At 37.3% G+C, this 120970-nt stretch overlaps 9 protein-coding genes and 1 long non-coding RNA gene across 19 annotated transcripts; 8 read left to right on the top strand and 2 right to left on the bottom strand.

Moving 5' to 3' along the window:
• Positions 1-2596: 2596 nt before the first annotated feature.
• Sec61alpha (SEC61 translocon subunit alpha) lies at positions 2597-10913 on the top strand. 2 transcript variants are annotated; one of them, XM_022077846.2, is made up of 9 exons: positions 2597-2654; positions 3834-3901; positions 4055-4120; positions 4320-4530; positions 4843-5100; positions 6201-6367; positions 7260-7400; positions 8655-8903; positions 9696-10913. In XM_022077846.2, exons 1-9 carry the CDS (start codon positions 2651-2653, stop codon positions 9957-9959), a joined length of 1428 nt encoding a protein of 475 aa, XP_021933538.1. In that variant the 5' UTR covers positions 2597-2650; the 3' UTR covers positions 9960-10913. The 2 variants fall into 2 exon arrangements, with proteins under 2 accessions (XP_021933538.1, XP_021933537.1); XM_022077845.2 differs by lacking the exon at positions 2597-2654 and adding an exon at positions 3267-3425.
• Positions 10914-11843: 930 nt separating this feature from the next.
• Positions 11844-17355, bottom strand: pont (RuvB-like helicase pontin). 2 transcript variants are annotated; one of them, XM_022077847.2, is made up of 8 exons: positions 17100-17355; positions 15885-16013; positions 14986-15160; positions 14324-14526; positions 13633-13801; positions 13045-13243; positions 12633-12827; positions 11844-12300 (listed from the first exon to the last, which is right to left on the bottom strand). In XM_022077847.2, the coding sequence occupies exons 1-8, from the start codon at positions 17238-17240 to the stop codon at positions 12141-12143; spliced, it is 1371 nt and encodes a 456-aa protein (XP_021933539.1). In that variant the 5' UTR covers positions 17241-17355; the 3' UTR covers positions 11844-12140. The 2 variants fall into 2 exon arrangements, with proteins under 2 accessions (XP_021933539.1, XP_021933540.1); XM_022077848.2 differs by lacking the exon at positions 17100-17355 and adding an exon at positions 16912-17075.
• A 56-nt stretch (positions 17356-17411) lies between these two features.
• On the top strand, positions 17412-26867 carry Atg7 (Autophagy-related 7). Its single transcript, XM_087356476.1, has 14 exons — positions 17412-17738; positions 18664-18859; positions 18942-19055; positions 19308-19573; positions 19946-20266; positions 20649-20793; positions 21195-21353; positions 21808-21996; positions 22622-22783; positions 23076-23191; positions 23901-24066; positions 24815-24934; positions 25393-25494; positions 25659-26867. Exons 1-13 carry the CDS (start codon positions 17524-17526, stop codon positions 25432-25434), a joined length of 2211 nt encoding a protein of 736 aa, XP_087212602.1. The 5' UTR covers positions 17412-17523; the 3' UTR covers positions 25435-25494; positions 25659-26867.
• Positions 26868-27924: 1057 nt separating this feature from the next.
• On the top strand, positions 27925-61519 carry LOC110827000 (Tondu-domain-containing Growth Inhibitor). Of its 2 annotated transcripts, XM_022058196.2 has the most exons (6): positions 27925-28101; positions 28419-28507; positions 54324-54444; positions 55115-55404; positions 56519-56671; positions 57164-61519. In XM_022058196.2, exons 2-6 carry the CDS (start codon positions 28426-28428, stop codon positions 57385-57387), a joined length of 870 nt encoding a protein of 289 aa, XP_021913888.1. In that variant the 5' UTR covers positions 27925-28101; positions 28419-28425; the 3' UTR covers positions 57388-61519. The 2 variants fall into 2 exon arrangements, with proteins under 2 accessions (XP_021913888.1, XP_021913889.1); XM_022058197.2 differs by lacking the exons at positions 27925-28101; positions 28419-28507 and adding an exon at positions 48907-49853.
• On the bottom strand, positions 61492-70876 carry LOC110827003 (uncharacterized). The gene is made up of 3 exons (XR_002542190.2): positions 70201-70876; positions 63627-63928; positions 61492-62117 (listed from the first exon to the last, which is right to left on the bottom strand). It is a non-coding gene; the product is annotated as an uncharacterized LOC110827003 (long non-coding RNA).
• Positions 70877-72476: 1600 nt separating this feature from the next.
• und (methionyl aminopeptidase und) lies at positions 72477-79948 on the top strand. Its single transcript, XM_022058195.2, has 9 exons — positions 72477-72974; positions 73218-73334; positions 73922-74032; positions 74240-74394; positions 74796-75033; positions 75719-75813; positions 76213-76354; positions 77304-77478; positions 78058-79948. Exons 1-9 carry the CDS (start codon positions 72827-72829, stop codon positions 78308-78310), a joined length of 1434 nt encoding a protein of 477 aa, XP_021913887.2. The 5' UTR covers positions 72477-72826; the 3' UTR covers positions 78311-79948.
• Positions 79949-80692: 744 nt separating this feature from the next.
• Positions 80693-88694, top strand: Tsr1 (Tsr1 ribosome assembly factor). The gene is made up of 12 exons (XM_022058186.2): positions 80693-80944; positions 81333-81603; positions 82286-82511; positions 83299-83499; positions 84059-84283; positions 84693-84867; positions 85623-85826; positions 85994-86214; positions 86598-86864; positions 87336-87446; positions 87678-87885; positions 88459-88694. The coding sequence occupies exons 1-12, from the start codon at positions 80830-80832 to the stop codon at positions 88629-88631; spliced, it is 2397 nt and encodes a 798-aa protein (XP_021913878.1). The 5' UTR covers positions 80693-80829; the 3' UTR covers positions 88632-88694.
• Positions 88695-89313: 619 nt separating this feature from the next.
• On the top strand, positions 89314-99435 carry LOC110826997 (ATP-binding cassette sub-family F member 3). The gene is made up of 14 exons (XM_022058187.2): positions 89314-89533; positions 89796-89910; positions 90092-90200; positions 91725-91899; positions 92680-92906; positions 93008-93112; positions 94032-94190; positions 95071-95271; positions 95709-95891; positions 96433-96606; positions 96988-97162; positions 97605-97785; positions 98005-98225; positions 99086-99435. The coding sequence occupies exons 1-14, from the start codon at positions 89483-89485 to the stop codon at positions 99239-99241; spliced, it is 2232 nt and encodes a 743-aa protein (XP_021913879.1). The 5' UTR covers positions 89314-89482; the 3' UTR covers positions 99242-99435.
• Positions 99436-100850: 1415 nt separating this feature from the next.
• On the top strand, positions 100851-104895 carry Blos1 (biogenesis of lysosome-related organelles complex 1 subunit 1). Of its 2 annotated transcripts, none has more exons than XM_022058199.2 (4): positions 100851-100991; positions 103081-103153; positions 104263-104480; positions 104729-104895. In XM_022058199.2, exons 1-4 carry the CDS (start codon positions 100976-100978, stop codon positions 104746-104748), a joined length of 327 nt encoding a protein of 108 aa, XP_021913891.1. In that variant the 5' UTR covers positions 100851-100975; the 3' UTR covers positions 104749-104895. The 2 variants fall into 2 exon arrangements, with proteins under 2 accessions (XP_021913891.1, XP_021913890.1); XM_022058198.2 differs by lacking the exon at positions 100851-100991 and adding an exon at positions 101034-101356.
• Positions 104896-105314: 419 nt separating this feature from the next.
• Positions 105315-118479, top strand: Vrp1 (Verprolin 1). Of its 6 annotated transcripts, XR_002542189.2 has the most exons (10): positions 106593-106783; positions 107539-107752; positions 109401-109559; positions 109968-110038; positions 112683-112820; positions 113773-113871; positions 114268-115023; positions 115571-115748; positions 116358-116531; positions 117304-118479. XR_002542189.2 is itself a non-coding variant. In XM_022058191.2 (9 exons), the coding sequence occupies exons 2-9, from the start codon at positions 107578-107580 to the stop codon at positions 116459-116461; spliced, it is 1680 nt and encodes a 559-aa protein (XP_021913883.2). In that variant the 5' UTR covers positions 105315-105406; positions 107539-107577; the 3' UTR covers positions 116462-118479. The 6 variants fall into 6 exon arrangements, 5 of the variants coding, with proteins under 5 accessions (XP_021913883.2, XP_087212610.1, XP_021913885.2 ...); XM_022058191.2 differs by lacking the exon at positions 106593-106783 and adding an exon at positions 105315-105406 and having other exon boundaries at positions 116358-118479; XM_087356484.1 differs by having other exon boundaries at positions 116358-118479.
• The last annotated feature ends 2491 nt before the right edge of the window (positions 118480-120970 follow it).

Below are 120970 nucleotides of genomic sequence, written 5' to 3'. Positions count from 1 at the left end.
GTAATAAAACGTTCACACAAAATCGTAATTTAAAAAACCATTTGAAAATACACACAGGAGTTAAAGCTCATATTTGTTCTGTGTGTAATAAAGGTTTCACACAGAAAAGAAATCTAAATGATCATCTTGCTACACATTCAGGTGTGAAGAGGCATGTTTGTGACGTATGTGGTAAGAACTTCACTCAGAGGCGTAATTTGAAAGACCATGAGGTAACTCATACAGGAGTTAAGCAGTTCGTTTGCAAAGAATGTGGGAAAGGATTTACACAAAAACGAAATTTGAATAAGCATATGGTTACAGAACACAGGGAAGGTAAATCTGAGAAGAATAACGATTGTGAAGTTAACTACTCTGAAAACACCATATCAGAGGAAGACCAAGAAATGACAAACATTGAGGGAGAGATGTCATTGCACAATCAAGAAACCCATGTGACAGAGGAAGAAGCAGCAATTCATAAATGAAGTTGGTAACTTTAATATTATTGATAAACAGGTTAGTTAGTGGATAAAATTCATAGTAAAAGTGTTTGCTAGATTGCTAATTCTCTGCCTTGTCATGTTAGCAAAGCGACATACATACAAATGTCACTGATTAAGTAGATATGTGTATCACATGCAACACTTTTATATAAATTTTGATTTTCTGGATTGTAACTCTATGTGGTCTTGTGGGTGGTTATATCTGAAACTACTTACTACATTACATAACAATGAAGAGGACCATAACTGATGTCACCATTGTGAAAACCTGAAACCTTACTTCTTATTCTGTATATGCATAAGTAATACTAATCTGTATGATCTGAAGTTTTCATGCCGATGAAGTATAATGAATTTGTCTCAGACGACCAGCCGTGTCTGGTGGTTGAATGGAGAATACACATTTCATCTTCTCCACTCAAGCACCTGACATGGCAGGTAACCCAAAAATAATTCATAATACTGATCTGCATTTGTGCGCTAATGAAAAAAAATAATATAATTTCCTTGCCAAAAAATAATGTAATAAAAGTGGAATATGCCACAGAAATAAGTAGAAAGCAATTAGTAAACCAGAAAGTATAGCAATGCAATCTATTACGATCTCCTTTTTTGAATATACATTAAAATGTGATACAAAAGACCTACCATTACATTTTCCCTCCCATTCCTCATGTGATCTGATACATTAAAATATTTTCAGAAATTTGTCAAAACATGTTGATGTTGGACTTTGGCTTTGTAATGCTTCAGCCCTGAAGATGGAGGCAGTATTTTCCTACAAAATGTTGGTATCAATCTAATCCACACAGCGTTACAACCCAAAGACCAACATTGACATCTTCACTATCATGACAACTGCAGATCTTTAAAATGTGTTTATTGTTTAATGTGCAAAGGAAAAACTAGGTAGGAATTCTTTCAGTAAGAGTAACACCAAAGCTGTGCTTTTTCTAAAGAATCCTGGTGACTATATTTTGTTTCCTTATGTGCAATGTATGAAAAGAATTGGTACATTTGGTCATAGTTGGCATTATTCTTGTATTTACTCTTGTGTCCTGTTATTTTTGCTTTATCCTCTGCAGTTGCAGGGTTTTTTTTCCTAAAAATATTACTTATTTTCTCATATTCTTTAAGAGTTCACATTCCCCAAGTGTCATCATGGGAGACATGAACTACAGACACTAATCATGTGAATTAAGAGCTCATTCTCTTCTTTGTGTTCCTCAACTACAGGAAAATAGTGAATGTATGATACAGCACAACTCTGCAGTTCCTATAGGATGCCATCTGGAGGACTGCCCATGTTTGTTAGCAGAGAAGGTGATTCTTCTCCGTGACAACACGGATTTGCTGGGAATGCTTGCCCTCTACTGTCTAGCTAAGACCTTATACCTAGCAACATCAGACCACTGGAGAAGCACAGGAAGGAAGTTCTTGTGATGTGATGAGGTAAAAGAGGTATGCCAGTGGGTGAAGACACTGAACCCCAATTTTTTGACATAAATACGTCTATACAGAAGGGTCATTCGGCAAAAAGTGTAACGAAAACGTGGAATGAAAATGTGTAAGATCCGTATCAACAAATCGACAACAATGGTTACCTAGGGAACGTCGTGTTTACTCGGCATTATTGTTACCTAACGTGTAATATCCATATTAACAATGTGTAAATATGGACCAACAACAATGGTCAGCTTGCGTGCATTGTTATGTTATAGGAAACGTCACCTGTTTACTCGGCATTGTTGTGTTACATTACTGCCGTCAACAATCCGCTTTCGTTATTGCGGAAAGAGCTGAGCTGTGAATCGCTTGTAGAAGAAGTGCGTCGTAGACTAGATAATTTTGACATTACATTTCATTACATTTCCTTACATTACATTCAGCTACCTTCCTTTCAATGTATTTATTGCTTAAATATAATTTAAATACAGAGATGTATTTACGTCAGATTCTCCGGAACCTCGGTTCCACTGTCAATTTTTGACGTAAATATGTCTATACAGAAGGGTCATTCGGCAAAAAAGTGTAACGAAGATGTGTAACGTTTTAGAATATCACAAATACTTATCTTATATAAGAATTATTACATTACAGGGACGTATTTACGTTGGATTCTCCGGAACCGTGATTCCACTGTCAACTTCTTCCTTGGAAATCAGATGGGTAATATATATATTACTTAAGACACTTGCCTCATTTTTACTTTGGTGATTATGTGGGGGAATAGAGGATTTGTCCAATATTACTTGTTCAGTTAGTTATATATGTTAAAGTAATAAACACCATTGTATCATGGCTACAGATTTTACTGTGAACATCCATCACTGAGATACACAGTCATTATTTGAAATGTATTTTTATATGGAACTTCCAATGAAATACAAGGAAAAATAGTTTCCGACTCTGCATTGTGATAAGTCCAATCTGATTAACGTAGAAACAATAAAGGAACATCTGGGTCAAAGGAATGCAAAATATCAATGAATTCATTTGTAAAATATATGTACTCCCATTGGAGTACTTCAGCTTTCTTTACTGTTGTTTTTATATATATATTATTTACAAATGAGGAGGTAAGGTAGTATTGTTTGTTGCCCCAACTTATAACTAATATTTTTGTATCCATTTTAACTTCACCCACTCCATTCCCTGCTCTTAATATAAACATCTCTGATTTGACCACCATTGGAGTCACAGATGAGAAATAGTTGGAACCGGATACGGATGTTAGCAGAGCACTCTTTTGTGATGGGTCAATAAATGTGGGCCAACATCACCAGTCACGTGATCAGGCCTCTGTAGACGTGTAAAATAGTTTGAGTATATGTGTTGGCGTCGAAGAACGAAAGTTGGTCAGTTTGTGTAAGGTTGGACGTGTTAGTAAACGCAGACTGATCACTAAAGTGTTAAAAAAAAATTAATTTACAATGGGAAGTAAGTGGTGTTGTGAATAGAATTATATTTATATGAATATAATTGAATTATGTTTGAAATGGAAGTCGGTCCACTGTGTAACTGTACATATGTTGAACGTTTGGTATGGCCATTACATCGTAAGGTGCTGTGGGACGGCTTTGTTTCAGATCCATCTATTTTTGAGAGTAACTTTCCATTTTGTTTGAACAGACTTAGACACAAAATTAAATTTGATGCTATATTTTTGTCTTCAAAAGGATGAACATAGATATGACCATCAACTAACGGTGTGTTTCACGATGTTAAGGACTTAGGAACAGTAAAGCAAATAAAACGTTAATTCAGCACTGATGAACTGTAAAGTAAATGAAACATGATAAGGAATATTGACCATGATGCCATTAATGCATTTTTTTTCATTTTCAGTTAAATTCCTGGAAGTCATAAAACCTTTCTGTAGCATATTGCCAGAAATAGCAAAGCCTGAAAGGAAGGTATACATTTTTTATATTTCATTAAATGATGCGTATTATTGCATTGAAAGTATTTATATTAAAATTAAAAATTCATTTCAATTTGTATGAAAGCAATATAACATTTTTTATATATACCATATGGCATATTCAAGTGTTGCATGTGTTTTACAGATCCAGTTTCGAGAGAAGGTACTATGGACTGCCATCACTCTCTTCATTTTTCTTGTGTGTTGTCAAGTAAGTACATTATTGTTATGTGTTTAAAGATGGGAGGGAACTTCATTCTTGCTTGAGAATGCCATATACAAGTTACAGACAATGGATAATGTATAAAATATATAACTTCGTAAAAGAAACATTTTTAAAAATCTTTGACATTTTTTGTGGGTTTTAATGTGAAAGAGTCTAAAGTAATGTTCATATATGATTGTTACAGATTCCATTGTTTGGTATCATGAGTTCAGACTCGGCAGATCCTTTCTATTGGATACGTGTAATTTTGGCATCCAACAGGGGAACCTTGATGGAGTTGGGTATTTCACCAATTGTCACATCAGGTCTTATCATGCAGCTGCTTGCCGGAGCTAAGATTATTGAAGTTGGTGACACTCCTAAGGATAGAGCACTTTTTAATGGAGCACAGAAATGTAAGGACTAACTGCCTAATATGATGCTGAAAATAGTAATATGCTTATTGGACCCTTATGATGTGAATTTGTGTAAGAATTTCACTTTATACAACAGATTCAGCTGCAGTTTGGGAAGTTACTGAGTAAAAGTGGAGAATTTAGACTTCGTGTTCTTGTGGGTTGGTAACACGATACGTGTGAGATGGCAACTAATCGAAGAGAATGCGTTTTGGAAATGTGCTCCAGTTGGTAATTGGTCTGGTGCATGCATTATATACAGTTCATAATTAAAATGTGTTAAAATTGTTAGCCACTGCTAACCTGTTTCAGTGTTTGGAATGGTGATTACTGTTGGACAAGCAATTGTTTATGTGATGACTGGAATGTATGGAGATCCAGCAGAGATTGGTGCGGGTGTATGTTTACTGATCATCATCCAGCTGTTTGTGGCTGGTCTCATTGTCTTGCTGTTGGATGAACTGCTTCAGAAGGGATATGGTCTTGGGTCAGGCATCTCTCTCTTCATTGCTACCAACATCTGTGAGACCATCGTGTGGAAGGCATTTAGTCCTGCCACTGTGAACACTGGTGAGTATAACATTTGGGTTTTGCACTCTAATGATAACTTTGTATATACCATATATACGTGAATATAAGAATGTATTTTCCAGATTTGCATCTCCTAAAACTAGGGTGTGATTTATAATCAGAGTATTATTTTATTGATAAACGAAATTATATTATGGTTGAATAAGAAATGTTATGCCTTGTTTATCGACATTTGAAGTCGGTGCTTATACAGACAGAACTTTGCGGCACCTGAACAAAGTATTTTGTATTTTTGATCGTATGCTTTTCACTGAGCATAATAGTGATTTGTGTGCTTGTGGCAAATTCATTTTAGGAAATAATCTGTTTCAGCCCCAGTTGCATCTGTTACGCTTTGCACAAGTAAAGTTCGTGCATGTGGGGGGAGGGGGAATATGGAGTTTTTTTAAATAGAAAGTTGATGAATGTGCAGTGTTCCATTGATGAGATGAACTTGGGCCTGTGTTCTTGATAGAACAAATTGTCACATGTTTCTTTTTTACTTTTTCCAGTTAAATTGATAAATTTCTATTTAGTTCTCATATTTCACATGATACTTAATTGCATAAATGCCCATTTGTTGTTAATGTCCATTGTGTGCATATATTATACTGCAAAATAGCACGTTTCTACAAGTAGTTATAAATTAAAAACAATATTTCACTTTCTTTGTGTGACCCTTGATTTTTCTGGTCCCTTTCTTGACTCTCTGAGTTGAAGACAGGAATCCAGAGTTAGAAGAAGAAACCTGTGGGCTGGATTTTTGGTTTTTTACCGGTGATTGAATGATAGTTCTTTGGCCATGAAACATTTGCAGTACAGTGACCTACTATGAACTGAACAACTGGGGTTCGATTCCTGGCGCTAGAAGATCTTTCCTCCATTCTCCACATCCAGACTAGCCCTGGGGCCCAACCAGCCTCCTGTCTGATTTGTGTCGGGTACTTCCCTGGGGGTAAAGCATGGCTGGGTTGCGACGCTGACCATTCACCTGTCTAGTGCTGATGAGGAATGATTAGGAGCTATACGTCCTCTCCCAAGCAGCTACATGGTATATAGTGGGACAGCTTTTTACTTTGCCCCCCTCTTTTAACTTTCAGGCCGTGGAACAGAATTTGAAGGTGCTGTAATTGCATTGTTCCATCTGTTGGCAACCAGGCAAGACAAAGTCAGAGCACTTCGTGAAGCATTCTACAGACAGAATCTGCCAAACCTAATGAATTTGCTGGCTACAATTCTTGTGTTTGCCATTGTCATATACTTCCAAGTAAGTCATATATGTAAAATGTATAACTGTTAACTAATCCCAACCATAGAATAGTGCGTTTGAGAAATGTAATTACTCGATTGGCCAAGAAATTCCATTTTGTGGCACCTGAAAGCTGGTCGCTCTTCGCAAGATCCCACTACAGGACCCTATTCTGAATCGGGTAATTCCAGTTCATACATAATTTAGGTAAGACCCATGCTAATATTATCCTCCAATCTACTTATTTATTGAGGTAGTTTACATGCTTTTTCTGCAATTTTTTGTGATTGATTATTTGTGTGTGTGCACGTTTTTACTTTAGGAAAGGAAAGGAAAATAAATTCTTAGTATATGCGGTTACACTGTTTATAACATCAAAGAGTGTTTCTCCAGTGACTCCAAAATTCCAGGCTCAAGGCAGCAACTGTTGATGGAGCTGCTAATTAGATGTTATTTTCATTTTGGCATAAATGTTTTGTTGATGCAGAGGTTTGCATATTTCAGTCCAGAAAGATTGAAATGTGTTTAAGAATTAGAGAATATTGCTAGGTGTCAATGTTCTTGGAAGTCTGTGAATACCGACTCTGGTCCAGTTGCATCATTGGAATAAAACAGGCCTGAATAAAGTGTGGCTTAATTTTTTTTTCATGTTAACCTATCATACCTTTAATACATTCTGCTACATTCCATGGCATGTATTTATTGTGATTTATATAAATAAACATTGTCGTGGTTGAGTGGAGTGAGAAACATTCCCTACATTAGGAACGTTTTATCCTGAGCTGTATGTGTTCAATTTGTGAAGTGAAAATATGTAATGAAGTCAAAACTTCGGAAGAAGTAGAACATGGTTTAATATGTAGACACTGCAGAATGATTATCGAGAACTGAGTAGAATTTATTTTCTTAGGGCTTCCGAGTGGATCTGCCAATCAAGTCTGCACGCTACCGGGGCCAGTATAGTAGCTACCCTATCAAGTTATTTTACACGTCCAACATTCCAATCATTCTTCAGTCTGCACTTGTGTCCAACTTGTATGTGATTTCTCAGGTAAGACAATTTTTCATTTAAACAAAATCCTCTACTGGACTGCACTGAACTAAATTGTGTGCTGACGGACTTGCATGGAATATCAGTAGATACCTTCTATAAAGCACCTTGTTGTATGCATTATGCAATGAGGTCGTTGCTTAGAAGGAGATGAAATCAGCTAAAGTGGGTGAGGCAGATGTTTGTCTATCGCGTGTGCCTCAAACTTGGTTGAAACAAGAGTTTGACTTTGGCCATGATCTCAGACAGTAAACTTTTTATTTCAGAGAGAGATACAGTAAGTGTGATGCATCTTGTTGCATTCTTGGTTCTTGTATGAGACAGTAAAGTTTTAAACTTGAAACGATGGTGAAGTATGTGACGTACCCAAAATATGCTGGTATGTCAGAAATAAAACTGTTACCTCTATTGTAGAGAAATGAAATATTGTGAAGTATCAGATCGTTAAAATCTACTGATGTTTGTTGTAATGAAGTTCATTAAATGGAGATGTTAATTGTATTTGTAGGTTTTAAACTTAGCCCCTCTTCTACAACATTTGGCTTTTGTCGAATATGTGCATTTCTATATACTGTCACATTTAGCTTGACTTCAAAGAGTAGTCATTTGCTTCTGTTGCTACATTTCATTCTACTACATGAGCTATAAAGATATTTTGTTGGACAGCATTATCAAGTTTGAACAATATAAAGCTGTCGTCGTTATCACAGTACTGCTACACCATTGCAATTTACATCTTTTGAATGTGATGTTTATTGGTTTTAAGTGGTTTTAATATTGTAAACGGCTGCTAATATAATAATTGATTTTGGTGTGTTGGTAATTTTTATTCATATGTATACCTGAGCCTCATAATAAATTAAGATCTTTAATTTAAAATTACATTCTTTTAGCAAAGTGGGGTCCACAGTGGCCGCGCGGTCTGAGGCGTGGGCCTTGTGCCGCTTGGTCGTTGGACCATGGGTTCAAATCCCACTCAAGCCATGGATGTTTGTCTGCGTTTTACTGTGTTGTGCTGTCTTGTGTACAGGTAGAGGCCTAGCGACGGGCCGATCCCTCATCTAAGGAGTCCTACCAAAATGTCTATAGATCAAAAACCAATGGAAAAGTTGGGACCCGCAGTGCTCAGGCACTTGAAATACAGGTCGTTCCCAGTATCCCCCAGTTTAGCAAAGTAGTGGAAAATAATGAACAGTTTAAGGGTTAAGTTGTGTATGGTTATTCATGGTAAAATGTCTTTCTCCTGTTTGATAGATGTTGGCAGTGAAATTTACCGGTAACTTCTTTGTCAACCTGCTTGGAGTGTGGGCAGATGTTGGAGGCGGCGGCCCTGCACGAGCATATCCAGTCGGTGGATTATGTTACTATTTATCACCACCTGAAAACATTGGCCACATTCTTGAAGACCCAGTCCATGCCGTGTTATACATATTTTTCATGCTTGGTTCTTGTGCGTTCTTCTCCAAGACATGGATAGATGTGTCAGGATCTTCTGCAAAGGATGTAAGCAAGAATTGTTTTTGCCGTGGTAGCTAAGGAGAATTTTAGGTATAGAAGGCAGTGCTTGTGTATTACCATTTAGGAGGAACGTGCTATCTACGGTGTCAGGGTTGTGGGTGAAAGCAACATGTTCTTCAGAAATGTCTGTGCAATGAGAAGACATAGTACAACAGCCCAGAACACAATCTAATGTAACTGCTGAAGTGTGAGATGCATGTGGTTTAAAGTTTTCCAGACCGTGGGGAATTAAATTCAGTTCTCATTGACGTTCTAGCAACTTTGGTTCTTGAATCTTCCATAAAGCACCTTCCTGTGTGTCTTTAGCAGGATGGCCGTTGTTGGAAGAAGAAAAAATTCATCTGAAATGGGTGAGGCACTGATGGTACCCCAGCCTCATGTGCCTCAATCTCAGTTGAAACATTTTATTTTAATAACAGCCACAATTTCTTCCCTTTCCAGCCCAACTCCTTATTTATAATTTAGTTTAGCATTTATTTGGTGTTTTGTTCTCTGTCGCACTTTCAAGGAACCGGTTAACGATTTATATCAAAGGCCCACTGTACTGAGTCAGAAATAATTTAAAAGGCAGTGGTTGTGGTCTGTGTGAAAGTTTGTGCGTCTGCAGTGTTTTCTCTCCAAGATTCAAATGGAATTCATGTAAACTTACTCAGAAGACTATTAAGACTTATACTTAATATTTCTGTAAGGTAACTGCAATTTAGCTTGTTTCATTTCACTGCCTTGCACATTGTGCTCAGAGCGTCCTTTTGTTGCATATGTTGATATGTTTTGCAGGTTGCCAAACAGCTTAAGGAGCAACAGATGGTAATGAGAGGTCACCGTGATAACTCCATGATCCGAGAGCTGAATCGTTACATCCCAACTGCAGCGGCCTTTGGCGGTCTCTGTATTGGGGCGCTTTCCGTCCTGGCCGATTTCCTGGGTGCCATTGGGTCAGGCACTGGAATTCTCCTTGCAGTTACAATTATTTATCAGTACTTTGAAATTTTTGTTAAAGAACAGAGTGAAATGGGCGGCATGAGTACATTGCTGTTTTAAACATCACATACGCATTGCAGTTGTGGATTCAATATTAGTACCCATGATCTTGTAGCTTTTTTTCAGCATTTTCACTCAAAATGTTGGTATCCAAACATCGAAATGAATTCATGTTTTACATGGAATATGTGTTGATTAAAGGCATCAGGTCTGTGAGTATGAAGCATTTGTATACACATCTCTGTGTTGTCGCTGTATGCAAGGAGAATTTAATTATTTGGTAAAATTTTATGGAGAAATTGAGTCTTTGACTTGAACTGTGGATTATAGAGACTATTTTTAATTACATTTTTCCCCAAAGGAACCAGATTGGACGCAGTAGCAAGCTGGGTTATATTGCATGTTCTGAGAATTTAAAATAGTGCATAGAAAGGAGATGCAAGTGCATTTAAATTCCTGAAGAGCTTTCAGTGAGTTGTGAATTTGGTATGTGGATGAAATGGGGCTGGTAAATTCTTGGTTAGTCTTCGTGCCAATGTGTGTTTTGCAGTGCTTACTGACTCGAACAGGGAATAATTTAAAATTAAAATGAACTCGGTAAGTTATTGAATGAAAAAGTGTTGATTTTTTTCTTCAGGGATCTGTTAAGGGAACAGTCTTTGATTTGCTTGAATTCCACTTTATAACAGTTTGAAAATTAAAATTTAATATATTTTTTTAAAAACCAATTTATCTGCAGTATTACAGTTCTTTAATATCCGGCTGTTCTTACAATTCTCTCAAAAGTGTGTCATTTGTAAGTATATGTGCTAAAGGTTATAACCCTTTCAACTGCTGTTGCTGCTATTTAGCCTACCTCCACAAACTGGAATGTGTGTGGTACTCAAGTAAAGAAGATAAAATATGAAGATGGTGTGGTTGTGCAATGCTGTTAATATATGAGGTGTGTGACATTTTTATTTTACCAACTCAAAGTTGATATATGGAAGAAAAATATGAATTACTCATTTTTTACATTTTTGTTCTTTCATGTTTATTGACCCATCTTAAGTTACTGCATTGCATAGTAATGAGACCTCTGAAAGTAGTCATTAAATTGTAAGCTCCATAATTTCCTCAGTCACAAAGCTATTTTTAATAGAATCCATTCATACATATCTCAGTAAAGTATCGACCAATATGTCACTTTCCTTGAAGATGCATACATAGCAAATCAAAGATACCACTGACAGGGAAAACCAGTCAGTGTTAATGCGGAAGATATTTGAGAGAGATTATTATAAGGGATTTTGGTCATTCTTACTTCATTTCAGAAAGTTATAGTTTGTAGTATGTATATTCAAAACAATTGGAACTAAATATTAAGCTTTGGAAAGTTTATCTTTAAAAATATGTGGTACTTTTTGTAAAACCAAGTGTAATCTGGAATCCAGATTGCTTTATCGTAATTGATACAGTGAGATATGTGAATCAAGTTATAGCAATGAACATGACACAATTTGGAGGATATAGGCTATATATTGTGCAGACTACATTCATTACAGAAGATTGAAACATTTACTTTTATTGTGGTACTTCGGTTGTGAGGTACAATAACATTTTGTGTAAGACTAAGAATGTGGTAACCGCGTACGTGTGTTTGGATTGAGCTGTGCTTTTTTTTGTCACTTGTGTGAATGACACTAAAGTTAAGTTTGTGGCCAGACATGTTTCTCCCCCATCTAATGTTTCTGAAAACAGATCATATAAGGTGTAAGGTATTTAATAGTAAATTTCCGAAATTGTTGAAATAAAAATGTACAGAGTATGTGAACTAAAACTGATAACTATGCCTTCAAAAATTAGGGACACAAATTTATCCCAGCTATATGGCCCTTTTCACACAGTAGATATCTGTAGGCAATGAAAGGAACAGAAGGTGTCGAGGTTATTAAATGCCGCATACTGAGGAGAAAAAGTTTAATAATGAGGCATTTCTATAATAATTAGGTTACATGATAAAAATTACAACAAAGTATTACTTGCTATGAAGTTCAGAGCTAGGTGAAACATGTTAGTAGTTTCAAATACTGAAAACAAATTTATGTCATAGGATAATTTCTAAGAATTATAAGTTTGCTTCAGATTATGACCACAGCTTTGTAGTGTCATTCAGGTATGAGTTCGGTACATCATTTGAATCAGAAATATGTCGACAGCCTCTGGAGTCCCTATTAAAACAAGTTGAGTTGCTGAAAATGGTCACTTCATATATTTGTCCTTATGCTGTGAAAGAATCTTCGCTGATGATTTTGCATCCAAGAATAGTTCCCCAACTTCTTGAATGTCGTCTTTAGCAATAACTGATCGTGCATTTACTTTCGCAGTCAGAGATGATGGTGTTAACAGCTGAACAGCATACCTGGAAAAATCCAAACCAATGTGTGAAATATACCTGGCTGAGTCATCTTGTTTTGGACCATCCTGGTGGTCAGGTGGGCCCCTCTCCACTAAATTGTAATTCTAATGCTTGTTCAATTCATTCTTTATATACTGCCAGAACATTCTAGTAATTTCTCTTCTAATCATATTGAATTATGGATTCCATTTTAAACATTTTGTTTCTAATCCTATCCCCTCTTTCTTCCCCCAGTACTTGTCAAAAACTTAATTTCTATTGTTTGTATTTTGCTTGATGACAGTTCAGGTCTGTTCATAAAATATTTAAATCTTAGGAAGTCCAAAGAAACTTACCGGAGAGTTGTTTTTGTGCCAATATCCCCCAACATACTAAGAGCTTCATCATCAATTTGTATGCCCTCTGTCTGTGCTCGGAGTCTAAGAATTTGTTCCATCTCTGCACGGGAATATGGCAATGTACGGATAATAAGGAGCCTGTCAAGAAGATCCAGAGGTATTCCATGTGGGGAAATAATGTCTTCAGTACCCCTGCAGAACAGCGAGACAAATTTTACAGCAGACAGAACATTTATATGCACTGAATTATATCTACAACTTCACCATTTTCAGCATTAAAGTGACTTGTGTGTCTACTACTACTACTATGGCGTAACAGCCCAAAATCGAGCCCTAGCCTCCTCGGACTTGTGTGTCATCCTGTTCTAATTAACAGCATTGAGCATTCTGAAACTAAAAGGAATATTACCTTATAACACAACGCCCACGATTTGTTGCAAAGATGACAATGGGAGCAATAGCACTCTCCAGAGCCCGGTGAAGGTATGTGAAGGTTTCAATATCCAACATATGAACCTCATCAATGAATAGGACTCCAGGAACCAATTCTGCAATGCCCTGGTCTATATACTTGTTGACCACTTTATTAATTTCCTTCCGTAGTTTGTCTGCCAAAGAATGTATGATTAAGTATCTTGTACACATAAGATATAATGACCCACAGGTATCATTTTAGCTCAGCAGCCCACAGGAAGAAAGAAACGCAGGGTGATGGTAATGTAAATGTTGGAATAGCAGCTCAGACCAATGTTTCTGTATATATTTAACAAGTTCTCAAATTGTAGTAATAAGCAAGCTCTTGTCTAGTCCTTCATTATGCCATCAGCTCGTACTTATGTTGCTGTCTGAATGTCTTTTTATATATCTTTAATTTATTACTATTTCCAAAAATGCTGCGAACTGTTTGTATTGGTATGTGGCAACTATCCAAGCCCATTCTTCAACTAAACTTCTGCAGTACATGTGGAAAATACTATAAAATGAAATTTACTCATACCTGTAATTTCTGTTTTCTTTGGTTTCATTAGCTGTCCCATCATGGACAGGATATCTTGGCCTCCCTGCGGTCTTGCATTAGCAATGTCTAAGTCGTGCAGTGTCACATCTTGGATAACCTCCTTCTTCTTGTGCACATCTCCTTTTGGAAGTGGAACATACTCCTCTGCCTAATTATGTAAACAATTTAACTGGTCTAACTTTACAATGAACATTTGAAATCCATGGTACCATAAAAATATCTTTTCCTTATGAGTTAAAGAAAAAGTTTGGAATTTAAGGTAGGTAGAGAAATTCACAGGTATTAAAATTTATATATAAGGTCTTCTAATTTTCCATACATCAATTTGTAAAATATATTGATGTCACTACAGTAAAATATGCCCTTCATAAGATTATAGCACTTCATGCCATAGAATAATTTTAGTAGTGCAGCCAGCTCTGCATGTTACAGATGTCATTTCACTGATCACACTCCCATCAACATTCACTGAGAGATCCTGAAGGATTTATTGCAGGGAACAGTATGACAAGAGATGAGACCAGGATCCTACTTCAATCCAGAAAGCAACCACCAGTCGGCTCAGTGGATGCACACTGATTCAAGTAGTTGTCAAGTAACTTCTGGTTGTTGACGGTGATATCTGTGTTACATCATCAAATAAATATGCTTAACGGACACATGAACTTACCTCGAGATCAAACTCTGTTGCAAAGGTATCGCTTCGGCCCTGTCGTTTAACAGCGCCACTGTTTGCCTCGATATAAATTACATCACCTGTCTCCACCTTCTCCTTCTGCAGCGATTCATAAATTGATGGATCTAACTTCAGCTGTTTTGTACCTTTCGCTGTCTTAAGTCCAATTATGACATGGCTTATAGTCTTGCCATACCCTATGAGCACAGAACAATTATTAGTCTGTATATCTTGTAAATGACAGCAATTTAACATGGAGGATTTTTTACTTCAGGAACTGTAAATGTAAAGCAACTGTAAAATTCCACGTGTTTAGAGGACATGTAAGTCTCCATGATGTGTGAGGACACTCCATCCTACCAGCCACAATGTTGCTATACACCTGTCCCACAATTTTTGAAGATATATGAAAATATAAATAACCTTCAATGTGCAACTAGTAGTAATTGCAGACAGAATTGTTCAAGGCTGTAAACCCCCCCCCCCCCCCCAAACTATAATATAGTATAAGATAAGGCAATTGAAGTTATTCTGTTAAAAGAAATGTGTTATTTTCATGTTTTTAAATTAATATTCTTGCCCCAGTTGCCTTCGATACTAGTTTTCCAGATGTAAAGACCAAAGGTAACCTCGCAATAAATATAACCTTTACTTACCTCCCATTGGATTTTCTGTCTCTACAGGTGTTAACTCAGTCACTTCACCTTCATAAACCTCTTTTGTTTCTTTGATTCTTAATCCAATAGCTCGGCGGAAGTTTTCCATTAATACTTCTGTCTTCTTTATTTCAGAACTGTAAACTTCTGAGCCAACCATGGGACAAAATGGAACCTACCAATCAAGTCAACAATGTAAATTGATCCTTAAGAAATATTCATAATCTGAAGACTAAATGTAATACAGAAACAGACCGGGTGGGTTCCAGGCCTTTTATGATCATAAGAAAATATTGTGGAAATACAGACTAATTATTCTTCTGTACATTAGTTGTAGGAGCACAACATATAAATCTTGGGTATGCTTTTATGCAGGTTCAAGGGGAAATTAACTTTCAATACCCTGTAATAATTTACATTTTACAGAAAGGAAACTCCTAGTCAACTGCAGGTGGGTTCAGGTTAGAAACCAGCCAAATCAAGTTTGAAATTCTGTACATCCCTTACTGCCTAATGAAGTCAGAACTTTTTGTGTATAGAAAATACCATTTTGGTTCAAACCACATGTTAAGCTGTTGGTGCCTTCTACTCGCAGGCCATCTTCAGTTCATGTAGCAGGGAAAGAGAATCTGTACTGTGAACTTATTCAAGACTTGTGCTGTACATATGTACATGAAAACTACAATAAATTAAAACTTGTCATGAAAGATAATACTAAGATTGTTTTACTTAGAATTAGTGAATAAAGTACAGCTGAAAGAAATACCTCTTTGCAGTGTGGATTTGATGGGAACTGAGATATTGAACAATAAAGGAATCAAGACTATAAGATGAATTGCAGGATAACTAGCAGTTCAGTTATATCATTTTATTAAAAGCAACTTTAAATATGTAGATACCTTGTTACCCAATTCCTGAGCAATTGCGAGAGCTATTGCTGTTTTTCCAGTTCCTGGTGGTCCTGCTAGAAGACATGCTCGGCCAGCCATTTTCTTGCTTTTAATCATGTCTACTACAATTCCTGCAGCCTTTAAGGAAAATGTATTACTTGCAACAGAAAATTATTATTTCAGCTTAGATTGCTGGGATTAGCCCTACTCATGCCAGAATGGTACCCTCTCCTTTAGAAAAGCCTTTCAAAACTGAATCCGTGGTTAGTGAGTTAGATTTCATCTCTACCTTTTCATTTATGGATACTAAATCAAGTCTTGAAACAGAATGTGTTTTCAACATAAATTAATATATTTTGTCAATTTTCTATAGTTTCACATGAAAAGAAGAAAACGATACTTCAAGCTTTCACAGTGACTGAACTCTATAAAATCTCAGGCAACAAGCTGTGTAAGTTCTGGATCAAAGCCTAATGTTTCGGAGACCAGCTCTGCCTCCGTCATCCCATGATGGAGGCAGAGGTGAGCTTTTGTTCACAACTGACATGGCTTGTTGCACAAGAAGATTCTATCAAGAAGAAAACAACTTTAAAGACTTCTGTAAATGCCTTATGAACTGTCAGCAGTACAAGCTCAATGTGTAACAGTAATATAGTAAAGACTGATTATTACTAGGTAAACATAAAGAAAGCTGTAACACATTGACTGTGTACAGCTGTTTTAAATTTAAGCTGTATTTAGCAAATAATTCTGATCTACTTAACACACTTATTACTTAAACACCTGTTAAATGGAAGTTTATTTAGTTATCAGACCTGAAACAAACCATACTAATCTATTTCACACTTCTAATCTGCCACCAATTTTGGGTTTTATTTCAGGTTAAAAGCTTTCACAAAACCATTTTATACATATTACTTCATGGTCACTGTATTATGATGTATAGGTAAACAACCTATAAGGCACACAGTATAGAAGGGCATGGGATATTTTCTGGAGTATGGGAGAGAACAATGCTGCTTTCATACATACATACACGTAAATAGTGCTGCTGGCATCTTGGTCAATAGGAAATGGTAGGTTAGGATATCAGTTTAATAAACAGCCTGGTCTTAATGCCATTTAATATATGGCAACTTGATATTAACAATTTCTCAGTAGCATTAATCGATGACAACTGAAGTTCTACATCATTCAGTTTGTGTAAGTAACATCGCTACTAACTTCACGTGCTGATTCCTGACCAACTAATCCGGCTGCCATTTGAATTGCTGTCCCACCATCATCCAAACCTAATCCCTTAATATGACTGTGTGCTGAAATCCTTTGAGTTTTGGCTGTACTTTTAACTTCTTCTATCTTCATCTTGAAGACGTCTTTATATATTTAACACAACAATGTTTGACCACAGGTCACCAACGCATTCAAGTAACGCCAAACTGTGTGATCGATGTAAAATAATCGTTACCATCGCAACAGACTTTCGAGAGGTCAAATTAACAAACAATTTCTCGACAAGATGTTACTACAACGATATGAAGAAAAATAATACCAACATAAGAGAGATAATGGATATTATTTGTTGAAAATTGTAAATGGGTTTGTCAAAGTATAAGGAATTTTGTGCTTTGATAATGATTGTAAAGGAATGAAGGCAATGTCCCACGCTGAAGCCTCGAATATCTTGCAGTATTCTCCTTTTAATTCGTCAGTGGATCCAAGTTTTTGGCATAAATTATCGCATGTGAAACTCGACATTGACAGACTGGAAGAAAAAGTTCGTCCTATTTGGGGATATTATTCAAATGCAATTCCTCCTGGATTGACATCGTACCTTCATGTAGACTGCAGTGCATATAACACGTAAGACAGTTATATTCGAATACTGTAAGAATGAAAGACGAGAATTCTGGTAATGTTTAAGGCATACACTGATAATTTTAAAACCCTCAGGATTTACACATCGCCCTGATGATGGAGGCAGCAAGGACTTTCGAAACCTTGGTAAACTTCTGCCAGACTTTCACATTTAAAATCATTGCATTTCACAGCTACACAACATTCTGTGACATATAATTAAGTAATATTTCAGTTGATTAAAGCATATGTGTGACTGGAGTCCAGTCTTACCAAAGGGCTGTGAGATTTCTCACAGCTGAAACTATAAATAACTCACTGTCATAGGAACCTGAAATCCTACTCTGTATGAAAGTGGCTTTTTCTGGGTTCTACTATGTATTCTTGCAGAAGTTTACTGACATTTTAAAGGTGTATGCTGCACTTCTGAAAAGTCCATAAGTCAGCCATAATATTCTTGGTCAGCTTGTCTGATGGTGGGTTATCTTAATTGTCCAGTTAGATGCTTATCTCCATTAACAGCTTTGTTTCTCCTAACTACATTCCGTATAAATCACCATGTTTATGCCTGTTATCATCAGTTTACAATTTTTCATCATGCCCATTCAATCAAAATTTTAAAAGAAGGAAAGAAGTTGTTAAAGCTAACAGAAACAAAGAAATAAAAATTTTGTAGTTTGTCTCATACATTGATATGAACTGGACAATTTTAAATATGCTTCAATACAGTAAAATGATGCTCATCAGCGAATTTGTCTATGAGATATGTTATTATGTTTGCATCAGTTTATAACTTTCACTTATGAACTATCAAGTGAGATAAGATTTACATAATTGGTATTTTTTACAGGCCATGTTTAAACTCCAGATTGACGTTTGTGCACTGCACTGATTATATGAGAAATTTTAATGTTGAAATATTGTGTTTCAGGGAGTATGAAGTACAAAAACCACTTCTTGCTTCATATGGTATTTTACTTAATAAGAATACACTTGAAGCGTTCAAGAATTGCAATAAAATTGCATTGTTAGAAGAACTTGGCCAAGAGTTGTGGCAGAATATTACTAGTGGAGAAGCACTGAAAAACCCTGCCTTATTATCTCGGTTCTTCTTACTGACATATGCGGTAAATGTAATATCTGTATGCACCATATCAATTACTCTAGTTACTGCCTGTGCAAATGTTTATTCTTTATGCTTCTTTTCAGGATCTTAAAAAGTACCATTTCTACTATTGGTGTGCATTTCCAGCACCAAATTTTCCAACAATAACTTTAAACAAACAGCCATTAAGATTAGCTGATGTTTTCTCAGAAAAGCAGGTAACAAATGAGATATATTAACCTTATTTTAAAGTCTTGAAAGTGAAACACATGATTAAACATGGTTGTGGCACTCAAAATGGTAGAATAGAATGTATTTTATTCCATAGATCCTTCATAGGCCTAAGCCAAGGACATGAAACATATCATACCATAATATAAATATATGGAGTAGAATGAATTCACACAAGTGGACACAAAAACAGTAGCTTATGTTCTACATATTAGTGATTTTTGGCTGGGTTTTTTCAGGTCACAGAACTTGCAAAAGTATACCTGGAAGTAGATGACTGGAGGGAGCGAGGGTACTTTCTTATCAAAGTTGACAGTGATGGTGATTCCAGTTGTATTAGCATTCTTCCATTATGTGATGTAAGGGCGGTGCCTGTAGCTATTCCAGATGGCGAAGATATTAAGAAGACTGAGGGTATTTATGTGGGAGTGGCTGATCCCTGCCCATTACATGATCATCCTGGTTGGCCTCTGAGAAACCTGCTAGCTTTGTTATCTTATCATTGGTATGAATTATAAAACCATTCTTGTATCAAACTTTACAAAATTAGACATTTCCCTCACTTACATATGCTGTAGGGACCAATCCTGACTTAAAATATAGTATTTTATTAAAATTACTGTAACAGATCTCTGCTGAGGAAGTTTAAGTGAAGAAAGTTTTATTTATAACTTCATTTTACTAAGTGGTTAACTTCCTTGTATTATTGTATAAATTGAAGCTTTCACAGCGACTGAAGTTGACCTGACACGGCTTGTAACCTGAGAGTCTTTCATCAATTCCTTGTAGTTGTTTACTAATTTATTTTATCAGAATCTTCTCCACACGATGAAATGTTTAATGCGTAATCCGTGTAATCCAGTCTTTGTCCTTACAGTTCAGAATTAGTGGGATCCAGGTTGAAAGTGTTATGCCTTCGTCTTCGATTGCGGCCCTGCTCAACATGGAGTACAGAAGACAGCCTTATTCTGGAGGTCACATTACCTCCTTCTCCCACCACAGAACCTCCCTCTCCAGAAACATTTCCTCCACATTTTGAGTCTGAAGCCTTAGATTCACCTAATGAATTGACATTTCATGTGAATAACACAGCCCATTCTTCTGGAAATAAGCTAAAATGGGTTGGATGGGAGCGAAATGAAAGAGGGAAGTTTGGTCCAAGAAAGATGAATCTCAGCTCATCTATGGATCCTGTCAAGTGAGCATTATTCCCTTTGTCATTTTATGTAACTAGATGCAGGTAGAATTTATGCATGCTGAACAAGATTGAATTATAATTGCTTGTTTAATGTTATGCTGACTATCCACTAGTTAGTAGGTGTAATTTACTGCCTTATTTCTCAAAAAGGGCATAATTATGATAACAAAGAAATGCGTACATTTGAACCAGTAAATATGCAACATGGTATGCTTCTAATTTTATTGCATTGTTTAAGTAGAGACAGCCTTGTTTAATTTATCAGTATGATTTACATTTACAGAATTTGTGGGCCCTTGTTACCTGTATAAACTTCGTCTACAGCAGTAAGGTAACTGCCCCGCTCCTCGTGTGTAATAGTCTGATACACTTCTTTTTTCAGGTTAGCTGAGACATCTGTAGATTTGAATCTGAAGTTGATGAAATGGCGCTTGATGCCACAGCTGGACCTTGACTTGATAAAAAACAGTCGGTGCTTGCTTCTTGGTTCTGGAACTCTTGGCTGCTCTGTCGCTCGAACACTGTTGGTTTGTTGAATATTATCAGGTGTTGAAGTCAGCAGGCCAGAATATATATTAGTTTAACAGAGTGGTGTTATGTTTTAAAAATAATGTCATCACATGCTGATATATTGTATTGAAAATGTAAATTATATTTTTAAGAGTTGAAACTTTTACAGTAACCGATTGTAGTGAAGTCTTCTCAGGGGATCAGCTGTGTGAGAATGGAGCTATTATCTGATATTTTGGAAACTTCCTCTGCATCCATCATCAGGATTGTCATCAACTCTGTTGATGGCAGCAGGAACATACTCTGAAATGTTGGAACACAACTCTGTTCTTACATGGATGATCGCCTGAATGTACTGCACTGTGGATTATATTATTTTTCCTTAATAATGTGTCTGATATCGTGTATTGTCATTCAGGGTTGGGGAGTTCGTTACATAACATTAGTAGATAATGGCTGTGTTTCCTATTCAAATCCTGTGCGTCAGTCTCTCTTCACGTATAAAGACAGCCTGAACAGTGGACGGCCCAAATCTGAAGCTGCTGCAGATGCATTAAGGGCAATTTTTCCAGGAGTGGTGAGTTGCTCTTTCTGCATGTCCTGTTTACTCTCTTTACTTTGCATTACATTTTAATCAGTTATAAAGCCTTGAGTAAAATTAAAATTAAATCATCCCAGTGAATGTTAACACTTTGAGTATGTATACGTTTGTTTTGTTAGCTCAGTTTTTAGAGAATATTAAAAATGTTGATCTTTGTTGAAGTTCTTTTACTGGTTTTAAACTGTACATATATGTGTTTCTTGCAAGGACATGGGATTTGGTTGTCTTTATTAAGGAAAGACTCTTATGGTGGAAATTTTGCTTACTAACTTGTCATCACCTGTGAGGCATTTAAAGGAAAGCAGACACTTTGTGTTCTTCCTGGAAATCTTACTATCTTGTATATTAATGTATAGTTGTCGTTTAGAAGCGAGTATGCAAAGTGAATAATTTAAACTTCTGTGTTTTATAACTGTTTCATAACATGAAGGAATCTCGGGGAGTACAACTTAATATTCCTATGCCGGGTCATCCCATTGGTCCATCTCTGTTGGCTGATACTAAAACTAGCACTCAGCTTTTGGAAGAGCTGATAGACAGTCACGATGTATTGTTCCTCCTTATGGACTCCAGGGAGAGTCGTTGGCTTCCCACGCTTATTGCAGCAAGCAAGAGAAAAGTACGATAATTTTATACATAAACCGTAAATGGAAAATGGGTTTAATTAATTTAAAGTTTCGATAGCCTCTCAAAAAATTTTTTTAGGATCTTTGACTTTACTCTTTATGACTGAATCAAAAGATTTTCATCTGTTTGTGACTTGTTAAGGCAAAACTTGAAACAGGACTTAATAAATGTAGTCTATATTAAGTCTGCACTGCAAAAAGTTTAATATACTTTGTAGTGAAACAAAGTATTATTCTAATAGATTTATTTTTACTTCCCAAGTGGAAAATTAACTTTGCTATCATAACCATTGTAACTTATACTTTTCGGCCAGACATTAAAGCTGAGTGGTTGGCACTGAAGCTTTGTGTTCAGGTGGTCACAGATTTAAATCTCAGCCTGAAGACCAGCTGTCCTGATCCAGGTTTTTGCTTAACCATTTAGTCTGTAATTTAATTTATTTTTCACACATTGTTATAATTTCAGTTATGCCCAGAAGTCTGTAAAGGGAAAAAAGAAATGGATTGTTTTGTAACCTTCAGCAGTGTTATTTGTACCGACAGAGTCTTGCTTTGCTCTGGCAAGAGGAGCTCAAAGAATGTAGAAAATATGTGAGACTTTATTCTTTGCGTTTCTAGTTGGTAATGAACGCAGCCTTGGGGTTTGATACGTACCTCGTGATGCGACATGGTCTGAAGTCTGATGATGCAGTTAATTCTACTCCTGACTGCTCTGACAAGTCAATTCCTGGTCACAAATTAGGATGCTACTTTTGTAATGATGTTACTGCACCAGGAAATGTAAGTGCATTGCTGCTGTAATGATGTTTAGATATTAATGTATGGAAGTTAATAATAAGGTGAAGAGCACTTCACATGTTGCATGTCACATTTAATTTTTACAGTCAATTCCTGCATGTGATTAATATACTTTGTTCCAAATCACAAATATCTGATCTTACAGCCCATTAATTCTGTGATGTATGGTATCACAACTGACCTCCTTTGCTAATAATAAGAATTGGCTTGCTTGTAATTTAGCAGAGAATAAAAATTATTTGATGCTTATGCATCTGCTAACGTTTGTTGTCAGTCCCAGAAGGACAGAACTCTCGATCAGCAATGCACAGTTACGAGGCCTGGAATCTCTTCAATAGCCGGTGGATTAACAGTGGAGCTTATGGTGTCTGTTCTGCAACATCCTCTGAGGTAATTAAAATGGTGTAAATTGGCATACTTTGCTTATTATGTAAGGTATAAGATCATCTGTATTTCTCTTTTCCCCTTTACATCAATATATTTTTAGACTTTGTGCCTTGTGTGACATGTTGTGAATGTCATGTTACTAAAAAGCCAACCCACCACCCCAAATACATATTTTTATTTCTCATTTTCTATCATCAGTAATACTTAGTTACTATGCATTCTTGTTTGGTAAGAACAGTGTCACTTGATGTAGGTTGTATATCTTCGAAAGTATGCAGCTCCTGTTATGGTAATTTTATGTAGAATGTAAAATATAGCAGCCACATGAAATCTGTATTTAGTTAAAAGTAACTATTGACCACAACTTTAGCATATTCACATATTCATATGAACAGAATAGGTTGTGAATATTTAAAAATTGTTAGTGAGCATGTGTTTTAAGAATTACAGATTGACGATGTAATAAGACTTCCAACAAAAAACATTCTGTAGACTTCTATATAGGGTAGAAGAAAATTTATATTTGTGAGGAGAATTACACCTAGAATTTGTATCTGAATGCGTAGTAAAATCATTTTTCCTCAAAATTTGCCCACTAGGAAAGGGAATCATCTTGTAGTCTGGTAAATAGATATTTCGTTTGAAATATTTTTATTTCTTTTACTACACATTATTTAGTTTAATTTTATTCCTTCTTTGTGGGTTATTTCAGAGGCTATGCACCTGCTAACTGCGTAGAGGAACCTTTCAGTGAAGCTAGTGAAGAAGCGAGTCCTCTGGGTTTGGTACCACATTCTATTCGAGGCTTTCTTGCACAGTTCCAACAAGTTCTACCAGCCAGTCACATGTTCTCACGCTGCATTGCTTGTTCAGACAAGGTGTGGTAGATAACTGATTAACAAGAGAGGTATTAAAGCGTAGAAATAAACGTAACAGTATTTTCCCCTTAATCAGCAAAAATTCTGACACATTACTAGATACTATCACAATTAATTGAGAGTCCCCTAATTAGTGTTGTACATAAAAAAATGATTTGACATATTGACAGATGAAAGGCATCCCAAATAAATTACTACAAGTAATAATCAATTTCTGAAAAGTACAATAGAGTAAGAATTTCATTTATTTCAAAATTATTTGTATTTTGCACTCATTAACCAGGAACTGGGGTAGCTTGGTCATTAATGGCTGATACAGACTGGGCATATGGGTCCCGATTCATGGCAGGTGCAAAGGATTTTTCATTCAGTTTCTGCGCCCAAACTACCTGTGGGGCCCACACAACCTTCTTTCCAGTGGGTATTGGTGGGGGGGGGGGGGTCCTCCTTTCTCTGGAGGTAAAGTATGGCTGGTGTATGATACCGACCATACACCCTGATCTAGTGCTGAGGTCAAGAACAAGTAGTAGCCGTGTATCCTTACTTTTCACACACATTAACTCTGTGGTGCCTAGACCACGGCCTTGCCCAACACAAGTTTTAAATCGGAGCACCGCCTGGAATCGAACCCGGGACCCCAGTATTACAAGCCCAGCGTTCTAACCGCTAGACCACCGTGGCGGATAATGTGCATATTATTGCATATTACTTACTTTTGTGTTACATCTTAGTTCTTCCTTTGTGACAGGTCCTTTGTGAATATGAGACTCGAGGGTTTGAGTTCTTGTTACAAGCATTCAACACTCCTGATTACTTGGAGGACATTACTGGTCTAACGCAGCTGCACAAAGAGACAGAAGCAGCAGAGGTATTATACTTTACCGTGCATTTTTACAACTTTATTTATGTTCTTTGTCATTGATTTCCTACTCACTTCTTAATCCTTGTTTTAGGAGTTCTGATTTTAAACTGATTTGGTTGTTTTCCCATATGTGCTGCAAGCTGATGAAATTAAGATTATTACTCATATTTTAATGATAGAGATTTGGGCTGTACTGTTCCCTATAGAAAAAGGACAACCAATAAAGAAGCTTTGGTCTGTACAGACACTTGATGATCAGACTGAGACCTCTCGTTGTAAAGAAAAATTTGTATCCACATACACTCAGTCCGAAGTTCTTAATTTTAGAATTACTTGTAATCTAAAATTAAAATTATCTTTAAAAACTGTATTCTACATGCTATAATTCTTTCTTTTTACCAGTTTCTGCCCCCCCCCCCAACTTTGAAAATAATTATTTTATTTTTCTTTCTCTCTTTTGATAGATTTGGGAGCTGAGTGATGGAGATAGCTGTGAAATGGAGTGAGAGAGGGTGAAATGGAAAATGATTTATGCTAATTGCTGAAGACTGCTTAATTCTTTTATGGTGATTATGATGATGTTATATGTATTTCTTTCTGTATATTTGCTGCATGGTGTGTGTATGATGGATGTGATGGTTGATGATAACAGTACAATGATGGAAGTATTATTATTAATATTGTTGAGTATAATGCTGATTGGATACAGATGGACTGGTTTCTTTTACAGGTGCGTGCACCACACCACAATCTTATGTACAGGTGCTAAGAATCCATAAGAAGTTTATATGGTGAGATTTGAGGTATCTTCTTGTATATTAGTATTTAAAGAATTAACTTCAACTGAATTTGTGACAGTTTTATAGAATCTATACTGTTGCCATCTGTTATGATTATGGTTTGCTACATTAGGCGTGTTGTGATGCTATATCGAATGATTTACATCTTCATCTTCCCAGATCCTAGATTCTGCTATATGACATTTGAAGTTACATTTGGGCATTGTTGAATGTAAAAATTATTCTAATGCATTGTGGCATTTAAGAACATAAAAGAATTTGCAGTAATATATTTATATTATGTATTTAGCCCCACAACCGACTCTCAGCGTTGTTAATTAGGATTACAAAATGAAGTACATACTTAACACTAAGGAATCTGTTATATGTGGTAGGGAATCATTTTAATTGCTCATATTTAACAGTGTCTTAAATTCATGCTCTGCATTCAGGGGATTATAAGTCTTCTGTTAAACATATTTTTGACATAACTTTGTTAAAAATCTGTAACGAAAGGAATATAGAATCAAATACTGATATTTATTGTTTGCACTTTGGAGAAATTATCTGGACACTGTCAGTATTCCACTATAGATAGATATTATTACAAGAACATGTTGGCCCGGCAGCTGTGTCAGGTAATTGTGAGGTATCTGATAATTTTGTTTCCATGAAACAATACACCTTTAAAATATTTGTTGAAGCTGCTCATGCCATACTTTTTTATAAATAATAGACATTGTTTTATGCATAATTTTAAAATGCCTTGACAACAGATTTCTACAAATAAATAATAGTTTCAAGAAGACAGAAATAGAATTATGATTGTCATGGTGATGAGTATGAAGTCGGTGTCTGCTAGACTGCAAAAACAAGTTTGCAACAGGATAAGTTCTGTTACTTGAACCATAGGATGACAACTATTTATGAAGCTATAGGAAGTTTTGAAGGCTTTGCTTCTCTTGCCTTCCAGATGTACATAAATATAAAATGAATTGGTCCTATAGAATTCCTCTTGCCAAAGGGCTGTCATCATGTCATGTGATCCAAATTGTCACACAGGGCTTCATTTTTTCTTTTCTTGGTACATATTGTACTTTTTGTTGGCTGCATCGTTTTTATAAAATGTATCTCAATAAATCTACTCTTCTGTCATTTAATTTCTAGTGTATCTTGAGTAAACATCTGGGTTTCCTGTCATGGTTGAAATTCCAACCACTAGATTCACCTAGCTCTTTGGGTTTTTTTTATTATTTATAAAGCAATTTAGAAGATGTGGCCTCTGTGGAATATTTAATTTTCTTTCAAGTCCATATGAATCTACTTTGCACTCTAGCTTCAGAAGACTCATCTTATTATTATACTGTCATTTGTACCTTGTCTCTGAAGCGGTCGTTTCCCAACCAAGAATTTGTTTTTCTAATATATCCGTACATGCTACATGCCCAACTCATCATATTCTCAATTTCAACATCATGCTTTTATTTCGAAAACAAAAAAATTTGGAGCAAAACCAATAAGGAAAGTCAAATGTGTATTCGAAATGAGTAAGATTCGAGGAAATGAAACGTGCATATATTGTTGGGCGAGAATTCGTGGTTTTAACCAAGAACTTAGCAGCTTGCATGCAAGAATATACCATTCTGTAAAAATTATTTTAGCGACATAAACACTCCCATAAGTGCTCATATAATCCTGTGCAAAATTAAAAGTCTGGTTAGACCTTTTACGCAGCAGTAGTAAATCAATACCAACATCTTCACACAAATACGGAAATACTACAGATTTAACTATAGAAACAGTATGTGGGATATATCATAATTTACAGTGACTTGTATATTTTTATCCCGTTATTAAATAAATTAGGTTGTTTCAAGTAAACGATGACTTATAAGTGCGTTTAAATTTGATCAAAGTTTTGACGATGTTGGCTACATGATTTTGTGGGTGTGGAGAAACATTCCATATTGATGACGACAAGAATAAAATGTTTTGTGAAATTCACAAATCGTAATCCATCAACTTTAATAGCATTATATATTACATGTGCGTTCTTTAATCCAGAAAATTCACAGCATATTATTTCACTGCACATTGGCCCCGTGTATCTTTGAATAAAGAAAATGAGTAGAATATTATAATGTGTATTATAACGGCCAATCACAAGAGAAGACACCTTTAAGCAAGCAGTTCCCGTATTTTAGCATAGATGGCAGTATTATTGGTGGCTCCATTCTTTTCATTCCTTACATTCCAAAATGCCGAGGTTGGGCAGAATGTCAGAAGTCTGTTTGTTAGCTCAATAGCGCTGTGGAATTTGATAATTTTACGCATGAAAATTGGTCTGTTGCAACCGTATCTTTTGAAGAAACGATTCGCCGACTTGCACTTCACGTAAGTTGAAGTTTAAACGTGTGAATGACAGCTGAATGCTGTTTTTATTTTATGATTTACTAAATGTCATCGGGTAAAGGAAGAAATTTTTTAATTGCATAGAAGTAGAATTTTTTATTGAGGGACATAACATTGCGTTTGTTATTTCGTACAGTTTTGGTCTAGCAATGTAGTACGTATTAATTTGTATTCCTGTTCACTATTTTGGCATGCATTTGATGGCGAAACATTTGCTGTGGTGTATCACCCAAAAGAGTATTTTTTTTCGCAGATCGCAGAGATTTCCCTTACAAATCTTCTGTCTTTTCTTGTAACAGATACTAAATGATGGAGGCCACAGAATCTCCTCTTGATGTTCTGTCACGAGCAGCGACAATGGTACAGGACAGCTCTCCACCTGATTATGGTGAGTTTATTTCCAGTTACTTATTTAGTCAATAACATATAGGATTATTTTTTATTTTTCTTTGAAAATATAATAATTTTATCTCTTTCCTCACTTTAAACTGCTGGTGACTGTTTAGAATGATAGTTTTAGATGAAAGGAAGAAGATTGTACTTTAAATAATGTGGCTTATTATAAACTTCTGAATATTTACACGTGGATCCCAAAAAATCTGTAGCAAGAATAAATAAAGTGTTCTCAACGTGAAAATTAAAGAGAATGTGTAATACTTCAGACAAATATTGACAGTCAGAGAACAAACTTAATAATTTTCAATATTTTAAACTTTTATTGTGACTGAATGCAATGAACCCTGGGTCTTTCAGTTTACATAAAATCCACACATACATATCTATACCGCATGCCGATTTCCATCAGAAAAATGTGATTCTCCTTCCACACTGATCTCAGAACTGTGTCATTTATGATTCTGAAAGTCACAGTGGCGAAGATATTCTGACAAAATGGCCACAGCGCAGGGCTATTCAACCTCAAACAGAGGATGTATTCACAACAGGGGGTTTGGTCACTATATCCTTCATGCAAGGCACCCCTGACTGCTGGATGGAATTCAACATAATAATGGTTCATGTGCCAGCCAAAATGAATGTGCGCGTGCTGAGATCATTGAAGGCTGACTTGATACGCTGCATCCTTTCTGAATGTGGCAAAGCATATTATAGGGCATATGGGTCATGATGAGGTGTTAAGAACATGTAAAGTATCTATGCCTGTACCAACAAGAGTCTGTGGTGGCCAAGCGCAGTATCGAAGAAGGTCACCACATCATCTTCAGGTACACCATTATACCGGCCAGGATGATGGGCTGCGTGGATCAATTCGTGAAAAACGTCGTGAGTTGATCTCTTGGGGTACGATCCTATCCCACACAGCATGCGCTATATGTGTGTGGTATCTGGTAGTTAGAATGGGGGGAGGGCACATCAGCAGGTCAACTGTGATGTCAGAATTAAAGAAATTTCCCCATATGCACAGAAGGTCCGAGCTGCCATATGCACGCATCTTTGAAACAGCCCAGTATATATAATGTTTTGAAGATGGCTGTCTACTGGGTTGTAGTGCAAGCTAGTCTGATCAGTATTTTAGAGACCCATTCTCAGTGCGCTAAAAGCCAGAAGGCAGCCATCCTCATACCTCTATAAAAACCTCAAATCCTCCTGTATATTATTATGTTATACCAACCAGAAACTAAGTATACAGAGTTGATTCCGTAAGTGAGTTTCTATTAGTTTTGATAGTTTTCTGGCTGCTTCATATGTCCTTTCTGATGAAGTAACTTTTTAATGATTGTATTTTGGTATAACATGTCTATTTTGTGGTAGCCATGATATGTGATAACATCATTTTGTGGTGTAATTTAGATGGAAGTGTTGGGGTGTTGAGATTTTGTTTCTGTAACTGATGAACTAGTGCCATGTATCAGACATAGGCCTGATGAAAGAATTTTTTCTAAAACACTCTGTTTCTTATGCCTAATATGTAATACGCACCGTTTCTTTCTTACCAGCGTACGGGTATTTGGGATCTTGGTATTGGTTTTATTTGTATGCAGTTTTGTTGTGTGCTGAGAGATTTTTCTTCTGGACAGAGTCCCAAATTCCTGATCCAGACAGGTAAATCTGGATGGCTGGCAGTCGGTCGTACGTTCGCGCGATTGTACGCTTTGGCTTCCTTGCACTTTGTGCCAGAGATTATTTGATACCTAGTCCGAAAGGTGTTAATTATTGTCACTACCATTTCCAATATTTTGAATTTTGTGATTTGCTTTCTTATAACTCATGAGTATTTTAATAACTTATACAAGAGACTGTGATACTTCATTGCCTGTCCTTTGAAAATTCTTGGCGTGACTCCAGAATTGGTATTTAGAGTAGGGACAGCGGCTACTTGGATCTGAATCTTACTCAGTATAACATCTTAAAAAAATTGTTTTCAAAAATAAATCATTAAATTAAATTACTTTTAAAATGTTGTATCTTCTGATGATCAATTCAATTAAGGAGACATTTCTTATTTCAATGTTTACCTTGAAGTTTTATTTAATTAAATTAATTCTAGTTATGTTTTTCTTTTTATCGCTGGCTATGGGGCATGCTCAGCTCCCTGTCCAGTGGGCCTAGTCGCCATCACCGTAAGACTGCGTGGAATTATACTTCCACTCATTTACCCATTCATCTTCGTGACGTGGTCGTAGTTCATGAACAGTGGGCTCTTTTTTTTGGGGGGGGGGGGGGATATTCTAAGTAGCTCTGGTACCCACTCAACCTTGTATTCCTAATGGGCACTAAGGATTTCGTCCCTGGGAAGGTAGTCACAACATAAAGTTGATGGGTCACTTGCATCTGGTGTGGGCGTTAACTACTTGATTCTATAGCTTCGTGGCCATTTCCCCTGTACACCTTTGTGACCTTTAGAGGAATAATCTTTACGAAATTATAGTTAGACATTCCACAAATGTACTTTTTCTTTAAGAATATGCATTTGTACTGTATTTACGTGCGTAATAAGATTTCTTTGGTATTGTATGTAAATGATGAATGAAAAAATGTTTTGGTAGATTACTCAACCTACTTTGTTACAAGAAGCTCTTCTGTATAGTTTATGAGGCGGAAAAGTGACAGAGCTTGCTGAGTATTGTCGAGTGTTTAGCACCTCTGGTTTGTATTTAGGAGGTCCCAGGTTCAAATCTTGGCCCAGAGACCATATGTTCTGACTGAGGTTTTTGTTCTTTTTCAAATTATTCAGGCAAATGCCAGGATACTGCTTTGAATTAGGCCATAACATTTTCCTTCCACATCTTTTGTGGTGCTCTACAAAATTTGAAGTTTGGACATTTTTATTGAAGAGCAGTTGAAAATGGGTGTTGTCAATTTAACCTACAGTGTGTTCCATAATAAAAACTCCACACAAAGTTGTAGATTACATACAGGCTTTTGTTACATGGTATAACTTAAGTAAACTTGAAGATTTCTGTCTTCTGGGTTGTTGCGCCGTGTAGTCTGGTCGATGTTTACCAACGTTTCAGAGGTCATACTGCCTCCGTCATCAGGGCGATGAGTATGAAGATTTCTGTCTTCTGGGTTGTTGCGCTGTGTAGTCTGGTCGATGTTAAAGAAACGTTTCAGAGGTTGAAACGTTGGTTAACATCGACCAGAATATACAGCGCAACAACCCAGAAGACAGAAATCTTCATACTCACCGCTGTGAAAACCTCAAATCTTACTTAACTAAACTTATAAGTTAATGAGACCCGCTCTTAACGACACAGGTTATTCTGTTAATATTATTTTTCTGGTAGTCGCGTATTTTCCCACCAAAAATGTGTTTGATATTGAGGCATGAGAATTGGTAACTTGATTTCAAGAATGAAAAATATTATTTTTTTTAATTGTTGCTGGGGTTTTAGTTGAATCCGAGCTGTTTAGGGTGGCATGCCCGAAGGGTGAAGGGAGTATCCCTCGTAAGGTATGGAGTACACCTCTCTAAGGTCTTAGAAAGAACTTCAGTTTCTGACATCTGTCAGAGGCAGAATTTTGTCAGTTTCTGCGTTTAAAGGAATAGAGTTACAATCTTCGTAATTCATGGCTCTTTCAGTAAACCTGGGATTGAGTGCTCGATTTCCCTGAAATTTTCTTTTTAGGACTACACTGCTGATGTTTCTTCGTGGTTATATGGTGAAGTGAAGGACGGTGTGTTGACACGGTCATACCAACAGTTGCATTTGGCCTTGCCATTTCACTCATTGTGATAATGACTGTTGTAGTAAACATGCTAATCTGTTATTGTTTGCCACTTCACTAATAGTGGCAGGCATGATGACATTATCAAGCTTTTTTACTGCCTAGTTGGACGTCAGAGACCTTGGGGTGTTGGTAGTCTAATTTACTGTGGAATTATATCCAATCTTCAGTCTTTTACAAGAAAAGTCCACCGAATTATCCTCTGGAATAAAGATATAACCCACGTTTAGAACGCAGTTTGGATGTATGTGCCGTATGTTTCCTAACAATAACTGCCGAAAGGATTTTCATAAAGTTTTATGCTGTGTACTTTTATTAAAAATCTGAAAATTAAAGTATACAAAACAATAATTTTGCCTGTTGTTTTGTATGGGTGTGAAACATGGTCTCTCGCTCTGAGGGAGGAACACAGATTGCAGGTGTTTGAGGAGGATATTTGGGCCTAAGAGGGAAGACGATGGGGCGTGGAGGAAACTGCATAATGAGCTTAAAAATCTGTACTCCTCCCCGAATATTGTCAGGGTGATGAACTCGAGAAGAATGAGATGGGCGGGGCACGTAGCGCGCATGGATGGGACAAGAGGTGTGCACCGGGTACTGGTTGGCAAGCCTGAGCGGAAGAGACCGCTGGGGAGACCTAGACGTAGATGGGAGGATAATCTCAGGCGGGATCTATGGGAGATAGGAGTTGAAGGAGACAGGGTCCGGTGGAGGGCTTTGGTTAGTTCGGTGATGAACCTTCGGGTTCCGTAAGCCATCTGGTTGGTTGGGTCCACTATTTGGGAAGCCTGAGGGGAAGAGACCTCTGAGGAGACCTAGACGTAGATGGGAGGATAATATCAGGCGGGATCTATGGGAGATAGGAGTTGAAGGAGACCGGATTTTGTTGGCCCAGTGGAGGGCTTTGGTTAATTCGGTGATGAACCTTCGTGTTCGGTAAGCCATCTAGTGAGTTAGTTGTTAAAACGGGAGTTTGCACACGTGGTTTTAGTTTCTTGGTGTATTGAACGCGGCTAGCGATTCGAATGACCTGGTGAAGACATTCACACATTTTTCACAAAGAGAAGCGGCGATGCTCTGCAATCAAGTTTATATTCAATCGCCATAGAATCCTGAATTTGAACGTCAACTTTGATCTTTCTGCTCTAGTTTAATTCTTTTATCGGAAACTGATTGTCGAGATGATAGCGTTGTTTGAAATATAACGTATCGACCCATGTTCTTATATTCCAAACTATTCATTACATGCGATGTTTATAGATTTTATGTATCGAGTTGTTTCTTATTATATTGATTTCACACTGTTTCATATTATTATGAAATTGTTTTGAAGGTTGTACAGTCAGAATTTCGATCTATTGGTGTACCTCGTGGTAAATGCAACTTTGAAACCCATCATGGTTGAAGTTACAGCGCTGAGTAATAGAAATTAATTAATATGCATTAGCAGCTAATGTAATCAGTTTAATTCCATTTTTGTAGACATCATAAAACATATGTTTTGTCGTATTTTTAAAATATGTCCGTAGCATTAACAACGTTCCTTTTATAGTTTAGATGCGTCATGTTTGTGTTAAAATTCAGTATATATTTATTATTTCAGTCTATACACAAACTTAGTTTTTAAAATTAAAATTTAGCGCTTTTCATCGTTATTTCGATGTTACATTTCAGCGCATTATTATTTTTTTACGACATGTTTCGATGCTATTGCATCATCCTCGGGTTTTTTATTATTATTTTCATCTTTAAAACTAATACATATTTATTAATGCAACCTTTTATTGATTTATTTGTTTTGTAGATTTCTTCCTTTTGATCTTCGTAGTATTTTGCATATTTTGGTCAGTTGTTCATTATTCTGTGAAACAATTAATTAACATTTGAATTATTAATTATTAATATGAAAGTGAGTTTGGAGATTGTCGTAGAAAATATATTTGTAAAATTTATAGGAATATAAGAAACATACCAAGAGTTGTGATGTGTGGTGTGTCTGCGTCTGTGAAACAAAAGGTTGCATTAATAAATATGTATTAGTTTTAAAGATGAAAATAATAATAAAAAACCTGAGGATGATGCAATAGCATCGAAACATGTCGTAAAAAAAATAATAATGCGCTGAAATGTAACATCGAAATAACGATGAAAAGCGCTAAATTTTAATTTTAACAACAACATTTTAAAAACTAAGTTTGTGTATAGACTGAAATAATAAACGTTCCTTTTATTATAGTAGAATTTGTTTTCGCCTTCAGATTTACCAAAGGTGAATCATTAAACTGATGGAACTTTTGTGTATATGGAATATGAAGGGTTGGAGGGTGGAAATTAAGCCAATCTGAAGTAACTGGGGTGTGAGGTTGTGGACTGGAACTGGATTCATCTGGCTCAGGATAGGATCGAGTGACGAGCTAATTCTTGTGAACACGAAAATGGACTTTCGGGTTTCCTAGTACGTTGAAGATTTTTTTACTAGAGCTTCTCAGAGAAGGACTGAGCTCCGTAGAGATGGTTAAAAAAGGAAAGTTATGGTTTATGTCGAACTTGTGACCATATTAATAGAAGCCATCCCATGTATGAGGTGACATGTCGACAAAGTCTTCTAGGTAATAACAATTTGTGGCCTTGCAGGTAGATACCAACGTTTCGTAGGAAAATACTGCCTCCATCTTCAGGGCTGTGGTGTTGGGGGTAGTAACACCGTGTGGGTTTCAGTCATGAAGGTGGAGGCAGTGTGCTCATTCGAAACGTTCGGCGTTACTGTCCTGAAGACCAACGTCGGTCTGTGTGAGCTGGTGCGGCAGTTGGGTTGCCATGCCGTGGTGGATCTCTCTCTTTGCTCGCTTTTCGTCGTGGTCGTATTTTGCTCCTGCATTCCTGTGTTCATGGAACTGCTAGTTGGCTCTCTCTTGGATGACGATGGCATAGCCCGCTGGCCGGTCAGTCAGCCAGGTAAAACCTCCTACCTCAAGTACGCACAGCATAGTACAGTCTTCGCCATAACTTAAACCCGAATGGAAATACGCAGAGTCAGGCAATTGAACCAGAAGAATTAACTCTGCATTAACCAAAAAAATTCTAAACTTAAAAAAGCGAGACCTGAAGATGGATGTAGTTTATATCTTCGAAACGTTGGTATCTGCGTACGAGACTGTAGGCTGTGATAGCATCAACATAGAGAGTCGAGTGTATAAAGCAAAGTTGCTCGTTGTTGGTTTTCGAAACATTTGCGAGCCGTTAGAAATGATTGCAGTCTAAAGAGGAATTTGCTTCGTGGTTGTTTTAGGAGTAGTAATTCGTGGCACTGAAGGAGCGTGGCCTGCCACAGCAATTCCGTTTGTAGGTGGGCACATCACGTCCAGTTTAAAAAGACTGCATTCCAGGTCCCACCAGCTTTCTCCACGCCACTACTCATCTCATTTCTTGCATCTCTCCTCTTTTATTTATCGTCGCTGTGAATACGAAACGTTCGGCATTGTTAACGCCAGCCGCTGTTGACTGAAACCTTTCACCTACTTTAACGTTCAGTAACTCTGCGTTCCCCCCCGACCCCCAAGTGTATTTGTGGGTTTTCGTAAACAGCGTTAGCCGATTTGTAATCGATCCCTCTCGACAGACGAGTTGATTTTCCGATCTGGCCTGTGTTTAAATCGAAGAGGCGAGGTATCAGGTTCTTAAGGCAGCCTGTTTTCTGAGGAGCTACGCCGTGTTATCTGGTAGAAATAGACCGACGTTTCAGAGGCGGTTACTTCCTACATTATCATCGCAGTAATCTTTCCAGAAAAAGTTCTTCTATTTGTATCCGGGTCACACGACGTGGTACCGAAGATGGTCTTCTTCATCCTTCTGTATCTGTCGTCGTCAGAGGTTAGGAGTTGACGACGTGGCCCTTCAGAAGTCCTGGGAGTGGCAGACTCTTGTGTGTGTGTGTGTGACGATTAACTTCGCGTCTTAAGCGTGTGTCTAGGAGTTTACGATCTGCGATGTCTGGGTTTGTGGCCGAGAATGTAAATAGACTCTCAGTTGCGAGTCCACTTCGAAGGGTGTGAGGGGAATGAAGGCGAACAAAACGGGCTCAGGATCGTGTCCAGTCGTGGGCGTTGGTGTTTAACCTTCGGGCCTTACCTGTACCAGAGAGGGTTTTTCTTTCTTTCTTCTCACGAGGATGTGTACTGACCATTCGCCATTCTCAGACTTTGGCATTAGATGGAAGTGTGCCACGCTTTTAGGAAGGAATTCGATTTGAACATTGGAAACAGTTTGAGGGGTTCGATCCCCGACGGGAGCAGAGGATTTCTCCTCTAGCCTCTGCGTCCAGACCGGCTCTGGGGCCCACCCAGCCTCCTCGACAATGGGTACCGGGGTCCTTTCCCGGGGGTAAAGCCGGCCGGGGCGTGATGCTGACCACTCACCCCCCCCCCCCATCTAGTGCCGAGGTCAAGGAAGAGAGGAGCTATACCTCCACTCCCCCCAAGTGCCTACATGGCGTATAGTGGGACAAACTTACTTTACTTTGACGCGAGAAAGTACAGAACCCATATCGCATTTAAGGTAGAATTAGGATGTAATAGATTAAGGACTCAGCTGACAGTAGAGGAATTTCAAAAATGTAAGATCATAAGTAAACAGAGGTAAGTCTGGAAAGATTAGCGTTTCTCTCACTCCTCCAGTGAGACTTTTATCTGAATTTACTTTTTTGTTTTTTCGTGTTTGAACAAGTTGTGGGGACGAAAGTGGCTTGGGTGCGTGGTTTGTAGACGTCCGTGTTCATGTGCTTGTGGCAAGAGAGAAAGCCCAGTTGCTATCCTTGGCAGATTCTCTGTGTATCGAATCGCGTTTGACCGCCAAATTTCATTTCGTGGAATGCCACGACGTTTTGATCGTCGGCTGATACTGTCTGCGTATAACAGAATCTAGTCAGACATCTTTTCCGTTTTAGAATACATTTTCGTTTAACGCAGGGAAATATAAATTAACGAACTCAGTGTGCGCAGTGACTTTTCGTTGTTCTGTCTAGTGTCCAAAGTTCCTTCTGTTCATGACTGAAATGAATCGGGAAAACTCTTTTGCTGATCTTCGTGATGCCGTGATCGCGTCTCACGAAATTTTATTGACTGAAGAAACCCTGGTTCATGATCCACTCTAACGATTCCAGATGTGTGTATTCTAAATGCACCTGAATGCAGGGGAAAATTTCATAATTGCAAGTAACCCATCGCCAAGCTTTGTTTTAGTGGTCAAATTTTTTAGGGATTGAGTTTTATGGGGAATTAGCATTCATGGGATGAATGAGAAATGCATATCATAATTGTAGTAGGAAAATCTGAAGGGAAAATACCCCGTTGGAAGACGTAGGCGTAGATGGACGAATAATGGATCTTCAAGAAGTAGGATGTGAGGTTGTGGACTGGATTCACTGGGAAAAGAGTGGCTAAAGTATTGGGACCAATGTCGGACACTTTTGGGTTTTGTAAAAGGTGGGGAATTTCTTGACTATCTGGACAACCAGTGGCTTCTCAAGAGGAACTCCGCTGTGAGGAGTTAGTCAAAATGTTACTCATTGAATTGTCGCCTTTTTGCGGCGGGAGTTGAAATATCTGAGCAGTTGAACATGGAAACTGGTCTGCATTCCAATTCCAGCGTCTCACGAGTCCTTGGTGCTGGAAGTACGCACATGCGTCCGCTTGTCCATCCATTCGTTCGCACGCTGACATGTGCGTGATTGGTTTATGACCCATTTAGCAATTAGGGTAAACATTGTCCTGAAGATGACATACATATGTCGAAACATGTAGCCACATTGTAATTAAAAATTAAGTGAGTTTTTAACAATGTCGATTTATAATAAAAGGGAATACTCCATCACAAGTTTGGTTGAGGAACTGCTTAACTTTTGCCAGTGATAACATATGACGAATAATATTGTAGGTGAGTTCTGCTGGAAGAATTCTTGGCGCCTATGCTTTTGGAGAAGGGGGGGGGTGTCTGACCCGTTTTCCGTATAGTTCATGCCTCCATCGTCACGTCATTGCCAAAAAAGCAAATCTCCAACCTTGACTGTGCGCTGAAGAATAATATAGTTACACGTAATGAATCAACGACGTCATTGTAGGCTCTGGGTTGTATACTGCGTTCCAGCGTTTTTGGCCGCTGAACTTTGTGAATTGGAACCTCGGAGCGAGTCACTTACCAGAAGTTTGCTGGAAAGGATGGCAGCAGGCCGCGTACAGTACACTACAAATAAAATATCACCACGGTATGTAATACTGGAAAGTCGATTACACTACACTACAAATCACTAGAAAATTAAAACTGCAGCGAGTATTAGATAATTCTGTCTTCTTCACAACTTTCGGTCCTCTCCCAATTCTTCCACTCCTCGCAGACCATCGCTTTCTGACATATCACTCGATTCATCACAACCGCTGCTGTCCACTCCATTATCTTCAATTAAATATATTATGTATATTAGTGGCAGCGACACAAGGCTGGCCTCCTTTTAAAGTGTGACGAGAGGACACCTTACGTGTTAAAACAATCACTAAGATTTTAAAAGCGTGACCAAGCGTGACGTACTGTAACGGCGTGACGAGATGTGGCCATAAGTGCAGAAACGTGACGAATATTTTCAAAACGTTATGTAATCTGCCAAACTAACATAACAGCATGCCGTATCTTAATCTAACGTATTGCAGTGTAGCCAAAAATTAACCGAGCCGTACGTAACATAACGTAAGCGTGACTTAGTGACCATGCGTGACAAAGCGTCATCAGACGTGATCTGCTCTGGCCTCGTGATATGGGATCACCATATTTGTCGAAAAGTGACGAAGTTTTACAAAGCGTGACTAAACGTGACCAAGCGTGACTAGGTGTGATCTGCTGTAAAGCGTGACGAGAGGTCACCTTAGGTGTTAAAATACGACGAATATTTGAAAATAATGACAAAACGTGACTAGGCGTTACGTACTGCCACGGCGTGGCGAGTTGTGGTCATAAGTGTCGAAACGTCACAAACATTTTCAAAACGTTAGCTAACCTTAGAAAATACACTAAATAAACCTAACCTAACCCAACCCAACCTAACCTTACCCAACCTAAGCGAACATTTCTAACCTAACCCAGCATGTCGAAACTTAATCGAACGTATTGTAATGTAGCCAAAATTAACTGAACCTTGCGTAACATATCGTAAGCGTGACTTAGTGACCACGCGTACTCAAGCGTGGCCAGGCGTGTCATGTTTTTAACACAGCCACAAGAAAACAAATATCAGGCTTCCACACTGCTGCACTGACACAGACTGTACTGACCGACTGAAACTCCTTCCTTCCTTCACTGAGTGGTCCGCATACTGGGCTCTCCCTACAAGGTCAGCGGCCATAATCGGTGGATCCAGTTCTAGCACAATATGCACTTGTAGGTAGGTACCAGCGTTTCGGAGGGACTTGCTGCGTCCGTCTTAAACCCTGAATGAGAAGGCATGTTCCTCCGAAACGTTGGTATCTACCCACATGTCCACACGAGTTTACAGCCTAGAAGTCCGGCATCGACATTTTCGCCGCCTTGAGAACGTGAGAGCTCAACGACCACCGCTCTTATTCCCAGTGTTACCAAATTAACCGAAAGCCACCCTCCCGTTGTTCGCAGTTTGTGCCTTAACGATACGTGGACGTGTTCATATCTGCAGCTTAGTTTAAATTCGTGACATGCTAATAATGTTCTGCTTTACTCGAGTTTCGCCGCCACATTCGTAAGAATGTGGCGTTTTGCCAGGCCAGGACCGTTTTGGTGAAGGTATTTTAACTATGTCCGTCTCTCTTCTCACCTACCAGACATCTACTTATGAAGTCAAAGTTACACGAGATTGTTCCTTCATGAATGACGGGTGACAAATTTTAGTTGTGAGTTGCCACCCGAATCAAATTTGATATGTACCATTTATCTAAGTACGTGCACCGCGAGTTCGCTGGAATTTTGACTCCGTCTCAAAGTATGAATGCGTTTCCACAGTACAAAATTAAAGTTTCATTGACAACGAAAAGAAAATAGCACAGAATTTCCACCGCTGAAAGTAGTTCCCGTTTTATTTTCGTCTCCCTGTATGTCCTCCTCGAATGTCCGTAGGAATGCCATGGCGTTGAGTGCTAGACAAAGCTTAATACCTAGAAATATGCGAGTGTTTGTCCGGGCCTCCGTGCGATAAAGAAATAGTTGAAATAACTTTCTTCTTAGCTAAAATACGCGTCAGCCACGTCTCGACGTTAAAGCATCAACGACGTAAGTTATTTGATCCGCGCCCAGCGCTCGTCCGCATACCCGCGGTTATGACGAGCTTGTGGATCTACGTTTCGCAGTGAAATTACTCGGCATTTGTCTTTGGTCATTTGATCGACTGTTTTGACGATATTTCACTGTGCCCTTATCAGGATTGCTAAGGCAGTTCTGGTATGTTAATTTTGGGGCCCACTTATTTCGTGGGAAATAAAATACGATCCACGCAAGGCAGAGGTTGGGTGAGTGGAGGTATAGCTCCATTTATTCTTAACCTCGGCACGAGATGGGCGTGTGGTTAGCTTCACGCCCAGGCCGCCTTGTCCCCGAAGAAAACTTAGGTGTTCATGTTTACGTGGCAAAGAGAAGGATTGAACCCCGGACATTCTTCCTGCAGCGATTCCCGGCGGTGCCCGAATTTATAACTTGTGTTGGGCAAGGCCGTGGTCTAGGCAACACGGAGTTTTCCTCCGGGGGCTTCCCCGGTTTCTCCGTGGCATCAATTCACACACAGAAGAAGGCAATGGCAAACCACTTCTGGATCCTCTGCCAAGAACGTATATGAACAGGTCCCAGTCCGAGAAAAGGATGGAAGGATCCTGTTCATATGGACCTGTCGTCAGACAGAACACTAAATAATAATAAGATGAGGTGGTCTAGCGGTTAGAATGCTGGCCTTGTAATCCTGGGGTCTCGGGTTCGAATTTATAACTTGTGTTGGGCAAGGCCGTGGTCTAGGCAACACGGAGTTTTCCTCCGTGGCATCCCAACAATTACTCCATTCACACACAGAAGAAGGCAATGGCAAACCACTTCTGGATCATCTGCCAAGAACGTATATGAACAGGTCCCAGTCCGAGAAAAGGATGGAAGGATCCTGTTCATATGGACCTGTCGTCAGACAGAACACTAAATAAATAATAAATGGTGTTGGTCATGTCTGTCCACATGTTTCAACACGAGCTGTTGAACGGATTTGGATGAAATTTGTTATAGACATTGTGCCATTCGAGTGTGCTGTAAAATGTTACTCACCCAAGGAAGAGTTGCGAGGAAGCTGTATCAGGTGAACAACCACCAAGGGGGGAGAGGGGTCGAGTACCATTTTACAGCACACTCTCCAGTGGCACAAAGTGTACACCAAATTTCATCCAAATCCGTTGAGCGATTCTCGAGTTGAAACATGCGGATGTATTGTCTCTTGATAACTGTAACGTGCTAATGTGCAATTCCTTGTAAAAGTTCGCGGCGCCCCTGAAACCATGTGGTGGCCCACTGGTTTTGTTTGTCACTTAGTACACTTACGCTGGGACTGTTATATGGCAACTGGCTGCATTGTGTAACCCGTGCACCCATACCCAGAGATTGCGCAGATTCGATGGAAAACTCCGATAAATATAACCCATCCTCTTGTCGTACGTTGTAGGTGACCGAAACACGTGACATCCGAAAATGCGTTAAATTGTGAAGATATTTTGTGTACAGGAAGCGCTTCGTTATTTTTCTTTATTCAGATGTTTTATTTCCAGCAATTCTGACAGCCTTTTCACACACGGTCTTCGCCATGTCGCATTAGGCAAAAGGTTTCAGAGGTCCTTGCTGCCTCTTTCATCAGGGAGGTGTTGATGTCCGTCGAACCTTTCTTATCAACAGATTCGGTGGGGGGGGGGGGGGGGATCTGCGAAGTCTCTGTTATAATTAATGCCAAAATATTTCCTTCATATTAGGTACAAACCGCCACGGTGTTAGAAGGCAATGGCAAACCACTTCTGGATCATCTGCCAAGAACGTATATGAACAGGTCCCAGTCCGAGAAAAGGATGGAAGGATCCTGTTCATATGGACCTGTCGTCAGACAGAACACTAAATAATAATAAGATGAGGTGGTCTAGCGGTTAGAATGCTGGCCTTGTAATCCTGGGGTCTCGGGTTCGAATTTATAACTTGTGTTGGGCAAGGCCGTGGTCTAGGCAACACGGAGTTTTCCTCCGTGGCATCCCAACAATTACTCCATTCACACACAGAAGAAGGCAATGGCAAACCACTTCTGGATCATCTGCCAAGAACGTATATGAACAGGTCCCAGTCCGAGAAAAGGATGGAAGGATCCTGTTCATATGGACCTGTCGTCAGACAGAACACTAAATAAATAAATAAATTAGGTAGACTGTAACTCCACGGAGCATATTTCTTCTTCAACAAATTCCTCGCCCTTTATGCAGATCCTCGTCTCTTCATCGTTCGTACGTCCATATATCCTCGTAAATATTTAAGCTGAAACGTCCTGTGCCTTTCGATCTGGTCATGTGCTGCTGAGTCATAAGAACTTCGCTTTTGGCGTGTGCAAAGTGTAGCCTAATTACACGCCGTGTCGTTTCTGTGCCCGGTTGAAACTACGACAAAATTACACGTTTGCGGTTTCCGGGACGTTGACAGCGGTGTTCGCTCCGTGAACAGCCAACCTGGCAACCGTGCCGCATTTAAGTATGATTAGACTTTCCAGCAACATTTCATGCGAATTGCGGTTTTCGTGACTCATGTTGTTTTGCGTAACATGTTTCAGGCGCTGTTCTGTTAATTGTCGAATTACTGAAGCGAACTTCAAACCCTTCAGTGACCTATTCTCCTTAAAAGGGGTAATATTTCTACCTAGTTTTGATAAATCGGCCGAGACCTTAAAATCCTCATTGAAGAAGGTCGTTTCTTGGCTGCTGTAGTGCAGATAGCTAAAAAAAATCATATTCAAGTCTTCATGTTCTGCCCCCTTTTTTGTATAAATTGTAGCTGCATTGATTCCAGTTTGCAAACGTCACGTTGCACGCTCTGTACAGTTAAGGGTCTATTTACAGGAACGTAAAGATAACGACACGAGCCCTTGCCGATTTTTCAGAAAATATTATTTAAACGTTTTTCGATGGAACTGTTTATTAAAAATATCGTTGGAGACGTAAGTTGGGCGAGACTCGTTCGAGGAACGGACGAGCTCGGAGTCGATATAGGGTCTATTTATATAGGAACGTAAAGATAACGACACGAGCCCTTGCCGATTTTTCAGAAAATATTATTTAAACGTTTTTCGATGGAACTGTTTAGGAAAAATATCGTTGGAGACGTAAGTTGGGCGAGACTCGTTCGAGGAACGGACGAGCTCGGAGTCAATATAAACAGTTCCATTGAAAAACGTTGAATAATATTTCTTGAAAAATCGCCAAGGGCTCGTGTCGGTATCTTTACGTTCCTGTAGATAGACCCTAATTGTTGGAATCGTATCTTCTCGCGTTTTCTCAGAATGTAACGCCATATCGACCTCCAGATTCGAAGTTTCGTTGCGGAAATTAGTGTCAGTGCATTCTTACACTAATGATTGTCCAGTAAATTAGTGGTTCTTAACCGGGGCCCGCAAGTTGGTGTGGATCCCCACACGTTTTGTGCTAGTTTCAAAGATATTTAATCTTATCTTTATTTCCACATTGCAGTTGATTCATGACTGAGAAGCCTTACCTTTTAACTGTTACTGAAAATGTACGAGATAATTTTGGAGAGGAGATCCGAGGCACTCGTTTGTTTTCAGGAGATTCTGTTTGATGTTGGTACATGCAGAGAATTGTCGGCAGTGGGAACCGATGTGTCTATGGCGCTAGACTGTAGGCCTGAAATGCGTTTGTTAGAAATGCCGAAGGTTCGTTTTGAGAGAGAGAAAATGCAGCGACATATTGTTCCGACATAGACGAGATGTCTGAACTTGTTCTGCTCCTTCAATGACCCAGATACTTCACTGCCACGTGCATTCTTGTGATTCGTCGTTTTGGAATGAAGTTTTTTTTCTCTTTTGACGTCAAAAAGTTCGGATTCCTGCGCAACTGAAATGCGTTGTGGCACTGCAAAGTCGTTTGCACGCGTGCACACTAAAAATCTGAATGGCTTTTAATGTATTATTAAAGTAAAGCTGCCATGGAGACCCTCGGGGGGAGAGGTGGTATATGTACTGTTCGTTCTTGACCTCGACACTAGATGGGGTGAGTGGTCAGAAGTCGTAAGGCCTAATCGCTGATCGAATTTCTCGCTCTCTGCTGCTTACGTAATTTTTATCGGAGAAACATACTGCCTCCATCTTCATCGCCGTGAGAATCTCAGATCTCGCGCATACGATTGGCGATTTCGAAAAATTATAACGTTCTTCTTTTAAAATCGGCTTGCAAGGCGAAGTTATTTTCGAGTGTAAATGCTTTCGAGCATGCGCAGTGCATGGGCGATCGACGTCTAGCTTTGACGTTGCCGTCCACAAGCCGTGTGATTGGATTAGGCCCGGGTGCTGATTGCACTTGTTACGCCTGACGGGATCGCATGTGACCCGCACTACATGCACTTGTGTTGATTGATCGGAGTTTTTCTGCAGTCTTTACACATATTTAGTGGACATGACTGGAACGTGATTGGAGGTGGGGGGGGGGGGGGTTTCCAGAGGGGAAATCACGAAATGTGACGTAGAACAGAACAGTTTGTTCAAGAACGAAAGTCGTGCGCCTCCTTTTATGTATTAACGTAAAGTATTTGAAGTAACAGGAAGATGGAGAGATCTATTTCGCTAGATGTAAGTTATTATTAACGCGGTCAAATTGAAATGTACGAGATGGGCAGTACATGTAGCATACGGGATTTTAGTCGCAGAACTTGGTGAGAAAACCTGAGTGTACACGTACATGGGAGGATAATATTAAAATTAGTTTTATTATATGAGGATTCGGAATGGATTTCACTGCCGGAAAATTCCCTAAGTGACAGCGTTTTAAAAGTTGTCCATTCTCCTGTCCTGATATCAACTTTAATATAAATCGAAGTAATCCAATCCAAAGACGCTTGTGTCTTCTGCTGGACGTCATTAAATTTAAAACTCAGAGCAGTCTGGTGGGTCCAGTGGTGTCGCTTTTGTCCACGGAATTAACCTTCGTGTTCCATTGGAGGCGGTCAATTTATTGGTCAGCGGAATTGCTGTCCGCTTGTTTAAGAATGATTGTTCTCCGTGGAGTTAATTCGAAGGCAAGGTAACGTCTGTTTACTGCAGTTGTTTCAGTCATATTTCACCCAGGTCATAACCACGAACTCATCTCGTCAGCCCTTACAGTCACATGAGATGGTACTTGCATGCAGAACGACGCGTGGAGACGCAGCGTCATTAAACATTATGCCGCGGAGACAATGGTGGGTGGGTTGCATACACCAGCTGTTGCCCTTATAGGGGATGCGACCCCAACGGTTTGCTGCATGCTAACCGCCTGAGCTTCTCCTTTTAGGGTACGTACAGAAATTCCTCCACGATTCTTTGCCTTGTATTCTGCCGGTATCAGTGTTTCGTGTGGATACGTACAAACTACCTCGTGAGTTATTCATCTGGAGACTCCGGGGCGTTGTTGGTGTCGCAAGAAGACAGTACTGGGAACCGCAAGTGCGAGAAAGAATTCTTCTTAGATTTTTGCGGTTGAATTTTAATGCGAAGTCTGGGCTTTAGGGGATGAGCCGCCTTGATTTTTGAAAATTATCTAACGTTTCGGCAAACATTTGAGGTGTCATCTTCAGGATGAATATGTAATGGATACGCTTTTCGCACATTTATATTTTGTAGGCGGAGAGATGGAGTTGATGGATCTTCCAACAACCTCTGGGTTGGGTGCTACCTGAAAGTTAATTCCAAGGAATTCGATTAAATAAAATCATATTTAAACGGGTCTTCGTGCAGTGGGGGATAAATCCGGTCTGTTTATTGAATGTGCCATGGACTGTGGTAATAACTGCTAGCCACTGAGTATCTGAACCGCATTGACAGTGCCCCAGTTCAGTGGCTGAATGTGACAGACATAAACAACTGCATTTAAAACAAATTGGCTGATTGTGTTTGTCGTTACTGCGTGCATTGCACTGAAGACGCTGGGATTAATACCACTTCCTTTCATGGAAGTGATAAGTGTTTTGAATGCTTGTGACGTCACATCGTCCAGTGCATGCCGCGTGTAACTTCGGGATATAAACTGCTTCGTTTTTAACCCAACTTTGACTGGAAGGTGATAAAATGCAACGAAGTTTAATGAAATAGCTTGCGTTTGAAGATTAGTCGAAGGATAAAATATGATGATTACATAGATTTTACGAAAGAATTATGCCCTAGTACTTAAACCACTGTTGTCCTGTTGGCGTGGATTCGTGTTTGAATATTCAGCAGAATTGGGTAAATTACTCTAAATGAAGGGATAATTCATTCGTCGACAGAATGTAGAGATGTTTCGGTATCACGTATCGGGCATGTGGGCTTAACGTGCCATTGTTCTTGATGCAGTGTTGGCATTTTTAATCCAGCCGTGTGTAATTGACAAGAGACACTTCTTGTGGTCGTCTTTGGAATGGGGGTACGGACTAAGTGTCTTGTAAATAACTAATTTGTCTCTGTTGCTTAACGTTGTAACGTGTACTGGACCTTACTCACGTGTATAAACAATCTCATACAAAATCTTAGTCACAAAACTTGAAAGGAACAGGAGAGTTAAGATTGAAGTGGATCTTACGTACCAATGAAGACTACAGTGTTCTTTCGGGTTCCATCGTATGGTCTGTACCTACACTACAGAAGACATGATTGGAAAGTGTACTCCTCGGAGTGAATTATCGTTCCAGAAGTGTTTTTCAAGCCGAATCGCATAGGTCATTGTTTCACTAACGTGTTCTGAAATAAGTGTTTATACCTTAGGTCGTTCTTGCTCTTACGTCATCCAATGCCTTGGGCCATTTATGCACTTGTGTTTTCGATGATATTGTTGCACTCCAGGTCATTCTTGCTGCACAACATTGTTCCGACCTCTGGTCATGCGGGTTGCCCAGGTTTCCCGTAGGATAAATTCTGCTGACAGACAGACAGACAACAGATAATATCATGCACCACCTCAGAGTCACTTACGTAATGCCCACGCAATTTGTTATGGATTGATTTCATGTGATTTTCAGAATAAACAGAGATTATTTCTCCAAACAGCGTTAGATAATTAATCTTTGTGCGTCCTCTGAGGTAAGAACTTAAATTTTAAACATTGTTCAGATTAGCTTAGTTCTTCAGAGGGTTAAGGTCTGCGAGTCTCAAGGTCGGACAGTCCACGGTTTGTGAGTTATCAGTTTCTATTTGTGGAGAGTTAATCTTGTTCGGCGATGTTGATTACCAGACGACAGTCTATTTGTGTAACTCGCCTGCATTGTTCAATCTGTTCTCTGTAGTCTCTCGGAATTAAATTCTTTGTTTGTTGCTTACGGGAACAGGTAATTCGTTGGACAAAACTAAAAGCGGTCGGAACGTCAAGCCACACTCTTCATGGAGGGTTGGTGTTCAACCATACTCAAGCAGACCGCGATTTTTAAACTTTTTGGGTTTATTAAGTTAAAGAGGTGAAAGTGATTACGTCAACAAAGGACTTAGTAGTCACCTCTGTTATCATGTTCATTCAGCAAGCATGCAGTTGGCGACTACGTCTGTGGACCTCAGGTGAAAATCCCCTGTGCGTTTAAACATCATCGTGTCACGTTTTCACAATTTCCCCATCACCAAGTCGCCGCGTGGCAGTGGAAAATCGGCCCTTGCTCGGTTCGGAGGACCCGCGTCTGACGGGGGCAGTGATTTCTGTTTTCGCCTCCTGTCCGGTGAGAATCGGGAGCGTTGTCCCCGGGGGGCAAAGCGCTCTGGACGTAAAGCTGGCCCTCGTCCGTGTGTTAGAAGCGAGCGAACGGATTCTCACGAAATGTTATTATAATGGGGAGTTTTAATAAGATTTGTCAGCACGTTCCAGTTCTGGTTAAGATTTGTCAGCAATAACATTCAGTCCGCGTGAACACCTACAAAGCGCTTTCTTACGTGTGTGTGTGTGGGGGGGGGGGGAAATTCCCGGTCCATTCCCAGAAGCCAGATATCATCAAATTGTGACGAACGCACCAAAATCATTGCGCCTTGCGAACAGTTTTTTACTTGTTTAAAAGTTAATCGAATCGTCATCCAGACTCTCAGAGCTGTGGAGTTGATTTGTGCTTTGTTATTTTAATTACGAAACCTGACGTTTTTGTTACAAGATTCTTTAGAGAAAAAAATGTGCTCACTTTTGAGGGTGGTTGTGGGTTATGAGAAGGGGCGGGCGGAGTATGTATGTGGGGGGAGGGGAGAGGTAGAGATTATCTACCGCCAAGCATCCTCTAGGTGTCGGGAGTGGCCTGTCTGATCAGCTTGGATGCCTTCTGAAGAAACCTTAGTCCAGAGCCATAGCATTCGATAGTTTCATTCATTGGGAGGCTTTATTGTTCGTGACAGGCGAAAGGAAACTGATTGAAAACAAATCTTCATTTTCCCGGAAGGTCGGAGTTTACATAGGGCTCTGTTTACTGATTACTTTCGAGCATTTAAGATACGAAACTGGATGGTTTGTTGATGTGCGTTAACGTGAAAAATAAGACAGTCAGTGGTTGTTATACGTTTTGTGCTGGCCGATCGTATTTCCACGTTTCAATTTCTTACCTGAGGCCTCGTCTTTTTACGCGCTTGCTACTACAGATCAGTCTGGAAGACGCCGAGGTGAACTGCCTAAGGTGTAGTTTATTTTTTGTTCAGGTTCGTGTTTGAAATGAGCCCCGACCGAAGTGCCTCCGGGCAGGACTGCGGCTAAGCCAACCCAGCCAAATCGTGAATGAAGGAGACTCGAGGGAAGAATATTTTCCAACTTTAGTCGATGCATGATTCTGTTAGATCGTAAACACGAGAACTCTAGCGGACTTGTTACAGTGATCCGATTTTGATTCCTGTAGTTTCGTTGCTCTGAAGTTTTACCGTGAGTGAAGATTTGCTTTGCGTTTGTGTCTAAAGTAAGTTTCGCGTTTAAGATTCAACTTGCAAGTTAAAGTCAGTATGTGAAGAGAAGCCATGAGTATGGCCAGATCTGTATTGTGTTAAGAACTGGTTTTATATGTCCGAATGAAACGAAAAGAATAATATTTGTGGTCGTGGAAGATAAACACAGCAACACGTAAGCCGTCAGAAGAGATCTCTGTAGCTGTGAACAATAGTTTTGCCTTCTGAAGACGAACGCACGACGTAGACGCAACGAGACTGGAAGAAGTTTGCTGACCGAGTTTCTCAAGCTGTTCTTATTTGAAAGAATAATTCGGTAGCGTCATGGATACATTGGTTGTCAGAATGCCAACGCAACCGGCACCCAGGGTGTGGCAACCGTGGGTCACAGTTGATAAACCAGGTAGGGGTCTCGTCATTTCATTTGTTGTTTTATTTGCATCCGTTCACAGCTTGAAGGATTAATTGTGTCTGAGCTGACTTAGGTACGGCGTTCGCTGCTGTCGGTGTTGAAAGTGGGAAATTTGACTTTGCCCTAAAGTTCGAATCCAACCGGAATTGCGTTTTAGAAGTACGATGATATCTGGTTTTATTTATTCGTTTGTGGGGTAGCTCTAAGTAACTGACCACGTGCTGTGCAACTGGGGTTCGATTCCCGGCACGGGTAAGATTTTCCCTATTCCCCCCACTTTCAGGCAGGCTGTGAGTCCTGCCCAGTCTACTATTCGGTTGGTGCCGGAGCTCCATGTCCTGGAAGTAACGCGGTCGGAGCGTGTAGCTGACTGTCCACGTCATCTAGTGTCGAGGTCAATGTGTGAAGCATTACCTCCGCTCCCCAATACGCCTTCGTGCCGTGGCTCGTACCCTTTTTCTGAAGAGTTCAAGAATCATTTTTAACTTTCCTGGGTGCCGAGTTCCTAGGATCTGGTGTTTTGTGACTTCTGTGAGTACAAAGATGGCTGTCTTCTGTGACTCACCCTGTATTTGTAAGCCCGAAGACTTTTTGGGAGTTACGATGTCAGCATCGGAGGTGGATTTCTGTACCTCCGGATCGTGTCCAGTGGCGGGCCTTTGTGTTCTGCTATTAGCATTGGTTTCTCTGTCGTTTGGCTGGTTGGTTAGTAAGTCTGTTAACCTCTACGTTGTTTGGTTGATTTCAGTCTGAAAAAATGCTGAATAGTTGGAGTGCTTGGTCATTGTTTCACTTGAGATGAGCGCCTGTCGTATCTCCACAAGTGGAACGTGATAATGGAAATGTAATTATGCGTCAGATAATTGTTGGCACACGCTGTAAGGGTCGTTCATTCGCAGATTATAACTGTGCACTGGCGTCTGATGACCTGGGCAAAGCCCGCGTTTGCCTTTGTATGTGGTATAAATTTTTAAAAATCGCTGGTATCATGTTAATCCTTGAAGGATAAATTAATCGAAGTAAATAAATATGATAATATAGTTTGATAAGATTGAATGAAATGTGGTTTTCCAGATGACGGCGCTGTACTAAGAGTCTTTTGCAATGGAAATTACGATACTCCATTTGCTAGTGCATTGCGGTATGGCGTCTCACAGGAGTCGTTATAACATGTCTGACGTGAGTCCGGCTATTCATCCAGGAAGCTGTTTCTAATGGAAATAGGACATTGCCGCTGTCTTTTTCCCGTTGTTTCCCGCCCACAACCTTTGTCCCTTACTTAACTTAAGTCAAGGTACAGATTTCTTTATCGTTCGGCTACTTAAAGAAATCCCCACCTTTCATTGTAGAACTCGTCAATGGGCCGTATCCTGAGGCAGACGAATCCCCCGCCCAGTTTCATTAAAATTAATTTTAATATTATCCATGTATCTACGTGTAGGTGATCTCCCTCCAGGTCTGATTTCAGTTTTAGACGGCGACGAATATGACGATGGAAGTCTTCTGGGTTGTTCCACCCTGATGAAGGAGTTAGCGAGTACCTCTGAAACGTCGGTAAATTTCTATCAGGCTACGCGGCGCAACAACCCAGAAGACATCCATCTTCATATCACGTGCAGATATGAATACATCATTTCTAAAAGAAAAAAAAGAATTACGAAATGTGGATTAAACTATTATCGATTTGCTTCATTGTGGGTTTCCTTTTTTCTCTTTGAACACCTGCAAGTTTGCAACCCAAATTACAGCACTGAAGAATAAGTTGCGAGAACCACAGGCGCTTCAGCTGTAGCCAGAGGCTGCTCTTGTCCTATTGTTGTACGGCTGGTCTTCGTGAAAGTAAATAAGAGGGTATGAACCCGTCGTCCCCAGGGCATCTGCCGCGGGGAAGTACGAAGTTAAAATCGTGATTTTTCTTTGTAGCTACGTCGGTTGCTGAAAATTCTATCTCTCCTCTTCCCACGAATGCTATGTTGTGATTGCACGCATCCGTGGTAAAAAAAAATATCTTTTGTATGTCAACCCAAATGACTGCTCGCCCACAATCTTAACTTTTTCCTTTGCTCTAAGGACGTGGTTTTTGTTTGGAGTGTTGTGATAATAACGCTTTAGAGTAAGTTTATTACGACATCATTGGCACTGAGGAAGCTTGTAGTCGCTCATTTACTCAGGATAGCCTCAGATATTTTGCGTCTTTAATGTCACACAGAGTCCGTGTTAATTAATTCAATTATTTTCTGTAAGTTACACTCTGCTTCTGTATGAGGGTTTTTTTTTTCGAATGCCCTTTACGTGTCTCTGTGTTAGACTTGGACGAAAACTTTATCACTTGTTACATAGTCCTTCAGCCAGGTGCGTCATCGCTGCAAATGACGTCTGTAAATTTTTGGACGTATTTAGCATAAACATTGTCTCCCTTGAGCGAACGTTCTCAACAAGGGAAATGATCTAGCTTCGTTATCTGTCTTTTTATATTTTTTAAAGTTTTACAATTATATTAGTGTTCCCTAAGTGGATTATTTGTTTTTATTTATATTTCTTCATTTTTTGCTCTGTGTTAATATTGTTTCTATTTTGGGTTTGCCTGTACTTGGCAGTTATATTTAATACTGTACATGTATAAGTTTAGTTAATCCGTTTGTGTAATATTATCCATTATTATTTCACTATTATTGTATATATTATCAGTGTTTGCCTGTTATTGGCTTCTTGCTGTTGGCAAACACGTAAATAAATTAATTGAATTGAATTAATTGAATTACATTTCAGATAATAAATTTTACGATTAGATGACTAATTTTATGAGAGTTCCCGTTAAAAAATCCTTATGTAACTTCGCCACTGAATCATAAGGCGGGGGATTTGTTAAAAGTCGTCTGTTGTTGAATGAATCGTGTTAGTGCGTGTGTTAAGGCACCTGACTTAAACTGCTTCGCCGTTTACCGATCTGCTTGTATAAGCCGGCGGGCACTAGAAGCAATGCTACCTGTTTTAATTATGAATGCATAGACTTAATGTGTGTCGTATTCGTAGAGTTCTGTTAGGGGTCTGAATGAAATTAAAGTTCCAGTTTTTTTTTTTCCTTTTATAGCCTGCGGAAGATTTGCTAGATCTTCCCAGGTGAAGAAGCACTGGGAAGTTTTCGGGGGGCCTCACCGATTCACTGCAGTCCGTAGAACTTCGAGGCGTGTAACGAATTTAAGGATGCCGGCCTCCAGAGCGAATGTGTCTACTGACTTCGGTTCTTTGCTCGTTATGTTAAATATTGCTGTGATATGGAGTCCTTTATGAATGAGCGATCGCTACGTTATGGCAATATCCTTCTATCTGACGGCATTGACTCTTGTCCATTTTTATCATTCAGCTCTTTTTATACGCGAAGTCTGGAAACTTTCCGATCGCACCTCGTATAGTGGCTTACACGTTTCCAACTTTTTCCATTGGTTCTTTCACAGAAGATCGCGAAATTAGATGATGATCAGAGGTGTGTGTGACACTAAGCAGGTTAGTTCAGCTTGTACGTGATTCAAGTTTTGAGCGCCCCGTAATCTGGTAGAAGTTTACCAGTGTTTCAGAGGTCCTTGTTGCCTCCATCATCAGGGCGATGCAACCCAGAAGACTTCATCGGGGCGGAAGTCTAAACTCAGAGGTTATCGTTAGTGTCGAAGAACTTTGAGTGCGAAGTATCTCTCTCTCTCCCCCCCCCCCCCCCCCCCTGCTGTGATAGCTGGCACGGACCTAGGTCGGTTGAAGGTCGACCACCGACTGCTCTGCCCACCTGAGAGATTTCGGCTCGGTCTCTGTTTTACCTGAGGCAAATTGGAACCTCCAGCCGTTTTTCTGTGTTGTTGCCCCTAAACAAGGTGGTAGTACAGTCTGTTCATGTGCTTGTGGCAAGCTTCCGTCCTGTGCCAGCTATTTGTCGTGGTCTTCGAGCGTTTTAAACTTTGTACGTCGGCAATCTTGGACCCCGGGTTTCTCACCGAGATGTCAGTTGTGGTGTTCAGGGTTGCGACGCGGTGTACAAAAGACGTCACAACCCAAGAAGATCGCTAATGCCTGTTTTCGCTTCTTTATATGAAGAAACGCCCAGTGGCTATTGAACGAATTTACATATTTCCACCACGCCCCATTTTTATACTTTCAACCCTTCAAAGCCCAATGGTAACTATATGCACCGCCTGCTTCATTTTGTATATATGGGTGTTGTATGGTTCTCAGTGTAAACGAGTTGAGCTTCGTAATGGTGAAGTTTTGTGTTTTCTTCGCGGTACGGGCTGATTTCTTAAGTATGATTTAGACGGGCGTCGGCTTCAGAGGGTTAATATGCAGTAAAAAACAGAACATGTCTGGTAGATTTTTATCTTGATTTGAATCTCCAGAGAAGTGAGAACCACAAATAATATGTAATATTCTATCATTCTGCACAGTTTATCCATATTTTAACTGTTTTGTGTGCAGGTGATGAGAGGAATTGTTCCACAAAGGAACTTCCGACAACAAGGTGGCGTCGAGAACGTAGATGCAGGGATAAACTTGGTGATTATACAAAGTCGCAACAGACCAAGGCTACCCATGGCATGTATGTTGTGAATACTTATCATTTTGAGACTTTATAAACTGTTACTACATGGTGTTAATTTTCGGAAAAATCAATCCACAAACTTACATATATTTTGTATATTAATGGTAGATTCCTGTTACATTTTGCTCCATTCAAGTTGGGAAACTGTTTCGGAAATATAGACGTAATTCAGTAGATATTTCTTAAGTTAAATACAGTATAAAGTTATGCACGTCTAATCATAAGTAATCTGTCTGAGATTATAATTTTGCTTGAGAATTGGTTGGATTGATTTCCTTTTATCCTGACACTAGAACTAATTTTGAAAAGTATATCAAATCTAAAAATTTTTGACGATGGTGAAGAGTCAATTGAATAAAAATTTACTTGGATATTATCCATCGTCTAGTAAATATAAAACGTAAAACGACGTTTCGGAGATGGGACTCTATCTCCGTCTTCAGGTTCCTCCCTGCTAATCCCTATCTCCGGTCCGGAGATAGGGATTAGCTCTATCTAGTGGGCCCAACTGTGTAGGAACCTGAAGACGGAGATAGAGTCCCATCTCCGAAACGTCGTTTTACGCTTTATATTTACTAGACGATGGATAATATCCAAGTAAATTTTTGTTCAATTAATTTTGAAAAGATTTAAATAACTAAGATTGATGACTGGTTCTTGGTTACAGCCTACCATATGATACACCTGCAGGCCCTCCATTGCCAGATGCCCTGGGGACACATACTCATACTTCCATTACAGGAGACACGCCCCTTGACATGACAATGACAAGAGGCAGCAAACCTCCTCCATCATACAGTCAGTCGGTTGCAAATTGCCGAAATGGCCCTGCTCGTCCTTCGGTGATCACGTGTGCACCACCCGCTGCAACATTGTGGGGAGGCCGAAGTCCCGACGATAAAGGCACAAATAAAGATGAGAATGGAAGACAGGGCCACAGGCGTGAATTGCTCTCTGGTAAGTTTAAACTGTGCTGCAGTATTATTGGTGACGTAAGTAAAAGTGACTTTCCTGTGAAAAATACCAGTTCTGTTTAACCGTGAAAAGATACTGTTGATAATCTTGTCAGAATATGAACATTAAATTCTTATGACTTACTTCTGCTCAGAAGTAAATGTGATGAAGCAGCACTAAAGTAAAAATCCAATAATTTAGTCCTAAGATGTGCTCGTAAAAAGATATTTTTGCTTTGAGCCATTTTTCTCTCATGCGTATGATGTAAGTTATATGAAGCATGGCAGTCAGAAATTCATGTTCATTTTTGAAATTTAAAATAGTCATTGAATTTAATTCTGTCCTCTGCACAAAGTGCTGAGATGTGATATGTATTGGGGAGTTTTGTCTCTGCTCATAAATCTGCATGTTTTAGCACCGAGAATACTGAATGTACTAAAAATTAAATGTTGACATTGCGGGTCTACATTAAAAGTTATAAAATAATCTTTATTTTTTTGTTTGTCATATACTATCATCATCATTTACATGATTCTGCAATCAAACTTTGTATTTATTTCTTTTAGAAATGACTCGTGGCACAAACTTATTGATAACATGAAATAGATTTCATTAAGATCTACTACTTTAATTCAAATATTTTGCAGTATGTAATGAAATATAAATAGTAGTGTAAATGTTGACTCTTTGTAGTGCAAATATTGTGTTTATATGCGCGTATTTTTTCTTCTTTGTAAATGAGCTTTTGACAGTGAAGGAATGACTGACTCATGAGAAATCTTCCCATTACTGAGTCACAGTGAGTGCTTCGTAACTCTTACTGGGTGTGGTCACGTTTAAAATACAAGATGGTCGTCTTCTGCGTTGTAGCACCTCGTAGTCTGGTAGAAGTTTACCAGCATTTCAGAGGTCCTTCCTGCCTCCATCATCCAGGCAATCAGGGTCCAGATAATGGAGGCCGCAAGGACCTTTGAAACATTGATAAACTTCTACCAGACTACGTTGCGCTACAACCCAGAAGACAGCCATCTTTGAACTCGCCGCCTTGAAAACCTCGAATCCTACGTTTAAAATAGTTCCCTTCTAGTTTTGTACATAAGAAATGTTGTTTTTTCAGGAATGTGTGATCCTGTTATTGATGAACACTTCAGGCGATCACTTGGCAAAGACTACATGAGTCTCTTTTCTTCAGACAGTACCACAACAAACAATAATAATAACAGTAATAGCAGTAATGGCAATAGTAGCATTACTGTTACTGGTCTGTCAGGTAAGAAACGTTCTGCCATTTTGCTCTGCTGCGTGAAAATTTTTTACACAACTCTAGCGTCATAAGGTGGAAGGTAAATGAAACCAAAGGTGGGTATGAGGATCTCACAAGAGTGGTTTTGAGTTTTGACACCTTGTGGTATCATACTTGTCAGGTTTTAAAAACAAAATGTCATCCAACATCTTTTCTAATATTTACCACTGTTTAGATTTTAAATATCAAGTAGATCATATTTCAGCTGTGTGTGGCTGCCTTTGACAAAATAGCAGTGGACTTCGCCCAGAACAATCCCTAAACAGGTTTCATTTGACATAACCTCACTTATGACTTTTATAATGGACATTAGGGTTACTTGAAAAAGGTAAGACGTTGTTATGTGCACTTTTCTCTAATAATTTCCATAAGAGAAGTTGACATAATGTGTAATGAAAATGAAAATCATTATATCTGCCTCAGCTTATGTTCGTACATCGTATAATGGGTTTGTTTCAGTGGATGATCACTTTGCTAAAGCTCTGGGTGAAACGTGGGTAAAGTTACAAGGACAAACTTCCAAGTCCACTTCCTCCAGTACGCTGATCACAAAGGAGAAGAAGCCCTCGGCCCCTTCAACTGCAACCGTATCAGTGTCAGTCGCTAAGGAAACTACTCCAAGCTCAGCTCCAGCTCCTGCCGCATCCCTTCTCCAGCAGCGGAGAGGGCTCGTCTCAATATAAATACGTATATTGTCTTCTGTTTCAGTGTACATAATAATAAAGTTTCATTCTTTTAGTTGTTCTTGAACAGTCTCCTGCTAAACTTAGTGAAAGAGTATAAGGAATTGTATATACTAAATATATCCAGTTGTTAGATGGCTCTGGGCATTAAGATGCACTGCCATTTCCTATTTATACATTTTTCGCTTTTCATGGGGATAACAGTCTCCCCATATCCAAAATTGTATTCAGGCTCTAAAGGATTCAGTGATGTTGAAATTATTTTAAAGCTGCGGGACTTCAACAAACAGTATCGAGAAAGAGTGAGTCCGTATTTACTGTTACACCCGTCAGCATGGTAGGTACAGCTGACAGTCTCTAGAGTGGTTTAGCAGTCAGTGAAGCTGCTTTGTTGCTGGATGTGGTAAAGTAGTTGTTACGTTGATGGCTTCAGTTTTTTATATTTTAATGTAATTAAATTTCTCTTTAGGCATATATTTTTAAGATCTTCTTGTCATTAATGTGCAGGTATGAGTATGTTATGATTCTCGTAATTTGTTTAATATTGAAATTTTGTATAGGTACGTAAGTTATTCACTAGGATTTGATGATCATTTACTAGTGACCAGATTTTTTATTTGTAAACACAGTTTCATTAGCTTGTTAATGATGTGGAAGATGAGAAGTACATACAAAATATTGGTAGGGAAATCCTGAGAAATATCTATGGAAGACTAAGTAATGACAGGTAGGATAACATTAAGATAGATCTTCAGGGATGGGGGTGAGTGGAACAAGATCAGGACCATGTTCAATTGCCAGTTCTGGTATTACCTGTTTTAGTGTTCAAATTCTGTTATCAAATTGTTAGTTATTTATGAATCTATATTGAAACTACTGTGTTCAAACTGTTTTACTGCATCCCACGTTTACAAAAATGTGTTTCCTTATTTTAAGAATTTGATCTGATCATACAGAAAAGTGTTGACTTTTGGTAATATTGATTTGATATTAGATGTACTTGCATGTTTGTTTCTGCCCTTTCTTGAGTATATATTTTTGCATACATGAGCCAGTGTAGCTCAGTCAGTATAGTAATCGGCTTTTGGACTGGATGACCAAATTCGATCCCTGACAGAGGTAGAGGATTTTTCATCTAACCTCTGCATCCAAACCAGCTCTGGGGTCCACCCAGCTTCCTAACCAATGGGTACCAGGGTTATTTCTCGGGAGTAAAGTGCGGCCAGGGCGCGACGCTAATCACTCGCCCCCATCTAGTGCCAAGGTTAAGAATGAGTAGGAGCTATACCTCCTCGCCCCCAAAGGACTTACGTGGCCTATAGTGGAACAGCTTTACTTTACTTTTTTTATATTTTTGCATACATTTAATCATAATTTTCATTAGTCTTGTTTTGACAGACACATTTCCCATTATTTTATTTTACTATGTACAGAACATGTCAGCTGCTATTACCAAATATATAATATATTCCTAAGGCACTTCCAGGTCATTTCTTGTTAAGGATGTCTATCCACATTGTTTGAGGAAATTTATCATATTAATTCTGTGTCTGTCTTAAATAAGAGATTGACACGTGTAGTCAACAATTGCATATTTCCAACTTCGAGTCTCAGAGACATGACACAACTCTTGCAAAAATACTAACCTATTATGTGCACACTCGTTAGAAGTATAAGATTGTGTATTGTGCCAAAATAGTATTACCTATTGTTAAAGTGTTAGGTTAGGTATAGCCCAGTTGCAAAAACTGAAGCATCTTGAGTTGATTTAATTATATCGTGTTGGGATAGTTTTATTCCAATACATAATATATGTGTATCTTAATTCCAGACCTGTGGAAGATGATACCACAGAACTACACTTCACTGAATATGGTTACATTTAAGTGTAGTTGTGATTGTGATGTGAGATGTTGACACAAATTTTTATTGTTGCAAATATACAAAATGCCTTCTACTGATGTCATTCATTCAGGTGGCAATTGTTCGTGTTAGAATATTGAATTGTAGCTCTGTAATGACTCCCCAAGATAACAGAATTCTAATGATATTCATCTATAAAAGGAAAAACCAAGAATTGACGTAGTTACTTGATACAGTATTTTATAGTTTAGTTTACGCATGTTACACTGTTCTATAATTATTAGAACTTTTATGCTAATTAGTAATTGTGCTCAGAAGAAAATATATAACAAAATTCAAATAACGTGAAGGAAAGAATACGTAATTGAAAGACTACTTTGATTATTCTGTGTGAAGAGGCGGTAAATGTGAATGGCCAGGTTTGTTTCTGTACACAAATATTTATTTCTGTAGTAGGATTTTAGGTTTCTACAGCTGTGAGCATAAGGTTGGCTTTCGTCTGGGTTCGTACTGCCACGTTGCCCGATAGAAGTTTACCAACATTACCTCTGAAACATCTGTAAACTGCAGACAACCATCTTCATTCATTTCTCTGAAATACCATGACTTTCTGAAGGCTCTCATAGCCAGTATTTTGGCAACTTTTACTGTGTACATTTTTTCAATTCCTTGTGTGCTTTGTAAGCTGTAATGCATGAATATGATGATGCAGTTAGTGAATGCATCTTAAAGAGAAGACACTTTTTACTTTTTACCTGTCCAATCACCAGGCATAAGTGTCAATATGTCATAAAATTAACATATGTTCCTCTGGAAAAAGCACAACTAAGCTGAAGGTTGTTCTGAATTACATGAGCTTTTACTATTTTTAATCCATCCGACAGCCATTTACATCATGATGTGAGACACACAACAGGGATTAATATTAGGTATTGTGTGTTGCTCACAGTCCATTAGATATGCTGAACGGATAAAGTAAAGATTGTAGCAGAAATGTACAAGATTAAAATGGCTGACAATTAATGAAGTCTTCTCGGGCTATCAGCCGTGTTAGATGTTGATTAATCTAACACGGCTGATAGCCCGAGAAGACTTTATTAATGAAAGCCTCCGTGAAAGCTTCACATCATATATGGCTGACAATGCTTTGCTGGATTGTGAGCTTTATATTGAACAATATTAATTAATGTAGGCTTCTGTTGTGCATTGGAAAGTAAAGCACTGCCTTAATAGTGTGCTTAAAAGCTGTTCCTTGCATTAAGTCATTAATATGAATTTGTGTCTGGGGTTAGCACAAGTTCAGATTCGATTGTTTTTGAGTACTGCTGGAGGCAAGTGGTAAGTTTTTGTTTCCAGCTTTCTTGATGTTCATAGTCACATCAGTTGTGTTGTCTTGTGTGGATCACTGCTCATATTCATGGTTCATTAATCATTGTGATTGAAATTGTTTTATTCATAAGCACTTGTTTCTTATAGTAAATGTTTTAATAGAAACTCATAAACAATTTGGTTTTACAAGTCTGTTGCATTTCATTACATTTGGAAATATTTAAACTATAAACGTGAATTTTTTGTGCACCAGTTCAAACCACGTGTGTGAACTTTATATGTAAGTACCTGTCAGTTATAAAAGCCTGAATTATGTTTCATAAACAGTGCCTCGACTGACGCTTAAATTGCAGTTTAGAATGTGATCGATCCCTGATACACTGATTATCACTCCTTGTATATTTTCAGTATGTTTAATTGATTCTTATTTTTTGTTAAGAAATTAAAGTTTGTAATTGTTTGTGTTCACGGCCTAATGCAAATGTATTGTTGTGTTGTTATGTTAGTAGAATATAAAAACAGGTTTCCCTTTCATAAATATACAGCAATAAATGTAGGCATACATTATGCCAAATTGTATATAATTATTATATTATTATTTCCAATATGTATATATAAACAAACACACCAATATATAATACTTTGTTTACATTGTCTGATGTAATAAGTTCTATGTGATGACAAGAAATACTTAATGTAAATGTTTAAGTAGTATGAAAAGTTTCCATGTAAAGTGGAAAGTGTTTTGTTTTAATAAACTGACTTATCCTTAGTTTTGTTGCAGAAGGATAGATCAGTAAGTTGATAAGTAAACTGTTCCCATTAGGAAACAGTAGAAGTGTTCCTTGGCATTTTGTGGGATTTTCTGGGGTGTCTCGATTTTGTTAGTTTAATACAAATAATTGTGTAAAGTGAAATATAACATAATCTCTCAAATGTTTATTACATGTTTTTAATTATACCTTGATTCATTATTCAATTATTATTTTTTAGTCCAAGAAAATTTTAACTTTAAAGTTCAAAACAGAGGGATTGATGGAATTATTTTAATCTTCTACCCGGTTAGTATACAATTTTAAATATTAATTTATGCTCATTATATAATTTAAGTATTAAAATTTGTTAAAAGTGGAACAGATTGAAAGCTGCAGAAATGAAATACCTACACTGGTTGGCAGGATACACACTACTTGAGAAGAGAAATTAAGAAATTTTAGATGAACTCCACATAGAACCACTATAAAATACACTCACCACATACAGAAACAATTGCTTGGAACATGTAACTAGAATGGAAGATCACAGGTTGCTGAAATATCATCCGAAAGAGAGAAGAAGACCTGGGTGCCCAGTCAAAAGACTGCTGGATGGCATTAATGTTGAAACCAAAATCGGCCAACCCCTGGCCAAAGTTCGAGATTGGATTATGATGAAGATGAAGTTGTTAAAAGAATTTTGAGGCTAGAATATTAAAAATCACTGAAGTGGTATGCACTGTTTCCATTATTTTTGGCATCTCACATCAGACTGCATAAGCTCTGGAAATGAAGCATTCGGTAAATATTAAAATGTGGAAATAAAATGTTCAACATGTAACAATTTAATGTTTTAAAATTATAGCTTGGTGACTGATATGATAGAAGAAGACCTGTTGAATGTATGGCATGATAGAAAGCGGAATTTAAGTTAACAGATCATCTGAAGCCAAGCTGTTACATTTTCAGTACACACACAAAAATGACTATTTAATTTCAATATTATGATTTCAACTTAATTTTTTTTAGTCTATGGCTGTGTATTTGCTTCAGAAATAGCTGAAATAAAAAAATACTTCTACTTTGGACTTCAGAGAGTCACCTTCATCTGCATTTAATACATCATTGTTATTTTTAAAAAAAATGAATTTACATATAGGTTCCCTTTCCTAAAATTTGAATGTTATATTAAATACTAACTTGTGTATGTTTGATTTTTCATATTAACAAGCGATGGTAAGTGACTAGTCTGGACAGCTGAGGTTCAATTCCAAGAATAAGCAGAAAGCTTTTCTGGTAGCCTCCACATCCAGACCAGCTCCAGGACACACCCAGCATCTTATCCAGTGGATACCAGGGGCACTTTTCCTGGGGGTAAAGTGGCCAGGGCATCAAGCTGATCACTCACCTGTGTCTAGTGCCAGTGTCAAGAAAATGTGGATCTATGTCTACCATCCCGTTATGTCTTCATGATGCAGTGCTTAATATGTACCAGGTAAAACTTCACCCTTTTGTACCAAAATATTAATAGTTGTTCTATGTGCACGTTCTTTATAATTGTAACACTTTTTAATAACATGCGTGCTTACCTTATGTTTGTAGATTTAGGTGGCTTGACCTACTGAAGCACTGATTTCAAATGGTGCTAGAATTTTTAATGAAGAAGTATCTTACCACCAACTTGAAACCAGTACTCAAACAAGTCTCATTTGTATTGAGCAGATGGTGACGGATGTTTGGTAATTAAAGTCGTGGTTTCAGATTGCCGTTGTAGACATTTATACATTCTTCTGTGTTAGGTTTCTGGTGTAAATTTCACGTAGGTTATGAGTACATATATATATATATATATACAGACAGCAAATACAAATATGATATTCTAAAGTTTTTTTAGAAAATAGTGTGTGTACCCCTGCGAAAGCAATGAACCTTTAGGTTCCATAAAAGACAAGAAATTTCTTGTTTAATTGAGTGACTATAAGCTTCCGAAAAAAGAATCTGCTCCATGAAAGAGAACATATTAGACCCTTGGAATTGTTTATAGAAGCATGCTGATAACATAGACTATGTGTTGCATGAACTGAAATATGGATACATTAATCCAAGATATCATTTTCCTTTAATCAGAAAATACAAACATGCATCAATTCAAAAATACTTCTTTTTTTCCTGTTTTAATTTTTGAAGTGACAATTTATTATATATAAATTATCTACCCATTACCACTTGATATCCCATCCACAGTGATTTCCTTAATTATGAGCAGAGAATGCAATTCCTACTCCAGAATACCTGTTCCACATCTGTGTGCGACAGTAGACTTGTTGCCAGGAGACATCCAGTTGAAATGTCCGCTCACTTACAAGCTGTCCCATGAGGATATTTTGTAGTGTTCTAAGCGCTCTGGGAAAATATTACCATTTGCTATATAACGCTAACTGTAATATCAGTAGCAGCAACTCTAACACCTGATGTCACTGAGCTAACTGCACTGTCTTAAGAGCACAGATGTCGATCGCTTTAAGGAGAACTCTCAGTTCTGCTCTGTGGATAATATACAAAGCCATGACAAGGTTGGTAAAGGCTTTGTAAACCTAGAACAAGGAAATGAACATGTGATATTCAATGTTGGTATCAAGTTTAATTCAAAGCGCACGTACTTTTTTGAATGTATTTGAGAAAATTTTTAGCAATGAATGAGAATGTTGCACCCCTACATGAGAGTGTCTCGTGATATAAAAATAAATTCAGTCCCTAAGTATGGTTGTTACTTAGCATATCAGGAGTAGTGTCTTTCCCTCTTACAACTGTTGTATTCAGTAAAACTAATGAGACCCATCTGTATATTCCAATTTAAAACAAATGTATTAACCTTTTACAGTTAGTAACACTGCATTTTGTATTTATGGGTTCTGTATGATTCTCACTGCAAACAGCGATTATTTACTTAAATAACGTTAAACAGTTTATCTTTGCAATGGTGAAGTGTTGTGTTGTGTGGGCTGAATTCTTTAAATATCAGTTAGATGAACCTTTGCTACAAAGGGTTAATACAAATACATTCATTCCGAGCTTAAAAATTTGTAAAATAAAAAGTGTTCTATGAGACATGCTGAAAGGAGTACATATTAGAGATTTTGACAGTCAGATGTGAAATGATTGCAAATGCAAATCCGTCATTTGAATGTGGTTTTAGATGACTGTAAGAACGTAGTTTGCACAAAATTATAGTGTTATAATTAAAAGACTACCTTAACCTTTATATGCATTCATATATTTTTACTGTGAAAGGGGAAGATAGAGAGAGAGAGAAACAAAGAAGGCAAAAAGAGAATGGAATAATGCATTTTCAAAATAAATAAGGATATTGGCTAAATACATTTTTAGTGGGACATATTGCATGTGGTAACACTGGTGTCATTTGTGTACTTCACGGCCACCCGAAGTAAAAGGCCGTCCAGTCTGTAGTGTGTCTGGGTACTAGTGACCTAGAAATGTATCGTAAGTTTAGAACTTGACGTGCATGCGATAGTGTTACTGTTTGGTTGCGCACATCATGACCGAAGGACTAGACGTAACCAGGGTAGCCCTTTACTGAATGCCATGAAAATGTAATATTTCTCTTGCACTCATAATTCTGTAGTTCATTTTCCAGAAAACCTATTAAAAGGATTTCTTATTGTCTTTGTAGGTTAGAGATGTGAAGTTGTCATTAGCAGGCTGAGTATTTGCCAGAGTCATTCTGGATGTGGTAGTTTTCAGGAAAATTCAAGTGCCCTTGCCAAAAATGGACCCTCATCCACCCTAGCCAGGGTATGAAGCTTACCACCAAGTTTAAGAACCTGTGGCGCTCTGTCTCTTCCTTCATATATGTTGATGGTGTGGTGCTTGAACCACAGGGAAATCTTTACCTTTAAGCGTACACTTTGATGCAAACACATGCTGCAAGAAATCTTAATACCAAAGGAAACAGATATTGATCAAAATGTTCACACATGTTACTTCTTACAATGAGTTTGTGGTGACTCGTCAGGGTATGACAGCTTTGCTGTTTTTAATTGTTTACCCTGAAGTTAAGGAAGCATGGCAGGTAGGAATTTAATACTAGGTCTGGGATATCAAGTGTCACCTGATATCCGAGCTCGTTCCTATGACAGAAAAATACGGGTCGGGACAAAGGAACTGCCCAGCACATTGCACGTGTTTAAGAGACATGCCCTCAGGCAGCTCACAGCATAGAGGGATTAAATGGCTCTGGTGAGTCAGTACAGTCTAGACGGCCAGGGGTTCAATTCCCGACGGGGACAGGTATTTTTCGTTGCTACCACATCTAGAAGTAAAAACACAAAAATGCCTTTGTTGAAGTAATTTGAAAACTTTAGTGAAAGTGCCCGCGTTTAAGCTGGTCCTTGAAATGTAACGGTTACTCAGAGAACGACGATGAACATGATTTCGATTATTGTCCATCTTCATAATCTTCCTCCTGAGGCCCGTCTTTATTGGACTTCCAAATATCCTTCTCTTGTCTTTAAGGAGGTTTCCACATTAATATTATGTGTACACCGTGGCCTTCTCCATCATAGCTATATGCCAAGCTCTTCACGGCCTCCTAGATGTCACTGTCAGATATGATTTGAAAACAGTAGAGTAGGCCTAGACTGAAGATCTGTGTCGAGTTAAGGAAATGAAATTACAGGCGTGAGTTTTCGAAATGTCTCGTAATCTTATTTAGAAAGAAGAAATGAATTTTGTATCCTGAATATGGCTATTAATGCAGCGTGATATGCAGCTAAAAGTTGTGATCTTGTGGAATATTTTGCAGTCTTGAGTAGTTAAAGGCAGTAGCGACACAAAGTTGTAGAGTTCATTATACAACTTGTTATGTGTCGCACAGCCTGGGGTCCCCTTCTGAATGAGGCTGCTTTACGTAAGGACTTACATTTCCACGGTCTTCGCCCCAACTGTAAGGACCTCTGCTAATAATGACTTTGCTGCTTAATTCAGACAGCGCTTGTCTCGTTCTAGTGAATCTCGAGCACTCTCTAGCAGGAGAAAGCAAAATGTGGTCCGCGGAAAAATTCAGTCCGGCCTACAGTGGTGATCGTTTTTTTTTAAATTTTTTTGGGGGGGATATAGGATATCCCCCCCCCCTATTACTAGTATTCTAGATTCTTCAACGTACTGGAGTACGAGAGTGTGCGTGTATAATCATATGAAACAAAGTCCAATTATCTTTGGAGCCATCTGCTCGGTTGATTTTTCCTCAAGGGTGTACCAGCTGACACCTCATTCTTTCACCGAGGTTTAGAACGCGCGGAGCTACACAATCACTACACAAAAAAAATCTTTCTTTTTTTCCTTTCTATGAAAATAGCTAAACATGTTTACTGCAGTCTAGTTGCTGAATTTATTAACTGGCCAGGTTAAGTTATTTTAAAAGTCATTTTAGTCATTTGAAACCAAAGCTCATTTAAATACTCTATAATAATTCAGTCCGTACCGCAAAGAAAACACAACACTTCGCTAATAAAAAGACTGATTAACGCTGTTCAGTGAAATAATCTGTTTGTTTTTGTTTTTTTGCACTGAGCATCATACAGAATCCATGTGTACAAAATGCAGAATTATTAATTGATTGTTGAAGCATTGTTGATTGTTGGTACATATATTTACCTGTGAGTTTTAAAGGTCTAACCTTGATTGCTCTTTTACAGGCCCTGGGTCCGTCTCAACTTGAATGTGCGGGCAAGTGGGAACGCAGATCAAAACCGATTATTTCCCCACGCCATGTGGATCGCTGAAAAAGACAAAATGTCTGCGAGGTGAAATTGTTTTTGGCCGGGGTGGAAAAAGGAAATGTGCCCACTACACCGAGCGAAGTTTCGTAGTGGACTTACACCGGATATCGTCTTTGTGCACTTCAGACGTCAAACAGAAGCCTCTCAAGTGCATACAATCAAGTAATCCTGCTTCCTGGACCGAAGCCAACAGTACGAGGTGAGGTAGGCTGAATCAGTTTCCGGAAGAAATGCGATGCAAGAATATGTCTGTCACAACAACTCAGCAGAACTGTCAGATGCGATCAAATTTTAATGCTGGGATGTTGAGATGTGTGGTCTGGTAGAAACTTGCCGACGTTTCAGAGGTACTTATTTCCTCCATCAGGGCGATGAATTGGTTTGGGATGTATTAACCGGCCGGACGAAAAAGTGGGGAAGAGGCAATGGTACAATGTACAAATGTTGACGCGGAACCGCATCAAGTCACCGGGCCTAAGACGTGGAAATGATCACGATAATAATTTCACTTCCGAGAAAATTTATGATTTATGCGGGTTACTCGCTGTTGTTACGATGGGGCAGTCAAAGAGGTCCCGATTAGGTTAGGTTACGTGAGTGTGGAGCAATGGTTAGGTCACGTGAGTGTGGAGCAATGGTTGGGTTAGGTTACGTGAGTGTGGAGCAATGGTTGGGTTGGGTTACGTGAGTGTGGAGCAATGGTTGGGTTGGGTTACGTGAGTGTGGAGCAATGGTTAGGTTACGTGAGTGTGGAGTAATGGTTAGGTTAGGTTACGTGAGTGTGGAGCAATGATTAGGTTGCGTGAGTGTGGAGCAATGGTTAGGTTACGTGAGTGTGGAGCAATGGTTGGGTTAGGTTACGTGAGTGGAGCAATGGTTGGGTTGGGTTACGTGAGTGTGGAGCAATGGTTGGGTTGGGTTACGTGAGTGTGGAGCAATGGTTAGGTTAGGTTACGTGAGTGTGGAGCAATGGTTAGGTTAGGTTACGTGAGTGTGGAGCAATGATTAGGTTGCGTGAGTGTGGAGCAATGGTTAGGTTACGTGAGTGTGGAGCAATGGTTGGGTTAGGTTACGTGAGTGTGGAGCAATGGTTAGGTTAGGTTACGTGAGTGTGGAGCAATGGTTAGGTTAGGTTACGTGAGTGTGGAGCAATGGTTGAATGGTGATTAGCGGAGGAAACAAAAACTCGGAGAGAGAAATGGTCCAGTGTCACGTGATCCACTGTGAATCTGACTTGAAGTCATCCGTCTGAGCTGCAGTCCGTGCCTGCGGTCGGCGCGTTCCTAGTAGCCTGAAAGCCTCCTAGCCACTGGGTAAAGCAGCTGGAACGTATTTAAGGACCACGGGCAATTTTACTTAACCTTAGACGTACGTGTGTGTCGTACGTAGTTTTACAGAAGTGGTTTATATTTGCATTATTATCTCTGTTACAGGAGCGTAAATAATCGAAGTTACTAGGTTCAGTCGGTAATTTTGGTGGTTGAAAATTTGCTCATTTAAAGAAGAAACTCGGTAAAAAAAAATGTTGGTCGAAATGTGTTGTTGACGACGTCTAAGACTCTCTGTTTGCCTGGTGTGATTTCCGAGGCTGAGCAGGTGAGAGGCACGATGACGGTCCGTCCGTCCCCTCGTCACCCTTCTGCTGGCTCGAGTGATGTGTGAAAAATGCGCAACTGAGCTGGCGCCTCGGCTATTTTTCATCACACAGAGCCCTTTTCTCATGACTGAACTTGGTCAGTACGAGAACAGAAAAATACGAACTCGAATTCCGTTTATGTAGAACAAGCGAACGATATTTCACCCGTAAGAATGCTTTTACGTTCTTAAAAGTACCCGGGTATTTTGGACTCAAATTTCTCTTCGGCGTCTGCTTCCCAAATTAATGCAAAGATTTTGATTTTTTCACACAAGGTTCTCTGCAAGTGTTTGTGTAAGCAGCGCGTAATAAGAACACATCTTATTCTGACATACCAGCTGCTACTGCTGCTATGAATGACTGTGATGTTCAAAATTTTCAATGACGAATTGCCTGTTCATCCATCGTCGTCATCAACAGCAACAGCTTTTTAAAACCAGGTGGTAACAATATGTACCACTTGCTTTAACAATCATTAACTCTGCCTTAGGCCCAGATTGTGTTCATAATTTCTGTGTGATCCTCGGGATTAACCTCGATTATTTTCTTAAACTGCGTTAGCTGGATGATCTCTGTAATGGTGAAGTGTAGTGTTTACTTCGCGGTACGGACTGGATTATTAAATGTTGTTTAGACGAGCTTCAACGTCGAAGGATTAAACGTTGTTTGTGGAAGAAATAGAACTTCGCTGTTTCTTAATTTTTGACACTAGACTAGATAGACAGCTTCATGCTCCGGCCGTTCTGCCCTCTATTTCGTTTACTTAGACTAGATGGAAGCCAAGAGTCGACCTGGACGTTGCGGCAAAGATAACTGACTTTACCAGAAATCGAAGCCAGGTCATTCTGCCCTCAGTCTGTCACTTTATTGACTGGGCTTATACAGAAATTAGCATGCATTATATGCATTGAAATTCTTGCTAGGAATAAATGTCGAAAAACGTTTTACATTTTGAAAGTAAGCATGGCGGCTATGCGTGCTTCTAAATGACCATGTGCTTTGCCTGCCTAAACATCGAGATCAGAAAACGAGATTTAGTTGGGTTGTACGTTTGTTGTATCTAAGAAGAGAGGATATAAAACCCTACAAAATAACATGATTGTACAGAAGTTGTACGTGACGAAAAGATCCATCCTCGTATCGTGATATTTTGGCGGGAATGTTTATATCACAGAATTACTGAAACAGCAGCGTATAATCTATTGTTTGACACTGCATGAATTTAAAATCAATAAACATGTTTGAACGGCGTGTTTATGAGTTACTGGAATAAACAGATTAATACGGGATACCTAAATAAATTCTGCAAATATGGCGGATAATTTTAGACTCCTTAATAATGTGCTTATTTTTTTTTTTTGCACTTATTTAATATCCTAATGAATTTCCAACAAATTAGTAGACAATAAAGTAAGTTTTTTTTTTAACTTACCCTGTAATGTAGATGTAATCACTGTGCGTTTCATTGTGTATCGTAAATCCATTCACATTTCTCAAACGAACAAACTTTGATCCCACAAAAATCCGCAAAAACGTTTAAGAAACAGGAACTTGAAAATAAGAGTTTGTTACATTGATCCTGTGTGTTCAGCATAGCATAGCATGGAATGGTAACCAGCTGCAAAATACCGGATTCTTTGTACTTGTTCTTGTTTTGAATTTCAAACACTTTTAAGACGACGCGCTCCACTGTTTTGCGATGTCAGGACGCAGGTCCAAACTTCAGCGACAATAGATCCTGGCTTGTGCGTGAGCTGCAACTCAAGAAACAACTGCCGAGCGGAGAGCGATCATTCGCGTCGGTCCGTTATTACAGGCGCTGGGGGTTGGGTTAGGGTACAATGAGCTGTCGTGAAGGGGAAAGGGGACGAGGGTTAGGTTAGGTAAAGGTAGGTGAGGGAACGAAGCGAGTGAGAGAAGGGATACTTTTCAGTTATTGAGGAAAGTTTTGTCAAGCACAGTTGGGTTTGGTGGAAATGGGAGGGCAGAAACGTTTTTTTTTTTCAAACCGGATCACCTGTTCTATAGAGTAAAAACATAGAAAAACTTGTTCAGTTAGCCCAGTCCTGCAGCTGTTGCAGATGTAACATCGCCCTTTACATAGTTGCTTCAGGGGTTGATGCAATATTTATGTCTGTATTTCGGATTTATCGTAAATCTAATTGAACGTGTTCATTCGAGTAACACGAATATTTTAACAGCGTGGTACAATAACTTGCTGTAATATTAATTCGTATTTTTTTAAAAAAAAACGTGTTGTAATATTGTTTTAAGTTTTCATCCACCAAGACGCCAGTCGTGATTATAAACCAGATGGTTAGCAGAATTGTCGTGGCAGTTTTGAATTTATAAAACTCCGTGGAAAAAACTGGGGTAATAAGTATTGATCGTCAGCTTTACTTTCAGATGAGTGGCAAAAGCCAGGTCCATCACAGTAGCGAGAGAAAAATCCTGGGGGAGGAAGGAGCTGAAGCTGCAGCAGCAGACTCTCAACTCTGTTGAAAACAATAAACCACGCAGGAGACCCCTGTGAGCATTATTATGAAACAAGGGAAGGGAGAGGAAAAGAGAAGGAGAAACGTGCGTCATCGTTGATCAGGACAAAAGATTTTGGAGTATTTGGGTTGAGAGCAATGAGAGGAAACAAGTCCAAACAGAGAAACCCTGAAGGCAGAATACAACAGAGTGGGAAAGGGTGATAAGAGTTTTCAGTACAACTCAGACAAAAATGCATGCATGTCGTTGATGAATATCTGTTTATTTTAATCGAAGTCAGGTTCAGCAAGACGAAATGAGACAAAGCATATCTACTAACAGCAATAATACATGCGTTTTACGTTCGAAAATCAACATTTCTGAAAGACAGAGTAAAAAATTATATTTTTGTTGCGTTCTTTTGTAATCTTTTGGCGTCTGGTGAACCTCAAAAAAACCGCGCCCTCAACATGTTGAGGGTTTTATGAACAACGCCAAAGAAATGGTAAAGTTCAGCATTTCTATGCCACAGGCGTCTAATCCTTTACTTTGATCACCCCTAACAGTATTTGATGAAGAGTTAAAATTATAAAGCGTCTTATTATGCAGTTCTTTCCAGCCTCCTGTTACTTTTCTCTCTTCAGTCCAAACACTCTCCTCACCAGGTTTTTCTCAAGCACTCCAATTATGGTCTTTTCTCAGGGTGCGTGACTAAGTTTCTCACTCGTATGAAGTAACATATAACGTTTAAGTTTCGCGTAGTTTATCTTTACTGTATTCAGATGGAAGGCTTAGTTATTATAATTCTATATGTTCAGTGTTGCATACAGTAACATATGTTTAATGCCATATTCAGACACATTTTATTACGTTAACTGTCAATATTGTAAATCACGTGCTCATTCAAACAGAGCTATTTTCTTATGTGTATCGCATTGTATTATGGAGCAACACGTGTCTCCGATTGCTACCTCTATCATCCTGAAGATGGAGGCAGTAAATTACATCCCAGAAGGCATTCACCTTCACACACAGACCTCATGAGGTGTTTGTTGTGTTTTGGAGACATGATACGTCGTCACTCTTATTGCCGACAGAACTACCGATGTCTGCCACATTACTTCACGTACATGTAAGATGTCGCTGCATTCCGAACCAACACATGAATTAAGATAAATAAATGGAGAGTAGTCTAAGTTTTCACAGCAGTGAGAATGAAGATTTATGTCGTCTGGGTTATTGCGCTGTGTAGTGTGGTCGATGTTTACCAACGTTTCTGAGGTCATACTGCCTCCGTCATCAGGGTTCATACCTCTGAAACTTTGGTAAACATCTACCATATTACACGGCGCAACAATCCAGAAGACAGAAATCTTTATAGAAAAACAATTCTGCTACCACTGCGCACCAGGGAACGCAGAGAAAGCCAGAGACTAATAATCACGGAAATCAAGTCGATTTCGACGGTAACGAAATATATAACACTGTGGAGAGTCTGCGGCCCAATATCCGATACTAGTTGTTTTATTATCTGTGGATACTAGTAATGACTTGTATTGGGCAGCCTGTTGGAGATAGTAATTATGGCTGCCGTTTTGGATGAGGTAGGAAAATCTGAAGAAAAATTGGTGGACGATGGAAATATCGATGAAATTGACGATATAGAAGGTGAAGATGGAGCAACAGAAGCTTCAAAGAAAAAGAAAAGGAAGAAGAAAAAGAAGAAGGCTGGTAAGGAGTAAAATGTTTTAAACCGTAAGTTATTAGACGTGTTCCAACCCCGGAATTTGGGTTTGTGTCGTTTTGAAATCTCAAAGGCCAGTTTTCAGAAAAATGTATTGTATGCCGTTCGACTTAAAACATTAACGCGCAAAGAATGAATAAACACACACACACACATATATATATATATATATATATATATATATATATATATATATATATATATATACATACACATACGTTTTCTTGCAGGCGCTGGTGAAGCATCCGCTGATGTACCAGGTGGGGGAGAAATTGAAAACGTGATTGAAGAAATTGGCGACAAATTAGGAAATGCAAAAATTAATGGAGCAGAGAACGAACTAGATGGTGAGTTAATAGAGTAATGCATGTAATTTGAACGTGTGTGACTACCTCCTTCCATGTGATTTCTTATTCATTAATCATTCATTGATTTAGCATTTTTCATTTCAGGGCATGTTTGGATTTCGGATTATTTAAATTGATATCAGTACTTTTTAATCACAGATGTAAGTGAATTGGAAACAATGTGGCTTCAGGTATCACATAGGTTATAGAGAAATAGTATACCAAAGGGGATGAGTGAAAGGGGAGGAGATGGTTAGGTGGACCAGATTCTGCAATTTTATTCACGTATTTAATGTGTGACAGGTTTGTTTAATTTAATTGACTTGATATTGTTTTTGTTGTTATGCATAAATAAAACAAGTCTTTGTTGATTGTGTTAGCAGATGAGACAAATACATGTTACAGATGCTTTAGTATGTGCCATATTATGAAGTTGTTCATGTCTCTTAATTACTTTCTTGCTGGTGATACTGTGATTTATTTGTGACATTCCATTGCTTGAACTTGTTGTTTACCTTCAGTCTTTTAAATTTGTTGATTATTTTCTCTTGCTGTTTTCTATTTGTTCATGTGAATTTGTGTTTCAGAGTTAGGTGATGATGCAAAAAAGAAGAGAAAAAAGCGTAAAAGTCGAGGAAAAGGCCAGAAAATCCAGACAGACCCTCCTTCCATTCCTATTGCAGAACTCTTTCCAGATGGTGAGCACTGAAATCCTGTTATTAGTTTTTTTTAAAAAAAGAGATCGCAGCTAATAAGATTTAAGTATAACATGACAGTTTTTTCTGAGTGCTTTTGGTGGTATTGTATGAGATAATAATTGAAAAGCAGATGAAACACACTTAGAAAGCCCTTTAGGACCATTCATTATCATTATGTGACGTGTGTTTAATATTTTTGTGCTGTAGGTGTGTTCCCTATAGGAGAGGAAATGGAATATCCTTTAGTTGGGGACTCTCGTACTGCTAAAGACCGATTTACAAGTGAAGAGAAACGTGCACTTGACCGACTTCATAATGATATTTACAATGAAGTACGTCATGCAGCAGAAGTTCATAGACAGGTATGTTGTTGGTCTAATTACAAGTGTAATCGGAACAGAAGAGTAACAGCAGTAGTTGCTAAGAATCTCATTAATTATTTGCTGTATCAAGAAATGTTTGAGACATATGTAGGACTTAATGACAAGAATTTGATCCATGTACATGATGATATCCACTTGTTAGAAAATGCATTTATGGGTTTTGTCTTTTGTCCTTTAATTTTGTTAAGACAAGTTTTGCTTTACAGTTGCTGTTAAGTAATGGTATTTGTTACTCCTTGCTTTAAATTTAAATTCTGTTCATTTGTTGAGCGTGTCAAGTTGCAATTGTATCTCAACATGTCGTCATCATTATGGGTTCTACAACCTATTATAGGCCTTGACCAACCCAATCCCAACATGTAACATAATTTATTTCTCAGACTCGGCAGCACATCCAGAAGTGGGTTAAACCGGGGATGACAATGATTGAAATCTGTGAAGAACTTGAGTCAGTAGCGCGCAAGTTGATCCAGGAAGATGGGCTGAAAGCTGGATTGGCATTCCCAACAGGCTGCTCTCGCAATCATTGTGCTGCCCATTACACTCCAAATGCAGGTGACACGACTGTTCTGCAGTATGACGATGTTACCAAGATTGATTTTGGAACTCATATCAATGGTGAGTCATTGTTGGTGTCACATGCATAGTGCATCAAGGATTCAAATCTAAAAAGTAGGCTTGTTCTGAGGTGTTGCATCTTGTAGTCTTATAGATATTTCAGAGGTTCTGACTGCCCCCATCATCAGTATTGGTCAGTATCTGCCTGACTACATGGTACAGCCATCTTCATACTTGTTACTGTGAGAATCTGAAATCTCACTGATTTAAAAAAAAAAGGAGTCTTTATAAAAGGTTTTCAGGATAATCTTACTTTCATTTTTAGTTTTAACTGTGCAGTGTGGTAAACTGATTTTCATTTATTACAGAGAACTTGTACGTGGCCAAATTCATGGCTAAGATAGTGATGCCAGTGTCTTGGAAAACGTGATAGCAATGTGGTGTCATTTCTTTATTCTCTATATTTTTAGACAGCAGGCAGATGATAAATTCTGTTGGAGAAATATTCATGCTCTTAGAATATTTCTTAACGTCATCACATTGAATTGAATTTTTACTGCTGCGACTAAGAAAATGTGTATCCCATTGCACTGTTATGAGAATGTGCTCTGTAACAAGACCAACAAGGACCATAAGATTCCCCAATCAGGATGATAACCAGTGCCAGTTAGGATTCAGATCTTGTGTTTCCTGAATGTGAGATGAAAGAGCTGCAGAGTTTAAATTTTAATTGTTTTCCTTTCAGGTCGTATTATTGATTGTGCATTCACTTTGGCATTTGATCATAAGTATGATAAGCTAATTGAAGCTGTACGTGATGCTACAAATACTGGAATTAAGGTAAGATTTAAATAAGCTGGAAATTAATTTTTTTTGAAGTCCCAAACATTCTAGAGCACTAGTTCTGGCAGAGAATTGAATACAGGAAGATGGAAAGAAGAAAATAGTACTATTCAACACAGACTTTTTAATTTCTGAAAGTAAGCTAAAAATGAATGAATTGTTTTTGTAAATTACTGATTCTGATGGTTGTGGTAAAATACATTTAATGTAATGCTAACAAGAATTTTGTGGATCACAATTTCAGAGGCACTGTAACAAATAACATGGAAAATGAGAAGAAATATGTGCACGAACTGCTTCATACACCATTGTTCTTAATCCACGCAGTATACCAACTCTGCAGTACCTGCTTGGAATTTCTTCATTTATGTTTTCATTTATAACTTTCTTTCTCAGGCTGCTGGTATTGATGTTCAGCTGTGTGATATAGGTGCAGCAATCCAAGAGGTAATGGAGTCATATGAGGTGGAGCTGGATGGTAAGGTATATCAAGTCAAGTCCATTAGGAACCTGAATGGTCACTCCATCTCACCTTATCGTAAGTACTTCAAAGCAGACATAAATATGGATAGTAAAGTTGAATATTACAACCTTCAAATATGGTACTCTTACTAGACAGGTGACATGTTGAGATACAGAACTGGCAGCAGTGTGGTGTTTTACGCTTTTTGTGTATGTGCACGTGTGCTTGTGTGATCCTGAATATCTCATTGGCTTTGAAGTTTATTTATTGCAGGTAAAAGATGAGTTCTTGTTATGTGACAATGAAGTCCGAATTTTGTGTTTAAGAAGCAATATAATGTGCCATATTATAAACAAATAGTACTTGGATCTAGTGGGTCACCCATATTTTTAAGTGCAACACGAAATAGGGTGGAAGGTCAGTTAATGGATGCAAAATGTATGTATATTCATAATTTGTAATTAATTCAGTAAGAACAGAAATATTATATATACATATGATGTGCAATAACGCACAGTAATTTGGTCTAATGCCAGGGAACACCAAACAGCTGTAATTCTCACCCCCACCCCTAAACAGACATGGCATCCACTCTCCCAGGAAGAACGTCCTGGAACATAAAGCAATATTATGAATTACCTGGTGGACATTACATTGGCTAACCACTTTCAAGGAGCATTTGCTGGGTGCAGAGACAAAATTTAGAACACAGAATGAAAGAGAATTTATAGATGTTTACCCAACAGAAGCCTGCACAGAAGTCATCCTCGAGTTTGCAAATGTTTATGCAAGTTTAAAGATCATGTTCATAGTTTTAATGTGGTTTGTGTTGAAGACCTATCTTGTTCTTACAATCAGCATTAATGTGTATTTATTACTAATTAACACTAAAATATTCTGCTTATGTATAGATTCTTTTTCTAAATTTTTCGCATTAATATTAAAGTAAGCTCTATATGTGCTCTGCAGATAAGGGTTGGTAAATGTGATATTAATAATCTTCCCTTTCATTATTCTCTGCTAGGTATCCATGCTGGTAAGACTGTGCCAATAGTGAAAGGTGGGGAAGCAACAGTCATGGAGGAAAATGAGTACTATGCGATTGAAACATTTGGCTCAACAGGGCGTGGCCAAGTTCATGATGATATGGAAGTATCACATTATATGAAGAATTTTGAAGTTGGTTATGTACCATTGAGGTAAGATCATGCTTTAGCGTATTGTGATGTGATTTGTAGACAGTATCAGAGACCATTGGTACCTCTCCTGACTATAGTTGAATCAGCTTTGTATGGTAACTTTGACCTTGATTTGATATTAAAAGTTTTTGCTTGTGTTTTTATAATAAGAAAATCTGGTTTGAAGTAACTCTTTATCACAGTGGCTTAATGCTAAAAATACATTTTATTAGTGACTACTTAAAATTTATAGGCCCTTCACATACTTGTTTGCTGCTAGATTCATATTAACTTGTAATATATAGTCATAAATATAGAAGTATACCAAAAAGTTATGTATACACATTTAGTGAATTAAATATAGACATTTTAATAAACTAAATCAATACATATGTCAGCACTGATATTTAGTGAATTAGCAGATCTATTGTTGGTGTTCAAAATAACCACTGTTAGCTTTGTGGCACAGTTGACAATGGTCAGCACCTGATAACAAGGTTAATATTCAGTATTATAATGTGTATACTTCTTTTTGGAACCCTCTGTATATGCATAATGTGTAAGTGTGATTGTATTTCATCTATCATGTTTTCCTTCCAGATTGCTGTCATCAAAGTCTCTGTTGAATGTGATCAACAAGCATTTTGGTACATTGGCTTTCTGTCGCCGTTGGCTGGATCGTGTTGGTTGCACCAAATACCAGATGGCTCTTAAGGATCTATGTGATAAGGGTGTTGTTGATCCCTATCCTCCATTGTGTGATGTGAAAGGAAGTTACACTGCACAATTTGAACATACCATTCTTTTGAGACCAACTTGTAAAGAGGTTGTTAGTCGTGGAGAAGATTACTGAAATATGTTTGTTCTTGTTCTCATGAAGTTAGATTTAGAATTAGTCTTCTCTACTATTTGTGGTATGTTTTTTTTTTTCTGAATATGAAAGGTTGACAAAAATTCCTTGAACAGCTTACATTTTATTGCATTGCATTTTGGTTATTAATTATGTCTTTAATATGTTCAAGGTTTTTTGGCCCTCTCTGGATGTTTAAGACTGGTCTAAAATTGGTTTATTATGTTACTATTGAGTATGTCTTAGGAATAAAATACAGTACGAATTGGAAGTATGATATGATATCAGGGTTACATATGTACTACAGGCCTTGTTAAAATTTGTATTAGACTTCTGTTGTCTACTTAATGGAATATGTATTTCATTTTGCCCAGTGCAGCATTTTGTAGGAAATTGATCATATTTATTGGTGGTCAACAGTAACACATGAAACCTGAAAATTGGAGCAAGAGAATTTAGCTGTATACACTTTTTCAAGTTTTTTAAGATATTTATTGCAGAAATACACACTTGCCAAGATATAATTTTATCGCTGGTTTGTTTCATAAAATATTTATGAACTTTGTGCTGCAATACTGTGTAAAATCCATAGTGCATGTGTAAAGAGGGATTAGTTATGATCTAAAATTGACACTTCTTATGATCAATATTGTTACCATTTTTGTATAGACACTGGTTGGAACTATTGAAGTTTGCATCTTCATTCAGTTTTACTAGTAACATTTCTTATGAAGTTTGATCCACAAAATTTATGAGAAAGTTAAACCACTGTGTCATACATGACATTTAATCTTGTCCAGTTCACTAATCAAGTTTACTAATTAATCTGTATAATCAAGTGTCAGATATTTGTAATTTATGCCATGGGAGAGAGCAGCTTAAGCCTATATCTATTAGTTCTGAGATTTTGATTAATCAAATTGTTGGTCTTTTATTTTCATTTCACAATTATGACAGAATTGTGAAATTTTTCATCATTATTTCATCTTCCCACTACTTATCTACCAGAGGTAGTTAACATTTCTTGTGGTAGATAGAAGGTGGGAGACTTAAAGAATTTGTGTGCTTAATTTTCTATTGAGAAAAGCTTAATGAATATTGTATGTGGGCATACCTTCTCTCCCAGTACTGAAGAAAATTATTGCAGGAAAATTGATCTTCAACACACAAAGAAATGCCTTTCCTTTTTGTTGCTGTGCATGTTTGTAAGAGGTATAGGTAATTCAAGTGTTCTCGTATCATTTTAATAAGTTCATAATATATGTATTAATTTTAGTCTTGTTTTATATGCAAAATTATGTCTAGAAATATTATTTTTATTAGGCACTATATTTCAACAAGAATTGTACACAGTGTAGTAAGTTATCATAAACTGAATTGTTTTTCTGTATTTTACTTTGAGAGGTTGGATTTTTTTAACAAAAGACTGAAATATATTTCCTGTAAACTATAGTTAGCTGCAAATTTTCTTGTGAAACCAGAGTGTTTACCAGTTGTTTAAACTACTTTCAGGGTTTATTTCACAAACGTTATATGTCACCATGGGATGGTGAACTTCATAGCTGTTTTATGTGTGTATTCATTATGCTGTGATTTTTTTCTCATGCCAGTTCCTTGAGATTAAAATGAGGTAAATTCCTATTTTTCTCACTCCCTTATTTACATGTGGCCAATGGCTTCTGTGGTGACCAGTTATAGAGGTCTATTAAAAATTTTATTTTTATTCTAACCTGTTGGAAAAGTTCTCCTTCCTGTCCCTTCCCATTTATCCATCATTACTGTTGCTACAGCAGAGTTCCAGCAGTAAAACATGTTTTAGATCTGTCTTCTATATTCAATAAATTTTGCTGATAATAATGTCATTTGTTGTTAATTTGTTTATTGCTGTTGGAACTTTGATATGTAGCACAAAGAGGCTTATTGTAGAAATGTATGTACATAATGGTTGAGTATCTACTGGGAAGTCATTGCTGTGTTTCAATTGGTAAGTTTTGAGTTTGTGATCAGGAATTTGCAAAGTATCTGCCCCTAAAGTAACAATTTCTTTCATTTATTGGTTTATATTGGACTGCTGTCAGCCATGTCAAAACGTACTGTTTGATATTCAAACAAAAGGAAATAGAAACATTATTTTTCTTTAAAAAAGATACTACATATTGGATTTTGACCTTTGATTTATTGGACTTTGAGACAGAATGGATTGGTCTGAAACATTTTTGAAGTCTGTTAAAATAACATATTAAACTCTGTCATTGGTACCTTAAAAAATGTATTCAGTTTATTTTAATAGAGTGACCCTGTCGGACGAAATTAGTTCGCCGAAATACATCAATTGGTATTCGAAGAGCTATGGAATTATCGATCGTAATTCCGATGCAGAGAGCACAGTTGATATCCTCATGACGTCACTTATGTTGGTATTTCGTGTGTGGAACATTGTGGTCTTTTATGAAGTCGCAGTAGGAGTTATGGTAGCACATGGTAGCCAGTTGTGATGGTTTTAATTAAAAGTTAGTCAGAAAATGGTTTTTGAAACAAGTCAAGAAAGACATCGACCTGGCGTACTAAAACAACAGAATAAAGCACATAAGCACGGTAGGCACAGAAGTAAAGGCGCCATTGACAGTGCTATAAAAGGTATTGGAACAACTCGATTTTTTTTTTAAATAATATAGACGTGGTGAGATTTGAGATTTTCATATCTGTCAGGATGATGATGTTCTGGATTTTGGTGTCGTGTAGAGTCGTCAGTAGGTACCAAAGTTTAGGAGAACATACTGTCTTCATTTTCAGGGCTGAAGTAACGATGCTGGGAAGTGGGATTCAGCCCTTAAGATGGAGAACCATCGACGAGTCCACACGGCACCAAAAATCCAGAAGAATATTATCATCCTGACCACCTTGACAACCTAAAATCTTTACATCCTGTTACTTCCTCCATGATTTCAGAAACCCTAAACATGTATTCTTACCTGCCGGTGAATGACTAATTTAGAAGTATTGTAAAATGCAACAATTTTTGCAGGGAGAACTTCAGCTAAAGTTTTCACTAAGAAAGCACGTCATGAACTTCGTAAAGAGGAAAGAAGGAATAAAGCTTCCCAAATAAGGCAGAAGAAACGGGATGAAATTTTATTCAGAAAACGTTCTCTAGGTGGTGGATCTTCAGCGCCCTTTCTTATAGCAGTTATTTCTTTGTGTGATGACATTGACCCTCTTGGTGCTGTGGAATTTCTAAAGCAAGCAGATGAGGAAGCAGTTGTTACACAGAGTCGTGAAGGAATTTTACATATAAGGTAAAATTAATCATACTAAAGAAGCCTCTGTAGTAAACATTTTGCTTGATACTGTCCTAAATTGTACATTTTTCAGTAAATCATAAAAGGGCAGGCTGCAGAAGCAGAGATAATGACATCTAAGAATTATTATTTCTTTTTAATTTTCTTCATATATATTAGCATTGCCATAAAATTTATGTATGTAGCTGGTTGGTGGGAGGTGATGAACAAGTTACTGAAAACTGGATATTCAGGAAATGACAACTATAAAGAGAAGAGTAATTCATCACTCTGATTATTAGCACTGTGCGCAAGTGAATAAGACCAAATGTTCAGGAGATCATTTGTACATAAGATGTACAAAGTAAGCATGGAATGGAGGACAGAAGAAGTGCTTGCAGAAGTTTGGTGGAAAACCTCTTTGACTTGAGAATAAGGAGGTTGGAGGATAATATTACAGACCATATGAAATTGATATAACTGGTATAGGATCATCCTTGTGGTTGAGGCGTGATTTAAGGTACTAACCTGGCATTAATCTGGATGGGCTGAAGAAAACTGGATTCCTTAATTAGTATTGACAGTGTCTGGGCCCAGTACCTTCTGAATGCATAGCTCACCACTCTTGGGTATTATACCATCTGGTTATCTTATCAGATAGTTCTGCAGTCATAGCTATAAGCTGCCTTATTTCTTCCAGCATTCCTAGGTTCAAACAGCGGTTCTCAGTCATGGTTCCTTTGCATGGAGATTTGTATAGCATTCTGGATGCATTAAAAGTGGCTGACACAGTCCTTTTCCTGGTCTCGGCATGTCAGCAACATGGCGTGGATGCAGTGGGAGAAAAGATATTGACCTCTTCTTTAGCACAGGGACTACCTTCCACCATTGTGGCTGTAATGGATTTGGACAGCTTACCACCCAAGGTAACAATTATGAAAATGGATTGGCTAATATAGTAAACAAATCACTGCTCAGAAAACAGTAGACAAGGTAGACTATAACTGATTTGTAAAAATTCCTATCATACAGTAGTCAATAATTTTACTGTAGACATTTTCATTTGGATTTTGTGATGAGTCTTCCATTAAAATTATGTGGTTAATAAAATATATTTTACATTTTTCTAAACTTCATCACCATAGGACATTTTAATTTTACTTACAGCTGAGGGTGAGAAACATTTAAAACCAGAAAACTGTATTAAATGGTTAATATTTTTCACATTTTACATTCAGAATAACATACAAATTACTACATGACCACATATTCTTTTTAGAGTGGAGCCTGTCATCACATTTCGTACACCAATAAACACTGTTCCTCTTCTTCCTGTGCTTGTGATAGACAACACACGACTTTGGTCTTGCTCCTTTTTCAGTTGGCTATTTCTCGCTTCAAGAATTATTGGAACAAATTCTTTGTTTAAAAACAATTCAAGTGTATTTACAGATTCATATAAATATATTTTTCTGCCCTTTGGGGACTGAAACTACCTATGAAATTTTCTCTTTGAGCCCTTCATTTTTGCATACATTGCTGAATAAAGTCTGTAGAATTGGCCAAGTCTTCTATATTCAGAGTTTGATCACAATGTAAGCAGAAGGGGCTCAAAGAACATTTGAAATGTCATAATTGCTGTCTTCATGGCCAAGTTGTTGTGGGATATAATACAAATGTATTAAAATGGGATTTATTCAACTTTTGTTGCAGAAGCGACATGATGGAAAGCAGAATCTTCAAAAAGCATTATCATGTTGGTTGCCTGATGAAAAAATTATGACTTTGAGCCAATCCACTGATGGACTGGCAATTCTTCGGCGAACAGGAAGTCAGAAGCAGCGTTCTGTTAACCACCGTGATGTACGACCCCATCTTTTTGCAGAAATTGCGGATTACACTCCAGATGCTGAGGTGATTGCATATAGGGCATGTTGGTTTAGCAGTAGCTAACATCTTAGCACATTACGTATCATTTTGGTTTAAAACTTATGTGCTCCAGTTCTTGGACATGTAATTTAATTTTCACTGTGCATTAGTTAATAAGACATTTACTGTGGTGATGATCAAATCAAGAGTTTGAGATGGGTGGCACATGTATAATACACAAGGAACATGAAAAATGTTTTTAGAATGTTGGTCAAAATGTCTGAAGGGAAGCGATTACTTAAAAGACACAGGCATATATTTAAGGATGGTATTGAAATTGATCTTATAGAAATAATTTTTGACCTTTTAACTTGGCTCTGGACAGGGTTCAATATCAGGCTCTCTTGAACAGGTTATTGGACCATCAGGTTCCATAAAAGGTAAGGAATTTCAGAACCATTTGAGCAACTGTCAGTGTCTCATTATGGACTATGCCCTATTAAGTTGGTCACATTTTTTATGGTAAGGTTAACTGCATTGTTAGTAGCACAAAAGATGTAAATCTGTAAACTGACTATTGAATTGTTTTGCCTATTATTCTTAGGGCTCTTTAGGCACTTTGAAAGTGACTGGCTATGTGCGCTATCAACCCATGTGTGTCAATTCCCTTGTCCACATCCCAGGCTGGGGAGATTTTCAGATGTCTCAGATTGATGCTGCTGAGGATCCACATCCATTGGAGAAAGGAAGGAAAGGAGGCAGAAAAGATGTCAATGAAACAATGGATGAAGATGAGAGGGTGTTGGAAATTGCTGATCCCGTGATACAGGTTTGATTTACGATCTCCTCAGGGTTTAGCAGAGTTGTGTTGATATACTAATTTGTTTTTTAAGCACTGTTACAAATTGTATTGTGAGATGTTTTCTTTGCATATTTGGGTTTGTACTTCACTGTTGTGTGGTCTGAAAAATCAGATGTTATTGCTGTAGGCTTCTTGTGTGTGCTCGTGATGATGAAGTAATATGCTAAAGATAAATTCCTTTGTAGAAAGAGAGCTGTTAGAATCAAGCACATAAGGTTGTAAGAACACAAGAAGGGAGTAAATAAGATATTTTTTCCCATGCAGAGGATTCTTTCAGTTAATTGGCTACCCGTCTCATTGTGGAAGCCGATCTTGTAACTCACATGTCTAGTGTCATATTTGTCTCACTCTATTATGATTATATATTGATGTGAAGGAGTCACTTCAAACTGAAAACATCCCAGATCCTATGGAAGGTGAACAGACATGGCCTACTGAGGAGGAACTTGCAGAAGCTGAGGAGCAGTCTAGAGCTATGAAACGCAGAATAAAGAAGGTACCAAAGGGAATGTCAGAGTATCAGGCAGCTTGGATACCTGACAGTGATGCAGGTGTGATAGAGTTTTACTTATATGAGATGGAATTATATACCTCATTTTGGTGTACTGTAAGTCAAGTAATGTCCCTAAAAATATCATACAGTGGAAGAATTTTGTTAGATGAATGTTTTCGTATGCAATATCATTTTATGAAGGTGTGATGTGTTGTGACTGTGCTACGTATGGGAACTAATGCCATGAACGCAATCAAACGTTTTTTTTTCCTCATGTTTGTAAATTTTGCAATCAGTGTAACATTCACCTCCTGTAGGGGACTGGATGTCATTTATACTTGAATCCCTTCTGTTATCTCTTAAGACATTATTGATCAGATTTTGTGTTATCCTACATAGAGGTCCAAGTTGGTTTATGTATATTGCAGTGTTGAAATGTTGTATGCAGTTTTGGCATTTATATTTTCAGAAGTGGCGAAATTTGCTACTCTAATTTCATTATAATTGCTACTCTAATTAATAATTTCACACAAAGAATTGGATCTTTCAAGTGTCAAATTTTACTATTGCATTACTTCACCATTGAATCCAGAGTAACTCTAGGGACTACTCCCCTCCATTTAGTGCCGAGTTTAAGAATTTGTGGAATTATGCCTCTAGTTTCTCACGCATCCTCATTGTGTCTCGCTTAATTAAGCATAGGGACATATGTACCTTTTACTAGGACTGTTAGCAAGTTCCTGGAAATGGAAAATATCTTAATACCTTGGAAAGAAGTTCTGTTATAGGTATTTTGCAACTTTTCTTTTCCAGAGGAAGTTGATATTAGTGAAGATGATGAGTGTGGTATGAATGTTGACTTGGATGCAGTGAGCGAAGAAAACACCTCTGATGGAGAACAGGCCGATGAAGGGGAATTTGATACTGTGACGATGACTGACTTTGGTGTTGATGCTGAACGATATGATGAAAGAATGGACTTGATGGAGGAGGAAGAGACTATGAAGAAGATTAAGGGTAGGTAGTGAATGGAAAAGGTTCTGCTCATTTAATGATAGTAATCATTTGAGTTAAGCAAAATAGTGTTAACATTTATCAAAACATGTATAGGTGGATATATGCTATTAGTGTATTAGCATATTGTTGTGTAGCTGCATGAAGAGTATTTTTTCTTTAATTTCCAGAAGCACGAATGGAGCAACTCTTCCCTGATGAGCTTGACACTCCAATGGATACTCCAGCAAGGGTCCGTTTTCAGAAGTATCGTGGTCTTAAGTCATTTAGAACATCCCCATGGGATCCCAAAGAGAATCTTCCAAGTGAATATAGCAGGATATTCCAGTTTGAGAACTTTGATCGCACACGCAAAAGGATTATGAAGGAGGAATCAAAGGAAGGAGTTTTGGTGTGTATACTGAATCAAATAAGCATGAATTTAAGCCACTGCAATTTTTATGTTGCTCTTGAATAACTTCTAACTCTTGACACATTAGAATTGGGTAAATCAATCAGAACTTTCTTTTTATATATTTTGATGATATTTATTGTTAATTTATGAGTCTTAACATGTAATATTTTCTATGAAAGTTCATTGTACCTGTCTGTGGAAAAAAAGAGAATAAATGTTGATAGTTGTCAGTCTGGATGCCATACATCTTTCTAGGTTTAAGATCTCCATGAAGTGTGTGTTAGTAAAATATATTAATTATGGGAGATGATTTTTGTAATTAATTTTATATTTCTGTTAAACAAATGAATATGTAAGTTCATATATTGCTTTGTTGGCAGCCTGGTTGGTATGTCACTGTTCATGTCATCGGAGTTCCACAGCATCTGTTTAACTCTCGTCGGCCGAATCAACCACTTGTTCTATGTGGAATGTTGCCACATGAACAAAAAATGTCTGTTCTGAACTTTGTTGTCAGGCATCCAAATGTTGGAAAGCACACACAGCAGCCAGTCAGAGCAAAGGAGCAACTAATCTTCCATTGTGGTTACAGGAGATTTAAAGCATGCCCTATTTTTAGTCAACATACTAATGGCACTAAACATAAAGTAAGTATTTTCACATTTTTGAAGTACTAGATCTTCCACAGTACTGTATAAAGTAAGTTTCATATTTTGAAACATACCAAACATTTGTCTGAGAGTGTACATCCGAAATGATAAGCATTATAATTTTGTTGCATTTTTGAATATGATAATTGGGTTCCTTACATCTTGGTCTCAGTCTGGCTTTTTGGTATTTTCCTTTTGCTTTCATGTTCAAAACCTTCTACTTTATGTGAGTCATCTGACAATCATATCTTTCCATCTTTATCTTGCCACAGGTATTCCTCAATTTCTTCTCACTTAGTTTGATTATACAAACTCCAGTGCTTCAAAAGAGGAATTAAGTATTTATAGAAATCAACCTAGAATGGCATGAACCACACACATATAGGTGTGAACAAATTATTGTAATGTTGGATAAATGTAATTTTCCTTTTGCTTTTTTTTTAAAATTTCGGTTATGTTCCTTTGCAGTATGAACGATTCTTCCGGCCAGAAGGTACTGTGGTAGCAAGTGTTTTTGCTCCAATTATGTTCCCACCAAGCTCTGTGTTAGTGTACAAGGAGATGAAAGATCATTCTCAGGTAGGTTTCATGAATTAGGTGCTTTTTTTTCATAGTTTAAAAGTGTTATGCAGATGCTAAGATGAAATAGTGGAAACTTTTTATATTACAAGAATAGCTCTACACAATCAACAGAAATCATTTCTGAATTTTGCATCTCATCTTATGAAGTAGGCAAAGTACTTTCGTAAATGTAGAATGTTTTCAAATGTTATATCATTGTGTTAGCAAAAGAATCTTTATTTTTTGCAGGAACTAGTTGCAACAGGACACCTGCTGTCTGTGAACCCAGACCGAATTATTGCAAAGCGTGTTGTACTGTCAGGACATCTGTTTAAAGTGAACAAGCGTTCTGCAGTTGTAAGATTCATGTTCTTCAACCGCGAAGATATAGAATGGTTTAAGCCAGTAGAATTGAGAACAAAATATGGGCGGAGGGGACATATTAGAGAACCCTTAGGTGAGTAATATTAATACATAGTTTAAAGAAGTATACTCACATGTTAGGTATCCTAGGATCAAGAAAACATAGTTAAAATATGCATGTTGTGTCTCGAACATCTAGATTGGGATATTTGAGAAAATAACCTGTTTCAATTTCACTTGAAGTTGTCATTACTTAACCCAGTTGCATTTAATCTGATATAGGACAGCTAAGTATGTCAAATGAGTGATTTTCTGATCTATCTTGGTGATGAGTAGGTGATATGAGAGTTTGAGCTGCATATACATTAACACTGAATGTTTCTTTTGAAATCAACTTGTTAATATAGATGTTCCATAAAAATAGGTACACTTCAGAAGTCACAAATCCCTAATAACAGAGAGAAATGATATTATACAGTCATATTGGTAAGGTGATGTAAGAGAATGTGGCAGAATTGTGAATAAATTCGGAATAGAACAGCACTCTGTCAAAAGCACAGTGTGTTTCTGTGATCCACTCTGATCTTTTTATTGATGTCCACATAGTGATATTATTAAAAATATGTGTATAAAGCTTACAGTACATTTATATTTTCACTTATTTCAGGTACTCATGGTCATATGAAGTGTGTGTTTGATGGACAGCTGAAATCTCAAGACACAGTGCTGATGAATATTTACAAACGTGTATTTCCAAAGTGGACATACGAACCATATGTAAATGTGCCACAGTCACTGTATGATTCTTTGGTTGTTGGTTGTGATGAAAGTATGAATTAATTGTGATTATGTAGACATGTCTACATATGTTTTTAATAACTAATAAAATTTTTGGAGAACAAAGTGTATGAAATGAAATTTGTTATCTGCAGTTTATGTGAGATCAGTTTATCCACGGAAGAGACTGAACATTGTATCTCCTGTACTGGTAAGTAACCAACCAACATAAGGTTAGAACCACTTTTAATGGTCATGATAAAATAAATTATGTACTGATAATTCATTGCCTTTACTTCTTAACTATTGTATTAAAAATGAGAAAGTGAGTATTTGGAGAATGTAGAATGAAAATGAATTCAGAGTTGATGTTATTGCTTTAATGAAGAACAGCCTCACATACCTATGCACCACACTGTTGAAGGCATTCAGGGGCACTGGTGATAAGGTGGTAGTTTGCTTCAGTAAGAGTAAATACAAACTGATCACTAAAAGTGGTATGAAGCAGTAAATAGATGCATCTGGTAAAATTATAATAAAGTGCACACAATACATTTTTAATGTACAGAATAATGGCACATTTCACAACATAGGTCAACAAGTTATTTTGATATAAAGACAAGATACAGTCACATAATGTAACCGATAACTGTTGGCTTTCGTTAACAGTTTTACTACACTAAAATTGTGTATAAGGAACATTCACGTTCAATTTCGAGAGCCCCGCATATCGAAAAATATTAAATGACACTCAATCGATAACTTCCGTAATATTTGCCAAAGCATTGTGAAGGCGTGGAAAAGCGACTTTTCAATGCACGTCATCGTTCGCAGCCACAACAGGGCAGCTTAAAATGAGGAACACATGAATGAAGTACCAATTTGCTGTTACTCGTGAGCCAAGTTAAAATAAAATGTATATTTGCAATTTCTGTTCATGTGTTATCCAGGCTGAAGTTTGCGTGGTAAAGTACACTAACAAAACAACCTTGTGAATGTATAACAGGTGTCAAACATTTGCGTAATTATATCCCAAGAAAAGGCCACACGAATAAATGGAATCAGAACATTAAAATATTAATTTTGAGGTTACCCTTCATTTATTCAAAAGAATATATTTCTTGTAAACTACTGTGTAAAGAATACTGTCTTAATTGCGTCACTATACTAATGTAAATTAGTTGATTTTAATACATTTTATTTAATTCCACTTTACACTTCTTATAGTACGTTGGTCATCCTGTACCAGTCCTAATTGCATTCTGCAACATGGCAGCTTGCAGTGAGTACATTAAATCAGAATTCCCGTTAATTGACGATGATTTATATCAATATGTAGAAGGTATGTGTTGCTATTGAGAAGTTTGAAAAAAGTAGCATACTCTTATTTTTACACCTGTGAGGTATTATTGTTATAGTTATATTTATTAATTAGGCTGTACAATGATTTATTATTTCCCAACCAATTTTAGAAGTTTTGTGTTGCTTATTTTAAATAGTAATTACTATAAGTGCTTTTACAGGAATTCTAGCTAGCGGAGCAGATGATTTTGAGGACAGTGGAGAGCTTTATGATGCTATTGGAGAAGTACTACATGAGGTTGCAGAAGAGAAGTCAGAAATGGACATTAGGTGACAATCAGATGTTTGTAATGCATTCTAGGTCATGCTGCATGTATATAGTATTAGTTGGACTTTAATCAAAGAATTTAATTTTCTTCATGCTTATTCCCTTTTTATTGCAAGGTAAAATTTGTAGTATATAGGAACTTATTGTTCTGGCCCTCTTCTACCACTCCCTATTCTATTCTAGTATCAACCATCCAGTTGCACTCCAACGTGAAATGTTGTATAACACACTGGTACTACACATTCATAAAGTGGCCAGAAACTCATATGGAACCACCAATATCCTCACTTTAGAAAGATAGTTGCAAATATGAACTGAAATGCAGTGACATAAACACAAATTACTATTGGGCTCACACCTTAATAAAAATTAAAATACATGTAATCTAAGAAATGTAACTAATATCAAAAATGAAGGTGAAGGATTTTATACAAGAGTCCAACCTTTCTTTATTCATTTTTTAGAATTAGTCCTTTTCAATGGATTATTCTAAAAGTTTGATATATCCATTTCCATAAATGCCAATAAATTTGTATCTGACTTGAATTTTCAAGGATTTCAGTACACATCTATTGTTAGAAGACATATTCCATTTAACAGACATTGCTGAACTAACATCAGATTCCATCATGGTATTTGGGGAGCCAAATTGATGCCCACCTGAATACTGCCTTCTAAGAGTTAGTTTTGATTGCTTGAGCCATGTTATCTTGCTTATGTTGCAGCACATGCTATGATTACCTTCCTGTATTTGTTTGCAACATCCATAACTCAGAATTACCACAAATTTTGTGTCTTTACAGTTCAGGTAAACACATACCTTTCAATAAATAGTCATAGATTTCAGAAGTTGAAGAGTTTTCACTTTATCTCAACTTAAATGGATCTGAAGAAGTTTATAAATAAAAAATGTGTAAAATTGGCTAAGATTATTATATAAATGTGGAGGAGAGAAAGGAGGAGTTGTCAGATCCAGAGCTAATAGTTAAGTGTGACTATCATGTGAACAGGAATGGTCCAGCTGTAGATACTGAGGCTAAACTTCTGATTATAGAAACCATAGCCATTGGGCCAGTCACACTCTATGATATGGTCTAGTTATAATGTAGAATAGAATATGAATAATAGGCTGACAACACTTGAAATCGTCTTGGATTCAAAGGTATTTTATGGAATTATAATTTAGTAAAAAGGTAATTTATTTATGGTAAACTAACAGGATGTATTATGAAGACATTTTTATGAGTTACAAGATGCAAATTAGAGCTGAAAAGAAAAGAGAGAGAATGGGAAAATGGTAAGTGTGTGTTTCTACTAAAGTGTATTGTAATTTGGTCAGAAAAATCTTTGGTGTATATAGGTTACTTTATTCTGAAGTTGACTATAGCATAATTCTGTAGTTCTTGAAATTTAAAATTTAAATCAAAAACAAATGTTCACCTTAGGTAGGAAATGTATGGCTGATAAATTGGCCTATGTTTGGTGGTACTTTACAGTGAAACATAATAAAAATGACTCTTTTCCAGAAATATCTGTGATAAACTCCTGCATATAATGAAACCTGAAAAGGCCAGCATGATAAATACTGGATCAGCAAAGGTGCTTAATGCACCTGTGCATCTTGCAACCATGGCGGCCAACCTAGAGAATAATGTTGAAGCCATTAAAAGTATTTGGGTCATGTCAAGGGATGATGGACTTGTGAGTTAAATATTATTTCATATGTTCATTAGTATATACAGTTGAAGCAACTTTGTAACAGGATATGGAAGAGTTCTGTTCTTCAGCTAAGAGTGTCTCGCCTTAGGGAGAATAAACATTATAGTGAAAACAACAACATACTTTGTTGAGACTGATGTAGACAGAAGTAAGTAACTTTTGGGCAAAAAGGGTCAGTTATTCTCCTGAAATAAAAAAAAAAGAGTGAATCTCTCTATACCGTTATGTCTAGTGTGCCACTTACAAAATTACATCTTAATCAGGTTCTTAAAATGTAACCTTATTTCAGTGAATGTGTGTTAATATTTCATTTCAGTGAACCAATATTCTTCAAGTAAAATAAACACTGTTCACAGCAATAACTGACTTGTTGAACTCTTGAGACACATACTATGCCAGTTGTGGTTAAGATTGGTTTTATCATGACAAAAGAAGCTGGCAGTTAACCCTATATTTTAAGGTACACACACAGCACATCACACCACATAAACTTTTTTAACAACTTCCTGTCCACCACCACTTTTTTTAAGCTGGTTTTACTGTAATGTTTGTTGTGCTGTGCTTCAGGTGGATTGAGTGTTAATTGTGTGCGCCACCTTCAGAGAACATTGTACTAGGCCTGTGAAGGAGGGACGTATTAATCTTTAATAAGAATTTTGGTTGTCTGTGTGTGTAATTTATAAATGTTGTTGGTTTGTAGGAGATTGTGATGGCAGCAGCAGTTGTAATACTAGTAATAATATTTTATTGTTTTATTGTCAGAAAGTTGATGCAAAGAAATTAGAAAAAGCAGAAGCAAAATTACAACAGAAACAAGAGAAGCGAAGTCAAGACTCTGCAAATAGTCGTAACACTGTGACAGCGGTGCGTCTTGAATCTGCTACAGCATCACAAGTTACAAGTAAGAAAGAGGCTAAGATGGAGGACAAAGGAAACAACCGTGCACAGGACATTCGTATTGAGAATTTTGATGTGGCTTTTGGAAACAGGTGTGTGGATGTGTGTTGTCTGTGAGTATTTGCTTTTGGTTATGGATGTGCAAGCAGCCAAGTTTTCAGGCTATTGCATTAGGTGATATTTTTTGTTTTAGGGTTCTACTTGCAGCTGCAGATATTACATTAGCATATGGAAGAAGATATGGGCTGGTTGGAAGAAATGGATTAGGAAAGACGACATTACTTCGAATGATATCTAGGTATATACCATGGTGCTTTTTAACATCTCCTCTTTAACTTCCTTATCTTCTGGATGGAATTGACTTTGAAATATAGTTAGTACAGATGGCATATCGAGTAGAATGTGCAAGGTGGAGTCACACAGACAAGTCCTGTCATTTTATTAATTCTGAGATTTTAGAAATTATGCTCTGGTCAGATTCTTCTCTCTGAAGTTGTTGCTGTTGACTAACTCTGCAGCTATTTTATTCTTTTTGTTACTTGTAATCTCTGTCGTATCTCATTTTATTGTTCTGCAGCTTTGCAGTCTATGTAGACTGCGTTATATGTATACATTTGGTTGGTTTATATTTTTAGACATCAATTTTTAGTTTTTCCTCTTGTAAGAGTTTATTTGGACCCCCTCTAGATAGCTCTGTTTTGCTAGTATACTTTCTTGTCTGATATGGTGGGTTAGATGTAATTGAAACTTGGTATTGGGAATTTCCAAGAACATTTCAGTTGGCGTTGCTCCAATAAGATCCTAACTCTTTGTGAACATTGGTACATGATATAAAATATGTGATCAGTGTTTTGTACAATTCATTGGAAACATATTTTGATTGATGTATTTAATAAAATTCAAGGAACATGTAATTTATATATTTGTATACAGTGCAATATCAGCAGATGTATTATTAGTTTTGTTAATAATGCAATTTATGACAATACATTTCAGTTTCTATGCTATGGCTGCAGTAAATGAAATAATTATAATTATTTTATATGCTCTTGTTTGTGGCAGCAATGTGGATTATAAATTAGACTACTGTTTAGTCACAGCAGTTTGTCACTGGTGGTTTATGTTATGTAAATTTGCTAGAAAGTGGCAATGTTTGAAGAAAAATGCTTAGAATATAATGTACATCTGCAGTGCCTTACAGTCTGTCTTGCATATAGTGGTCAGCTGCGGATACCATCACACATATCGGTGCTACATGTTGAGCAGGAAGTGGTGGGTGATGATACACCAGCACTGGAAAGTGTCTTACAATGTGATGCATTACGTGAGGAACTACTGAGTAAAGAACGTGAGATTAGTGTCAGTATCAATAAAGGGTATGTATTTGCACAAAAAAGTGAAACATTGTATACATAGTTCACTGCTTCTCCTGTAAATCCTTCTGTCTTCCCATTTCCTTACTTCTGTGTGCTTCATTGTTACGAGGAGACTGTATAAGGTCTAATGCATAAAGCAATCTATTTTGTACTTGAAAGAGATGCAGGAAAGGTCAATAAGGCATGTCCTGCAGTTTTTAGAACTTGAGGTTTGTGAAAGTAAGAATGATAAAAGTGTTTGCTTCTTGCAGTGCACTATCATGGTCAGTTATGGGGTTAAGTACCTGTTATTGTTTACATTATTTGTGTAGTTTATTAAAGTTGCATGTAGAAAATTATTTTAAAATACCTGTATTTACAGTCATTAAGTAGATGTATCTTATAGAAATAAGTTCCATAATTTTGATGCATTTTATTTAGAATAACAGGTTAAAAGTGCCTGTCACACACAACTCAAACATTTCTGTAGTAGTAAAAGCCATTGGTGATCAATATTAATTGCACTGCTTAGGAAAACCATTATAAAATTCAGAACTCCATAATCTGCAGATCAGCTTATGACTGTTCATATGTAATTTCTTTCAAAGATTGTAGGAACTTTATCACTCAGAAAGAGCCCCTAAGAGATGCACAGTATATGCTATTGTGTGTGCTATAGTATTCTGTGCAAATTAGGCAGAGAGGCAGTCCTGAAGTCACAAGTGACCATCAGATGTGTTTGACTGTGGTATATTTTTAACTGTTTCATGCAATAAATCAGCCTTTCAGCTTCATTTTTTTTTCTGTCATCATAACCTGTTCATGTCTTTAGTTGTTCCAATAGTCAGCCTGTGATCATGCTAGAACTACATACTTTATTGTGTTGTAATCATTGTAATAGATGTACAGATCCAGAGCTTAGCAGCCAGCTTACGGAGGTGTATGCACAGCTTCAGAATATTGAGGCTGATAAAGCACCAGCGAGAGCAAGTATTATTTTGAATGGCCTTGGTTTCACACCTGAAATGCAGCAGCGCCCAACTAAAGAGTTCTCTGGAGGTTGGCGTATGAGGTTGGCCCTCGCACGTGCCCTCTTCTCAAGGTAAATAAATGGTGGCACACTTTATTTTTCATGATTTTGTTTATTTTTATCCACAGTGTCACATTTCTGCCCTTGAAGGCCTCGTTTTTTTTAAAGATTACTGTGATTTTTATTTAAATATGAGACTGTTACCTGGTTTATTACTGAATAGAGAGGCAGTACTATGGCTGGATAATTGGTTTAATTCACTTTAAAACTGAAGGAGGAATAAAGATATTAAAACTGTTAGAAAATAAAGGTTGCACTAACAGTGGTATTGAAAATGACTTTGTATCTATTTCCTTAAGATTCCAGTCTTCTGACTCATCGCCGTGAAAACCTCAAATCCTACATACCTATTTCCTTAATTGGTACCTTTTATGGCTATGTACTGTGAAAGCTGGCTTTATTTTTTGAAGTTTATGTTCTAATGTTTTTGCTTGTGTTTCTTCTAACAGACCAGATCTTCTTCTTCTTGATGAACCAACAAATATGTTAGACATCAAGGCCATTATTTGGCTAGAAAACTACCTTCAGAACTGGCCGACTACGTTACTTGTTGTTTCTCATGATCGAAATTTTCTTGACACTGTACCAACAGATATTTTGAATCTCCATTCACAGCGTATTGATGCATACAGGTCAGTGTAACTGTGCAAAACGTACGTGTTCTCACAGGTTCATATTTGAGGTATTGATAATCTTACATTCATTGCTCATCTACTTATATATAAGAAGTGGAAGGTCAAGACTGATGAATTCAGAATGTGTTGTGCATGAAATTTGTGTTTGTAGCTCTCCACAAAGAGACAGTAATGTTACAGTTTCAAAATTTTAATCTTGTTAATTTTTTGAAATTACTTTATCTCTACATATACATTTAAATAATTTTAACTTTGATTTAGTTTGATACTCTGTAGTTAATGTAAAATAAAATAGTTTTAAAGGTATTTCCAGAATATACACATAATTCTTTAGAGATAAAGAAAAACAGAAATGAATTTCATTAATTTTAGAGACTTGTAAATTTCTCATCTTGCCTTTGCTAAGTGAACAGTGATATTAATCAAGCTCTGTGTATAAATATAAAGTATCTTACAGTATAGAGATTCAGAAGATTGTAATACAGAACATTATTGACCTAAAACTCATAAAACTACTAATACTTATTTTGTTGTGCAGAGGTAACTATGAGAACTTTGAGAAGACCAAGACAGAAAAGCTTCGGAATCAGCAACGAGAATTTGAAGCCCAGCAGCAGCACCGAGCTCATGTTCAAGAGTTTATTGACAGGTTTCGATACAATGCCAATCGGGCATCCAGTGTACAGAGCAAAATCAAAATGCTGGAGAAGCTGTGAGTATGCTACTTTGTACTCAAGACTTAACTATTCACCTAGAATCACTGCATGTCATTGTGGATTTTTTTATAGTTATTACAAAAATAACCATTATTCTCGTGTGTTTAGATCATATATTCAAACATCATTGTATGTCCAGAACTAAACAGAAATTACAGCAAATGTCATGAAAAGTGTCTGTATAAAACAGGTCATTCCAGTAGTTGGTATGCAAAAAATTATGCAGAAGTTATGAGAATTTCCATGAGTTGAATGCATTATATTATGGAAAAATTCAAGAAATTAAACATGTTATCCTTGATTAGATTGAAGCCTCCTATGCTGTGCACTTGGTGTTGAAGATATGCACACATCTCAATATGAATTCTGTTTCACAGGCCAGAACTGAAGGCCATTGAGAAAGACGTCGAGGTTATCCTGAAGTTTCCCGAGGCTGAGGCACTCTCACCACCGATTCTACAAATTAATGAAGTGTCATTTTGTTATTCACCTAATAAAGTGATCTTCAGCAATGTAAATCTGGGTGCTACACTAGAATCTAGGATATGCATTGTGAGTAATTGATGAGTGGTGTATTTTGACACAGCTTGTGCTGCAAGAAGAGAAAAAAGTGGAGTTCATGTATTTTATTCCTACACAACAATGCATGTGCTTTATTCCTAACTATCCATTGTCAAACCAAAAGTATACCATCGTACAGTATGCTGCTATATTAAAGTTTTCATAATCCTACAACTTATTTGTACTTCAGAATTGTCACACCAGTTTTAGTAATTTCAGTTCTGGTTTTTGCATAATGAAACTAATTGATGAATTTTTTTATAAGTGTTCCTGATCAGACTAAATGCAATGTAATTTCATTCGTGAAAACCCTTATTTACATTAATCACTGATATAAAAATATATTTGATGAATATAGTACACTAATTAATGTGTCCTCAGAGTTATGTAAATTAGCAGTTGATGTGCTGGAGTAAGAGAACATACATTTCAGGTTGGTGATAATGGAACTGGTAAAACAACACTTCTAAAAATCATCATGGGCATTTTGACACCAACTAAAGGAATTCGTCATATTCACCGAAACCTTAAATTTGGTTACTTCAGCCAGCATCATGTTGACCAACTCGATATGAATGCCAATTCTGTAGAGTTGCTGCAGTCAAGTTACCCAGGTGCAGTATTACAAGTTGTTTTTAAGAACCTAAGTGAATAGCAGATATCTAAAATTTAGCTGATAATTTCATTCCAATCTTTTGGGTTTTGAATATGCAGGTAAACTAATTAAGTTGAAAAATATGAGCCTTGCACATTTTAGCTCTGGGATAACAATCACAGAAATTTCTTTAGGATTTACTAAACTTTAATTTTATTATTATAATTACATTAAACAGGTAAACCAATTGAGGAATATCGTCGCCAGTTGGGAAGTTTCGGGATCACAGGTGACATGGCTTTGCAGACAGTAGCCAGCTTATCAGGAGGGCAGAAGTCACGTGTGGCCTTTGCAAGGATGTGCATGGGCAGTCCCAATTTCCTTGTGCTTGACGAGCCCACAAACCACCTCGACATTGAAACTATTGAAGCACTTGGGAAGGCCATAAACAAATACACAGTGAGTATGCCTCATACTGTAAAATTTTAATTTGTTTTTCATAAAACAGAAACTGAGACGTAGGCTATTAAAATGTCGCTCTTGACCACTCATATTTAGGTACTTTTGTATCCCTGTGGAGTAACTGCTAAAATCACCTTGTCCATCCATGCACATGTAAGAACTTTAGAACAGATTTTCCTCCAAGTCTGAGGCATTATGTACAATTTTATAATATGCTAGTTTCTTATGGAATGAGGATGCGAGACCCTACTGAGTATCAATTATGTGATCTGTTGTCAGCTGCCCGGAAATGCTTTTTTTAATATAATCATAACCATAGTGAAGAAAGAACATTTTATTTTTGTATAAATTTATTTCATCTATAAAGAATAATATTTAAAATAAGGTAATCAATGTTTTGAGGTGTCAGTTTCAAACAAAATAATAAATGTGCACCACGGTTGACTGTGACAGCAAAGTGTTCATATCACACATATTTCAGTGAGTGTGTACAAAATTTGTATATTTAATATCTTTATTTTCCTCATTGTTGAGGTTACATGTTAATGGTAGATTCTTTAGATACACAGTGTACTATCATTCCTTCCCACTTATTAAATTGCTCTGTGATTAATATGAGAGAAAATACTAGGTAAGGTACTGACAACTTATGACACTTTTACTGACAGGAATTTAAATGTCATATTAGGAAGCATAATCTACATTATCACTGCTGTTATTACATAATGATATGGCTTTGATACAGTAGTCTGCTCACGTATAATATTTAAGTGACAGTTTTAACATCAAGGCCAAGCAATTTTTTTTATCTGCTCTATCTTTATATGTTCTTAACAGTTTTTATGTCTCTCTTTTAGGGAGGTGTGATTCTGGTATCACATGATGAGCGACTGATTCGTATGGTGTGCAAAGAACTGTGGGTTTGTGGAAATATTAGTGTCAGAAGCATTGAAGGAGGTTTTGATGAATACAGGCGGTTAGTGGAGCGGGAATTAGAGGCACAGACCAAATAGCAAAACTCAGCATTCTCAACACTGCCGCCCATTCCTTGTTGTGTATGTGGAAGAAATAAAGCACGCTATTGTTAACATTTTAAAATGCTGCAAATGCTGATTTGAATCAAATCTTCTATTTATTGTTTGCAGACTATTGTGTAATTTTGTGACGTATGGCTTAATAGAAAATTATATACATATTTATAAAACTACATGGAGCAGAGTCCTGCTTGAGTTTGTACATAACTGCAGATTCTTTACCATGTTCACCACTGAACACTACTGCACCAGTTGATTCCAGTCTACCCTGTTTCTTTAAGATCCATTCTGAGATATTCCTATCTGTGCAGAGATGTTACAAGTGATCTCTTCCCTTTATTTTTCAAAGTAAATTTTTAAAATACATTTCAAATATCCTCCATGTATGCCACGTGTCCACTCATGTCATCCTTGATTTCACCATCCTAATTATTAAAATTATCAAATTATGAAGCTTCTCATAATATTCTGCAGTCTCCTCTTATAATCTTCTAGGTCTGAATATTCTCTGCAGCTTCCTCTTCTCAAAGCTGTCTGTCAGTCACTTAATTGTAAAGAATTTTGCCACCTCTTACGAAAATGGCTCTATGTGTCGGGATGTGCACTCATGTCTGCACTAAATTGTGTGTATATTTGTGCACTTGAAGAATTCATATATGTGTATTTACAGGATTTGATCTCCAGCTGCTAATTATGATAATTCTGTTAGTAGTACTACTACAAGCAACATACAATTAAACACTCATTGTACTTTCTTAAACGGAAGGAAGACTCCCAGAAAACGCTATATGCAACAAGCATCCAGTGTCACCATCTTGTCTTGTCACAGCAGATGATGAGAATTATTCAGACACCACAAGTATTTATTTTGTGACATTTCAGGTTCTCTTAGTGGCAAACATGAAAATGGCTGTCTTCTGGGTTGTTGTGTTATGTAGTGTGGCAGAAGTTTACCAACATTTCAGAGGTACTTGCTTATCGCCCTGATGATGACGGCAGCAAGCACCACAAACATCAGTTATCATAATACTGACACATAGACCTTTGGTATATGATGAATAGTGATTGCATAAAAAGAGAAAATATCAGTTGTATCTGAATGTATTAATGTACAGTGACCAATGTTACTAGCTGAATTCTGTCTTCACTTTACTAAAAACTGTCTGCCACAACTGATGGAGCATGTAGACTCAATGCTGAGATACTTAACTAAAATGTTAATATTATTCCCCAGTTACATTAAGGTGTGCTGCATAAAGGGCACAGAGAAATATATAGATACCACATACTTAATGAGAAATCTGCAGAGAAATGTATAGGTATTAGGCATTGCTTTCTTTGTAAGCAATGTAAAATTGGTATCAATATTGAGGAGGTTTGTGTAAAAGTAGATGTTAAAAAATAATTATTGCAAGCAAAAATTTTGAGGGAATATTTCATTTCAGTATTATATACATTGGTTTTATTTTATCAGTTGATTGTACTTTGCCAGTTATGTTTTTTATGTAGGCCTATTGGAAACTTCCTGTTTTGTTGTCTTTATATGTTTATATGTTGGTAAGGAACATGTATTGCTTGTAGCACTTTTAATTTAAGGTAGTGCCACAATGTAAAAGTCACCAGAATTTCAGTAGAAAAAATGTTTACGAGATTTTCTTCCGTCTATAACAATATATGAAATTATTTACTGAGTAACATGAATAGCTCAACACCATGCGTCTTAGCGAGGGTATGATGGTATTATTCTATGGATTTTCGTTTGTAAGGTTGTCTGCTCGATGTAACTTCCGGACGTGTGTCTTCTGTTTGATAGTATGGCATATAAGGGTTTGGTAATAAAGAATAGTATTGGAATTTGTTTATGTGGTGTATTTGCTCGACTTTGACAGGATTGGCCAAGAAACGTGATAAACGTGATCTCAGAAAGTATTATGTTCGTAATTGGCTGCTAAAGGGCATCGGGAATAGTAGAAGTTCTTTTTTAGGAAATGCGTTGTATGTTCATATATTAGTTCTGGGTATTGTATTTTAATATGCTTTCGTCAATGGTAAAGGAACATCAAGCAAAACAAGCTTCTAGAAAAGAGAAGCAAGGTTTGTGTGATTATTTTGTTTTCAGCTTCAAAAAATTGCGATTCCACTGCCTTCGTTCCGTTGTCCGAAAAAAATTATTGCTATTTTGGAGTAGCCTAAACGTTCCTTGGTCTTAATCCTTGGAGACATGAAGGTAATCCAAATAATATCGAAAAATTTATTTTCTATCACAAAGAAATATAATATGTCTCCATTACAGAGATCAATTTGTTAACGCTATTAAGGGAAATAATAGCTCTTCTTTTTTCTAAGAATCAGACCGAACCCCCAAACACACTGGACAAAATGTTAAAAGTTATTGAATATTAAATTAGGTTGTACATATAATAAACACCATGCATTATAGACTTATGAACAACACTCATAATCTTATTTAACTTTTGATTAGATGTATTGCTACCTACATACACTGACCCATCTGTCCACCCACACCTGTAGTTTTTGCAGCCTAAAGACTGCAAGGCAGACATGTATAATAATTTCTGCTGGTTAATGTGGGATAGTAACTTTTATTTTATATTTGAAGATTATTTGTAACAAATATCAGCCCAGCTGAAAGCATGTGGCTGTCTCAGCACTACAACCCAGAAGACTTTGTACTCATTGTGATTAGAGCCTCATATCCCACACAGTTGAAAGCAGTCTCACAGGATAGAAAAATATCTGATATAAAATAAGTATTTTGTATTTCATAACTGATGGTCTTAAGAAACTGGGACCACAAGCACCAGAATTGTAGTAGATAGGAAGCAGAACCATAACAGTTTTTTCACACACACGAAATGTTGCATACATGAAATTCATGGCTGCTAATATTATTCCTATTCTATTTGAAACTAAAGTTTAGTGTATGAAGCAAAAAACTTTTATGGTTAATACTCAACCTCATTATTAATGTCTGTTCTAGGCCTTGCTTTTTATGATTAAACCTGCCCCATCTATGATGTGAGTGCTTTGGGATAAAGGCAGAAACAAATATAATATTTTTGTCTATTTTTGTTGTTTTTAATACAGTGCTGTTTTTGACTTCTTTTTATGTTTAGTAACATTTTGTTGCTTAAAAGAACTATATAAAAGGCTGTTCGGCTCTAGGAAAGAACCATAGATCTCAAAACTGGGATATGTAACCCTATACATTATTCAGAATGACCCAGAGTCTTAAGAAAGTTGTGCATTTTAGGAAAGCACAAGATGTGTTCAGTGTACCTTTCATCATGTTCAGAACATATCTAAATTTAATAATGCATGTTTTAAGGACATCATGTTTCAGTGACATGTTCATGAAGATGTAGCCTGTTAATCTTCTCTGATTACATGTGTGCCCTCACAAAGCCCCAGTAGTAGTACGGTGGACTGAGATCTGAAGACCATTGCGGTCATTCAACAGATTTTGTTCTATATATATCCAGGAAATACAAAATGTGTTATCCAACTAATGCTTGATACACTTGTTACTTTCCAGTATTGCATATGGTGTACAGCAATGGATACCCTAATTATTCTTGGTTCATTATTCATAATCTAAAAAAATTGCATGCCTGAAAAGTTTGGGCATACACACCAAATAAAAGGTGCATGCAAGTTAAGATAAAAAGTGAGGTATGAGAAAGAGAGAGAGAAAAGTATAATACAGATATTGTGAATGTATGTTCTTCAGACTGAACCATTTTTGACTATTCAGAAGTGTAATGCTTTGTTTTTCTGATAATTTTGTTTGTTTACAGAACAAAAAAGAAAAGAAGCAGTAGCTGCTGCCAATAATTTAACCCAAGCCCTTGTAGACCATCTTAATGTTGGGTAATTATCAAATTCATACTTTTACACAGCGAAGTAAACATTATGCAGTAAAATGTTGGTAAACCAAGGAAAGCAAAATATATGGGCATCTATTAAGAAGAGAACATGGTATAATGTTGCTTGCTAATCCATACATGTAACTACAGATATCTGCCTGTAAGTAGTGTAAAGAAAAAAAATAAAGCTGTGCTGTTACATGCCATGTAGGCGCTTGAGGGGAGAGTAGGTATAGCTCCTACCTATTCTTAAGCTCAACACAAGATGAGGGTGAGTGGGCAGCTGTGCTTTACCCATGGGAGAGGACCCTGGTGCCCATTGGACAGGAGGCTGGGTGGACCCCAGAGTGTAGAGGAAAAATCCTCCGCCCCCATTGGGGTTCAAACCCCAGTCATCTAATCTGTAGTCAGTCACTATACTGAATGAGATACCCCACCTTCTCTGTAAATAGTGTAATTGTATCAAAACTTAATGTGAACAAAAAGGCATTCATGCCATATTATAAAAACATTGTAGAACTTAATGTAACCAATGTTTCAGTTGAACAACTCCAAGGTCATTGCCCCTCCTTCATGCTAGTAATGAATTTGGTATGTTGTAAGAACAATTGTCAGTTGCATTAAGTTTGAGTTGTAAGTGTTAGGGTAGTTATCTTTAAATAAAACCTAAATTAAATCACATTATTGGGATTAAATAGGTATTGTCAGTATGAAGTAGGCCTCAAATTTAGAAACTGGTACAAATGGTTTATCATGTTATTGTTGTTAATCACTGGCTATAGAAATGAATCAGCTACAGCATGCATAACCTTGAAACTCATATATTCGTTGTGTTTTATTGAGTTAACTGATTCCATGAAGCAGAGGCCTTAAGCAGGTGATTGTCAGTAAGATATTCCTTGCTTTTTATGGATTTAATATTTTCCTCGCATCTGTGCGCAAGTTCTCCCAAGTGCTCTTACCTTGGGGATTTCCATTGAACGTTTCATGCATTTCTTATCTGTCCAACTGCACTACATATCCCATCCAAGTGACCCTCCTTGATTTTGATTGCTCATAAACTATTTGGTGAAGAGTACAAATTATAGTCATACTTTTCTTCATCCACCACAGAGTAGCTCAAGCTTATTTAAATCAAAAGAGACTTGATGCAGAAGCCAAGCAACTTCATCATAGTGCAACAAACTTTGCCAAACAGACACAGCAGTGGGTTAATCTTGTTGAAAGTTTTAGTGGAGCACTTAAAGAGATTGGAGATGCTGAGAATTGGGCTCACAGCATAGAGGGAGATATGAGGACAATTACAAGTGCTCTAGAGTATGCATATAAAGGTGAGTTGCTACTACTGAGCTAAGCTCAGTGGCACAAATATGGAACGTCATGTTTTAGTTGACATTATTGCAACAAATCTGAACTACCTCACATGGTTTCAGAGGTCTTTTCTACGCAAAGACAGTAAGCTGATACTTAAAATGTTCGTCACTTTGGTGCTCAGATCTCCTGACTCCCAAGTCTTAAATGAGAACTTCACTCTAGTTTATTTTTGGATGGAATAATGCAGTTTTTCTTTCTTTTTCAGTAACTCAAGAAACAACATAGTTTTTGTACATTCACTACATTTGTTTTACCAGGAAAGCTGTAAATATTGTACCTAGTTTTCATCAACTTCATGTTTTCCCTGTCATGGTAATTCATTGGAATAATTATGGTATCAGTGACAAATAAATTTTTTTATAATTATGAAAACTCTTAATTATTTTTGTCAGCTACCTACCATAAACAGAATATTTAACTTATATTTTCTGCATTTAGGAAGATCCACTTCCCTGCTCATTTGGATCTGTTATGAAGTTGATTTTTTTATCTAGAATTTAGCCATGCCAAGTAATCTGTCAAATGAATGCAGTGTAAAATTCCACCACTTCAGAATCTGGCAATCTCTCTAAAGTTTTGAATTTGTACTTGTATGCAAATGTTTTTGACGTAAATACGTCTATTCGGAAGGGTAATTTGGCAAAAAAGCGTAACGAAGTTGTGTAAGATCCATACCAACAATGTGTAAATATGGATCGACAATGGTCAGCTTGTATATGAACTCCTGCGTGCACTGTTATGTTACCTAAGAAACTAATTGTTGCATCATCTGTTTACTCGGCATTGTATTACTGCCATCAACAGTCCGCTTTTGTTATTGCGGAAAGAGCTGAGCTGTGAATCGCTTGTAGAAGTGTGTCGTAGAGTAGAAAATATTGTGCTGGTAAAAACGTTTTCGAATTTCACAAGTACTTATCTTATATAAGAATTATTACATTACAGAGACGTATTTACGTCAGATTCTCCTGAACCGTGGTTCCACTCAACTTTTTTTTATAGATTGTCTGATTATGTTACATGCACAAGTCTCAGACAAATCACTCTAGTTGAATTTGGTTTTATAGCTAGCAAATGCTAGTAACAATATTACGTTTAGAGATGGCCGTTTTCTTGGTTGTTGCATCATGCAGCCTGGTTGAATTTTACGAATATTGCAGAGGTGCTTCCTGCACCCATCATCAGGGCAGTGGAACCTCAGTAGAAATCTACCAGAATATGCAATGCAGGAACCCAAAAGATAGCCATGTTCATAATTGCTGTTAGATCCTGAAATCTCAGAACATTACGTTCACAGCCATCAGGGAAGACTACTATAATGAGTGAATTTTAATCAGTTCAGGGGATTCATTTTCACATATCAAACATATGACTTCAGCAACAAATGTAGTTCATGCTTTATCTCCACTTTCATTTAAAAAGTTTGTCTTACTTTTATATGATATGCACTGAAACTGAATTATAACAACTTATCTTAAAGACAGTGTGGTTCAAAGTGCAATAAGAAGCTGGGGAACAATATCTTTATATGGCAGTAAGCTGAATAATATACAAGTCTATAATGTGCCAGAAAGTGTAAATTTGATTGAAGGAGGGAATGACATTTAATGAGTAAATTATTTTGATTTCCTGCTGTATGGAGCCTGAGTGATGGTGGAATGTCAATTTGTAAGACTACACAAGGCATGTAGGAGGAATAGCTGTAACATTAGATACAGTGGGTGGTCAATTTTACATTCTGACATCCCTGGTGAGATAGCACTAGGTAAAATTTCTATAGAAGGCAGAAGTGACAATGAGAAAAATCTCTACCTCTATTGTGAATCAAGCACATATGGACATATTTTATGTAGTGATTATATTCACTACAAGGTTCAGGACAGCCATAATAGAATTTCCTTAAATGGTAAACATAATCCAGATGTTCAATGCGTTCATAGTGTTCAAAGCACTTCTACAGCCAATATGCGTATTTTGTTTAGTGCGAACTTGACATCATGATACATCAAGCAGGAAAATTACCAGAACTAAAGACCAGCACCACACACTATCTATCCATTACACTCCCATAATCCCACCCACCAAGACGGCCATATTGGTGCAAGGTGGAGCAGTAGAAAGCGGATGTGTATTTAATATTTATCAGTACTTCACTTGAATGGTTTTGATATCAGCTAAGTTATATGTAATTAATGATAGAAAATGTGTGAATATGTAAACGTGAAGAAGTTCCTTTATTTTAAATAAGAACAGTGAAATTCAAGTAAGTGTCAAGAGGACGTCTACAGTTATGATACCTTGTAGTAATGGCCGAAAATTCTCGCACGAAGCGTATTTCTTGAGAGTGGTCAGAAGTAATTAAAATTAATTTGAATGTTACTGGTACATGATAATGTACGTCCACATATATTTGTATATGAATAAAAGTGACAGTGCTTAAAATAGTGTAAGTCGTTTTGATATAAAAGATAACAACCTTGGTGTCCTTGTATGGAGAAGAAAACTGTGTTGCGTGTTAATTTATTAGTGTAGTTGAGTTTATTGGTAAATAGTTACATTTTAATTCTCCCTGCCTTTATTCTGTAACATATGGCTTTTACGGTTTCAAGTATACGAACGTCGTGAGAGGGCCAACAAGCAGTGGTTTGCACATACTAATTATTAACAGGAGGCATGGTTTACATTTATCAGTGACATTAAAATATAAATTTTCTTCGTAATGTCAGTTAGGAATATTTTTAAAAGTTGTTTTACACCTTTGAACTTTTCTCACATTCGTTCTTTCTTAAGGTAGGGCATGGGTACTCTTGCACATGAGTCATCCAAGATCTGTGCTTGTAATTTACATGTTTGCTCTGATGTAAGATTCCATTATGTTGAAAGGAGTGTAAGAATTTTAAGTGCTGTATCAGACGTTGTGAATGTGTTGTCATAATGGGAAAGCAGTAGAGAGTTGCAGTTTATGTATAAGTTCCCATATCGTAGAAGTCTATACTTTTCCTGTGTTTCATTTTACAGGTCAGAATTTCCCATAGTGGGTGAGGTGGGATTAGCAGTATGCCGTTTCCGCCCCCTCCACCTCCACCTGGGCCACCAGCACCGACATTTGGGAGAGGAGGCCCCCAAACTTTACATGCAGATGGAGAAGGTAGAAATATTTTGCTGGATTCTATACGTCAAGGAACCACGTTGAAGAAAACTGTTACAAATGATCGTAGCTCACCCATGATAGGTAAGTTCTAACTTCCCCATGGGTATTCTTTAGGGGTGAACTTGAGTGCATCTGACTTATCAAACATCTTTTCTATTTGTGATAACAGAATTGAGCTGCAGTTGGTCACATAATATTTGAGTTTTGAGTTTTTCCTTAGAAATCTGAAATATCACAGCATATAGCTTGCTGCAAGAATATTGTACTGGGTTTTAAGGCAGGGCAGTAATTATAAGGTGGTGTCATTTTTTAATTTAACCCCTTGAAGCCAAATTTCATATAAATAATATATAAGAGTTCAATCTGTACTTCAGACAAAATTCTGTATTCTGTCAGTATTACAATTTTTTAATGCTGTTAAAGGAAATAATCCGAGTTTACTCTGAAAATTATATGAGCCCATAAATGCAAAATTCAGAGATATTAATTGATAAAACCTGTATTTCCCATAGACTTTAAAGGTTTGAACACCTAACTTAAAAACTGTTTATTTACCTGCAATGGATCCTACTTTGTAGTTGTGATGGTTCTCTTACAATAATGCCACAGTTAAGGATTGTATGTAGAAGTTACCTCACAAAAGAAAGTAATATTTTACTATGTAGCAGTGGATTTATATCTGTCTTGGGGACCTGTGATAAGGGGATCATGTAGTATTTGCATATTCAGCAGTGTCAATGGTAAAGATGGCTAAGTCTCAACTCATGCACATGGGAACAGTGGTTTAACTTATGATTTGCAATAATGACATTAAATGGAATTAGTCTGAAGAATAATTGAATGTACATTCGATCATTCATATGACGAACTGGGTAGCAGATGGAGGTACTGGTAATGGAAGATACGGTCATAACATTTAACACATTGTTTCCTGCATAGGATAGCAGTTTTAAAGGAAATCCAGTAATGATGTAAGTATGGTTGTTTCTATGTGCCACTCTTGATAAACTATGTATCATGCTATGAAGGTGGCTGTCATATAGGTTGGAGCACTGTGTAGTCTTTAAGAAGTTTATGAACATTTCAGAGGTCCTTGCCTCCTCCATCATCATCCTGAAAGAGAGTATCCTGTGATCCTCCTCATGAAATATATTTATGTTGATATTAATCTTCTGTCATCAATTATATATTTTGAGAGATTCATGTATGTAGTGATGGTTTTTTTTTGGGTTGTTGGAATGGTTCAGGCCTGGGACCATACACAAGGCATGATGAATTTTGATTATAGTAAACATTCATATGCCTAACTGAAAAGGTATGTTAATTACAATGATTGTTTAAGTGTGATTGCATTATACCATCACTCATCACACATTTACATCAGTATTTATTGTGCTCTTGCTCTATTGTAATTTATTGTATTGTAGCATATTGTAGCACTTCACTGGAACAACATACTTTGTCTGTTACACAGTCATTGTCAGGTTCATTCTACATTAGTTTGCTAGTGTAAGCGAGTGCACCTCCCTAATGTAAACATGTGTAATATGTTAATTTTATAAATTAGATAAAATTCATTAAAATAATAAAAGGGCATGGTAAAATCTTTTAGATGTTTTATCTGCTGTCTGTGTCTTGATTATGTGCTTATGTTGTTTTATCTTTGTCTTGTGTTTATTAAAGATTTGTATTTTATATTTTGTCATGTTGTTTAATTTACTTTTTGTAGGTCAAGTGAGCAGTGTCTCCAACAGTAATAATAAGAGTAGCAGTAGCAGTAATCCTAGAAGCAACAATTATGGAGGTGCTTCAGACATGTCACGAAATGGGCTTGGTGGACTTTTTGCAGGTGGAATGCCCAAACTGAAGCCCACTGGACGAGGATACAGTAAGTATTGAGATTGTACGATGCAATTTCTATTCTGTGATATTTTGTTAGAATGAAGTTGAATATAACAAAAATTGTATTTACAGGATACATAACTTCCTGTCATTGTTCTGAAATGCATCTAAAGTGTGATAGTTATAGGCAAAGATAGTATTCATATGTGAAAATATAATTAACATTTTTATTTTATGAATTTTTATTTTAATGGATACTATTATGCTGTGCCAAAGTTAATCACAGTTTTGCTATCAGACCACAAAAAATAAAATTATCCATTTTTTTATTAGGTTGTCGGTGAATTGCATATCACTAATTGATTTATACTTTGGTGTGTAATGCTGCTGAGAGACCAGTTGAAAAATATTTTCATGAATAAGTCATTAACCAAATTTTATTTCTAATCTATAGATGCCAGTAACACGTCTCAGAGCATGTCTAGAAGCTCAGGATCAGAAAAACCCAGTTTATCATCATCACAGGTATTTTTATATGTATATATATTTTTTATATGTTCTGTTTGATTGCTGTACAGTATAAATCATTGATTTTTCAGTGCTGTGACTTCATCAGCTTAATCATTATGACAGTTGTGCATATGTTACTGCAGTTAGAAATGATGACTTCAAGCTTGGGCAAAAAGTAGTGACACTGGTGCATGAAATGAAATTGTAAAAGTGGGCTTGTCCAGGCACCAGTGAATAAAGTTGGTAGGTCAGTTTATGCAACGTAGTTTGTTCTGCTTACTTGCTATACCCACAGTGGTCTCCTCTTGCCTTTCCCCTCCTCCTCATCTCTCTTTTTTTTCTTCTTCATTTCTACATGAATGACAGGCTTACATACCTCCACACCCTTCTGCCAATCCATAGCCTCTATTTTCCTTATATTAAATGAGGGTAAGATTATGATACCACTGTTTGTTTTGTGTCTGCTTGTGTACTCACTCACCCTCTTATTGATTTAATTAATTGTGAGATCAGATCTTCATGAAATAAGTCTTATCATAGAAGGACATCTCACTCTTTTTATTTAATATTCTAACAAAAGTAATACTTACATGGCAGTCATGCGGTTTATTGACGTTTTGTATGGTGATTGTTATTTGGCAACTTTGTGCACACTGTAAAACAGTTTGGCTGAAAGACATGCACACACACATGTAATTTTTATGAATTCATTATTCATATATATTATAGCAATGACCTGCATACAGATTTTGGAAGAGAAATGGTAAATGAGGTTATTTATATGAGTAAATATGGTGTTTGTCTTACGTGTTTGTGATTTTGATTTTGTTGTGTGTTTTATATTATAGCTTGATGACACTTTGCATCAACTTAAGTGCCTAATGCAGTTTTCCTTTCTGTTTTCTTTCTTGCGTGGTTATCATAATATAATGTCAAATTATGTCATTGCTGCCAACAGAGTTGGGTGGGGAATTTGATGACTCTTGTGAAGAATGCATAATATAAACAGTGGTTAAGAATGGATACTTGAGTTTATGGTAAAGCTCAGGAAAATTAATTTTTGCAGGCTCACGGACTATATATATATAATCACATTCCATTTATAAGCCTTGATTGCTTTGGTGTTAATGGTGTTCAACCTTCAAGATAGGCTCCCAGTATTGATTAGATAGCCAGAATATCTTTTGACAACATTGGAAAATAAATACATGGTGATTCATACACTTAATTTTTATCATCTGAGGTGCCAGTCACTCTCTCTGTGGTGCAGGAAATTCTTTGAATAGTCGGTCATATACTCGGCTTGTCTAAGAATAGCCCACTTTCTTTATGGAACCTGAAGGTTCATCACTGTCTAAGGTGTACCAAGTTAAAACTGTTTGCAAGATAAACTTTATATTTTAGTAAATTCATTCTTACCTGTTCAAATAATTTGGAATCTGCTAATAGCAAAGCATGGTTTTATGAATTATTCCCAAAGTTGGAAGATGGAGGTCATTCTAGTCTTCTAAATTGTTGCACCTTCTTCAAACCAGTTTTGTCTTCACTGTAAGAAGTCTTGCATTTGTGTTACGTTTTATTATATTAGTGAATTTGAAAGTTTTTATGTCCCACTCTAAGGTTAAATTGAATCTTGTAACATCACCAAGATGTTTGACTTCAATGGCTTCAATAAATATGTCTGTCACTTGACATTTAATGTTTGAACATAGAAAGCATGACAGACCTTAGAAATCCCATTACTGTTTTACTGGTCTGTGAATCAGACGTTGGGAACTACTGGCTCTCAGTTACCCATTTAGCACTGGTGTAAGTAATCAAGATATTTATAAACCCATAAAATAGTTTTGACAGAAACAAAATTATATTTCACGTCTGTTGAACTTTATGTTTTGTGAGATAGTGTTTATTTGAAGAATACAAGCAGATAATTTTATTGAACTTTTACTTCGTTAATAATGATATTTGCTCAGATACAGGAGCATCAAAAAGCTTATGGCTTGTGATTATGGCAAATTATATACATTTATTATGTGTAATTTATGAATTTGAATAGTTTACATTAACATGTACATGTCATGTTTTCCATTTCCTTAGCATAATACAGTCTTATAAACATTCTACTGAGAATAAAAAATGTTGGTGGTTCTGACAGTATTTGTGTGGCATTTTATGGAAAAGATTGCCATGTTGTACAAATTGAATGACACTGCTTAACATGATGTGTCAGAAAACTAAAACGTTCAGTGACACAGCATTTTTAAAATCAATTTATTAAAATATAAATTTATATGTGTGACGTACATGATTTTAATTGCTTGATTGTAAAATAATTGACAATTTTGGTACAAAGTAAACCTTTTTTTAAGGATTCATAAAATGTTACTGATAATAAAAGTAATTATCTGTTTTCATAATCAAGTTGGTTTAACCATATCATAGATGAATGTAGCCATGCTTTATTTAGTAGTTTGACTTACATTTATTTTAAAATTCTTGCCATCCCAGATCATAGCATCTTGTTAGTTTAATCTGTCTTGTATGTGAACAATACACATTGCAACTGTCATTAGTCAGATATGAGTGAGAGCCTATAGTATGCATGTATTTGCATGGAGTGTAGCATTGTTTTTTAATGGATCTTGTAATTGCATGGTAGAATGGACTAAGCAGTAAAGTGCACATACCGTCTGCTAGTCCTGGATGTGGTCGGAATCAGCATGGCTGTGCTCCAAAAAATCATAAATCTGTCCTCAGTAGACCTGGATTCAAGTTCAATGAAACATCTGCGACAGGGGTAGGTACAATAGTTTTTATTAATTATTTATATTATATTGAGATATGTGTGTAATTTCCAATATATAATGTGTTCCGCATTTGTGAGCATCAAATACGGTTGGCATGAGGTGATGGTTTTCTGGCCCAGCTGCATTTACTTGTATTCACTTCTTGTACGTACGTCAGTGTGTGCTGAAGAACGGCAGTAATAACAACCATTGCAGTAATGACTATGTTTGACATAGCTCAGTCTCTCATGCTTGCCTATGTGTTTGATGCCCAAAATTTAATTCCAAACAGAGGTAGGGACTTTTCTCTTTACCACTGTGTCCATACTGGCTCTGGGATCCACCCAGCTTCCTTTCCGGTGATGGGAGTTCTTTCTCTGGTTGTAAAGTGACCATAGAATGAAGATGGTCATTTACCTTTGTGTAGTGCTGAGCTTAAGAATGCATGGTTTTGATATTTAACCTTAGGGACAGCTTTAATATTAAAAGTAAACCATGTTTAGTAGGTAGTGACAAAACAGTCTATTTCTGCCTAATAATTTTATGTGCCACAGGATTGAGGAGATGCCCATTTTATGATAATTTGAAGGCGTAATATAAAAGTTTACTTTTCCAGAAATATGATAAGAAGACCCTTTAATTTTTTTCATTTTTAAGGGGATTTGAAATACAAAAGAATATAATTTTGAGAATAAATGGTTAATTAATTTTTACTGAAACGTAGTTGCTAAAAAAAGCATCCTGTTCATAGTTTTATTATCCTCATGGCGCACCTGTATGAAGTATGGATTATAGTGGTCCGGTATTGAATATTCAAAATTAAATGAAATAATCCAACAGCTTATATAGACTGCTGTCCAAATGTGTATTCCAATTCATTATTCATTACTCAAGAGATTGAAATTTGTGAACAAAACTTAGTTCAACATACTGACGTACTGAAATTTATCTTTTGTTCTTAAGAGCGAAGATCCTGTCCGCAGACCGTTTCCAGGAGATGTTAAAAACAGAGGGCCTCCCCCGCAGCCTCCTCCATCTACACAGAAACCTTCTATGCCTACAGTAAGAATATATTTATAAATTTTCCAGATTTGTTAATACACCTAACATACCACAGTGCCTATTAAATGTATATTTTAAGCATTTAATAATACGTTTCAGATAGGATAAAACATGAATGAGCACCATGTCCTGGAAATAGAAATTGTTTACTTCCTGAATGTCCTTAATAAGGACCAGCATAGGGCTGATACCATCAAAACTGTACAGAAATATACATAAATAATTTCTCATTTGTCTTTATAACCTGTGGTGTGATACATGTTTGTTAAGCAAGCCAGTAACCAAAGAACACTGAGAATATATGCACCAAATTTCATACTTCTGTATTTGGATGTTAAAAAACTTTGTGTGTGTGTATAAAAAGCTGTATAGACATTATATTGCTGTTTGTTTCAGAGCACATCAGATTCTGTACTGACAGGCAGTAGCTCAGCTTTAAATGTACGGACAGGAAGTAACAGCACTTTCAACAACCATGATCACGTGAATAACCGAAGCTTCCTACATAGTGGTGGTCCTCCTTCCCTTCCCAGCAAACCACCTGTAGGGGGTTACGGTAAGCCAAACTTGGCACCCAAACCTCCTGGTATTGCTCCAAATGCTGCCAGCATCACCAATAAACCGTCGCCACCTCCTAAGAAACTAATAGTAAATGGTACAGTGGGAAACACAAATAGACCTCCTGTGACACGTGCACAGAGTATGCGTGTGCCAAGATCACCGCCTGTTGCTCCTCCTCAGGGTCCTCCTTTTCCACCATCAACAAAGAATCTAGGGAATTACCGTGGAGGCAATTCAGTTTTACCATCATTCCATCAGTCCCAGGACTCATTACATCAATATCGTACAAATCCTCCTCCTCCCCCAAGAACTGCAACATTGCCCTCAAATTTAAGTCATCATGGATTGAAGTCATCTGCTCCGCAACCTCCTGCAACGCCATCTTCAGGTTTTCATAGATCTGGAATGGCGCCTCCCCCAAGACCTCCTGTGGCCCGACCACCACCACCCCCATTTCGGTCATTAGGTGGAGGAGTAAATCCTCCGCTATGTCCACCACCACCGCCGCCAACATCTGCACCACCACCACCCCCGCATAGAACTTCACCTGCACCTCATCCGCCCTCAGCACAGACAAGACTGGCTCCAGCCGTGAGTACAGTTAATCCAGAATAACACTCACTCACTTAAGAGGATTATATAAAATCCAAAAAAGAGATTGATATCTGTAAGAAAATAATTATTAAATATAAGTGCAATAGTTTTTCCATTCAGTTTAAGTGTTTGTATTTTAAATACTTCTTGTTTTTTTGGACACATTGTAACAGTGTTTCTCTTGAAGATTTCTGTCTTCTGGGTTGTTGCGCTGTGTAGTCTGGTCGATGTTAACCAACGTTTCAGAGGTCATACTGCCTCCGTCATCAGGGCGATGATACAGTGTTTCTCTTACACATGTCATTATGTATACATGTATGTCTTATCTAGTATAAATACTTGTCTTTATGTATTACTCTGGATGTTATCAGTATGTGATACCTCTTCTTTGACGTTGTTTCTTATGTTAAAGCATGTTAAATGCTGAAGAGCTATAAAAGTATACATAGAAGCTTCTTTTTAAGAGAATAATATAAAATATACTTCTAAGGAAATGCAATATGAAAATGTATTTGAACCACAATTGATTGTGTCTGAGTTTCAGGTTCCAAGTTCTGCTCCTCCTCCTCCTCCGCCAGTTCGGAATACTTCAATACGAAATGGGGCATCATCATCTTGCAGTGAAATAGAGTCCAGGTTTTCTGACTGTTTTCATTCTGTGCATGAATTTCCAACTCCGCAACCGTTCCAGAGGGTTTTTAAAGTTTACAACAGTAGAAATGGTAAGTTAAAAAAGAGAATATATTTATATTTAAGCTCTCAGCATAGAAATAGTGCATATGAATGTGTTTTATTAACAACAAAAAGTAAACCAGCTCAAATAATCGTGCAGTGCTAGTACATGAACTACATTGAAATGGTGTACTATTTGGAGTACACTGAAATTCCAAAGTTGTGCGTGCCACATCACAGCTAGCAATGACTTTACCAAAAATATGCATTCAGGGGACAGGTTCCATTTTCCACAGTACATTTTATTCACAATCAAAAATGTCATTAGGGTGACATATTTTGACCTTGCAGGGTCATTCTCAGGCCCTTATGGATACATTTATAATATAATGTGAGGCAAAATTATATATATGTAATATGAAATGGCAGTAGAATTGTAATTATTTCCTTAAATGTTGAAGTTATTAGTCAGATGATTAAAATTAATGTGAAATTGTGTACATTGGCAGTGTACATGTTGCCCTAGTAATATATTTCACTGGGAATAAAATATATTATGTAAGACGGAACCTCTACCTTCTGTATAACCTGCTAAGAATCACAAATGGATATATTTTTGGTTTCTTTTTCCTGTATACAGTTGTTCCCTTTTCTTTCAGTAAAACAGTTGGTAACATATGCTGCTAAGCAACAGGCCCCACAGCCACCCATACACATCCAGTTGAGTGGCAAGATGTACAGTAGTGATACATCCAACTGCTAGCAGCTTGTGCTCAGGATGACTGCTGTTTAATTGGTGTGGTGCTAAAATAATAAAGACTAAGGAGCTGCAGGTACGGTCTCAGCTTGGCCAATAAATGTCAATGGGCAGACAAATATTACTGTATTTTCTCAAATACCCTTCATTCTTGAAGAAACCATGCACACCATGTCTTAAGAAATAACAATTTTTTATTTGAATTGGTTGAAGTATTAACATATACGTGTTGAGACCAAGCGTTCTGGTATATAGTGACTTTAAATTAAAATGTGGTGTTCTTCATTTATTTCTTCTGCAGCCTTGTATTTTGCAGGATCTGTTTTCCTGCAGAATGAGAATGGTGCATGTTAATATTTCAGCGGCATTGTGTCACTACTAAGATGTTACGTGTTCAAATCAAACATTAAATTGTGCAAGCTTGAGGTAAAAATATTTATCACTCCACTACATGGTGAAGATCTGTGTCCTGTAAATAGTCGTCCCCTGTACCATGATGGTCGTCATCAGTTCCACACTTATTAAAGCTCGTTTTAACCGACGTGGGTAGAATTCATGCTCTCGCATTTGTTGTCCACATGCAAAGTGGCTTGATTTTCCTCGGTGGTGTGAACTTATTTTTCCCTGTAGTTATCCATTTTGTGTATTGTTTTTGCATTGCAGCTATAAATATAATTACATTTTTTTTTTCAAACATTCTAACCATCAATCATCAGCTTGTCTCAAAACCTTGGATTCCATGTTCTTTTGCTGCTGCTGCTAGGGCTTTTAACTGGCACAATTTGATTTATACTGCACATTGGAACTGCTGCTTGTTGCTTATTTACAATGCTTTTGTTCTCTTTCAGGATATTTTACTTTCTATTCTCAGGAAGCTCTCAGACTACCAGTGCTTTGCAGTATCAACTCTTTTGTTTCCCTTCCATGCCATTCCTTAAAAATATTTTCTATCAGCATGCAGTTACTGATTTCTTCCCCTCTTGAGTTATTTTCAGTTTTTCACAACTGTGAGAGATCGTAAAAGCGCATGTTTAGCAGAATGCGTGACACCTCAGTACCTTACAGATTAACATCCACTTGTACTCTATGGCTGCACTTGGTTTGGCAACATGGATATACGAAATCAACAGGAAGTTTTGACATTTATAATGGAATTTGGAATGATTACTGTTGCCAACATTGTCACGAATAAGCCACACATTCCATTTTTTTTTAAGGAAAAGTGTTTGGGGTATTTGACAAAATGCTGTAGGTATTTATTTTTAACTCTAGTAACTTTCTAAGAGCTTAGGTGAATAGGTAGGCCTGTCTGTCAGTCAACATTTATAATCAATTAACTGTTTATAATGGATTAATCAATAAATTACTTTGCTAATAGTGGTTCACAATGGTTTATTAATTTATTAAGTGAATAATAAACATGATATTGAATCTGTGACAAGAAAACATTAATTCATTACATTTTGCAGTTTGGACAGTGTGGAGACCATTTGATAAAGTTTTGATGATCACAGTAATATTTAAGCTACATTTTCACTTCTGAATTGTGCAAATTAATGATGTAAAATAACATGTATTAACTACTTATCAGTAACATAATTACTCATCTTGATTAATTAGGTATAACAGCCATGGTAATAACATTAATGTAACCACAGGTGGCCAATTTTGAAGTTCCAGTGAACAGTCCAGCAGTCCGTTATTGAAATTTATGACTGGGCATGATTCAATGAGAAAGAAGTAAACATTTGTTTTGATATTTAATTTGACTTTCAAAATAAAGTCTTCAGATGCCAAGTGTACAATCCATGCTGAAACTGGTGAATCCAAAGTAACTAGAATGCAAGGAAATGTTGGCATAACTGGATGCTGTGTACATGTGTTTGTAAGAAGATTAAAAAAAACAGTTGTGTACATTTGAAACCAAACCGCATTTCTGTTCTCAAGTACACATTCTTTGTTATTGTCACTAAAAATGTACATGTGCATTATCTCACTGCCATTAAAAAGAATTGTGTGACTTATATGACATTTGTGGTATTATATTTTTTTTCATCACCAAAGTGGTTTGTTTTTGTGCATCAATCAGAACATTCTAAAGACCAACATTTTAAATAATGCATTTTATTGTTGAAGTTTGTGCAAGTAGAAGAGTATAGTGAGGTTGAGGATGTTGGATCTGTGTAGTTTGATTAACAACAGCTTAATGTAGCAGATCTGATTTACTTGGGGTACTTATATGTTGTTATGTTTTGAAAATTGCTGTTTCCTTTTGGTTGCACAGGGAGTTCTGCCTAAGTGCTTGGGAACCAGTGCTCTGGCTTTTATATATTAGTAAGGTTCTTTGTTCTCATTGTCTGTCATTCATAATATCTTGAACAGTTTGATTGTCTGATTTAAATTTTGATTCTATGCAGTCAGTTTTTCCCATTTTAGATGGTGGAGGTGTTTTGTGACTTGCTGATGATATACTTCTTATTGAACCACAGAGACAGATGCAGCAGGTCCCTACTTGTGCCTGCAGCATGTGGGATCTTAGAGGTTTATGTATTTCAGGGTGATCTTTATATTCTGAAACATTAGTATAGTCATATTGTTATTCCAGAGCTGCAATGTTAGAGCCTCTGTTTGGCTCCCCATGCACTTCGTAACATGTCGCATGAAATTATTTGTAAAGAACAAGAACTAGGTGTGGAACCTGGCTTCTCATCTTTTTCTCTTATCATGTGAATCAGTGCTGTTAGCATGAACATAAATATCATGTTCAAAAAATTATATCTACATCATATTCCTGAATCTAGGTCTTTTTTAATGTTATACAGTTTGAGTGATGTTCACACCATTCTGCTTGTAAATGTTTGTGAACTGCTCCCTTTTCTTATTCTCTGATATGTCCATTTCCACTATCATTGAGTACAGAATTTTCATCATACACACCAGATAGCATTCTTGACACTCCTCACATAGGTCGCAGACTTGGACCTTTGTAGCACTAATGGTTATTATGTTCTAAAATAGAAAACATGTTATTTCCACATACATGATCTGTTACATCTTTAAGCTGTGACATTAAGTGCAATGTGGTCACATGTAATTTCACATTGGCAACCTTTCGGTACGTAGTACAGGTAAGCCTTGATTTGCGCCGATTCAGAATAACGCCAAATTTGAAACCAGAAAGTCAAAAAGTGAAAAAAAAATATTTTACTATTATTTATAACATTTTACAATGTATCTCGTACTGATTCTTATAATAAATCATAATTCTTACATCACTGATTTTGGATAAAAATTATAAATACAATCATCTCTGCAATTACGTATGTTTCGTTAACGCGAATTTGCTCCAATGAGATCGATGAATCGCTAAAATCTGTTTGTGAATTGCAAACTTTTGCATATGTGAGTTAGCTCTTATGCAATTTCATTCCTGGCACTTTAAACTTTCAAAGGACTAATTTAATCTCAACGGAGGTACCGGAGTTATTTAGTAAGCGATTTTCTATAGGTAGGCGTCTTACATGAATGCAACTATCGCATAACAGCAGAGATGACTGTACACATCAATCACATGAAAGAATAGCAGTCAATCGCTGGGACCAACGAATTGCCAATTGTAAGTGTATAAAATATATTTTTTAAATTCCCTTCATTTAATTTACGTTATTTCAGAGCTTTAAATGTAATGCCATTATATTACTCGTCAATGTTTGGGTGTTGGGAACGCATGTCATTGACTTCCCATTGATTTACATTATAAAAGAGTTTCAATTTACGCCAGTTCGTCCAGGAACTCATCCCGGGCATAAATCGAGGGTTGCCTGTACTTGTATGTGTCACTGGGATTGTATACTGCTCCAGATTTCACTTTCGTTTTTGGTTGCAACAATGTGGGTTTGTACTTTTCATATTAACCTGTTACAGTCTTTGTTATAGAACATTGTTACTAGGTATTCAAATTTTGAGAGAACATGGTGACATAGCCAGTTTGTGTCTGGCTCCAGATTCTGAGTGGCCACATACCACCAACATCATCCTGATGGGTTGGTTTCTTTGCTAGATGCTCTTCTGGGTTGTCTGGCTGGTTGTTCACTTCCTTCTGATAGTGTTGAGAAGGTGAATGGACTTGCTGGCTGCAAGCCTGGTGACTTGTGTATGTGGTAACTTTGCACATCTAGATTATAATTCAGTGTTGCTGTCCAGTAGCCTAATCCAAAGAAGAATGTTATTGTAGCACATCACTGCTATGATGAACATTTTTATGTGTGGCCTAACTGTTAGATCCAATAACTGCAAATCTTGGGGTGGCAATAATCTTCCAAACTTTAGCAAGTAGTTTTTGGAAACTGAAGTTTTTTGTAGGATTTTTCTGCTGTAATTATCTATAGCTCAATTCTAATAAAATTTTAAAGGTTGGGCACACTTCACTCTAGTGGATGGAGCTCATGGCTGTCATGAGCTGGAAGTCAAAACAACTGGATTTAGTGTTTATGCTTCATTCATAAAATAGGAAAG

The sequence above is a fragment of the Zootermopsis nevadensis genome, unplaced genomic scaffold (assembly GCF_977971745.1).
Source record: "Zootermopsis nevadensis isolate Lab colony 2312 unplaced genomic scaffold, Znev_1.0 Znev_ptg000002l, whole genome shotgun sequence".
NCBI lineage: Eukaryota > Metazoa > Arthropoda > Insecta > Blattodea > Termopsidae > Zootermopsis > Zootermopsis nevadensis.
The sequence above is the reverse complement of the archived record's forward strand: the minus strand, read 5'-3'. Positions and strand labels throughout refer to the sequence as shown.

Bases quoted from the DNA above. Each gene is read 5' to 3' on its own strand.
- Sec61alpha (XM_022077845.2), top strand. The intron at 3,902-4,054 runs GTATACATTTTT...TGTGTTTTACAG, and splicing joins TAGCAAAGCCTGAAAGGAAG to ATCCAGTTTCGAGAGAAGGT. The intron at 5,101-6,200 runs GTGAGTATAACA...TTTAACTTTCAG, and splicing joins TCCTGCCACTGTGAACACTG to GCCGTGGAACAGAATTTGAA.
- pont (XM_022077847.2), bottom strand. From the start codon at position 17,240: ATGAAGATAGAAGAAGTTAAAAGTACAGCCAAAACTCAAAGGATTTCA. The intron at 12,828-13,044 runs GTAATATTCCTT...GCTGTTCTGCAG, and splicing joins CGTGGGCGTTGTGTTATAAG to GGGTACTGAAGACATTATTT. The intron at 12,301-12,632 runs GTAAGTTTCTTT...GGATTTTTCCAG, and splicing joins GGCACAAAAACAACTCTCCG to GTATGCTGTTCAGCTGTTAA.
- Atg7 (XM_087356476.1), top strand. From the start codon at position 17,524: ATGAAGGCAATGTCCCACGCTGAAGCCTCGAATATCTTGCAGTATTCT. The intron at 20,794-21,194 runs GTTTGTTGAATA...ATTGTCATTCAG, and splicing joins CTGTCGCTCGAACACTGTTG to GGTTGGGGAGTTCGTTACAT. The intron at 21,354-21,807 runs GTGAGTTGCTCT...CATAACATGAAG, and splicing joins GGGCAATTTTTCCAGGAGTG to GAATCTCGGGGAGTACAACT.
- LOC110827000 (XM_022058196.2), top strand. From the start codon at position 28,426: ATGATGGAGGCCACAGAATCTCCTCTTGATGTTCTGTCACGAGCAGCG. The intron at 28,508-54,323 runs GTGAGTTTATTT...TTTTGTGTGCAG, and splicing joins CAGCTCTCCACCTGATTATG to GTGATGAGAGGAATTGTTCC. The intron at 54,445-55,114 runs GTATGTTGTGAA...TCTTGGTTACAG, and splicing joins ACCAAGGCTACCCATGGCAT to CCTACCATATGATACACCTG.
- und (XM_022058195.2), top strand. From the start codon at position 72,827: ATGGCTGCCGTTTTGGATGAGGTAGGAAAATCTGAAGAAAAATTGGTG. The intron at 73,335-73,921 runs GTGAGTTAATAG...TTTGTGTTTCAG, and splicing joins AGCAGAGAACGAACTAGATG to AGTTAGGTGATGATGCAAAA. The intron at 75,034-75,718 runs GTGAGTCATTGT...TTTTCCTTTCAG, and splicing joins TTTTGGAACTCATATCAATG to GTCGTATTATTGATTGTGCA.
- Tsr1 (XM_022058186.2), top strand. From the start codon at position 80,830: ATGGTTTTTGAAACAAGTCAAGAAAGACATCGACCTGGCGTACTAAAA. The intron at 80,945-81,332 runs GTATTGGAACAA...CAATTTTTGCAG, and splicing joins CATTGACAGTGCTATAAAAG to GGAGAACTTCAGCTAAAGTT. The intron at 84,868-85,622 runs GTGTGATAGAGT...TTTCTTTTCCAG, and splicing joins GATACCTGACAGTGATGCAG to AGGAAGTTGATATTAGTGAA.
- LOC110826997 (XM_022058187.2), top strand. From the start codon at position 89,483: ATGTATATTTGCAATTTCTGTTCATGTGTTATCCAGGCTGAAGTTTGC. The intron at 95,272-95,708 runs GTAAATAAATGG...TTCTTCTAACAG, and splicing joins GCACGTGCCCTCTTCTCAAG to ACCAGATCTTCTTCTTCTTG. The intron at 96,607-96,987 runs GTGAGTATGCTA...TCTGTTTCACAG, and splicing joins ATCAAAATGCTGGAGAAGCT to GCCAGAACTGAAGGCCATTG.
- Blos1 (XM_022058198.2), top strand. From the start codon at position 101,296: ATGCTTTCGTCAATGGTAAAGGAACATCAAGCAAAACAAGCTTCTAGA. The intron at 101,357-103,080 runs GTTTGTGTGATT...GTTTGTTTACAG, and splicing joins TTCTAGAAAAGAGAAGCAAG to AACAAAAAAGAAAAGAAGCA. The intron at 104,481-104,728 runs GTGAGTTGCTAC...TTTCTTTTTCAG, and splicing joins TCTAGAGTATGCATATAAAG to TAACTCAAGAAACAACATAG.
- Vrp1 (XM_022058191.2), top strand. From the start codon at position 107,578: ATGCCGTTTCCGCCCCCTCCACCTCCACCTGGGCCACCAGCACCGACA. The intron at 109,560-109,967 runs GTAAGTATTGAG...TCTAATCTATAG, and splicing joins GCCCACTGGACGAGGATACA to ATGCCAGTAACACGTCTCAG. The intron at 110,039-112,682 runs GTATTTTTATAT...ATTGCATGGTAG, and splicing joins CCAGTTTATCATCATCACAG to AATGGACTAAGCAGTAAAGT.